Here is a 139,590-nt window from a genome sequence, read left to right as displayed (position 1 = left end):
ACTTGCACTCCAGGAAAACATTTCTAGCACTTCAAAAGTATTAAAAATGGCTTAAAGGTTGGAGTGATGTGCTCTGATGACAACAACCCCTAATGTGAGTGGAGTTTCCTTGTGAAAAGTGAGCTTGAAGATGCTTGTTCCTTCATTTTCCATGCAGAATAAATAACACACGTGGTCAATTATCTCACAGTGAAAGCTCCGCAGTGAGGACTTACTGCTTAACTGATTCCAGTGATGGAAATAAAAGTTCATTTATCTGATATTAATTTAAAACTATTGCTACTTCTCAGGGAAGAATAAACACACGTATTTTGTAAAAACAGTGACGACTTACAGCATCCCCATTCTTTGAGCAAGGTGAACATGTACAGCCTGCCTCCGAGGATGTACCCGATACGGGGGGGATCTTCTGTTAGGGGATGGGGACCGAAACCCACCAGGGGTTGGAAAATTGAGACAGAAAAATGCAGCTTTGGAATAACACACACCTTCATAACAATGAGAGTAATTAAACACTGGAGCGCTTTAACAAAGGAAATGATAAATTCACCATCGTCTTCAAGTGGAGATTGGATGGGTTCCTAGAAGATAAGCTTTAATTCAAGTGTTATTGGGCTCTGTGGTGTTACATTATGGATAGGATGAGTAACTCCCTGCACCAGGGGAGTGAGGGTGCAGTATTCTGACATGTTACCACAGAGACGTTGAAGTGTTTGGAAGCAAATCTTGTTGCCACTGGTGTCCGTGTGGATTTTGTCATTGCTGTGGTGGGAGCTGGGCTGGGCTGGTAAGACGTCCACAGCCTCCAACTAGAGCCAGTGAGGTGCCCAAACCACGAGCCATGGCAGTGAGGTGCCCAACGTGTTTGGCAGTGCAAAAAGCTACCTCGTTCACCAGCTGCAGGCATCCTGCACAGTGTACCCTGTGGCACAGCCACCCCAGCTCCGTGCCCGTCCTGCCATGCCCAGCCCCACCAGCTTCAGAGGGGTTTCACGTGGACCTCCAAGGCGTGCAGACGTGCCAGGGGCCTCAGCCTAATCTCACCCTTAGGCTTTACAAGAGAAGATGGCAGCTCTTGCTCTACAGCTGCTATTTATTCATTCACACTTAAGGCTACGTTTCTTGCTGAATCAAAAGCTTTAGCAGTGAATCTTTGGGCTTTTAAGTTGGATCCGTTTGATGAGGGCACGGTTGCAGTTTCTCCTTTGCTCTCCCACCCCAGCAGAGGACTTTTTGCTGGTGGCCAGCAAGGGACAGAGAGCAGACAGTGGGCTGTTGGCTGGCGGGAGGTGCTCGGGTGGACCCGGTTTCACTGTGAGGACCCACGCTAAATTACACGAGCACCCAGACCAGCAAGGAAACGTGGCCCTGTGTTAAGCCTCGGAGTGTGCCCGGGGGCTTAAGGTCTAACGTGAGCTGTGCGCGAATCCCAGTGACTTTGAAAAGGATCTCTTTGACAACTGCTTCTATTAGAAGTGAGTCCAGAACATTGCCAGAGGCTTGCAGAGATTCCAGGCGGCGGTGAGAGGCTGGGAGGTGGCCGCAACGTGCGGCAGGTCGCTGGCATGCTGTGGTCGGTGCTCGCCCCCAGCCCTGCAGGGAGCCTCTGTGCTCCCACCACACCTTGGCCCTGGCCTCCTTGGCCAGAGGAGCACTGTGATTGTGGCTCTCAGAAGATTTCTGTGCTGTTTATTGAAGGTGTTTTGTTTTTGGATTGTAGCTTCAGGCTAAATTTCTCTGCGCTGAAACCAGCAGCACCAGCACCTCCAAGCTGTGGAGCTATTGGATGTCAGGAGAGAGCTTTTTCTTTTCTGAGAATCAGCATTTAGTGTGTTGGCTTTTTTTTGGCACCAGGAGTAGGATTAGTGTTGCTGCAGGACAAACAGCAGAAATGGTGCATTTTTATTTATTTATTTATTTATTTTTAATTGAGCCAGTAGATTGGTAAAGTGGGGAGTGCTCAGTAGGTAGTGCTCAATGAACCAGTCCTCTGTCTGTCTGTACTTAGCTCCACTCCATATATCCCAGTTTGGTGTGGGAGAAAAGGGGACTGCTGGCACCTCCGGGTGCCCCTATGCCCCTCTGGTGCTGTGGGAGCACGGGAGCAAGGATGCAGCCTTACGATGGCACGGGGGGGAACCTCTTGCTCCATTTGGGGGGCTGCCAAGCTTGCTGGCACACAGGGGGAGCAGGCAGGCACAGTGTGGGTGTGTGCAGCTCTCGTGGGCTTCCTGCAGCAGCTCCGGTGACCTGGACACCGACAGAGTGCCTGCCCTGTGCCAACAGCAGCAGAGCGAGTGCCACGTTAATATTAATGAGTGGTGAGTGGGTATCGGTGTGGAATCAGCAGCCAGTCATGTTTAACTGAAATGAAGAGGCCGTCTCTGCAGCAATCTGACATTTTTGCCATATGCATAGGAGATAAGATATTTGTGGTGTTATATGTAGGTCTGCGGTGTATGAAAGGACGGTTTTATATTCAGATGACTCAAGACGTGATCTTATAAAAGGCCAATATGTAAAACATATGCTGCTTACAAAGTGTGAGCAGAAAAGCAACAGGTTTTTGTTCTGTGTGGGAAAGTAAACATGATAATCTTCCCTTCTCGTATTATTTCAGCAGCAGCATATCAGTACAGACTGTAGTACAAGGCCAGGCTGCAGCAGGGAAACGGAGATCTCTGAAAAACGACTCTTCCAAAACCACTGGGGGGCTATGTGCTTCTTTTTTTCCACGATACCCTTTGCATTCTCAATGAATTAATGTAGAACAGGTGATGACCTTGTTTTTTTATTTTTTTTTTTTTATTTGGCCAAATAAAACTCAGAAGACCCATTTCTTTTTGAAAACAAATTGGTTCTGCTGGTTTGATCAAATTGACCAGCACTTATTCTCTGGTACTGTAACACTGTACTGGGGGTGTTCCTCCCCGTCAATTAGAGCATGAACCTGCTGCTCTGGGCTCCGTCCTAAAAAGACGAATGCTGATCCAGCTGTCATATCATTACCTTCTATCCTGACCTGAAACACTTAAGAGTTATTTACAAATTGAAATGTCATCTGCTTGCTCACAAACCAAGTGGCTCACACGGCTTCTTTGCACACAGATCCTGCCCACCTGGCGGTTTTATAAAGCAAACCAGTGTTCACCTTGGAACTGAAGACAGATTTGTTACCTGAATTGCAGCGCATTAGCTGGAGAGGGGCAATGCCTTGATGCCAAAGTGTCTGATACCCAGTAGACTGTACTATTGATGTGCAGCTTTCGTTCCGTTCCTTAATGGACATGTTGCACAAAGGACTTTCTTGTTAAATACCCCCAAACAAAACAAGAATATACGATTACCATATCGTGAAAATAATCGTACTTTCTTTTGCCAATTTACAAGAGGCTGGTTCACCTAGCATCTTGACATACCCAACTTACGTCTCACACAAAAGAAAGACTGTATGAAAATATCATCCTTCAACGTAACTGTTTTTATTGTGTAGTGAAAGACTGCATCTAAAACCAGAGGAAGAGGAGTATCAAACAGCGTATTTTACCTAGTACGTACAAACAAAGAAGCTGCTTAGAGTTGAGTAGTAGATTTCTTGCTCAAACAGAAAAGAAGCAGTAACTCAGACTTCCATCTGCGTTTTATCAACTGCTAAGAAACAGGGTAACATAAGGGTGCAGCTTCTCAAAAGACTGGCAAACAGAAAAGAAACAGGAGATACATCTAGTATGTGCTATGGGATGGCTTGGTAAGATGAGAAATCAGCTGGCAGTTTTATCACTTTCTCCATTCTCTATTAGTTTCCTTTTCTTTTCATCCGTTTTCCTCTTGAAGATGCTATCTCTGTAGAACTGAAGTTCTTTGATGCTTTCCCTGATGTCATCAAGTGCTCTGAAAGAGAATTAAGGAGGGCTTCAAAATGCCTGCACACATCTTCAACTACATCTGGATTCTAATGCTTCTAAAAAATTCCAGGCTGTGAGAAATAAAACTCTGATATGCATGGATCACAAATCTGTCAGAAATAAAAACAACCCTCGCTACTCTTGGGCATGTGGAAAGCAATAAAAGTCCACCAGCACTGACGTGCCAGGGAGTAATGTACAGCTTATTAGTTTATGTCACTGCGCGACATACAAGCTCTTGAAAGCCAACAGGTTCTACAGCTTCAACTATTAAAAACAATTTGCTATTAATCTGAGACAACAAAGAGACAACGACTCAGGAGACCTGTTTGTTGCTCCTGCTCTGGCCAGTCATCTGCTTGCTACATGAGCAAGGGTGACTGGTTTTGACCCAGTACTTTTTGTTACCATGCTCTGTCTGCTTGGACTGTAAGGTCTGTGCAGAAGTAGGAATCTTACTGCACGTTTTCAAATGTGCAGCACACCTGCCTGTGATTTCCAGCAAGATCTCTACAAGACATCCCTTCTCTTTTTATACCAGAACCTCCTCTCCTGCCTAACAAGGCCATGTCAGAACAAAGAGGTAAAGATGCAGCTACTTCCTTCCACTGTCATTTAGGAATGTCATAGCTAGAAGCACCAAGTAATGCCTACAGAAAGCCCAGTGTAGACATTTCAATGCATAGGTGTGTTGCTCTTTTTTCCACATTTAGTCTGAGCAGATGAAAAAGCAAAATGGATGCACTTACTGTGCATATGGACTTACCAAAGCCTACAGATCCCAAGGGATTTGTGTGAGACCCACCATCTCCTCTATACAGAACTTAAAATCTTAGAAAATGTGGCTTTCTAAAAATTGTTAATACTACATAGCACCTTTTCTTCCAAAACCTCAAAGCAACTTCAACTTTTAAGGATGTCTTAGATGCCGGCAGGAGCATAACTCAAAATGAAATCCTTTCACAGAAAGCAGAACAAGCTCTCTGACATACTACAAGCTCGGGAAATAGCCAGGACCAGAACTCTTATCTCCCCATGTGCAGTCTTCCAATTTTAGTTTGTCTATGAACAACTTTGCCCAATTCAAGGACAGAAAAAAAGCACTGTTCAGCGAGCTTTTTCACGTGGTTTCTCACTGTGATGTCTAAAAAGTGATAGATGTATCTACATTGCCAAACAAGCATCTCGGCTTGAATAGTAAACAAAGTGAATCAGAACAGATAAGAAAGTTTCTGACTCTGTGTATAACTCCTTCCCTTACAGTAACCAGGCTTCTGACTGGAGAATACAAACTATATGACAGGGAGCAGAATCGTACAACCTCTGCTGTCTTCTGCATTAGAACAAACATGCCTGGAATCAAAGGAAGCACGCAGCACCAGCTTCTGCTCATGAGGAGCATGTTTCCTGCATGACAAGCTCTACTTTGTTATAACGAGGAACCTCACCTGTGAGAAGCTGCCTTCTTTGGTGCAAATTCATATTCTTCTGGATACCAGCGTCTGTAAGCAGGAAAAAAAACAAACAAACAAAAAAAAAACACCACTTAAAAAGGAAATTGGGATTCACTGACGTGTCCAGTGGCTGCTGTGGGTTTGTTACAATTGGTGAAAGAAGTTCAGTTTCACTGGCTTATGGCAAAGCCACAACCCCGTGAATCAAAGTGCTGCAAATGGCAGAGTACATCACTCCCCGAGTACTTTATGGTTCATTCTGTCCATCAGCCTGAACAGAAGAGATGAAAGAATGAGACGGCTGCATACAGCCATCTCCCAGCAGCCTTTAACCTTATTTTAGAAGAGCGCATGTTAGTGCCACTTAACAGGCTTCCCTAGATTATCTTTCATACAACTATTCAATTTGGGGAATATTTACCTGCAAAGTTCTTTGACAGTGCTCACATCAATGATCCTGTAATGAAGATGCCTCATGAATTGAGGCATGTATTTGTCAAGAAATTTCTTATCTGCATGAACAGAGTTACCTACAAAGACACAAAACAAGATGTTTCTTCAAAGACATTGCAAAGCTACTATGAATATCTAAACTACAAACAGGCTATGCATGCTTGGAAAAGATCATAGGGTACGAAAAGCTATTCACTGGCAGCTCATATAACTCATTTTCTAGCAAATATGATTGTAAAGGTTTGTCAGATTTTCATTCCAGGATCACACATGGTTTAAATACATAATCCCTATATTAATTCTTCAGTTACTACAATTTCTGTCGCACAGATAAGTATCAAAGAATTGTAAAAGCATCGGGTTTTTCACCAAGTGAAAACAGGCATCAGTATTAATTTCATTTAGCCATAATCCTAAAGCCGTATGTGAATGTTCTGAATTTAGTTCCAGGTAACAGGATATTTAGCAGATTGGCATTTGGTGCTTCATTCGATACACACAGTGAAAAAAAGACACTTTGGTTTACTGTTCCGATTTTACGGTCACAGATTGCTGTCAGCAGTTAAGTTGCCCTTCCCAATTGTAACTGTACAATGAAACATTAATGCTAAAAAGAACTCAAAGTTTCCTGCAGTAGCAATGTGCAGTATTTGCTTTAGGGAATCAGCAGAATAGATGATGCCTTTCTCTACTAGCAGGTTTTGATTCGCACGTTAGATCTCGGCACAGAAAACTAAAGCATCCCTGCCACGTGCATCAACTGGCCTTTCAGCATCCAGCTGGGAACTGCGGGAGGGATGACATTATTATTATTATTAAGAAAGAACACATTTTACCTGCAAGAGGACAGAGACCGGGAGGTGTTTGTTGTCGTACAAAGGACAGAAACTCATACTCTGCCTGCTGCAATGAAATTTTACTCTCCTTCACCGCCTTAGTAAGGCCAGACTGCAAGAAAGAGCCATTCATCATAAATTATATATATGCTACCATCAAAGATATTTCTAGAAATACTCAACAGCAAAAGATCAAGCAGTAAAGTACTGCTTGCTCCCCAGCATGCCCAGAAGTATTAAGAGTACAAATTCACTTTGTATTTTAAGGTATTCTGGGGAACCCAATCGCCTTTATACCTCCATAAGGAGGTATAAGGCCTTGCTGACTTTCAGGGCACCACTCACAAGACACAAACCATCGCAAGTGCGGACGATCATAGAGCAGTCCTAAGGACACTGACTCTCCTGTGATTTTCCTCTCTGTTGCTATACTTCACAGGGTGTTACTCTCAATTACTGACACATTATGCACGCCTCGTTTATACACCTGCACGCACATGATCCAGGAGAGTGTTATATTTCTGTTTAACGAGAGGCATTTGCCTCCCCAGCACAGAGTACTATGTGTAAACAAACAGAAATAATCAGAATTCTGACTGAAGTGTTTATCAAGATAACTATAAATCAGAAAAGCTTCATCCTTCTTTTTTTCAACAGTTAAATGTCAGATCTGCTCTAAGTGTTCTCAGTGATTTTTTTCCATCTGGCTATGCTATATATTTCCATGACTGTGCTGCAAAAATCTACTTGACAGATCCAAGTGGTGGTTAAAAAATTCATTATGTGGCTGCATTTTCATCTATATTCTAATTGCTTCTCTTTTCTTAGTCAATTAAAAATAAGTAGCTCCTCAGGAGCAGTGATAACGAATGCTACCATCTTCAATTCACTTGTGAACTGAAGTTGAGTTTGTGTCCTCAGCTGCAGAAGGGGAAAAGCTCCCATCGCAGTAAATTAATATTCATTTTCCAAACTCTTACTAATCCTTCCCAGGGAGAGTAAGATGCTACCGGGGGGGAGGAAGGAGGGGCCGTGAGTGTCTTAAAACTTCAGCACTTAATTGAAAACTACATTGAATTTAAATTTGTAATCAGGGATTGGAAAATCCATTCACTTTCTTGCTACGGGCAAGGAGGAAGCTTTCCTTGGTGACTAAAACCTAAAATTAATCTACTCTTACAGAAGTTAAGTTTTCAGTGAAAAAAATAAGGTAGGCTTACAGTGCTGAGGGGGACAGGCAAAAACAGCAATCCAGTGTTTACAGTAAATAGATCTGTTTAATTATACTAGGACCTTAATTTTCACTAAGTTTCTATTTTGCCAGCTCTGGACTATTCTACACCAACCCTGTAGCTATTTTTAGTTGGGACGTTATACCACGTTGTTTTCTTCCATATTGGAATCATTATTTGCATTATTTGACGCAACACAGAACAGGCTTCAACATGACGAGCTGTCAGAGGGGTCCATGCAACCCAGCGCACTGCCGCACAGGGACTGGGACTCCTGTGGAGTCCAGCCACAGCAGAACTCAGCATGCAGAGCAGGGAGCTGAACCCAGCTCTTAATCTCACGCCAAAAGGCACAATGCTGAATGTCCATTTTAACATGGGAATCAGTGGCACGTATCAGGGTGAGGGGTCCTATTCTACGACCCACCAAAGCTTGTCTCACAGTCTGCAGCTTTCCTGTGTGCTGTTGCTGCTCAAGCCTTCTCTTGGACTCATTCACTGTTAGCTTTCACTGATGCTTTTGATTATCAAGTCAGAAAGTAGCTTCAAGCACTATTTAAACTTATTATAAGCCACGCTACTAAGCACAGGATACCTCGGGACAATCTGACAGTTCCAACAGGGGATGGAGATTACAGATACACAGATGTAACGTGCAGCTATGCCACAGATGACCTGTGATTCTTTGGGTAAAACGCTACACGGCGGCTCCTTGGTATATAAGGATGATACTTACTGTTCTCACATTCTTCATCCCCTCTGTTTGATTGCAAAAACCGTTCAGCACAGCTGTTGTCCCTTTTTAGAGGCCTGTACTGCAACTAGCACCTCTGAGTTACGTCATGGCTATAAAGAAATGGGACTCGCAGGGTTGCTTACCTTCCCGTGGTGCTCCTTGCACCACTCGGACATGCCATCCAGCAGCTCGTCGGGCTGGTTGATGATCAGGTTGGGGCCCTGCAGGGAGGGAAAGCACAAAATAACCCAAACCTTCCTGAGGGGGACCGTTCGGGGCAATTCGGCATCCCGGGGCCGCCGCTGCCCTCATGGGGCCTGGGGGGGGGGCTCCGTGAGGCCTCTCCCGGCTCCGTGCTCACCTCGGCCAGGACGTTGAGGTCGCAGTCGGTGATGAGGCAGGCCATCTCCAGGATCTGGTCCTTCTCCACGTCCAGCCCCGTCATCTGCCACACAGGGGAGCGGCACCGTCACCGCGGCCACCCCCCCCTCGGTCCCCCCGACCCTTCCCAACCCCCCCGACCCCCCTCTCCGCCGCCCCGCACCCCCTCACCCCCTCTACCGCCGCCCTCCCCCGCACCTCCAGGTCCACCCAGACCATGCGCTGCCCCATGCCGCCGCCGGCCATGGCCGCCGCCCGCCGCCGGCCCCTCCACAGGCGCCCGGCGCAGCTCCGCAGGCGACCGAGGCCACCGCGGCTGCCGCCGAGCATCGCCGGCCAGGCCGCAAAGCGCCGCCGCCGAACTACGTTTCCCGGCGGGCCCCGCGGCGGCGGCCCCAGGGCGAGCGCGGGCGGCGAGCGCGGGCGCTGCTGGGAGTTGTAGTTCCGAGTGAGTCGGCCGCGCGGGGTGCGCCGGGAGCGGCGGGCGGGGCTGCCAGGCTGCGGCCCGGGCTATGGCGGCAGCGGGCTGGGGGCAGTCTGGGGCTAAAAGGTGGCTTTTTGGTTAAAACACGTTGTTTTCAACCCCCAGGGGAAGGAATGTGGTCGGTGCAGGCGCTAACCGGCCGCACTCTCAGCTCTTCGACCACCACAGCTTTTCCCAAGCACATTTCAAAGGATAAACGGGTACAAACGGGGGTGAACTGAACGAATAAATCAGGCTGTGAAAACATTCGCATGTGTGTGGTTTATCCACGGGGAGGCTTTTAATGTTCTTCTCCAAAACAAGGAATATTCAAAAGGAATCGTTTGTGTATCAAAACGGTTGGAAACGCCGTCAGGTGCCACAAAGCATCACACCCCTCGGGCTCTGCTTCAAGGGGTGTGTGCCTGCACCTGACAGAGCCCTCCTCCTACAAAAATACACTCTGCGTTATAATACAAGCACCCAACAACAACTCTTAAAATGTGGCACGTTTGTTTTCTTGCATAGAGCCCTGAGGTGTTGAGTTATCAGAATTATAGCATATCCCGAGTTGGAAGGGACCCGTAAGGATCATCAAGTCCAACTCCTGGCACCGCACAGGTCTGCACAAAAGTTCAGACCCTGTGACTAAGTGCACAGTCCAAGCACTTCTTAAATTCAGACAGGCTTGGTGCAGTTAACACGTTTAAAAATAAGATGCCAGTTTTGGAGCATTCTGCTAGTAGTTTTACAAATATTAAATGGTAACTTTGATGGGTTTATTTTACAGAGATTCAGTTAGAAACAGATTAAAGTTTCCCATAGAGTTCTTTGAAGCCTACTGAGTGCTTGTTAATGCCGTGACGGGCGCCACTTGCCCTCTCTGTAGTTCTCTCTTCTGTTATCGTAATCGTGGCTCCAGCCTTCACGATTCCTGTCTTCGTAGACAAAGTCGTCTCTGCTCCCCCGGTAATGATGGTCAGAGTCGTGGCCTCTGTCTTCAAACCCGTAGTCATCCCTTTTGCCCCTGCAATAGTCAGGCCCACGGTCCCCAAAACGCTGTTCTCGGCCAAAATGCCGACTGTCCGAGTAATAGGGGTGGGAGCCCATCCTGGTCTTGCGCAGCGCTGCGACGTCTGGGCGCCACTGCATCTGCGAGGCTGACGAGTGGTTAAACGAGTGCCCGTGCTGGTACCCGGAGGCAGCAAAGCCAGGGTGATCATACTTCCCACCGTACTGGGACTGCTGCCGCATCGCACCGTGCATCTGGAAAACAGAAGAGAAAAAGGCTCGGTGGATTCGATGCACTTTCCTTCTGGCAGAGCGCTCAAACTAAAAATTATCAGGACCCCATGCCATAGAATAATCTCCTGTGCTGGCCTCTGAGTTCCATGCGAATCATGCTGCAAATACAAGGGAAAATGAGAATGAACCAACAATATGAGACTGACTGCAGACATACGGAACGGCTGCTACCGAGTGCTCTACCTATAGCTGGACTCGTAAAGCTCCAAGACCGCCCAGACGTCACACAGCTTGGTAGCAGGAACTGTCAGTCTTTTGGAATGGTTATTTCAACGCTCCAAAAATACATTCTTGTGACCTAATACAATCATTATAGGACACATCTAAGTACTCAAAATTAGAGCCAGCTCTTTCACATTATCCATCATCTGTGAGTGACTGCAGGTTTAGACACTATTAACAGCACAGCTTACCACTCCTTGTCTCTGAAGGTTATCAGGAGACGGCAGAGACCTCTGCACAGATGAGAATCCTGCTGCTACCATATTATCCGGACTCTTATCGTATCTGCAGAAAAAGGGATTAGGAGTTTTAGTCTTAAATGTTTCTAACATAGGCTATTGCCACTCTAAGGGGCACTTGCAGCCCAGTCACACTGCTACAATTAGAAAAAAATAACTGGGCAAGCATTCACCTCAAATTACTACTGCTGTGAGGAAGTAGTGCGGAGACGCTTGCACTGTGTATTTGGCAGAACTCTCTCCACATCACCGAATCTTTTCCATACTCATAGGAAAACAGTTTTTAAACAGGAATGTGACTTGGGCCATAAGCTCTGGCAATCAGATCTTTTGGAAAGTCACTTTCAAGATGACCCTCTTCTTTTTGCATTAGGTATTCAGGTACCAAGAATGCAGGGTACTGAAGGTAATAATAATGCAAGTACTGATTCCATAGGGAAGAAAGAGTAAGTTGTGCTTGGAATGAGAACTGGGAAAGCTGAGTGTGTCAGTGCTGTTTTTTAACTTGAACTGCACACGTGTACCTACAGTGCAGACTCTTACCTGCCAGAAGCTGGATGTGCTGTGCCAGATGGGCTCGTATTGGCATTTCCATGTGGTAAAGAAGATGAATTACCGTCCTGAGATGCATGACTGCTCCCTGAAGAGAAACAAACATTTCATGAGACCGCCAAACATCAGTTAGATTAACTTGGATATGAAATGAACTTGTAAGATGCTAACAATTTCCGCATGCTTAATTAGCTCTCAAGTTTCACCAGCGATCTGCAAAAGCATACAATCTGGTTTCCAAAACAAGATACTGCATCTGTCTTAATGCCCAGTTGGGAAAGATGCAATCAGGCTTGCAACATTCTGGCCAAAACGCCTCACTTAACTGAAGTCAGCAGCAACTTTCACTGCTGCTATAATTTAGAAGGGCTTTCAAGGGTACAGAATGAATAATCGAACAAAAGGGAAGACTCAGCCTGGGGTTTATATGCTCGCTGAAGTGGCAGGTAGGTCCCTGGTCAACATCCAAGGGCAGAAGCACATGCCTATGTGACAACACATTCTACAACATCATCGGCTAGCAGATGAGGGGCAGTTGGATGAGAAGGGTGAGCAACAACCATCGCTGACCAACTCGGTGCACCTCTGCCAGGTTTGGGAAGGAGGAGAAAGGCGGCAGCTCTGCTTCCCACCTGGAAGCTGCGTTGTTTTGTGTTTCCTTTCCTGGGTACCTGATCGGAACTGAATTTTGATGGGCCTCCCGTAGAGCTTGATCCCGTTGAGCAGGCTCATTCCGTAGGGGACCGATTCCTCGTGCTTGAAGTTGACGAAGGCGAACTGCTTCTGCTTGCCATCCCTGTCCTTGGGGATTTTAACCTTAATCACCGGCCCTGCCTGCGGATCAAGACACGAGAGACGTTAAGCGGGAGCGGAGCAACTCCCCAAACCTTTAAAAAAAAAATAAAATAAAAATAAAAAAAGTAAAGTTTTAAGGTTTTAAAGTTTTAAACCACGAAGGAGGAGGGCCCCCGTGAGGCGGCCGCGCGGGGGCGCTCCGCTCCCGCACAAGTTTGTCCGCCCGCGGCCGCCGTCCGCCGCCCCGGCCCCTCCCCATCATGGCGCCGCCAACCGCCCGCCCCATCCCATCCCATCCCCGCCCCGCCGGGGCCGGGGCTAAAACGGGAGGGCCGCGGCCGCGGAGCCTCGGCGGCACCTGGTGGAACAGCTCGAAGATCAGCTCCTCCGTCACCCGCGGGTCCAGGTTCCCCACGAACAGCGTCCGGTCCGCTTCGGCGGCCGCCGCCCCCATCGCGAGGCCCGGCCGCCCGCGCCCGGGGCCGCCGCCGCCGCCGCCGCTCGCTGCTGCTCGCTGCTGCGCAGGCGCGGAAGAGCGCGGGGCCACGTCACGGGGAGGAGGGGGGGGAGGGGAAGGGAGCCCCGCCCGGCGGCGGGCGGTGTCAACGGCTGAGGGGCTGCGTGAGGGGAGGGCTGGGGACGGGGATAAAAGGCACCGGACGGGAAATTCGGTGGCCAAAAATCCATAATTAGGGGCCGAGGGGGGTGTGAGGGCTGCGGGGGGGAGCGCGGAGCCGCCAACGGCTTCCTCCGGCACGCCCTGCCGTGAGGCGGCCTCGGTGTCCCCTCGGTGTCCCCTCGGTGTCCCCTGTTCTCACCGTCTCCCTCTCTTCCAGGTCCTGCTCCAGAGCCCAGCCACGACCAGGGTGAGATAACTTTGCCGTGAGTGCCCTGAGCTGCCAGGATGAGCACGGTTTTGTGTAATAATAATAAAAAGGAAGCACAGCACTGAGTGGAGTGTGGAACCGTTGGTTCGTTCCCTTTTATTGCTGCAATACTCGCCACCATCCCAAATACTGCCTCCTGTAATGGCACAAACACACGCAGGCTGCTTTGCATTCCTCCTCTGAACAGCTGTATTACTCTTAATGTGAAGACAGCACTTTTGCTTTTATGTCTGAGCAGAGTTCTGGACACCCATCTCTCAGCTAAGGTACTTCACCAGTGTGTTGCGAAATAGCTCCCCTTTCCCATGATGTTTGATTGCATGGTAAGTACAGTTTGCAACAACTGTAATTCCCCTGGATATTTTGGAACACGCTGGATGTAAAACAAGGATATTTTCCATCTGGAAATTTTTTGAAAGGGGAAGTTCAACCCTCATTTTTCATTAGATTTCAATGCATTATGGCATATCCTATTTTCTTGTTAATTAGGCCCTGTTCATTTTCTCCAGTTCATTACTTACTACCGCACCTAGAATTTATATTCATTTGGTTTAATCGTGTTCGCCTGGTTAAATTCTAAACAGTTACTCATTCAGAAAGGAAATTATTACCCTACTCTGCCAGGACTTCCACTTTGGCTTAATTTCCCTGGAGCCTCATTTGCTTTCTTCTGTGTTTTTTTTTTTCCTTACTGGGTCCCCGTAGGTTTGGTTGGAAGTGTATTTGACAGCTTTACCATCATCAGCTTTCTTCACTTGGGCTGGGCATCTTCAGATGGATGTTGCAGTTTTGCACGGTGTGTGGTACGTAGCTGGCTGAGTTCAGAGGGACCCACCCAGAGGTGATGGGCTCAGGCTGGCTTGTTGCTGTCTTGCATGGCCAAGACCCAAAAAAAAATGCACAACAGGGGAATGAGAAAACAATTTCAGATTTTTTTACAGGCATACTACAATCCTGTTGTGGTTTTTGCCTTTTTTGTTGCTTTATTCCCATTTTGCTCTTTAATAAAACCCTCAAAGGTATTTGCTTTCAGGGCAAAAAATGTTTGTAAGCTTCCTATTTAAACTCTTAGTATAAAGGAGCTTATGTTGTTGAACATTACAGAGACTTACCAATTCTGCTTGTTTCTGCTTAATTCAGTTTTCACCTTTAGATTAGGCTCTTAGTGTTGGGTCTTAGTAGTCTTCCTGTTCCACCACTAATCATTGTTAACAATTACTCTTACATTGCAAAGGAAAGAGCCCAAGAAATCAGTGTCAGTCTTGCAGGTGACACACACAAGCCACAGATACCAGACACCACTTCTCCCCAGCGTCATTTGCATCCTGACCTGATACAGCTACTTGGGAAAGCAGTGTTCATGTCAGACCAGCGGAGGCAAGAAGAGCAATTAGTTCTCAGATTGCTGCTGCACGTGTGTGATCTTACCACCTAGTCCAGGCTCACAGGCTGGGAAAGGGCGTGGATGTAAAATAAATAATGCTTTATTGAAGCTCTGAAATGTAACAGGGAAATGCAATGCAGAGACAGTAACTCTGCTGGGATGCACCTTGGTTAAGGCTCTGTGGTGGTCTGTGTTACAGCTTGCTACTCTAGCTACAGATCTCTGAATTTCCCTCGGCCTCAGCTGTGTCGGACAGTCCATGAGCCCACAGGACTGTAGTCCATCTGTCTGTCCGTCCCGTGTCTGTAGTGCAGCCTCTGTCCTCAGCGCTGATTGCAGATGTCAGCTGTGCCTTCTCTCGTGCCTGATTGCACTCATGCTCCTCAGGTTATTCAGCTGCCTCGCTGACTTCCCCGTGCTAGATGACAATCTTCTTCAGTGCTGCGGTAATGGGGCTGCTCAATTGAAAGTGCATGCTTGAAAATTCTCCACGCCCTGCTATCCTACCAGAAAACAGGTACCCGTAATTACGTCAAATGGCAGAGAGCTCGGGCAGACAAAGCCACCGCAGATGACAGTTCTTTCACTGGAGAGCCTAAAAGAATGGGTCACGCCAGCTAATACAATAACCTCACACCTTATCCCTATATGCAATTTTCATTAGGGCCATTGAATGTCTGTGACTGACACCTGTACAAAGAGGGAGAGAAGCAGATAGATAAAAATAACAGCTACAGTTACGACAATGAAGTGAACTTCTGCAGGCTTTTGTGGTTCAGTTCTTTGGCTTCTCGTTCAGACCCTGAGTGAGTTAGGGGGAAGTCAAACTGGCAAACGGAGGAGGCAGAGCTCAGCCTGGAGTGGGGAGGAAGAAGTGAAGACGAGTAGCAGAAGGCTGGGAGAGGGGTTCCTCCCCTTCATGTTTTCTCTCAAATAATTTTGTATTATGTTAATAAATTTTGCAAGTCAAATACTGAAGTTTTGCCTGGTTTTCTCCGTCTTTGCTGCTGCTCTATGCTGTGATTTCATGCCCTGATGATCTTTTAGAAATACATTAACGAATGATCTGCCCATCTCTTCATTCCAAGGTGAAAGGACACCCGCTCCCTTCAGCCACCCTCCTTCCCCCGTCCTTACAAGCAGGATGCCACGCCAGCCTTTCCCTTGCCTGCGCTGGTCCCACCGTGGCTGCTCAAGCCAATGCCACCACGCTTTTTGCCAGAGAGCACACAGGCAGGCAGGATACCCCAGCCTTCTAGCTGAGAAAGACTTTCAATTACTCCTGGCAGGTTGCAACAGAAGGGTAATTGTAGCTACAAACTTCTCCATGAAGGGAATCATTGTGCTTTTTAAACAGACCATAAAAATCTCCAGCAATGCTGATGTTCGAACAGTTAAACAGCGATTAAAGACACCCGCACTACAAGACCTGGGCATGTTATTTCCAGAGAACATGTCAGCAGCTGCTGAATTCCTGCATTTACTGTGCCTCTGTGACAGTCGCAAAGGTCTTTATAGAAACAATTATGTTATATTCAGCGTTAAGTAGCGAGTGTCAGAGGTTCTGCGCTCTCCAGCACAGCAGAAAGTCTGCGCTGGTGCAAATGTTACACCACAGCCCTAAAAACATCACTGGGGCTTTTTATTAAGTTCTTACCAAGAAAGTGAAAGGAAAACCAGCAGAGAGGTGGACGAACCCCTCTACTCCTCCCCTGCTCTTGTGTCATGGGGAGCTTTTACGATACTTGCAGCCCATGACTCGCTTCAACCTTCGACTTCTTCATGTGCTAACCCCAGCCTGAGCGTAGCACTCTGTATTGTAGGTGGCAGAGGGAATGATCCAGGCTCAGCACTGGGTTGCCTTCCTTCCCCTCCATTTAACTCACTTGCTTCTCCAGGGACAGCTACTCTGAGCATTCCCACCAGCTCTGGGTGGCTCTGCTGCACTTGCCTCCCTCCTTCAGGACCAACATCCCTCCTGGTGCCTTCTGCTGCTCTCCTTTTCTTCCCCATCGTTTTACTTCTCCCATACCACCTGTGATTGCAATCCCACCGGCAGCCCCTGAGCCACACAATCCCTTTAAAGATGACTGTAATTACTGGCAATCCCTGGGATTATGTTACGTGTCCATGGCTTTACAGCAATTGACAGCAACAATGCGGGATGGTGCGAATCAGTATAGCTTGTTTTTGCAGCCCAACGGCTTTGTAAACAGGATCAGAGCACCCAACACGTTTACTTCTTAACAGCAAGCTCAAATTGGGGTGTTTGGCAAGAAAAAGTGGCGAGGGAGCTTAAGGCCGGAGAGTGAGTGCCGTGCTTCCCGGTGCTGGGAGGAGGAGGAGGAATGGGTCCACGTCCTGAACAGCGCCTGAAACAATTCCGGCGAGGGTTGCTGTGCTCTGCCCCAGTGCTTTCTCTGCTTTTGCTCCCTGCGGGACCCCCCCGAGCCCCGCGGTGCCGGGAGCAGCGGGAGCCCCGCGCTGTGCGGTGCCGGCCACGCAGCGGCAGCAGAGCCCCGCGCTCGCCCCGCAGCCTCCCGCAGCGGGGCCGGGATGCTCAGAGGGCCCGGGGAGCATTACGGGCTCGGGATCTGTGTAATTGGCCTTTACTTCGTTAATGATCTGCTGCGAGGAGCGGGTGAGCCGCTGTCACCCTCCCGCTAACAAGCACCATCCCCGGCTTTGCTTCGTGCCCCGGCGTTGCAACCTGCTGCTGCAAGCCAGTTGCCAAAGGTATGAAGCAGAAAAGAAAGTCGGCTTGAAAGATGGACACGGTAAAAAGGCCTTCCTCAGAGGGCAAAGGGAACAGCAAGCACTCCCTGCTACTCTGGCAGCGTGTCCCCCAGAAGCAGGGGGCTAGAAGGTCTCCAAAGGGCCCCTCCTGGCCTTTAGGGCTTCTTTGCGCTGGGATTTCAACCCCAAAGCAGACCACAAGCGCTTCCACCTTGCCATCAGAGCCCTAGGCACGGTGCCCTAGGACAAATCCCGGTGACACCTGGAATCTGAGCTCTGAAATAGCAACCAAGGGAAACACAGCGGGGTACCCATGGACCTTAACCCTCCCCCCCGGGCATGCATGGTAGGCTGCAAAGCAGAAACTCCCACCCAAGGGGAGATGCCAACAGCAAAGCTAATATTGAAAATGAAAATGCAATGCTGGTTCAGCCTGTGCCCCTGAGAAAAGTGCCTCCTGCTGCTGCTGCTGCTGCAAGGCCCTTCCCTGTGTGCCCCCCTGCCTGCTGCAGCCTCCCTGCACATCTCTGCCTCCCCGGTTTTCCATCTCTATTGAAATCTCAGTACTAGACATCTGATTTCCATTTTCCCCAGTACTTTTAGTTCAATCAAAGTATGTGATTAGGGCTCTGTGGGCTCCATTGTCATCTCTACCTAAGTGCTTCTCTGATTGATATAAACAGCATTTCGATATTTACGCTGTGGTAAGTGGAATGTGTTTCTCTGGTTACTTTACTGGATAATGCACAAAATCTGCCACTAAAGGGAGAAAAAAAAATAAAAAATAAAAGTTCCTGCAGAAAATGTGGTGGGAGGAGAGGAGTGGAGGCCTGATAGGGCAGCCCTGTGCCTTGTCCTGGTCCCATCAGCATGACAAGGAGCACCTGCACCCACCTCACCACCTGGCTAAGCTGCAGCAGCAGCCAGGGAGGTTATAAAGGGTGTGCAGGAGGCCCCTGTTTGCCCTTGGGGGTGTGCTGGGTGCATTGAGCTGGAGGGTGGAAACAAATCTTCTGTATTTTATGTGCTTTCAAGCAGACAGAGATTAGATGCTCTCCTTCATTATATCTGCAAGAAAATGCATAAAGTATGTGCCTGAAAAGCAAATGTTTTTAGTTTCAGATATTTGTAGGGAAGGGGAGCAGCTATTCTTTTGTTGAAAAAGGGTTATTTGAAAAAAATAGAGGCAATCGTGCTCTTAAATGATAAAATGTGTTTATTTTCTGAAATATAACTTTAAAACAGCTCTTGGAATATAAGTTTCACACAGGGGGGCTTGTACAAATGCTGCAGCTTTCTCTCTCAAGCACTGCGAAACTTCCTCAGGCAGAAGTTCCTGGGTAGTTCTCCTGGCAGGAGGCCAAGGGGTCTGGGTAGGTAATATGCTAGTGACCCAAATATTCTGCAGAGGTATGCTCTGAGGTAGGATGCTCCATCTTTGATAGAGTTGGTTGGAAGCATGTTGTTGGCTTTTCAGCAATTTTTTCCTTCTGTATCTACCTTTTTACTTGGTCAAAATTGCTGCATTTTAGAAGTTTCAACAGAGAAGCGTTGAGCAGTTTAGTTGGGTGCTCTTTTATCTAGCTTTAAGAAACATGTGGACAACCGATCTGGATTTATATTGTTTTATGTTTGGTATCTGGAAGTCCCATCCTGGGAACAGGGGCTGGAGGTGGGCAGCAGCCTGGGAGCTGCTCCTCCTCGCTGTGGGTCTCAGTGGGACCACGATGAGTCTCCTGCTGCCAAACAGGTGCAGGGACCTGGCTGGTTTTCTGTTGCATGCACATTGATATGCTCTTAGCTAAATTATGTTCTTGCTAAATGGGCAGTGCATGTTGCTGGGACCTCACCTTGGGTCCTACTCTAGGCATTTGCTTGGAACTGGGAGCAGCTGGGGCTGGAGGCACTGTGGGTGTGCTGGGACCAAAGATTCCTCATGCTCTGCATGGCACAGAGGGTCCTGAAACAAAACTCTCCCTCTCCAAGCATTTCTTTTTCTCTTTCTGCTCTTACTCATTGATGGAGATTGAAGCAGTTCTTTTCCTGGTTTAAGTTTCTCTGTGCTGTAACAAGAAACTAGCAATTAACTATTGTAAGAGTGTTTTACAGTCCTGTGGAAACCTTTTCTATCCACTGTGTTTTAAATGGTTATATCTTTTATTCCTAGTTTTCAGGAGTATAAAACTTTACTACATTTGCTGCAAACCTTCATACTTTGCTTTGCGGTTTATTGCTCCCTCTGCAGATATATCTTACTCATAAATAAGGCTTTCATCTCTACAGTACTCGACTAAGAACTGCAAGGCTCTGAGCGGTTTCATTAATGGGACTTTGCCTAGAAATCCCAACATGATTCATATCAAACCTCAGCCTTTGCTTGGCCCAGTGGTGCAGAGCTCTGAGAGCTGTGGCAGCAGCAGGTCGCTTGGCTGGGTTATTAATGCCCCAGCCAGCAAACTGATCTAGTGCTGGGAGACTGATGTGATCTAGAATTGGATGATGAGTGCAGAAAGCTTGGTGGTGAGCTGGAGGAGCTGGGTCTCAATGCTGGGGCTGCTTTGGGCTGCCCAGACTTGGGCATGGAGTCTGTTGAGCCTTGGAGCACAGAAATGTGTGCTGGCTCCAGCTGTGCCCTGCAGACCCTGCTGAAGGTCCTGCTCTTTCCTCACCTGCAGTGGCACAGCTGTCTGCATCAGCCTTGTCTCTGAGTTCAGGACCGATGGTTTACCCCTTAGCAGAGGGGGTAAAAGCCCTCAGAATTGCATGGTTGGCACCTCGGGCAGCAGAAAGCAGAGAATAAAGGCACAGCTGAACTCCAAAGGTGCTCACATCATTCTTCACAACTGCAAAAGGAAAGCAAGTGCTCTGTCCCACAGGCATGGCTCGTGAAACCAGGCTTCCCTGCAAACCCTGTCTCATTGCATCATCTTGAGCCTTGGCATTATTCAATCAGCCCCTGTGCATTGAGCTGGAGAAAAATATTTATCAGTTTCCTCAATAAGCCAGAATTAGTTGTACAACTGCCCTTTGACGTGCTGCTACGTGACACAGTCTCTGGGAGTTGTAGCGTGCCCTCGTGCTTTGTTTATCAGGATTCATCCTTGACTCCCTCACAACACAATAAGTCAATACAGATCTGCACAGCAGTCGGAGCTCCAGACAAAGCTGCAAGGTTTGGTGCAGCAGCCAGAAACGTGAGTTGTCAAGAGCTTTTGAGTGTATTCACATATTGCTTCCTTTTTGCTGGCAGCAGAGCAAAGAAATGCTTGTTACTAGCGGTGGCATTAACCTCTGACTAGATAGCTGGGGGACGTGTGTGAATAAACTGTTCTTTGTGGGGGCTGATGCCTGCAGATGCAGAACCGTTTGTTAAAATATACATTCTTAGGGCCAAATCCCTGGTGGGTACAAATCAGCCCTGAAGTCATCAGGGCAGCAGCAGCTGCAGTCGGCAGAGTTTAGCTGTCTGTGTAGCTGCTCTCACTCAATAGCTTCCTTTAGCTGGAAAGTTTCCTTTTTAATAGGAATTGTTGACAATTAATTTTCTAAAAGCTCTATTTTCCCTTGATTAGGAATGCAGCTGATTACTCTCTGTTCCCATGATGTGAGGGACAAATAAAGAGGTAGAATAAATAAATTTGAGTCTGCTGTGGACTCCAACAGTGGTTCTGCTTGCACATCTAGAAAGTGGAGTCGGTGCACAGAGCCCACATCTTTGTAGGTCTAGGAGGAGGAGCAGAGAATACCAGTCCCTGCTGCAGGTTCATTTCCAGTGCTGTTGTGACACAAAGGATTCAGAAAGTGGGGGGTATTTACTGCAGCTTTCAGCCCCCTGCATGCTACCTGGTAATTTCATCATCATCACATTGCTGTGATAGCGGTTTTAAAAATCATGCTTCCCCTGTCCCCTTTTAACAAAATACACATTTAGAGCCCACTTGTTTAGAGCTGTGTGTCCAGAATGCCAGCAATTAAAATATTGTTCATTTAGAATGAATGGACTAACAGTCACTGAAGGGTGACCTTCACCAGAAGAATTAAATTTGTGTTGAGATTTTTGCGCACCAGCAGAGCAGGCAGTAAGGTACACACTGTAGGTCACCAAACCCAGGCACCTCCCAATCACCCATTCCCCTGAGCGTCCCCACAACTGTGTTGTGTTTTTAAAACCTGCTTTCCTGGGCTTGGGGAAAGAAGGCACATGTTGGGAGTGATGCTCCCAGCTCCCTGCCCACAGCCCTGGGGCTGGCAGCTCCTGCGCTGCCGGATGGTTTATGGCATCATTTGCCAGTGCTGATATCTGCTACCAAGCCTCCAAATGTCAAAGCTGGCAGTGGGGATGCAGGCAGTGCGAACAGGTGGGCTGTGCGAATCTCTGGGGTCCCACCAATTCACACGGATTCACAGGAAATAAATTAATGATGGTGGTGGATACAAAGCCCTATTCTGGGTGCAGGTGAGTGAGCAATTCCCTTCTGACAGGCAGAGAGGGAAGGAGACCTGTCATGATCAGATTGCCTTTGATTTTATTGTCTAAGATAGCCTTAAAGGTATTCTGCATTGGCTTTTCTCTTGCTTGGCATTTTTGAAGCAGTGGCAAGTCTTGCTTAAAATAACGAGCACCCCTGCTAATTGCAGCAGACTACCTATTCGCAGTGCAGGGTGTTTCTTGTACCCTCTCCATTAAAGTGCCAAAGGTTCTCTCAGCTCCTGAAGAGACTGCAGATGTTCAGAGCAAAACGCATCACCCCTATAAGTGGTGTAAACCCATACAGCTCTGCATAAATGGTGCAAAACCTGCTCCTAAGCCAGCCCATGAACACGGTCTTTGTGCCATAAACCGAAGTATTGTTACCCACAGGCTCTCTGTCTGCATGGTTTTGATTTTGTGCGTGCCATTTTTACAGGATTCCTGAGTTAGCCTTTGGACAAGTAATATTGTATTTTTGACATCCAGTTAGGATTTTCCCATAGTAGCAATACTACAGGGATTATATTTTCAACTTGTGACTTGTCTGGGAGGGGAAAGGTTAATGAACACCTGCTGTGTTACTGTTACATTCATTAAACTTGCTTAGAAATTTCATGGCCACGTTTGTACTCCAGGCAATGTCAGGTCTCCCCCCGACAAGAACCGGGGCTTTAAATCTTGCTGTTTCCAAGGAAAATAAATGCACGTATACGAGGAAAGTTTGGGGTCCACATGCCACAACAAGGGTTCAATTCAGAGTGTGAAAAGGGGAATGGCTGTTTTATTAATTACAGGCCTGCCTGTGATTATCCCAAACGTTTCTGGTGGGAGCGGTCGGCTCCGTAACAAAGCGGTGCTGTGTCCCTGGCGCGCTTCTGGAGCCGCTCTGGATCAATGGCTGGGTAACCGAGAGGTTAATGTACAGTGTGTATTGCAACTGGTTGTGATTTCTTCATTTTACTATCAAGATTTTGTGGCTTATTTAAAGCTGCAAGTGGCCATTAAGAATATCGGTGAGTAAAGTCACTTGGCTGCCTGCATTAATTATTAACTCGTAGATCTGAGCCTGTAAATGGCACTGAGGGAAGCCCGGCGGCTCACTGGCGCGTGCCGCTGCAAAGACTCCGGGCTCTTTCCAGCTCTGCCTCTAGGAAGCACTCTGGCTCCAGATAAATCCCTGCCAGAGCCTCCAAAATGGGGAAGAGGACTCTAAGCTTTGCTGTGAAGTGCAACCAATGTGGTCTTTGGGAAGCGCTTCTGAGTTTTTGGGGTCAGAAGACTTGGTAGTGGGGAGAGCTGTGCACAAAGGATGTGTTACAGGGAAGGATGTGGCTGCAGCTTGTTTTCAGCTCGATGGCAAAGATGAGAAATGAAGCACAAGGCAGAGACCCGCACAGCCCTGGAGATCTGGATGGGCAGGAGGTGGAAACCAGTCCCCACCTGGGGGTCTGGTAGGAAGGCACTCGTTGTGTGCTTATCCTCCTGTGATGTCCGTGTCACAGCAGCGGGCATCCCCTCGAAGCACCAGGGAGGGGAATGGTCCTGTGGGCAGGGTACTCCCAGCTTCCAGCCAGGAGGTGAGAGCCAGTGCAGGAGTGCCTGGTGCAGGTGGGAGCAGGGTGGATGCGCTGCCTGTGCACATGGGGGTCCTCGTGCCAGCCCCTCTCACCTGCCCCTGTGCAACTGGGCTCGAAACATCCTGGGAGCAAGCTGCTGCTACTGGCCAGATGATCCCGTGCAGATGGCAGAGAGATAAATGATGCCATTTTTTTACTGTAGTGGTTTGGCCGTAATTTCTAAAAGACAGTTATTAGATGCAGTCTTCCCTTTTTCAGGGACTGTGACTCCTTGGGCACAGGGAATTGCGATGAGGAAGGTAGAAAGCGAAACCCGACGTTAATAATGAGAGCAGTGCCCAAAACCCCATCCATTCCTCTCCTCCAATTTTCTCCTGTGACAATTTATAGGTTAGTTTGATGCTTGAATAGCTGTGTCTCTCCAGTAATATGTATTCTCGGTAAGTATTCCCCGCTGTGGCATATCCTAAGAGAACTCCATCAAATAATTATCTTCCCTTTTATTTATTCACAGTCTTTTCACTCGATCTGCATCACTATAAAATATTCCAATGGTTTCCTCTTAGCACAGAGCTTTCCTGAGATTGTAAAGTGTATTTATGTACAGTATTAAATCCACACTATGCGACTCTTTATCTTGGCACTTTCCTCATTTGATGCTACTGTCGGGCACTGGCCCCAGCCACCTTCTGCATCTGCTGTAATGCCCTGCGTGATCAGCACACGCTGAATCCGTGTCACTTGCCCAAAGCCTGGGGCGAGTGACATGTGGAAGGTGTTGGTGCTGCCTATGAGACCTCTGCCTTGGTCTCTGGGGCTTTCAGGAAAGCGTGAGCATCAGCCTCTGATCACCACGGAGCAAAAAGGGCAGCAGCCAGCCTTGGCACCCAGCGTGCTGTGCCTGGCAGTGGGGTGGGACGTGGTGCTCTGAGGCAGGGTAGGTGCCTGAAAGGGTCTGGGGGAGCAGTGAGGCTGATCCAGAGGGATGGAGCAAGGCAGCCCCAATGGGAAACCTCCCGTTACCTCTGAGATTGCTTTGTGCTCAGTGGTTCCACTCAGCGAGCACTAGCAGTACTTCAGTGCCGTGTCTGGCGTCAGTGCAGAACTGATTTACCTCCTCTGGCTATTTGCTAGCAAGCACTAGTGTTGTTTTGCTGGGGTGTGCAACACTGAAGCAGGAAGGGCAGGCAGCACGCAGCAGAGACCTGCAGCAAACACTGTGTGTTGCCCTAAATGCGTGACATCCATCCCCCATGTGTGAGTGGGTCCCTGTCCCCAACAGGAGGATTGCAGCTCTTCCAAAACAGCTTTTCATAAGCCATTATATCTTAGTGTGGGGTTTGGTGTACTTTGCATCAGTTTACCAGAGAATATTTGGTGTTCTGGATGTGTTCTGGACCTCAGATGGCTTCTTCACAAAGCACCCATGCAAGACAGCAGCAATAGTGACTATATATGTAGCCATGGGGCAGCATTTTGGCAAGAGCAAATTCTCCTCTGCAGGTGTGGCGTAATCCAAAGGTTTTATGGGCTGAAAGGTCTCGTGTCAAAATGTGATCTGTATCTATTCCTGAGTCCTTTTCACACAGAAGAGCTCTTCCCTTCTCCAGGGCTGAAGAAAACAGAAAAAGTAAAACTGCCTCTGCAAGTTTGTGCTGCTCTTGCAAAGTTTTTGAGCATCTCACAGGAGCCTGTAAGCTGCGAGGCAGATGCAACGTCTGTGTTTTGTGCCACGTCTGGTTGCCATGATTTGATGGCAGCTGGTAATAAGTTGGTCATGGCATCATACAGCAGTGACCGCTCATAATCAGAGCTTTTACTCCCTGCTTTGCCAGCAGTCAGCTCGGCTGGAACGTGGAGAGGATTTAAAAGGGGTTGGTCCCAAAGAGGGAGATGCCAGGGAGAGAAACGGTTATGATGATGACCATAATGCTTACAGTCATTTGGCTCCAATACATCTTTAAGTGGCTTCCTATCAAATCGAGAGGAGAGTTCCCTAGCAAGGGTTAACTGAGTGTATAAAATTGATTGCGATTTTAGTAATTCAGTATAATCACAGTCTACCAGCAGGTTGCTTTTCCAGCAGGAGGGTTTGGAATTATTTTCTGGAGTTTGCAATATAGAACTTAAATTAAGCCTCAGAAGTCAGAGGAGCTCTGCTGCATCTCTAATGTGGTGCTAAATTCTCAGCAGCACATTCTCTGTATTAAAGCCTTTGCTAGCAATTAGGTTCATTAACTATCACAATACCTTATTTATTACTCGGCATGCCATATGGTTTCCCAGCTAAAGAATGGCACCCGTTCTAGCACAGACCATTTGGCATCATAAAAATGTTAACAAATAATGTTATGGCTCTCAAGGGCAAAAGGGCTCACTGGGTTGCAGGTCTGAACGGCAGGAGAGAATATGAAAACATTTTTCTTCTATAGCAAAATAAAGAATTCCTCGAGACAGAAGTATTCAAAGAATATAACGCTCACATAACACAAATGGGAGTTTTATACATGCCCATAATGGTTATGTCAATATTTGCAGTAGGCAGTGCTCTCACTCATCCCCTTTCCTTCCCCCACTTCTCTTACCCTTCTGAGCATGAATGTTTTGGGGAGAAACGATGGAAGAGGACCCACGCAGTCCCTGGCTGCCACAGGCTGGGTGATGGCTAGATGCACCATGGAGTTTGGTGCTTCTTGGCAAAGGCCTGCCTCCTTCTTCTGTTTCTTCTGGAGATCTGTGGCAGCTTTTCCTCATTTGGATGAGGGTAACTTGTCAGTTCTAGGCAAAAGCTGAAGTGTTGGGGAAGGAGGAGGAGAGGTTATCATGGAAGAGTCTGATTTTGCAATCTGTTGTTCCCTTGTTGTTCACCCCCTTCTTGTCCTGTAGCTTTCAATATTTTGGAGATGATGTGGGTGATCTCTTGGCTTATACACAGCCAGGGACCTGGAAGAAGAGCATAATTTATTACAGCTTGATATAAATGTGCTTAATCTGACACGCCTTGTTTCTTGATGGCACTAGCTTCTTACATGTCTTGGTGGGGATTTTTCAATGGCGTTAGCTTTGTGGAAATAAACGTCTTTAAGAGGTTTCTGTAATTTTGGGGGGCTGGGGTTGATTACTGAGATTTGGCATTTATTACAATCCAAGCTTCATCCCTGCAAAAACAGTTCTGGGCACTGCATCAAGGCACTTCGGATGCTGGCATGTTCACATAACACTGATTTTTTTTTTTTTACACTGCAAGATGACCTGTAAGGGGTGAACTTATGCCAGTAGAAAAGAGCAAGTCAACAGTGGAATATGAAGCTCGGTGTTATAACCCTGGGAAGAGTAAGAGCTCAGTCTTGTTGTTTGGTGGTCCTCAGAGAAGATCAGAAACCTGTGTGCATCTCAGGATGGGAGCTCTGTCCATGGCTGAGCTGAGAGGCAGCTCTGGAAGGGATGCAATTATGAGCAGTGTTACTGTAAAATTTACAGGCTTTAAAGCAAGAAAGGACTATTTGTGATCACCTTGTCTGAACTCTTGAGCGATGCTGGTGAAGCATCTTACCTGATGGTTAATGTAGCGCCTCTTCATGCCTGAATTAAGGCCATTTTTTAGGGGGCCCAGCAGTTCTGCATGTTTTACTGCAGCCTGTGGCATGCAGTGCAGTGTGAAGCCAGGTCCTGGATCAAAGTGCTTGGCCAGAGGATGAGTGACCAAAGACAAGGTCCTGAAGCTGAGAACCATGGGCACTTGGGGTCCAGAGTACTTACGGCTCGTGAGAGAAAGGAGTCAGATGTTCCTGACCTGAAAAACTGCATTACTGAGCAGGGGATGTCAGGATGGGACAGACAAATGTGTGTGGTGGCAGTGATGGGGCTCAAGGTTAAGGTATTTTATCCTTTTTTTCCTTTTCCACTGAGCGGCTCTGTCAATAGATAAGTTAACTTCTTTTACATCAGGACATGGATCTGAAGAACAGGTTTGGTAATCCACCCTCTGAGCAGCTTTTCTTTTACAGTTAGGATTTTCAGCACTGTAAGATTGAAAGCCCCGTGGGGGGAAAAAGATGAAGTGCAACAAGCTCGGACATTTTTGCAGGGGTCCTTTGAGGCTGAGGCTTTGCCTCATTTCTGGAAGTGGCCAAAAGACGGAAAAGCTGTGCCCAGACTTGGCTGTCCCACGTCCATCACGTCTACGTGTGAGGTGGCACAAACTGTCACCTGCACAGAGTCTCTGCACCAAGGCAGAGGGGAAGTCATCCCACCCTCACTAGCAGTGTCCCAGGAGCTGTGCATCCAAATTAAGTGGTTTTTAAATCTCAGAGTCTTCCATTCACCTCCATGAGATACAGGAACCTCTGCGATGCAGCAGCTCCATCTTCTGCAGCCCGTGTCTCAATAATACCTGTCTCTGCACAGCAGAGGATCAGGACTCCCCTGTGTAGCGTTAACTGATGAGCTGGATGGGGAGAGAGGGTGAAACTTCCTTTTCTGTATCCAATTTCCAAAGCTTTGAGCTATTCCTTTGCCTCTGACATCTGATCCGCATCCAGGGTTAAGCTCTCTGCACCCTGAGTCTCTGTCAGCTGGCCATTTGAGAATTCCCTTTATATCACCCTCAGTGCCCCTTTTCAGAGGCTACACACCCTACTGCTACTGAGCACCTCTTGTCCCCACCGTACTGGTGCCTTACAGCCAAGCTCTGGCCAGCCCCTGCTGGCTTTAGCTTGGGTTAACCACACCAGTAACCGCAGCAGCCTGGGAGCAGAGAGCCTCAGAGCATGCTCTGCACGCTCTGCTCGTGATCCACGTGCAATCTGGAAACATTCATCATGAGTAAGGTTCTTACTGGGGTGGAAAAAATGTGCTTGGCCAGTTTGCGAAGGGTGCAAGTCCTGCAGACCTCATGGGAGGCTTAGTAGGGTGGTAATATTGCCTTCTGAAGGCAGGGAAAACTGAAGGGGGAAAAAAACTAGTGATGTTAGTGCTGAGAAATGCTTTCAGGCACAGATTTACTCATGGTGAGCTATCTGCTTTTAGGCGTTTCAAATTTCTTTATTCCATTTCACCTATCTTTGAAGTGATTACTATTTTCATGAAAGTTGGGATTATTCTTCCCTGCCTGAAATACCTTAAAGGAGATGTTTCAATAATGTGTCCCTTTTAAGGTCCCTGGGGCTGGACCCCAGCGAGGGGCCACCCCACCTTCCCGTGTCCCAGCTGGTACCTGGGGAAATCAGGAGGTGTTCCCTGCCTGCCCAGTCAATCCCTCTGCACAGCAAGGACCCAGCAGTGATGCAGCATTTATTTCTTTAGTGAGACTGGCAATACAAACCCTGACAATGAACTTTCTTCGGTTGGAAGACAAAAGGATATTCTGGTCAATTTGTGGTGGAGTCGGTGTCTTCCATATTACGCAGAAAGTATCTGACGCACCAGAAGTGGTGGTGGAGAGGCTTTGCTGGTAAGAAGCAGCAGGCTGGACTTTAAGAGATCCTTTGCCCCTTTAGGGGAGTCTGGGGTGCTCACAGCCCTGGTGACAGCAGCATCAGCTGCCTGGGTCGCATGCCTTTCTATCCTGACCTATCTGCATCCTTTGCTGCTTGCAGAAAAGCTTTTGAACCTCTGGCCCCAGAAGATAGCTCTTATCCAGGAGGAGCTTTGCAACACTGTTTACTTTCATTCTTCGGAGGCTGATCAAGCTGTTCCAGCAGGGAATGTGTTTCGGTGGAGCATGGGCCATGCCAGCCTTCCTCCAGCGTGAATGCTGCGATGTCCAAGGGCGCTGCAGCACCTTCAGCCTGGCTCCAAAGCACGCGGCTCGATGCTTGGCTGCGGGACAAGTGCGTTGTGACTGACTGGGAACGTGCATGCTTCTCCTAGCCTTCACAGGGGATCCATAAATATCTCTTAAAAAGGGTCATTTGCAAACTGTCTTGATATACTAATGTTATCTGAGGCTTCGGTCACTTAGGAATTTCTGACTAGATAAGATACCAAGGGTTTATTGCATCTCCTGGCAATTATTAAGAAAATAAAATCAGTTAATATCTAACCTTGAACCTAGACTGTAACATGTGGCTTCAGACTCTATTCTGCCTTGCTTATAAGACCTGGAGTTGTATAGTTTATGGAGGGGTATTAGGAGCGACTGAATAAATGAACAGGAATTTCATTTGAGATTAAAATACCTTCATTATGCAGCTAGAACGTCTTAGAAACATTTCAGAAGCGTTTTGGAAACAAGATCTGTGTGTGTGTGTGTGATTCAGCCACTCGATTTCTCCTGATACAAGAAAGAAAACAAGGAGGAGCCCCTTTGACAGAAGTTTCCCCAGCTGTGTAGGCATTTTGTGTGAATCCTTAGCGCACAGATATGGTAAGAAAAGGAAGGGGGGAAGAAAGGCTCCCACAAGTGTGGGCTTTTGTTTGCACTGTCAAAAACGGTAATGCATTCTCTGTGCACACGCTGGCGTGCGCACACAGGCACATATCTCTTTGGAAAGGGGAACAGATGACTCATGCAGCTGGAAATGGGATATGGAGCTCTGCCCTTGCTAGAGAGGAAAGATGAAATTAGGGGTAAAGGTGTTCACTCGGAGACTGGGAGTTGATAATTGGCTTGTTCCCTACAGTATGAAACCGAGCAAATAACCTTAAAGTATCCCAATGTCATGCACTCACTGCTTTCCATAGGATGGCCAATGCTATTTATATTTCAGTGAGTTTAGAAAGTGGGATCTAAACTCCTAAGCTGGAGGCTCTTGAAAATTGCACTGTTTAAATGCAGTGAGTGGTTTAAGTAATGTTAATAGTATGTTAATCTTGTGCTCAGGAAAGTGTGCAATAGATATGGAACCAGCCTGCAACCCTTGTTAGTAGCTAAGCCTGCTCACAATCCTTACGGAGAATGAGCGTCCCCTTAAGGGGCTGGGGGCTCCTGCCCGAAGGGGTGATTCTATGCCAGCACTGACAACATCTTTCTGCAGAGGAACTACTCTTCCCTGGTACTGAATTAATTCTGAGAAGGAACAAAAGTCACAGTGAGGTTAGGGAGATGGAGGAAAAGTTGGAAACGCATTTTGTTAGACCATCAAATATTTCTGAGGCCAGAGCAAGCCAACCCAGAAGTGCTTTGGTGAGGCTCTAGTGTCGATTCTGCCGTATTTAAGTGTTTTTTTCCAGGATGAACTTTACCAAGCAGGCGTACGGTCTCCTCAGCACCATACAGTTAGGGCTGACATTTAAGGCCCTGGCACATCTTCCTTCTTGTCCCATGCAAGATGTCAAATATTTTAGGTTAAGAGAAGGGGAGAAGAGGAAAAATAATTACACAGTAAATTAAACAAAGACGCCACCCTCCCACCCCCCACTTATTAAGACTTCAAAAGTTGCTGCTTCTGGCCTGAGCTATCTCGAATACATAGAAAGGGTAATGCTAAAAATAGGTACTGTACAAATGATTAGGTCATAGCCTGCTAGAGGGAGACATTTTATTTAATTACTAACTAGGCTGTGCGTTGATGGGGGGAATACATAAACACAACAGTTCAAAGCCCGGCTGCCTGTTTTGCAGCGCTATAAAGTTTGTGCTCCTTAGCTGAGTCACTGTGGATAAATTCCCTTTTGTGTCGGGGATTTAGTGGAGGAATGTGGGAAGGCTGGCCTGGACTGCCACCGTCCTGAGTCACAACTCACAATGATCCTCACAGTATTTGCAGGCTTAGGGCCATAAGCCACTAATTAGCCCTATTGTCTTACAGGCTTCACAGTATATATAACCTGGACAAAGGGGGAGGAATAGAGGGACGCAATGGAAATCTGCGAGCTGAGGAAACGCTTGTGTAAATGCAAAAGCCTACAAGGGGCAAATGGCAGCTGCTTTTCCTTTCGCTGGTATTTTGTATCTCAAAAGCCATCCCGCAAAAATCCAGACGGGAACCTAACCCGCTCCCTTGCTCTAACGGCATCGATCCTGTCCCTCCTAGCACCCCTCAGCAGCACAAGCATGGTGATAGGAGCCGCGGTGTTTGGATGACTTCAGTTCTGACTCAGAAAGGTGTTTACGAACAGAAATGTCACATCGAGCCTGAGCCATAAGGGTTTTACTATCCCCTGCTTGTTGCTCACTGTGATGCTCCTTAAAGGAGCCCAGCTTGAAAGAAGAGAAGGAAATGAGCACTGGTCAGGCTGGGAGCCCCAGTAACTCCTGGAGCCTCCAGTCACGCACAAATGCATGTGTGCAACAGCCCCGTTCAGTCCTCTGGAGCTGCTCGGGTGTGTAAAGTTACACACCGGGGTACTGCGGCTGCGGGGTAGGTGATGCAGTTATCCTTATATTTGCCACTGTGCATTTTTCACATACTTAAGTGTTTGCCCAGTAATATCTCTCATGGAGCTCAGTAGCGGCCAGTTTAAGGACAAAGGCAGGAGAAGGATGGAGTAGGGTTTCTGTGCCGTAGCTGTGTGCTGGCCCCATGACAGCTCATGCTCCTCTCTTCAGCTCAGTGTGAGTTACCAGGCCTTAAATATTCCCTTTTCCTTCAACAATAGGAGAGCTCCTACAAATCTGTTAGGTTTGGTTACAGTTGTGCTCCCGCACCAATTTATTTTGACGTTGATCATAACGCAGATAACTCCCCCAAAGCGCGAAGCCCTTCCGCCTGCAGCAGCCGGCAGGGCTGCGTCCCCTCGCACCACGCCAGAGCCCCCAAACCAGCTGCATCCTCTCAGTGACTCTCAGGTTCCCTTTGTGCTGCGAGCGGTGGCACAATAAAGGGACTGTTCACGATTCCTCCACTCCCCCATGCAGCCACAATGCACTCGGGTCCGATATCTGAACAGCTCAGATGGATACTTGTGCTAATCAATGGATTTCACAGGAAGCTTAACGTGCCGTGGCTGCACGCTGAGCAGCCTTCCAGGGGCCCTCGGCAGTTTTCTTCCCTCCTCCTCACAAACAGCTTTGTGTATTTTTTTTAAAATAGTCTAACACATTTAATCATCTTTTCATAAGCTGTCAGCTTGTCTCATATGCAAAAGTAGAGCAGCGCACTATACCCCATCTCAGAGCAAAGCTAATGTGCCTGACAAAATTCTTGCAGCACTCCAGCAGACACCGGTCTCGTGTGTGTACACAAGAGCTTGGATGCTGTAAGCTTCCCTCAAAGTCTGGAGTAATACCAAAATCAGTTTTTAAGTGACAGAAAAAGTCATGGATTTTATTTACATTAAAACAGCTCCTATTTTGCAAATTCCACACACACACACACGCCACCCTGCCCCCAAAATGCTGAGCAATGCTTAAAATCCTTGCTCCAGTGTTAACTCAGCTCCACAACTGTGAGACTGGAAAACCCTCCAAACACACCAAAAGATAAGGGAAACAAAACCATCCAGAGGAAAATAGACTGGTTCCAGGTTAGGAAAGTCACTGCCTCCTCACCCCGCATGTGACTCAGGCGTGCACGGGCCAGTTCTCCAAGGACACGGGAGAGGTGAGGCAGAGTGGGGGCACCCAAAGCTGAGCAGAGCGGCAGAAGTTCAGCTAAGTTGTGTTAAAGGGCGTTAGGGCCCAGCAGGGTGGAGAAGTAGGGGCCATTTCACTGCATCTATCTCTGGGGTGTAAAGCTGGAGATAACAAGTCTGTGTGGCATCGCTAGGGGAGTGCGCGTGACTGCAAAGGGCGTTTACGTGGGGTTAGAGGCAAAGAAGCTGGCTGAAGGTGGGTTTTGGGGAGTGATGGAGTGGAGCCAGTTGAAGGGGAGTCCTTCTGCCTCTGCGTTTTTGAGAGCTGAACATCCTGAGCAAGGATTTTCCCTTTTTCTTGTAATTTTGGAGACTTCTAACAGAAGATTCTTGTGTCACAGGACGGTTGCTTTCTCTTCTCCATCTCCACGTGCCTTGCTGAGTCCTGGAGGAGCAGCCTGAAGCTTTTCTTGCCCCTATCCCTTGAAATACCTTCAGGCCATTGATTTGCCCTGTCTTTGGTTTGTTTTTCTTTCTATATACCTGCCAACCCTCACTAAGCTATTCTTGTCGGTAAAGTGAATGTTTGTGTCTCTCCATCCAAAATAAACGAGTGGTTTGAGACTAAAAGTTGCTCTGACATGGCTCCTAGGTTTCCTGGGGAGGATATAGCTATTCTGCATGGTCCATTCATGTGAGGACCTTCCACAGAAATCATGGAAGTCTCATGAGTTTAATGCTAGAGGTTAATAATAATCACAATAGGCAGCACATCATTGCCTCCGTATCTGGTTGAGAGATTTACAACTTAAACTCATGGCAGAGGAAGAAATTGCCTCAATCACTTGGAGTAATGGCACATGGAGAGCCACTTGGGCGTGACTGCTATTTAACACAAGAACCCAGCTTGGCTTCATTTAACGTGCTGGTTCCTTTCTAATAAACATGTTACACTACAAGGTGAGGATTAAGTTTAGAAAAGTAAATAAATTGGAAACTGATGGGGAGAGATGGGAGTGAAATGCAGGGGGGGAGTGACGGGTGATTAATTCCCATGCTGGGGGGGCTGGAAGCAACCCCAAAGGCCAAGGCTGGGGCTTTCTGAGCTGTGTTTCTGGGGGTGGGAGGAGGCTGCAGGTGCTGCTCTGCCTTGGTCCTGCCCTGCAGAGCTGGGTGCTGGGCTTGCAGCTTGCCTGGAGGCTGCAGCTCTGCCCCAGCAGCCTGGGAGAGGGCTTTCCTTCTGTCCTCCAGGGCTTGGGACGCTCAGGCAAGTGGTAACTTCTGCTTCTCCTGTTTGACTTGTGAATGCATCCAAATCGGTCCTGTCCTTTTCTGGATTCAGCCACTTGATATGGGGGGGGAGGGGGAGCACAAGTGTTTTGGTGAAGATCATATAGTGAGGATTTCATGGTGTTTTTGTTTGTTTGTGTTTGTAGTATTTCTTCTAGGCAGTGTGTGGGGGCCGTTGCTGTGAGAAAATTTGGTGCTGTTTAAGGTCATGGAGAAGGCTTTGGGGCTTTTTCTGGGTTTATGCATTTTATGATGGCTCTGTCTCCTTGCTAGCAAGGGCTTTACCTGCTCTTTGAGCACAGGTGTGTAGAGAACTGTAAGAGCGTGGAAGGAAACAGCATAAATCGCCCTAATGTGGGAGCTTTCAGAGGGAACAAGCTGTTTCTGCTGGGATTCTCAAAGATGCTCTGAGTCACTGCATTGCAAAAAGCTTGTGGAACAAATAAAAGTGTGTTGGACTTGCCCTGTAAGGTGCAGGTAGTTGCTTTGTGTGCACATACACAGGTGTGTGTGGAAGGGCAGTAGAAAAGTACAACCCTGGCAGCAAAGCATTTGGACAATACGTGAGGGGGTGATGGAGCAGAGCATGAGTCTGCCACTGCCATATGAACAGATCATAGCACGCGGGCTGAAGCTGTTACTGGAGCTGGACAATTTGCACAAGTATGAGTTCAGCTGCCTGGCTCATCTCATCACTGAAACAGCCCAGGCAAACAGAGCAAGTCACATTTCAGTAGCGTCCTGTGTGCCAACAGACTCAGCATGCCTTGACTGAAGTGGTAGGAAGAGAGACCTGCACTGCGGTTTGGGGAGGACTCGGGGTTTTCAGCATTTATTTTCATTCAGTCGGTTCTGCAACAGAAGTGGGTGAGGAAAGAAATCCCCGAGTGAAGGGGGTTGATTTGGTTTTGGCTGACAAATGTGATTTGTAGAAAGATGTTCTGGTGAGAGCTGTCTAACTAGCTCTTGCGTGATGCTTTGCCTTTCATCTCTAAAAGAAAACAGCCTTCAAATTCAGAGCATCCACTTTCCAGGAAGGTCTCCAAAGACACCAGCATAATGCCTGTAACACCACAATGGGTTTAAAAGAGAGCTTTTCCCAGGCATCAGGGATGAAGCTGCGAGGGGATGGTAAACTCAGTCCCACAGGGGCCAAGCTTCTGCTTAGCTCCTGGTTTCAGGCTCATGTTTGGAAAATACAAGCATTTTGGAAAGAGGCTCATCTCTCTTGCAGTGCTTGTGTAGTGCCCAGATGTGTGCTATTGCAGTGCAGGTTGCAAAAAAAAGAATACATACGGCCGCTGGGAAGTTGGTAGGGTTATTCGCTGTGGCTTGAACTGCAGGCTCCTCCAAGATGGGAGGGCATCTGTGTTTCTGTTATTTGAGCCTATGGTCCAACAGGGGGCTGGGGTCTCCCTCTGGTCTCTGGGAGCCACCACAGCAAACGCTGCAGCACGGTGTGAAGCCTGAAAGGGACTGAGGTGTGCCACTACCTACGGTGCACCTCCGTGGTGGTGAAGTGCAGGATTTTCACTCTGAGGGTCGGCAGTCCAGCACTTCTTGATAAAAGGAGCTGTAGGAAACCAGTCTCTTAAACAACTCAGTAGTTTTTACTATATATATTAAAAGAGCAACAAAAAGTGCAATGCACCAGTTCACTGGAAGGACTGGGGGGTTAATTTTCAGGATGCTGCCTGGGAATTTAGCCGTGGGATTTCCATTATTGCTAATGGGACTCATGCAGCTTAATTTCATGCAAGCTACACTAAAAACATACCCCTAACTGTCTGCAAAATTTCAGTCCTGAAATCAAGCCTTTTAAAAGTTAGAGGAGGGTAAACAAACACCTGAAACCACATCATCTTGCTATTTCCCCCCCCCCCCCTTTCAGTCATTTTGATTTAAAAGTGGAGGGGGGGAATGTGGGTAGTCTCAAGCAATTAAAAAAGAAAAAGCATATTGTACTCATGCTGGCTGCCTGCACTCCCGATTTTAGCTTTCTGCCGATTAAAAGGGCAGAATTATAGCCCCCCAAAAGTCGGGGTAGCTGATGCCTTATCCTTTAGCACTGCGAATGTTGCATCATAATATGTATCTAATAACCTGAGCACCATCTCCTTTCATTGTAAGGCCTCTGTTATTAGGCTGTTCTTGTTAAATGACTGCTATCATCTGGTCCCAAAGTACATTAAATCCCATTATAATTATAAACACACTTCCCTGTAACGTTCTCCTTAGATTACATTTGCGCTGCTTTACCCCAAGGGTATCTTTGTGCTAATACCGTCCTTATTTGTTATTTTAGCTGACAACACCGTGCCCCGCGCTCCCTGCGCCGTGCCGCCCGCCGAGGGTCTCCCTCCTCTGCCGGGGGGGAGCGGGGGCTTCGGGAGCGGGCCGGGCCGGGGGGTCCCCGCCGGGAGCTGCCGTCGGTGCGGGGCGCTCCGCGGCCGCGCTCTGCCGGAGCCTTGTGCCCCGCCGCTGTTCCGGGGCTGTTGCCGTTTCTCGGCCCCGTTCCCTTTCTCTCCCCGTCCCTTTTCTTTCCCTGCCGAGGAAAATCGCTGCCCAGCTCGCGGTGCCGCGCCTCGGGCACGGGGAGCGGCCGCTCGGGGCGGGCGGCGGCGGGGCCGGACCGAGCCCCGAGCCCCCCGGCCCGGTGTGCGCGCAGCCGAGAGCTGGCGCCGAGCCCCCGGCTCGTCTTTTTGTTGCCGTCCCCACCTCTTCGATTCAGCCCAGGCATTAATCTCCTTTAGCGCTCGCTGCCGAGGGGCCGGGCTTGCACAGCGCGCAGTTTATTAACAGAGGAGATTTCGGGCGCGGCGGGCGCGGGGCCGTTTCCTCGGGCGTGCTTTTGTTCCGAGCGCTTTGCCCCGAGGCGGGGATTCCCCGGCGGCCGGGCGCGGGTGGGTGCGGGTCCCGGCCGGGGGGGGGAGGCGGCCCCGCGGGGCCGTCGGGGGGCGGGCAGCCCCCGCCCGCAGCGCAGCGCTGCGAGCTCGCCAGCTCCGGGAGCGGCTGCGCCCGGGGCCGGGCTGGGCTCGGCGGAGCGGCCGGCCGGTGCCCACCCCCCATCTCCGCCGCAGCGTGCCGGGGCAGCCCCCGGGGGTCGGCGCTGCTCGCTGCCGCCGGCTCCGGTTCATTGGCTCCCCGCGGCCGCCGGCTCCTCCATGTTTGTTGTTGGCAGGGCCGGCGGAGCCAAGCGCTGTCCAGCAGCCGCGGCCCCGCGCCGGTCTCGCCCGAGCCCCCCGGGTCGCCGCCGGCCACCGGGGCGCCCCCGTTGCAAGGCGGCCCCCGCGCATCCTCCGCGGCCCCGCGGCGGGGCCGGGCCCCGGCGGCCCCGAGGGAGCGGGCGGCGGCGCCCGCGGAGCGGCGAGCGGGGCCGCGGAGGATGCGCGGGGCCCCCGTCGGGGCGGGCCGGGGCGGGGCCGGGGGGGCGGCGGCGCCAGCAGTCAAGATGGTGCGGGCGGCGGCGTCGGGGGTGGGGGCGGCCTGACGTGGGCGCGGGGCGGCCCGTGGGCCGGCGCCGCGGTGATTTGCTGCGCGGCGCGGCGAGCGGCGGCGGCGGCGATGAGAGCGGGCAGTGCGAACTGCCGGAGCAGCCGCCGGCCGCCGTGAGTGCGGGCAGCGGGCGGGCGGGCGCGGGGCTCCCCCGGCCTCTTCCTCCCTCTCCTCCTCCTCCTCCTCCTCCTCTTTTCCACCTCCTCACCCCCGCCCCGCGCTCCCCGCCGCGGCGGCTCCTCCGGCGCTCGCCGCTCCCCGCCGCGCTCCGGTGCCGGGGGTCGGTGACGGTGCCGTGCCCGTGGCGGCCGCCGAGGACCCGCGGCGCGGCGCTGCGCGGCGGCTGCTGCCGTGCACCTGATGAATATTTGATGCCCTGCGGAGCTGCGCAGCCGAAACTCGCGGCACCGGAGCCCCCCGGGCGGGACGGGGCGGCCGGCGCTGCCCGCTGTGCCGAGCCGAGCCGGGCTGAGCCGTGCCGAGCCGTGCGCCTCGGCGGCTGCTGCCGGCGGCTCCGCGCACCGGCGATGCGCACCCGAGGCTGTCGCCTTCCTCCCCGGGCAGCAGCGGCGGGGTTGCGGCTCCTCGGCATCCCGGGGCGGCCCCGTCCGTGCCGCCGGCCCCGAGCGGAGCGCACAAACTTTTCGGTGCATCGTGACTCGCCGCCGAGCTCCGGCTAACCTCCCTCTCCTTCTCTCCTCCCCCGGCCCGCCACCTTTTTTTTTTTTTTTTTTTTCTCTCCTCTCCCCCCCCCTCTGTCTTTTGTTTTCGCAGATAGTCGGCACACAAAGCTGGTCCCAGATTTGAGCGACGACAAGGCACCCTGATGAGTGGACCTCGGGATCGCTATGGATTTGACTAAGATGGGCATGATACAGCTCCAGAACCCCTGCCACCCCACGGGGCTGCTGCACAAAGCCAACCAGATGCGCCTGGCGGGGACGCTGTGCGACGTGGTCATTATGGTGGACAGCCAGGAGTTCCATGCTCACAGGACAGTGTTGGCTTGCACTAGTAAAATGTTTGAGATCCTCTTCCACCGCAACAGTCAGCATTACACCCTGGACTTCCTTTCACCAAAGACTTTCCAGCAGATACTGGAGTATGCTTACACTGCCACCCTCCAGGCAAAGGTTGAAGACTTGGATGACCTGCTCTATGCAGCTGAGATTCTAGAAATAGAGTATCTAGAAGAGCAGTGCCTGAAGATCTTGGAGACCATCCAGGCATCCGACGAAAACGATGCCGAAGTCACCATGACGGATGGAGGTGCCGAGGAAGAGGAGGACAGGAAATCAAGGTACATCAAGGGTCTGTTCATCTCCAAGCATTCCAGCGAGGAGAGCGGCTACGCCAGCGTGGCCGGTCAGAGCGTGCCAGGAACCATGGTGGAGCAAAGCCCGTCCGTCTCCACTTCCTTCAGCCTCTCTGCCATGAGCCCCACCAAGGCGGCGGTGGACAGCCTGATGACCATCGGGCAGTCACTGCTGCAAGGCGCCTTGCAGCAGAACGCCCCCGAGGACTCGCACGCCACCAGCGGCCGCCACCCTGGCCTTGCTGAAGTCAAAACTGAAGTGATGCAGGTGGAAGATGCCTCCAGCCATGAGAGCCCCCAGACGGCAGAGTCCAGCACTTCCAGTGGGGAGAAGTCTGATGACAAGAGCAAGGAGGGCCCTGGCACCCCGACCCGCAGCAGTGTTATCACGAGTGCCCGTGAACTGCACTATGTCCGCGATGAGAGCACAGAGCAGCCTCCCGAGGCTGGCCAGGGGCTGCCACTGGGGCCGGAGCAGTCCACGGCCACGAGCGAAAAACCCCTGGGTGTCTACTCCGTGCTACCAAACCACAAAACTGACTCTATGCTCGGCATGCCACCCTCCATGCCATCCGCCCTTCACATGCAGCCAGCCCTTGCCGTGTCCATGGACTTCAGCGCTTACGGAGGGCTCCTGCCCCAAGGCTTTATTCAGAGGGAGCTGTTCAGTAAGCTCGGGGAGTTGGCAGCTGGCATGAAAACGGAGAGCAGAGCTGTGGGCGAGCAGTGCAGCGTGTGTGGGGCAGAGCTGCCGGACAACGAGACCGTCGAACAGCACAGGTGAGTCTGTGCAGCATCCAGCACCGCGTGTCCTCGGTTGCTTGTGTCGCTATCGTTGGGGTGTTACACGCCGTTTAAAACCACGTTGTTTCTTACTGTGTTTTATTCTTGAGGCAAATGTAACGGTTGGGCATGATCCTGAGAGTGGATTTTGATTTTTGACTGGGTGTCACGCACCCCGGTGCAAAGGGCTGGTGCAAAGTTCCTGCTGCGTCCCCAAAATGGGATGTGGAGCAGCACGCACGCTACCAGCCCGGTGTGCAGGGTCAGCTGTTGTAACTTTTTCAGGGCTGGCAGCTATACCAGAAGCTTCCTTCCAGCAAGTGCTGCGTGGGGACCGTAGCTCAGAAGAGGCTTGAGGTATAGGTGTTTCTTGCAAGCACAAACCCCCCTGGTTTCCCTGGCCGGGGTCTGCAGAGCATCTTAGGGTTGCTGCTGCTTGAGTTTAAGGATCTGTGTGCATACAGCTGCCTGCAGACAGCACACCGTGGGGTCAGGCAGCTCCGTCTCACCCTCTGCCGAGAGCCTCCTGTGCAAGTAGCCGGTGCCTCTGTGCAGGGCTTGTTTCTGCAGGGAAGAGAGACCTACTGGGTTCTCATATCCCACTATGACGATGACGTTTGGGATTGCTGGGTTTTGCGGCTTGCTAATCCTGCAGTTTTACACCGTCTTTGTGATGCTGCTCAGCCTCCCAGGTCATGAAATATTTGCACTTTGCCCAAAGTAACATGTAGGTCAGGCTGGGATTGTTGTGTTGCTGGGGTGAGCCCAGAGGACTTGCGGTGCGACAGACCATCCCTGCAGCGAGGGGTTCAGCATTTAACCTTCAGCTGGGGGGGCTGCAGGTCTGCTTTTTGGGGGGACCGTGGTGCTTGCATGAATCCCCACACCTCGGGGAGCTGCTGCGGGGCAGTAGCATGTGGGCTGCTGTCGGCACGTGCGTTCAGAGCTCCCGTGCTTACTGCCTCCCGCTTGTGGGACCAGAACTCGCTCTCAGCTTCAGCCAGGGGTAGGGTCACGGTGGCTGTGCACCGAAGCCAGCGCTGCACCGTGTGGGCAAAGCCCCTGGCACCGGCCCTGCCTCAATGGGCGCAGCACGGCGCTGGCTGGAAGCGTGGCTGCAGCCCTGCCTGGGGACGGCGGTGCCGGCTGGTGCGGCAGCCCCGCAGCAAGGCTGGGATAAATGCTGCCAGAGCTCCCGGCAGCGTCCCTGAGGTGCCCGAACTGAGCATCTTCTCAGAATTTTAATGAATCAACAAGTTAATTAGTCCTGATGCGCATAATGTGCTGCTGAGGCCGTGCACGCACAGGGACGGTGTCGGTGCCCGTGGGAGCTGCTGGCAGCATCTGGTGCTGCCCGCGCGCTCGCTGCCTGCAGCGGCCACCCCGCATGCTGTGGGGTGACCCACGGCCAGCGTTGGGCCTCGGGGCAGCAGCCACCGACTCAGCCACTGCCTCTCGGCTGCAGGGTGGCAGCGGCCACGCCACAGCTCTCAGCCCTGCGGAGGTTTGTCAGCTCTCAGCATCACGTCTCGGCGTAGCCGGTGACTCGGAGCCGCTGCGCGTGCTGCCGTGCAGACCCCGCTGACAGCACCCCTCCCGGCTCAGGCGGGTCCCTCCTGCTTTGTGCACCCGTGCAGAAGGTTCCTGCTTTGTTCCCCTGTATTGCGAGTGGCAGAGCTGGGGGTTGTGTTTGCTAACCATGCAAGGGGCAAATCCTGCATGCCCAAAGCTTTTTCCCTGGCCAGAGATGTGGCCGTGCTTGCCGTAGGGTGATGCAGGCAGAACGTCACCGAGGGAGAGCTGCAGTGAACACTCAGTGAGAATTTTAACGTGGCTTTCTGCCATAGTCTCCAGCATCCTCCTTTCTCCCCCCGAGGGCGAGAGTAGCAACTGATGCCCCTGCGTGTGCTGCTGAAACATCTCAGGCTGTGAGAGGGTGGCGGTCTGAGATTGTGCCGCCGGGGCTGCTCCTGCCGCTGCTCCGTGGTCTCCCCCCGAGGCAGGATTTGGAGATGAGGGAGAGCAGCCCGGCCTGCTGAAGGAAGGAGCGTGCATCTCAAGCCGCCTTCCTGTGTTTGGAGGGTTCATTTTGACAACTGTAGCTACAATTGTAGCTTATTTCTTCATTATTCACGATCTTTATCAAGAACTCCGATATGCCTTGCGCTCTGATGAGGTCTTGGTTTGCTAAAAACATAGCCTTGAAGGCAATTGTTTAAGCCGGTGCCAAACTTCATTTGTGTGTTCTTACTTTCAGGCTGTATGTATGTGCAATCACCTTGTGCTGATAAACTTTTCAGAGCAATCCAAATCCTTTGAGCTGTTTTTAAACTGATTTGTAAGACGGTCCACGTTGAAAGGTATTGGGCAACAGTCAAATGAACTTTAAAAAAAAAAAAGCCTAAATCCAAGGCAGTTTGTGTGTAGACAAGGTCTCATGTGGCTTTTTTATAGTGTTTGCTTTCTAATACGTGGTGAAAATTACCATTTCGAGAGGATTTGTGGGATCCTATTGTATTTATGGAGCTGTTAAACAGCATCCACACTCTACCGGGCTCTATAACGCTCTGTTGGAGCAGCTCTGCTGGTGGTGGCAGCTGCACCATGCTGCCTCCTCTTCGCTCCTGAAGCTGCTGTGGGATAGGGCTGGGTGCAGTGGTGTGGGATGGCCTCCCTTGGCAGCGACCTGTAGAAAATTGCAGGTTTCGACAGCCTGAGCCAGCATCTGCTGCCACCCAGACTGGTAGATCCAGAGCCTGGTGGGGAGGGCTCTGGGGAGATCACCTGCAACCTGTGCCGAGGCCCTGGTTCTGTGGCTGTCACCTAAAAACCCATCACTCGAGGGGAGGCCAGCTGTGGGTTTGCATCAGGGTCAGGACATGCTGGAGGGACCACAGCATCACCCGTGGAGTCGCTGTTTTGGTTGACCCGTTCCTGTTGTGCATCTGTTGGGGCAGTTTTGTCCTACCCTGAGCACGGAGGTGCCAGGAGCATCCTCGTTGCCAGCTGTGGCTGCAGCCGGACCTCCCTTGCTTCACTCTGCTCACCCAGGCTGCTGCCCAGGTGTGCTCCCCCAGCACTGCTCCAGGCAGAGCTCAGGCTTTGGCAGCAGGGCGTCCCTGGCTGAAGGAGTGTTTCTGCCTGCCCCCCTCTGTGGTTTTGTGTGCTTAGTTTTGTTCAAGACCCATGCTTTCAAGCCTCTCAAGTGATCTGAGCAAGCGTGGCGAAGGCGGCTGCTCGAGAAGGGCACCTCCAGTGCTGCTGGCACCACGGGGTGCTCGACTTCTCAGTCTGATGGCTTCTGAGTGCCAGCAAGTCCCAGCAGTGAGAGTAAGAGACCAAACCACTCTTTCTGTAAGGAGTGCACTTAATGAGCCAAGAGGATCCCAACATGTACAGTGTCTGTTTACGTTACACAAGTGAGTGAATGCATATGGCGTGTATGTTTGTTTACACACACACATGCCTATATATGTATAAATATATATGTTTGTAGTCTCAGAGCCTTCTGAGTGTTGCTCCCTTCTTCATTAGTATGGGAAACACGTGTGCAGATCTAAACAGACAGCAGAGCGTGAAGCAGCCTCTCCGCCGAGCTCTTGGGAGTGCCCAGGCTCGGGCACTGGGTCGGGCGCTGGGTGGGCACCCAGGTGAGCACCCACCCACCTGCTGCTCCCTGCTCAGAGCAAGGGGGGGCCACGGGTTAGGGCCCCTCCACCTCCTGCTGCAGCGCAGGGGCCTCGTGGCACGAGCCTCTGCACCCACCGGCCATGGTCCTCAGGTCCCTGCCGAAGCGCCACGGTTGGGAAGCTGTCAGCCACTTGGCGATCCGTTTTTCTTCTTACCGAGCTTATGATTTTGACTAATTGAGTGTGTATTGAGTCGGTGACTCTTTAATTTTTTTTTTTTTATAGAAGATTCCCTTCTAGGTTCAGTAAAGTTCAAACTTAATCTAATGTTAGTATTGATTGTCGCCTCTAATTGCAGACAAAAAAGCTATAGTTCAGTGGCCCTTTTCCGGTTTGTTTGTATGAAGAAAAATCTCGAGTTCTGAAGCGAAGGTTGTGCTGAACTGCTGCCTGAGTCTGGAGTGATTTTTTCATCATGAAGTTAAATGCATTAAAACTTTAAAAAACGCGTGCTTTGTTTTGTTTTTATTTTTAATGTTGAAAGCTGCCGAGAAAGCTGTAGGTGGAGTTGTGATTCAGTGAAGCCCACGAGTGGCACGGTGCTCCCTTTTTCCTTCGGTGTGTCATCCTTCTCCTCCACCATGGAAGGATTTGAAGGGCAAAGCATCCAAACCCACAGTCCTGTCTGAAGAATCACCTTAGCAGTGCTGTGCTCTGGCAGTTTTTTATGCGTCTTTCTGCGACATGGAGATGCCTAGCTGAAAAATGAAAGTGCTCTGTGCGAACATTGTCGTGAGACAGGTTGTGACTGGCACCAGATGAAATACTTAGCGTGGCTTTGGCTGGAAGGTTCTTCTTGTTCTTGCCGTCCTTAAATCTGCCTCGGTGGAAGCTTTTGTTAGTGTCTACCTTGGGAAGCCTCTCTTCAAATCTCCACGTCTGATTTTTGCAAGAGTCAGAAAGTTTTATGGTTGAGCTGTCAACTACCAGGCATGTCCTGTGGTGGAGTATTTTGAGGGTAGGAGTAAGGAGGCTTGCTCTTTCACTTTGGCTGCTGGCTGGTCACATTACCCCAAACTTCAGACCTTTGCCCTTTTTGCCCGCTTCCAAAGAGCAGAGGAAAGGCAGCTCTGCCTGTGTGGTGCCAGCAGGAAGCTGAGCTCAGCACCTTGCAAAGCGGGGTCTGCCACCACCTAGGTCCCCAAAACGCACGAGTCCTTCTGAAAATACGGATGCAAGTCTTGAGCTACTTGATGTTGTGCAGCAAACCAGAACAAACCTCACTGAATACATGGGTTTGAAAGGGCCTGTTGGCTGCTGCTTGTGTGCGTACCTGGGGCCGCAGCTCGTGGGCTGGATAAATGCTCTCCCCCGTGCCCAGGGGCCTGGGAGCCAGCACTGGTGGCAGCCCCAAACCCTGCCACGAAGGAAAAACACCACTTGCCACGGGCTGCCTCCGGCGTGTGATGGCTGGCAGGTCAATTCCTGTGGCGCGTAGCTTGTTGATCTGTCTGCGTGGAGCTGCAGCATTAGCACCGTAGCAAATCTTAAGTAGCTGCATAGGGAAATAGTACTGCTTTTGGCTCCTTCTCTGCCACCCTCACCTCCATTTGTCTTCGAGTGGATTAGCTGAGCATTGTAATACTAATGCCATTAGGCACATTGGCACTGCTCAACATGTCACAGTGAGAAACAGATGCAGTATACCATTAAAGCAATAAACGTGATAAATCAGATCCCAAGTGCTTTGTGAGATGTTATTAGTGTTAATTTTGGTAGCCTGATACAGTAGTTGTTTTTTATTTTATTTTAAGCATTCAGCAATTTGTGTTGCACCAAGCTCAGCTGCAATAGAAACTTAAAAAAAAAAAAAAAAAAAGGAATAAATAATAATAATAAAAAAAACAGCAGCCCCCCAAACTCTGCCCATGATTATTTCCAGAGTTTGAAGACAACTTGGCAGCTCTTGTTTCTTGCTGATGGGCCTTATTAGTGGCACCTGGCATCATAACCGGTTAATGGAAACCAGCGTTCCCCCACTGCGTGGCCGCTGACAAGTAGCTCTGTCAGTGCGGGTCTGCCATGCGAGGAAGCTCTTATTAGCTTTATGGGCAGGGGGACTTGCCCCGCTCAGGAAATGAATGTTGCAGCCAAGGTCCGCGGCGCTGACCCCGAGCGTGTAACCTGTGAGTGCCAGCCGAGACCCCGCGCAGGATGCTTGGGATTTCGGGCTTTCTCTGGTTCTTGTCATAAGGAAAGAGGGAATACATTGTGGTATGTTGCAGCCTTGAACTTTTGATTTATTCGGTGGGGGACTTAACCATTTCCATACATGGCTCGAAGCATGGAGGTGGAACAGCTCTCTTTGGCTTCGGCATTATTCAGTCAATTATCACGCATCTTTTTGGTGGTGTGGAGATCCCTTTTAAAGCAGAAGTCTGAAATTCCAATCAGAAAAGAACTCGTTTGGTTTTCCCCTTGCCCGGTGATGGTTTTTGCAGCTCTCCTGGCTGCCTGCCCAGGCTCGCAGTGGCGATGATGCCGGGGCAGTGCACGGGGAGCCAGGAACCTGCACAGGGCTGGCGTGTGTGGTGGCTCCTCGGGGAGGTGGGGAGGGAACCCACTCCTCATTTTTTCCTCCTCTTGCTTCAATGGTGAAGGTTTGTGTGCCCTCTTTTTACCTGTGTTTGCCTCATGGCTTCTGTAAGGCAGGGACAGCAGAGGGGTTTCCACATGAGCGATGTGCGTGGGGCTGGGGATGCTGCCTGTCGCCCAACCTGAGCTCAGTGCCGCTTGTCTGGTTGTTATTTTTTTTTTCCTGAGAGCGTGCTTTTCACTTAAGATCATCTACGGCAGCTCAATAAGCGTTATGGAGTCCTTTCAGTTCTTGTTATAACTTGCGAAGTGGTATTTGTTAAAATGGCACTTATTGATTTCATAGAGGAATCCTGAGAGAGAATGTGCTGTTTCAGGGGTGACAGGATCAAATCTTTTCTTCCCCTTCATGCGTAGAAATGCTGCAAGGCAGCACAGGCAGTTTGCAGCGGGGTATCTGTGCAGCCTTATCTGCTTCTACACGATATCGGCTGTTTCCTTACCCTGCTGCATATATCTGTTTTTCTTCTGTATAGTAAAATGATCTGCATTTTCCTTTTTGCTCATAATTAGCAAGAATTTTCTTCTACTTCTTTTTTTTTTCCCCCCTTGACAGCTTCAAGAGAGACTTTAAATGAGTAATTACTAAATATTTCCCGGCAGCCAAACACGGGGCCATGGCATCTCCTGTTGCAAAAGTGAAAAATATTTCTGTTTGCAGTTAATTTTAGTGGCAGGCAGATCATGTTAACTGGGTGTAATTGCTTCCAGATATGGCAGAGGGTTTTGTGTGTTAGGATGAAGGGTCTGGTAAGTGCTCACTTCCTGTGTAAATTAGCCTATTCCATTCATTCTTTCTTTCTGGGCAGCCCTGGATTGTGTCATTCTTCTTGCAATTTTTTTCTCTGGCCTGGTGTTAGGCAGCTAAGTGCTTTATAGTAGGTTTAATTCTTCGTTTGGCATCAGTCCCGCCTTTACCTTAGCAGGCGAGGCAGTGTCCAGATGCGTGGGCTGGGGTTTGAATGTCTGTCCCCGCTCCTCAGCCTTTTCTCCTGCAACAAAGCCCAGCGCAGCGTCCTGCTGCCTCCTCTGCGGGGCTTCGAGCAGCGCTGTGTCATCTCCCAAATATCCGTCCTGCTGGCCAGAATTACTTTTCGAATTGAGGAAGCGTGGCTGCGGCAGAGGATGCACACAGGCGCCTTAGAGAAATCGCCTTCGAGCAAGATTTTCAAACGTGCATCACGGTCTGTGCAAACCACACGGCCGATAAGCGATAACAGCCCTGCGCGCATGAGTGCTAGCAAAACACTGCCGCTTGCTTTGAGCCAAAAAGCTGCTCTTTTGGGTGCTGCCTCCGCTAGGCATGATCAGGCTGCAAGCGCCGCTGCTGTTGGTTTTTGGTTTTGTTTTGTTTTTTGGTTTTGTATGGCTGACCAGAAAAAGTTAAACATGCGAGAGGTGCAGAGTCCGCAGGCTGGCCTCATTTCATGCAGCGTTACCGGCTGTGGTGTTTTCGTTTGAAGTGCTCGTTTGAAGGCTGAACATCACAGGTCTCGCTGCTCTTTCTGGAGGTTTGTTTTCTCTCCAGCTACAGCAAAGACCAGGAATTGAAAAATATCCTTTGGACAGATAGGCAGTGAAACACAGGGGATGTGAATGTACAAGAAATTAAGACAGAAGGATTTGCGTCACACGAGGAATACAGAAAGCTTTGTGCATCATTTTGACTGAGTGAATGCAAATAAGGCAGGCACAGTCTGAGTGTGGAAGGGTTAGATACCTCGAATTTGGGCTTGTGAGCTCGAGTACTTTCCATTGATTTGTGACACCTATTTCGATTCTGAGGCTTGAGCCTGATTGTAAAGACCTGTTTGGGGCATTCAGAAATGCTGTATATTTATTCACTCCAGATAATCTTTACACTGAAGTATTTCTGAAAGGGTTGTTATCATTTTTGAGCACTAGTTTGCATTGGCAACGTTTTGGATAACTTCCGCAGCTTATGTGCAGAGTAACAGATACCTCTACGGGGATAATAAATGCTGCTTGACCACGAGCTTTCTCAGATCAAGATACAATTTCTTTTTCTTTTCTTTGAGAACATCCACCAGCTCTGTCACTCTTCTACCTGAAGAGTGGTGTGAGGGCAGTTTGAATAAAACCGGGGTGCAGAGAAGGGTGGTAGGACTGATCCTGTCAGGCCCAGCCTGTGTGCTCTGGATGGCAGCCAGTGCAGTCTGTATCATTTTCGCTGTAGTGTTCTTAACTGATTTTAAGTAGATTATGGCTGGATACATGTCCCACTGTGCTAGTTTAGTTTTCCATTGACCTTCGTAATCTTGTTGCTGTTTTATTGGCAAGATGTTTAATAAACAAGCCTGCAATATGCAATTTAGAAAATATTTCTCTATTTAGGCAAAAGTGGCATAATGTGTATTTAGTGCAACTAGAACTGCTTGCAATAAATCCCTGCTAAATCAGTGCTTTGTTACCTGTGTCAGCACGGGAGATGTTGTTTGTCTGTGTATCAGCTCAGCCGATAACCTCATGCTCTGTTCAGCCCTGCACAAGGACCGGGTTGCTTGATGAGCACGGGTTTCACACGCAGATGGGTGTCGGGGGGGGACATGCGGTGGCCAGGCTGGGCAGAGCTGCCCAGGAGGGGCTGGGGGCTCCACGGGGCACCCCGGGGCACCGGCTGCACGTGGGGTGACACCGGGCGGAGCGGTGTGGTAGGAGCAGGGCGCCTCTGCTCCTGCATGTGACCTACAAAGCAGGCAGAAATCGAAGGAGTGGAAAAACAGAAAGAAACTAAAAAACCCTGAAACCCCAAACACCAGGGCATTACCTGCTTACTCAGAAGGACGGAAGGAGAGCAAGTAAGCGGCTGGAGCCGGTGCCAAGGCAGGCACGCAGGCCCTTGCTGGCCGTGCTGTTGTGCTAGCAGACACAGAGGTGTTTGCAGCGAGCAGAAAGCGACCTGCCACCAAAACGCCCGTGTGGTTCCCGGCTACCATGGGGCACCCGGTCCCAGGAGCTCGTCCTTCCCACTGCAGGGCTGCAGGCCCTGGGAAGGCTAAAAACACGTTTTCCCATTGACTTGGTGAGGACTTGTGTTGATTTGTAATTTCTCCAGGCATTCTAAAATGTACAGTCTCATTTCCTTTGTGTTAATTAGAATATATATATATACACACACATAAAAATACATAACTACTGCCTATCACTTGACTTCAAGATCTGTGTGTACATACTGTACTGTAACAGCATGTGCACTCTGTTTGCGTATCCAGTGCTACTACTGAAATTGTTTTTATGCTCTTGCCACCAAGTCTGGGGACACCGTGCTGGCAGTGGACTCAGCGTGCTTTGCCCTTTGTCACCTTCCCTCATTCTTTTCTCTGTGCATTATTTATAGTAAATCATATTAGAAAGGAGTGTTAAGGAGGAAGTGTGATTCATCCTCCTTGAAACCATTGATGACATAAGTAAAGGCAAAGTGCTTACTACGTGTTTTTTATTATGGTATTTAAGGACAGGTTGTACTAATTTTGTAGTGTACAGAGTAAACCTGTGAACATTATGAATCTAAGAAATTAGATTTAACCACAGCGCATACCACACGTTAAAAAAATTCAACGAAAACCCACAAGGACTTCTTGGAAGCGTGCACATGTGAAAGTGCAAGGCTTTCAGGACAGCTACTGGCTTTCCAGATTTTACTCCGTACCGTTGGCTTTCAGTCGGTTGGGCTAAGGCTTCTCATGGGTTTGCTGGGACTTGCTCTGGCGTGAAAGTGGGGAAGGTGATGACCTCGTGAGTCTTGCCTTGCTTTTCAGGGCTGCCCTGGTGTGGGATGAATGCGAAGCTGATGAGCATTAGTCCGGTGTCACTGTTGATACCTGATGCTCTCGCCTGTTGCAAGTTACAAAATTTGGGAATGCGGTTTCTGAATTCCCTCCTCTGTTTTCTCATTATAGCATTAATGTGCTTGGGTTTACCAAAGGTCTTGCAAGAGGTGCTCAGGTTGTGCATCTGTTCTGGTAAACGAGGGTAAAACCTGTGCAAAGCCAGCGAGTGGGGTGCCCTCAGCATCCTTGCAGAGAGGAGATGCTTGGTGCAGGGCAGCTCCGTGGCAGGCGCCGTGCCAGGGCAGAGGGATAACCCCACGCCATGCATGGCCGCAGCTGACAGCCTTTGATCTGGTGGCAGATCTCGCGATGCGAGCTGCTTGGTCGTGCTCCCCTTCCAGCCTTCAGCATTGCCACGTTCTCAGTATTGGCTATCGGTGTCAAAAGACGGCATTCAAAGCAAAGGCACGCCACGAGCCCTCACCTCCAAATGGCTCACAGATCGCCTGGGGAGGCTGTCCGCCTCGCCGAGCCGCACAGCTTGCTGCTGGTGGCACGGAGCAGCTCGTGTTGGTGCTGGGTATCTTATCTCGGGCTGGGCACGGGCTGCGGTCACCGCATACGGCTGTGTGATAAGGCAGCAGGCGTTGTGTGCCGCTGCCTGGTGGTCTGCTCGCCGCTGCCCCTCGCGCCCCCGGCACGTCGCGGGCAGCGGTGCAGGTTCTCCGTCCCCCTGGCCCTTTTCTGCGAAAAGCTGAAACATTCGGAACCCAAACCCTCTTTACCTTTCTATTTGGCTCTCTGCTATTTTTACCAGTAACGCGGTGACTTCCTCTTTTCTTTCTTCCTTCCTCCTTTTCTTAGAATATATCCAAAGTGCCGAGAGGAGGCACAAGACAGCACTTCTGCGAAGGAGAGGGGCCACGTGGCTGCTAGGGGGGCTGGTGGTGCACAAAGCCACGTTGCTGCGTGGCGGTGTGAGCTTCTGGGGTGCTGCCAGGGAGCAGCAGGAGCCAGTGACGAAGGCTTTGCTGCCACCCGTGGTGCCGGGAGCCCGGCCCTGGGCTGTACAGCCAGCAGGAGCCCCGCTCCCCTCCCAAAGGGATCTTTTCCAGGAAATTTTTAACTTGGATCAAAACCTCTCCCGTGGGGAAATAAGCGAAAACTTGCTGTTATTTTTAAGCAGAAACCTCTTTTTGCTTCCTGGGTCCCTGCCTCTTTCTGCTTTCAAGAGCAGGGGGCTGGGATGGGGGGGGAGTTCTCATTTTGACATGCTGTCCCCAGGCATTTTGGTTCATTTGAACTCGGGTGAAGGGTGGTTTCTCGCTGATTGCTGGGGTTTCTGTGCCTTGTGTTTTCTGGGGCGGAGGGAAGGGTGGCTCCTCGGGCAGGGGCAGTGTGGTCACGGCCCGGTGGGAACTAGGGCACCCCTGGCTCCCAACCCAAACCCGCACTGAGTCAGCAGCACGGGGCTGCCCCGGCCCTACCCAGCACTGGGGCAGGGGCGCGGGATTTAAGGATGCAGAGGCAGTCACTGGTATTGATTTTTGGCTTATCTGACCCTTTAGCTAGAGGCGGCTCTTCCCTCAGCGTCTAACCAAATGTAACTTAAAGCAACAAAGAAATGTATATCATCCTTCCCTTGCGTTAATTAGGGCTGGCCAATGCATTATTTAGTGGGGTGGGAGTTGCTGTGGGCTGCCCCGTGCATGGGGAGAGAGCTCCAGGGGTGCTGTGCCGTGGTCGGTGCTCCGTGCAAGCAAGGCTGGGGGCAGTGGCCGGCGGCCGTGTCCAGCTCTGGAGCTGGCTCCTGCCCCGACCTCGTGTTTCGAAGGGGGACCTGCCCAGCTGAGCGCTGCATCTCAGTGCAGGATGTGGTTGAGGGGGACCACTGGGAGGACGGGCACTGCCCAGCCCCGCCACGGGCAGCTGCGCAGCATCCTCCACCCGCTGGAGGTGGAAAACAGCTCCCTAATTAGCACCTTTGTTGCTAAGTGAATGGAGCTGCCGTGCGTGGCGAGCTTCCCGATACTGATACGTGTGTCAGAGAGGGGGTCATAAAAAGCACACACAATGCCTCATTGTGCAGCCGTAGGTATTAATGCACCGCAGCCTGTTTGCTCGCCTCGTGACAATGGTCAGGTAACGAGGGCCAAGGACAAGAGGCAAATGCAGTTTGTTTTTCTCTCCTCCTCCCCCCTCCTCCTTCGTTTGCTTGGATGTTTAGTGCTACCCACAAATGCAGTTGGTGGGGACAGATAAGAATCACTGACCTAAAGCAAGTAATGGAGACTTTCTTCCTGCCAAAATTAAAAAACAAAAACACCCACGTCGTATTGTGTTTATAGAGCAGGGCTGTGTCTTGCAGGCGCAGTGTGCTCTGCCGTTGGTCCTGGCTTGCTGAAATTTCTCTCATGTAGGCTATGAGTGGGTTGTTTTTTTGTTTGTTTGTTTGTTTGTTTTTGGTTGTTGGGTTTTTTTTTTGCATCTTCAGTGTGCATGGCCCCGTGCATTTCCCACCGTGTGTGAAGTCAGCTCTTAAATGTCTGCTCCGCTGCCAGCACCTGCCCGCAGGGCCCAGCACAGCTCCACGGCGCTCAGCTGTGTGGGTCCAGTCCCTGGTGGGTGTGAGAGCAGAGCGAGCAGGCTCCTGTCCTGCACGGTGCCGGGACTGCAGGGAAGGGCCTGGTGCAGTGCCAGGGATGTCGGGCTCTCTTATGGATGGGCCATTGGAGGAGCGTTGTCTTTTTTGGCTGCTTTTCTGTCCATTAGCTCTGCGATAAATTAGGCCGTGGCTGGCATCCCCTCACTCTTTAAATAAATTTGCCTTTGGAAAGTACCTGCTACGTTGTGATGGAGCTGCACTGAAAAGAATCGAACAAAATGCCTGGACAGCGCCAATTCCCCCCCAGCCCTCCTCTTGAATACAGATATTTTAAAAGCGGAAAGTGGCATTAGATGGAGGCCTGGCAGGGCAGGTTTTGGTTAAACGTCGCTTCTGGAGCTGAATCTCCTCAAACAGGAGCTGCTGATGGTAAGCCCAGGCTGGCCTCGCGTTCAGCTGCAGCACACGGTGGCCGTGCCAGTGCCCGTGCTGCTGCCGCTCGCCCTGCAGGCAGCCAGCGTTGGGAGCCCTGCAAGTGGGTGCTGTGCTCGGCACAGCAGCGACAGAACGAGAGGCCAGGCAGAAACCAGTAGACAAAATGCAGCTGGACCCAGCGAGGTGTCCCCAGAGCTTATGCGGGTCCTGTGTCAGCTGCTGGCTTTTGGGGCAGCACCATCTCGGGGCGGGCAGGTCAGAGCCTGGTGCTGTCGTCTGCCCCTCCAGGGCCACGCGGGGCTTGGGGAATTGCTCTGGGTGGCAGTGGTGATGGTGTGGGGCTGACGCAGGGCTTCGTGTTTGTTAAGGTGTCTCCTCTGTTCAAGGGGAATTGCGGTTTGGGGCTGGCTGTGTGTTGTACGTGGTTGCTTTTTTTTAAATGTACGTTGGCTTAGTTCTTGCTTCAGCCACTCCATTTTCGTGGGGTAGGATTTTTTTTCCCTGTTATTAGCTAATGAGCTGATTCTTTTGCCATTTTTAAATAACTGTATTTTTCCTTCAACATGAGAAAGGGGAACTGTCTTTTCTCAATAGCATAGCTCTCATAAGTCATCGAAGGCATGAATTTACCATTATTCCACACAAATATGTGGATTACCACACTTCTTATTTCTTAGGCTTGAATTGCTGAATCATGGAAGCAGAGTGACAGAAAATGTTTGCCTACATGATTTGGGGGAAAAAAAAAAGGCATGTTTTTAGAGCTGCTTGAGCAGCTGCTGTGGCAGTCGGGCTCTTCCTGCCCCTCTCACAGTCAGTGGTGTCCCTGCGAGGTGGTGGCGACGCTGACGGCCACCTCCTTGGGTGGCGTCTCCAGCGCTTCAGCCCTGGTTCTGCTGCAGGTCTCGGCGCTTTTATTTTCAGTTGTTTTGTCACCTTTCATGCCCCGTGTGGGCTAGGTCAGGCGTGAGGCAGCTCCAGTCCCGTGAAGCTCGGGATGGGACCTCATGTGATGGTGTGAGGCTGGGCTCCAGCAGTTACGGCCCGCAGCGTGGTTAAACACCGCTCTGTTTGGATTGCCAAGGCCCTTTGATTCTTCCTGCAGCATCTTCCTCATCCTGGCCCCGCGCCGCGGAGCAGGGCTTTTATTATTTTATAGGTGCCATAACACTCAAAGGATGCTGTGCAGCGGCTGCTGGCGGGGTCTCCCCCACCTCGCTGCTCAGCAGTGCTCTGCAGCAGTCCCTAATTCACACCCAGCAAGGGCTTGTGCACCTTTCAGAAAAAAAAATCATCTTTCCCTGATGAAGTTCGTGGACTCATGCTTTATTTTTTGCCCAAATACTTGGGTGCCACGAGTATTGATTGCATGACCTGACTGCTCATTTATACCTAAGATTTTTTCATGCTTTGCCTCACAGTCACTCATTCATGTGAGGCTTCTCCCTGTCTCCCTACAACAGGGTTTGGCCATCTGAGGCATGTATTTGGGCTGTCCTCCCTGGGGTGTCCAGAACTTTTGAAAATATTACACTATATGGTGAGAAGTACAATGTCACCAGAAAAAAAAAAAAAAAAGGCAGAGCAGCATGGGGTTGAATTTAGGTGTGTTCACAGGGTTGAATTTAGGTGTGTTCGGTTCAATCCAGCGTTGTAACCACAAAGCATTCCTCCTTGGGCTGGTTGAAGATGTCTGTTTGCGTTGTACAGGGCTGTTTGTTACAGAGCAGCAACCAGGGTAAAACATTACCTTGCAATTGCATAGTAGCGGTTTTCTATCCCCCATGCTGTAAACATTTGTCTGAAATGTTGCACATATTGCTAGAGCAATAGCTCTGAAAAAATATTATCTTTAAAACAAAATAGTACCTCATTTAAGACTATTTTTCTGAGGAGTGCAAATAGGGGTAAAAATTAATGCATCTGTCTTTGCATAAAGATCTGATTGTTCTTATTGTTATCTCTTCTTAGCTTTGCTCTCAGAAAGATTGGACAGTCTTAAGATCTGCAAACAAAGTGCTAGCAAACTAGATGCAAAACTGACTGCAATTATTTTCAGTGCAGCACTGAGATGATCACAAAAAAAATACATGCTAGGGAGCAGAAATGGTGCAGAGAAAAATACTCACGTAAGAAATTATTGTTCTTGCAAGAGCAGATTTGAAATCTATTTAACTTTTCCATGTCCCATACCCTTTTAAATGTTTCAAGTGTATTCTCACTGATAGGTTACCTTTTCTTTCCCTGCAGGCTATAATTAGTGTCCTTTACACAGAATTGGCTTAGAATTGGATTTGAAGAAGATAAGAATCAAATTACCAGTATTTATCTTGTAAATTCCAAAAGATCTACTTAAAGACACTGTATAAAAAGGATTTTTAAAAAGTTTGTACTATGAAAATGCAAACCTCTAATGGGTACAACCGAAGGTTTTGTTAATGTTAGATCTGCAAAACACCCTTAAACAAATGCGGAATTGCCAAAAGTGTGAGTACAGGCAGGAAGGCATCCCTTCCTCCTGCCATAACTCTGCCTGCGGGCTTGGCAGGCAGGCAGCTGGTGGGGTTTGCTGGATTCCACACATAACTATTTGTAGGCAGTTTTATTTTTATTTAATTGAAAGTAACTATCTCAAGATTCAATCCTCTAGCAGCCTGCTTTTGCTATTAAAATAGATGCTATCTTGTTTAAAGTGTTGACCCTTTTCCGGATTGACGGACAACCAGTGCCGTCTGTGGGTTGCCTCCTTCCCCAAAGCACGTAGACATAGCAGGGGCTCTAATGCCTTAAGTTGCCTTAATATTATGCTAGATGTAGTTTAGCCTTTTAACATGTGTTTATGTATTTTTTTATTTTCCACAAAGGGTTTTGCTCTTTTAAAACATGTTAATTCTTCCATTAAGCTGTTGCGTTAGATATACTGTACCCCACAAATCCTGTATTAATGCTTGCAACCAACGCTGGGCTCCCAAGAACTGAAAGTGAGGGTTTCAGCAGCAGCAGCACCTTACACAAGTGTTTCTGTAATGTTACGTTATCTCTTGCTATTTACTTAGTAGCGTTAAACAGCTTTATTTTCATAACCTGTTGGATTTTTTTTTTTTCTGTCTGGGTAAGTGTGGTGCAAGTGGTGTTGATTGTGACACCGTAGTGAAACAGCTCACAAAAGTCAGAGTGCATTGGTGAAGTTTAGCACCAGCGTGGTGAAGAAATGTGAGAAACTGAGATAGCGTTAGCTGGAAATGGGTGCTTTCAGCATGTATAAAATGGGCTGATTTCATTCTTTGCTTTCATGGCTGTTCCCAGGTAGGCGGGAACAGGTCAGAAAAGTCTTCCAAATCCAGCATCCTTCCTCTTCTTCCAGTTTCCTCTGATTCCCTCCCCTCTTTGTTGTGTGGACTTTCAGATGACAAGGCAAGTTGAGTACAAGAAATGGATGGAGGTAATTTCAGTGGGTTCTGTTTTGACAGAAATTAAGCATCTGAATTTAAATTAAGGAGACAGAGAACCTAGGCAGCTGAGACTATATTTTCATAGTGTAAACAGTTGCAGAAGAAGATTAATAGCATCTGTGTAAACAGTTCGTTGCGGTGGAGAGGGGCTTTTTTTTGATAGTTAGAAAATACTGACAACTGCTTGGAGCAACAACCGCCATACCTTGCCTCCTGTTTGCCTACAGCATGGCACAACCAGACGTCCCTATGCATTCAGCCTTCCTGTCGATTCTACAGTAAATATTTCAGACACCCTCAGTCTAGCTCTCCCTTCTTGCAGTAAATTACATATTAAAGTAGCCTGGTAACTGAGCACTGGTTGCTGCGCGATAAGGTCCGGGAAATCAATATGTTTGCCATGTGCCTGCTTGTTTATGACACCTGCCTGCAGAACAGTTGAGCAATGTTCTGTTTGCCAAGGCTGCACTTCGGAGGCTCGTATCCTCCTAAAACAGAGTCATGATCTTACAGGAGAAGGTGCAACAGCAGCTATTGATTTTTGCTCCCTGAGCGTGGTATTACACGCGCAGAACAGGGCTGCCTGACAGCCGCTGAGCAGCCTCCTTTTGCAGGGGGGAGAGAGGAGAATGGTAAAATAATGTGAGTGATGATATTTGATTATACTGCACAGCCGTGCTGACTTGAGGGGAGGCTGGCGGGATGAGAGATTGGGTCACATCTTCATTCATCTTCAGGGCTTCTCCCTGGCCCCTGTGGGTCTTTGCACCACTCCCCTTCACCACCCCCAGCAGCAGGTAGGGGAGCAAACCCCTGGTTTTAAATTCCCCATTAACATGCCTGGGAGGGGAGGCAGCAGTGCAGATGTGTGGGGCAGCGAGATCTCCTGACATGCTGGCTGCTGGCAGGGACGCATGCTGGTGCAGCACTCAGTGCAGAAACGAGGACCCAGACCCCAAATCCCAGCACGGGGCAGCCTTGTGCCCTGAGCCCCTGCCACCCGAAGCTCCTGCCCTGCTGGTGGCTGAGGCTCTGCCAGCTTTGGTGCTGGGCTTGAGCCCCAAGGGAGGCATTGGACCAAGCACAAGACCCCAGCAGGGACTGGAGGTGCTGCCTCCTGCAGCACTACAGAGGTGAAATGAAATCAGAGCCCTCAGTGTCATCGGTACATTCATTTAAGAAGCCAAAAATGCAGAAGAAAAAACAATGCAGGAATTAAAGGGGAAATCTGGATGACTCACTTTTTTTTTTTTTTTTTTTTTTCCAAATCTAAAGTTAGCAAGCTGAAGTAATTGACCTTTTGACCCAGATATGAAGTTGGGAGGTAAAAGACACGACTTGCAAGATTTTTGTAAAACTGTTGACCTCTTACAAGATTAAGTCAGAGATAATAGTAATTATAAACAGCTTATGGTGGGTCTAATCAATAGTGAACTTTACCTCCTTCCTAAAACTGAAGGTCAGGTTTTTACTGCAGTAAAGATAGCAATTGCTGGCTTTCACACCATTGCTAGCAGTAAATGTCTCTGTATGTAGGAAATTTGTGAACTGTGTGTATGATTTCTGTGGGTGCTCATATATGTGGAGGAGGAATGGACCTCGGTGCTCTTGGAAATTGGCTTGTGCCTGCTCGTGCTGTCTCCCACCAGGAGCAAGGAGCACTTTGCAGCTGCTGTCAGAGTCTGTCTGTGTGCATACACACACACGTATATAAACACATGCTGTAGTGTATCCCTTAATCTGGGGGACCTGTGCTATCAGCAGGGCAGCATAACACTTGTACAACTCAAAGGAGGAGGAAAACTCTTACTGAACTGTGTAGCAGTGTGTTTTCCGCTAGGGAAAAAATGGAGTCTTCAGATAGTGTCACTGTGAGCAATTAGTGAAATTGCAAAAGGAAAGGTTTCTGCCTCTTATTTCTCTAAATATAGTTGGTGTCTTTTTATTTTTCAGGGCAAGCAATTGTCCTCTGTATGCAGTGAGATTCCTTAGCAAACTCGTCACTGTAATAGTGATCAAAAAATCCTGAAAAGCAGAGCTCCTGGCTGCTGGCCATTCCTTACTGTGCTCCCTTTTGGATATAACATTTGGCAAAAAATAAGTTGGAAGCATCGCTCCTTTCCCTCAAAGTTTGCTTTCTAGCCTCAGTCAGGAGAGCCTCAGCCACCGCTGCGCTCCTGCTGTCACCCAGGTGGCCGGTCCCTCCTGGCTGTGTCCCACGGCAGGCAGTCGGCAGGCTTGTGCCCTCGGCTCCGTCCCTGCCTTTTCTTCTGCAGGCTGGAGTGCTGCCAGTATTTATGAAGTTAAAAGCAGTCGGGTACGCTGTCAGACTTAATATTGGCAAACAGCTTCTGTGTATGGAAATTTGTTGCCTGCCATTTATTATGGGGAAGTTATACTTTATCCATCTCTCCCCCCTAGCTAGTTCAAGAAAAGAAACCGCAAATCTGCTTTTAAGTAGCCATAAATACACTCGCAGCGAACCCAGCTCGTTATTTCAGGTGGTTAAAGGTGCACGCGGGGTGGTTCACACGAGCCTGCTCAGGGCAGCAGTGCCCACGAGGGCTCCCGTGGGATGGGAGGTGCAGGAGCCCCATCCCCAGCCCGTGGGGACGCACGGCTCCGGGAGCAGGCAGCCCTCACGCCGCTGCCCCGGCTCAGCTTGAGGTCCATGGAGCCTCTCGACGGCGTTTGGCTGCCGGGTAATAATTCCGACATTTCTGCAAACCTCCACGTCTTCCTTGTTTGTTTGCAAAACGCTGCCCAAGCGAGGTTTTTTGTTATGCTAAATCTCGTAGGTAAACTTAGAAGGAAGACAAATACTGCTCAAACTGTCGCCAAGGGTGCTATAAACACCGCGCTTGGACAGTGGCACCATTGAGACGCTTGCGTTCAGGAGAAGTTAATACAAAGGGAATGGGGTAGTGCGCAACTATGAAAAGGCAGTTTCTCTTCGTTTAGCTTTTAATTGCTTTCTTTCACTTTTTATGTATAAAAGATTGTCCATTTAATTAACTCAAGAATGCAATTTCAAAAACACTAATGCTTTACACATGATGGCTTTTAAAATAAAAGTAGCATTCTAATATCGCGTAGGGCTTTTTTCATGTATGCATTAACCTTTGCAGCAGCAGATTATTTTAGAAAGAAACGATCCCCCCCAACAGCCCCTGGAACAAAAGGGGATCTTGAATAGGAATCTGAAAGATTGTGAGCTTTTGATCCTCAGTTTACCTTGTTAATATTTCTGGACTGGCGGGAGCTCCCCTTTAGCAAACAGTAGGTGATTCCATCTGTTTCTTTGTCTTTCTCTGAATGTCACCTTTTAATCTCCCGCAAACAGCATAATGAGCCATATCATCTTTTCTTCTGCGGCCCGAGCACCAGAGCAAGCGGTTTGCATGGCTTACAAAAGATCTCCGGGTAGAGACGAGCAGGGGTAGGAAAGTGAGATGCAAAACTCCATTGCTGTTCTCGCACCTCGCCACCAATTTTCGCGATGCTGGCCCTGTTTTGTGCTGTGAAGCTGGCGTTTCCATCACGGGCACGCTGCGATGAGCACGTGGGAGGTTGGGTACACGGGCAGCACCCCATCGGTGCCAGGTCCACGCTGTGCGTCCCGGCGCGCCGTGCTGCTCCAAGAGTGGGGCTGGACCGTGGCAGCAGGGCACGGGGAGGTGGTGGCGCAGAGTTCCTCTAGCTCCAGGAAGCAGCTATCATTTCTGTGCGCGTTCTTCAAAGCGCTGGTGGTGAGGAAGGGAGCCATCAGCCCGGTGTTGTTAACATTCATAGAGCAGAGCAAATGCAACCTCCAGCTGTGAGTCACCAGCCGACGCTGAGCTCCTGGAGGAAAGCTCAGCCTGATCCCTCTGCTCCGTGCTAGCGATGTATGGTGGGGATTTCTGTTGGTTTGGTTTGTTTGTTTGTTTTTATGGAGGTGCTTTATAATGGATGCACTCCTGAGCACACCCTTGCTGCGACCCCTTGCTTAAAATACCCATTAGGGCCTTTTAAGGTTTGTTAGCTTTTAATGGACGTGTTTAATCTCTACCAAATGGACTTGGGGCAGGGGGAAGAGGGGAAATACCAAGGGCAGGAGGTGGGAAAGGAATCGTCATCCGTCCAGCCTGCTTAACAAAAACCTGCCTGCTTTTGTCGGTGCAAAACCTTTCGAATATTCCACTTGTTTCCCTGAATTTGCATTCCTGTTGCTGTGTGGGTACACGTTCAAGCAAAGCCTGTGCTGTAAGTAACAGTCCAACCACAAATTCTGGTTTATTGATAAACCTGAGGGCAGAGCCCCACGTTCCAGCAGATGCAGTGGTTGAGCAGAGGCGAGGGCACTGCGGCAGCGCAGGGGTCACCCGGAGCTGGACCCAGCAGTGAGACCCCAGCGACTTTCCAGCTGACACTTCGCAACATCTTGTGCTCCGAGGAACTGGGTTTGCTGCTTAATTAATTCCACATTTGCCTTCCAAGATGATTAAAGTGGTGCCTTTAGTCCATGAATTAGTGCCATTGTCTGAAGTCATCCTCGTTCTCCGGAGGGATCTTCTTCAGCACGGGGACTTCATGTGAGGGACTTCTTCAAGGCGATGTGCCTACTTCACGTGCTTGAGATTTATATGATAAATTTTTGCTTCCTGAATTATTCAAATTTCTCTTTCCATTACCTGGATTTCTTACACAAGAAAAAATCTGCCCAAAGTGGAGCGTGCAGCCTGCCCAGGGCTTGCAGGCAACACTTGCTGCTACGTGCGCGTGGTGCGATAGCGGTGATAATCAGCAGAGCTGAGTCTGTTGGGCTTCTTTTGATATCAAAGGGGATTTTTTGCAACCGGCTCTGGAGAAAACACCAATTTTTTTTTCTCCCCTTTGAATTAACATGTGCTTCTTCCCCCAGATTCAGGCAGGGAAGTCTTGTGGGAACTTTGAGACAAGTTGCTGGTTTTGTTTTTAAAAATCTGCACGCACACACACACCCTTTTTTTGTAGCTTAGAAACCTCTCTTTGTGGCAGAAGGCTGGGAGGGTTTGAATACCACATACAAGCGTAGGAGGCTGACTGAGACCATACGGCTTTATCATTCATTAATTCCTGTGTTCATTCATCCTTCTATTTAAACTTCTCTGTAAAGACGGTAGCTACAGATGGTCTTTTGGTACACGCTTTAGCTCGGAGACCTTGGCCCCGACAAAGGGGTACAGAGGGAGCAGCAGAGTGTACAAAATATTTCCAACCATTAGAAATCAAGTTCTTATTCACTGGCAGCGCCTGTTTTGAAAGTAAATTTATGCAAAAGCGTCATAACTTGAGAAACAGGACGTTTCCAAGAGTCGGACCTAATTAATAGGCGAACATTAGCCGTATTTTTGTTGTTTACAGTTGTGCTTCAGAAACTTGAGGAGTAGCATTTCTTTAGCTGTATACTTCCTCTGTGTTGCACAACATAAAACTCTCGACTTTCTCCACTGACACGACCAGCACTGCGTTTTAGAAAAGGAGTTGACAATTGTGGGTTTTGTGTATTGTTTTTGCGCTGGATCGCACTTACCGTGTAAACTGGCAGTTTTCCTTAAACCTGCCGGCAGCATTTTTTATTTTTATTTTTTTGTATCTTTCCCAGCACCCCCAGAATTGCTTTTTGCAGTTCTTGTGATGGTTTCTGTGCTGGGAACTGGGGCCAAGCAGCGCTGGGACGCGGCGGGTGTTTTTCTGTAACGATTCACCACTCACGCCTGGGGATGGATGGGGCAGGGGTCCTCTCCCCAGCCCCCTGGCAGGTTCGTGGTGGTGCATGGACAAGGCGCCCCTCGCCCCCAGGACCACCACTCGGTGTGGTGCTGAGGCTGTGGCGTCCCGCGGCACCTCGGGCTGGCTGCTGCTCCTCGCCGTGCATTCTGTTTGCACGAGCCTCGGTGCAGAGACATCTGTGCCGCATTCCTGACGCGTTTGTGTCAGGCTTTCCGTGTGGCCGTGACGCCGTGCTGAGCGGGGGTGTTACAGGGTCGGCGCTTGCTCCTTCGGGTGCCCCCGGCAGCTCCCGTGCGTGCCCCGGCCGCGTGGCTGCCGTGTGCCCTGCAGCGCAGCGGGGGCCCTGCCCTCCCCTCTCTCCTGCACCCCAACACCCTCCCAGGGGCTGAACGGACTGCCCAGTGCTTTCTCTGCTGCAAGGGTTTGGGCCAATTCCTCTGGCCTTGGCTGACCCCCATGTTGCAGGCTCTCCCTGGGGGTCAGATTGATGCTGGTGAGAAGAGGGCTTTGGGCACTGATCCTGCATCTTCCCCAGAAATCCATCTACCAGTGGGGTACAGGCTGCTGGGGGGGGCTGCTCTCAGCCCATCTATAACCATCCTTCTCCGTAAAAAGTAATTAAAAAAGCCGGAGGTGCAGCTGTGGAGGAAACACTGACTCCTAGCAGGGACTTGCCACCTCTCTGACATCCCGTGGGGCTCGGGGTCCAAGTGCTGTTGTACGGGGGAGGGCACAGCCAAAGCCACCCGGGATGTGCTGGGGGTGGCTGGGGACAGGCCACCGCCACTCACAGGGCTGCGCAGCCTTCCTCTGTTCTCCATCTGGTTTCACTGGGGATATTCAGGGAGTGCAATTTCCAATTACCCCTCATCTCAGAGCAGGTGCATGGATGAGGTGCGTTAGCGGACCCTTTGGAGATGAGAGCATTTTGGAGGAAGCATTTCTGGTCATGTTCAAGCCCCATCCCTGTGCAGAGGAGGGACTGAGCAGGTTTCTTGCTGTTGCAGGAGTCGGCAAAGCTGGTGGCAGCTCCCAGGCGCTACTCGGTGTCTGCCCTGGCCCCTTTTGTCCTTCTGGGGCTGAGCCGGGCAGCGCAGAACGAGCGCCTGTTGGACGCTGTCCATGGATGCAGCTCGCCAGCTATTGGGGAGTGAGGAGGAAATAAAGGCATAAAAATGATGGAGCTCAGGGCTTTATGCCAACGTTTCAATCACGGTTGGGAGGCAAAATGCATAGCGCTCTGCCTTGCCTGCTACGTGCGTGTTTCACAGCGAGCGTGTTCATGGCAAGGGCAAGTATCAGCGCTGTCTTGTTTTCCTTGCAGAGACAGGGCTGCAGAAAAACCAGGCATGAGGAGATGTGTGCTGCCCCGGGGGGTGAAGCACAGGGTGTGGGCACCCCGGGATCCACCCGGAGAGACCCTGGCTGCGTGGTGTTGGGCACCGGGGGGGCAGTGTGCCGGCACTCGCGGAGCAAAGGGGCCCGCGGTCCCTTGCTGTTACTGGAGGTGGGGGAGTAGGAGAAATTTTAGCATGGAGTTGCTCGCTTAGAGGCATCCCTGCTACATCTGGTCCCAGGGAAACTGAGCGGCGAGGTGAATGGCAGCTCAGGGTGGAAGAATGGAGCCTTTCGCTAGCGCAGGGCTGCAGCGCCGGGGCTGCGAGCAGCTGGGTGCAGGGGAGAGGCAGCGCGAGCAATTCTGTTTGCCTCCAGGACGCGGGATCTAATCTCACCATGATTAAGCTGATTTCGTTTTATAGATTGGAATTTCTCTGCGATAGAAACTGATGAGGCTAATGTGAAAAATTTACTTAATAAAAAGCCTCATTACCTGATGCTGAGGGGCTTTGCAGCCAAAGCAAGCGATGTGCAGAATGCTTTGGATGCATTTCATCCTTGGTGAGGGAAAGTTGGGACTGAAAGTTTTCTGTAGGAAAAACTGAATTCTGTGATCTTGTTTTTACACATGCTGTGCTTAAATATTAACACCAATTGAGCAAATTGCCTTTTAACTGCCTTTATTTGCTTTCATTAACAGTATAATTTAAAAGCTCCAGAATTTGCATGGAACCTGTTGTGCATGTTGGGGAGGGGGGTGAAACTGTTCATAAATTAATTAATCGTGAGAAAGCCTCTTCCAAGAGGTCACGAAGCACAAGGACAGCTCAGGGATGACTGGGCTTTTTGCTGGAGTACACGGCGTGCTTTTGGCTGAGGCCGTGAGGGAGCAGAGCATGCCGTGAGGGCTTGCGCCTGTGTCATAACTTGGCGAACTCGGAAGGTATTTGTTTATTTTTAAGCAGAACGTCTTTTAAGCTAAGTTAAACTAATTACACTGTAGCTTTCAGAGAGCTGAAGACAACACTCTCAGTATTTGTGTACCAGGGTTAAAACGGATGCCAGGCTGCATTGTGAAGGAGGGTCTTTCAGTTAAAAAAAAAAAAAAAAAAAAGGAAAAAAAAGAAAAAAGAAAAGAACTGTCTTGGTCGTGTCCCCCCCTCGCCTGCCCCGGTCCTCACGCGTGGGTGCTGGGTGCTGGCGCGAGCCCCTGGCTGCAGTGTCCTTCCAGTGTGACATCTGCCTGCATTGTTCCTCCATGAGATTACTCGAAATATGCTAAAAGTTTCCAGAATGATTTCACCGAATCACTTGCTTCCTTCTGTGCAGATGTTTTTGTGGTTTTGGAACCGAAGCCAAATCAAACATTATGAATGAGATACAGAGACCACCGTGTGCCATGCGATATTGAAAGCTCCTCCGGGAGTTGGTTTATACAAGCAATTTTGACACCTCTGGATTTGATAGCCGTTCCCGAAAAGTATGTTTTACTTAGGAGAGTTTTGCTATCAGATGGACTTTCTGATGGACTTGATCCAAGCCCTCGCTTTCCCATTCATTCCTGCTGTCAGTCACGGACACTGCCCTGCATTAACAATGCTCCTTTCTCTCCCAGACCGGGTGCACATCTTTTTTTCTAGCCGTAGGAAAAATATTTTCAGAAATCATGCTTATGAAATGCTGATAATAAGCATCGTGTTTCTTCACCTTGGGAACTTGGTTGGGAAAATGGGAGGCTTGTGGCTGCAAATAGGCCCAGTAAAAATGCTCATTGCTCTGAGACAGCTTTTTCTCTAACCTTTCACCCCCAGCAATCCTGATTTTTGCCCTCTTTAGAGCATTCACAGTCTTCTACCTGGGAGGCTCTGTGGCATTTTAAAGAGGAGAGGAGAGGTGGGGCAAAGCACTGATTTCTGCGTGACGCTTCTGTTCCAGGCATCTGGCTCTGAAAATGTTGGAATATGTTTCTAGCTTATGCTTTCACAGGGGGGGAACAGCTGATACCTCCTTAAAAACAGCCTATACAGAAGGAGCTAAGGTTACAGAGTTGGCTGCGAGCTGTGTTTGGGGCTTTTGCTTCTCCTTGTCATGGCTGCGAGTTGCATTTGATGACGATGCCCTCGGCTGTGCCTGGGACGGTGCGGGGGGTCCTCCCGGTTGCTGTTTTCTCTGCTCCTCTTTGCTGCTGCCACAGGGGTGCTGCTGGCAGCGTGCTCTGAGCAAACCAAAAGTCCTCCAGCAGCAAGGTGTGCCAGGGCTGTGGCACTCTCCTGCAGCCTCAAGTGCAAGCTGGCATCGCCGGGTACTGCTGCCAGCAGCTGACCCTGCCGGCCCCTCCTGCTGCCACCTCCTCGCTCCGGGCAGTTCAGGCGCTCACCAGCCCAGCACAGTTCAGAAACATTAATTTACTAGCTCATTGCCCAGCTTCTAATTGGATGTAATTAGTTCTTTGTCAGCCCCTGGAACTTGTGAGGTGGCGGAGGGGATGTGGGCAAAGGCAGTGGCACTGGTGGGAGCGCTGGGGGAGTCTGCACTGCCCAGCGGGGCCGTCCACACCCCGTGTGCCCCCCGTTTGCTTTTTGCCTCCCTACTCCTCTGAGCGTCTTCCGTCACACCCAGGTGACCCTATGGAAAAGAAAAATCCTTAGCTACTGAAGGGGGTAGAGGGGAACATTTCTGATGGTTATAACAGAAAAATGCTGCATAACCTTTGCTGGGACGGTGCAGGGCTTCTCCAGCCAGGTCAGGCAGGGGCAGAAGGCCCTCTCCTTGTCTGCTTATTTCCCATCTAAAATACAAACTCCATCTACGAAAAAAAGAACTACGAAGAAGAACTAAAAAGAACTACATCTTTGTAAGGACGTAGTTCTGGTTGTATTACACATCAGATTTGTTCTGCTTATTTGAGTAGTGGCTGGGAACTGTGGTTCTGGTTTTGTGGCATTTTGGAACAATCTGTGATTTCACTTTTTTTTTTTTTCCTGTGTGGACAGAACGTTCCCAGACCAGATTCCTTAGCAGATGAGAAAAGTGAGTTCAAGGTGCAGTGGTTGGGCTGTGGGGATCTCTTGCGCTGCCAGAGCAATTCCAGCCTGACAGGCAGCAGCATGAAGTGCGATGTTCCCCATGTTCCCACTTCTGCATAACTGATCTGCTAGTGAATGTGGGACACGACAGAGCAAGAGGAACATTAGCAAAAGCTCCAAAAGCGTTTATTTTTGCCACCTGCCAAAGGTGAGCTTTGCTCTTGGGCATTCAGCACCCTCAGCCCCTCGCTCTTTCCTCGGACCTGTTGCTGCTGCTAGGAATAGCGGTTTCATCTCCCTCCTTCCTCCTCTTGTTTGAAAGCATGCTACAGAGAAACAGGGAAGAAAAAATTAATTCATTCCTGAGCGAAACCAAACTGCGGTTGAAAAAATTCCTTTCAGGGGAATCCTTGCAGATCTCTGTGTTTTAAGTCTGTCTGAAGGTATCTATCTCTTTGGGGCTGTCTGAAGAAAGGCTGTATAACAGCCAAGTATTAAGGTTTCATTAATCAAAGACACTTCCACTGCCCCTTTACAGAAACACAACTGCTTTGGCTGTCCTTCGCTGACAGCTTGCTAATTCATCTTCCTCGGGAAGAAGGGGGGGGGAAAAAACCTGCTGCTATCTACTTGTGCTGCAAAAACTTCAGCAATTGCTTGTGTTCAGTGCAGTGTGGCTGAGTGGATATGTTTATTTTAAAAGTTTAGCCCCCATGCTTTGTGTAGTTTTCCATGAAGTTAAGTGTTATGCATCGGCCCCTGCACCTGCAAAACATCCCTATAAATAAAGGGAGGGGTCTGCTTATTTGCAGGAGTCACTTTTGCCAGTTCCTAGCCTTCATCAGAAAGCAGGAAGGGTGGAAAACAGAAATCTGTGTTATGTGAATACGTATTTTAAGGGAAAGAATTGTGCTGAGTGGTTGTGACGCTTCCATGGGGGCAGGTCCCTCTCTCCTCAGTGCCTTCCTCTGCTCTGGGATGCTGAAAGCAGCCCCGGGAGCGGGTGCTGTGCGGCACAGAGCTCAGAGCCAGCGGGTAGCGGTGCTGCCTGTCGACACTATCGGCACTTAGTAAACGCAAAGCGATGATTATAAATAATACATTGATTTTAGGCATGTTATTCCCCACGTGCAGTTCATCCATCGTGGCGTTTATGCAGGAAACATCTCCGAGCCCTGCTACGTTAGCCCTAGCCCCAAGCCAGGGGGGTTCCCCTGCCCTCCTTCCCCTTGGCACAGCGGGCACCAACCCGCAGCGCAGACATGCCTCTTGTAATCTGCCATCCCCGGCTCATCCAGGCTTAAGGAATGGGCAGCAGAAAGCCCCCGCTGGTACCTGAGTTGTGTGGTGGGGTCTCCCCCCAGAGCTGCCACTGGCACCCGACTCACAGCGTGGGGCTGGCCCCTGTGCGGAGTTGGGATCCATGGGGCTGCCACCCTGCGCTGTCCCAGCACCCCTGGCCCCTGCTCTGGCTGGAGCCACAGTTCTCCACTGCACTTGCACGTTGCTGTTGCTTTTCTTTACTCCTCTCTTGCCATCGCTCTTCCCAGCCGTGCTGTCCCTGCTGGGGAAAAGCTCGATGTCGTGCCCACCAGCACTTCCCAGAAGGTGTTTGTGGGAGCGATGGGGAGACCCCTCTGCTTTGTATCTGAGCGAAGGGAGGCACGTCTGCTGCTGGATTTTCAGATGGCTGAAGAGTGTTTAGGAGGAATTGAATTTAGGCATCTTTACTTGTAGCTGCAAAAACAATATTTTGGAGGCCCTAATAATAAGAAAGTGTTTTCATCAAAGTACTTTATTCATATATGTGCTGACATCTGGAGAGCAGAGATAGATATTTTCCTTAAGACTGTATTTTCAACCCATGAGCTCTTCCCTTGCTGTTAATTAATCCTTTGTAGTTTAGTGACTGATGAAATCATGACTCTATGAAATTTTAATCCTTGCGCTGTATAGACACAACTGACATTATCAGAGGACCCCAGGTGTGTTCTTGAAATTAGTTTGTTGAATCTATTGCATATTTGATTACCTTATAAAAATCCTCAGGATCTGGGCCATTCGTTTGAAAGAACACATTTGCCTATAATTTCTGTGTGTCTCCAGTTAATGTTTTAAGTCACCAGCCTGGCTGCTGCTGAGGGAGGGGAGCAGGGGGCAGAAAACAATTATATAGGATGCATCAGAGATGGGGGGCTCGGGGTGGGAGGACATCAGCATCTCTGTAATGAGACGAGCGGCTGGGAAACACGCATCTCCCTGATGTGCCAGAGCAGCTGGGCTTTTGATGGATTTATTTCATCCAGCACGAGTGACCCAGAGGAGCTGGCAGGGAGGGGGACGCGATTGCTGCTGTGAGCTGATGGGAGGGGGAGCACGTGCACCTCCCAGCAGGAGACAGGGGGTGGGAGGTGGGGTGGGGGCTCGCAGGAGAAGAGGCGGCCGTGCACAACGCGGCAGGAAAATAAAGCTGGGTGTAGCCTGGTGTGAGGTCTTGGGGGACACCACGATGTCCCCTCCCGCCCCGGTGCTGGTGCTTGCAGCTCTCTGGAGAAGTGCAGAACAGGGAGGTGGCTTCTGGGGACATCCCCCCGTCCCGGTGCAGAGGGGGGGTAGCCCCCAGTTCTGACACATTGCCTGCCCTGTGGGTCAGGTCTGTTGACCACATCACCTGCACCGGGCTTGCTAAGGGGAGTGGAAATAAAAAAAAAAAAATCCCCATACCCTAAAATCCCATGTTTATTTAAGTCTCTTCATTGTTCCAGCCATGCTCAGCATCTTGTTGTTTTCTCCATTCTCCCCTTCCTGTTTTTGGGTCCCTGAGGAGTTTTGCCAGCTTCTCCTCCCCAGGTATCTGGACAGTGCTGTCCCGGCCATCATGGCAGTGACCCAGGACGGATCCCAGGAGGTCCCTGCCCGGGACCACAGCACCAGTTTAGCTGTGGGGGTCCCAGCAGAGCTGCTCCGAGGCAGTGCCCAGCATTGCACCCTCGTGGGCAGCCCAGGACCCAGTCTGCAAGCGTTACACGAGCAGGACAAGCTCTCGTGTATAATTAATTGCTCCAAACATCTGAAGCCATGCCAGAACCATTACCTTCTGCCTCTGAAGTGGGACATCTGGGCAATTAGGAGCTATGGGGCTTTTATGTTAGTAGTACTGGACTCTCCCGGCTGTTTTTCCAAAACCTGAAGTACGTGCAGTCCTCACGTACAAGTTGGGCTTTCAGCCTCTGTCTCCGAATGCCCGGAGCTGCCCAGCCGGCCGGTGGGGAGGATGGATTGTGGGGCAGGGGTGGGAGAGGAGCAGGGGGCTGGGGCTGGATGCCGACAGCAGGAAGGTTGTTTTAGCCCTGGCGGGGTTGTTAGCCCTGACACGATGCTGCCACAGGTAAAATCTCCCCAGCCCTGTGCGCTCCTGCCCACGGCACACGGGGCAGGAGCACGCGGGTCGGCACCAGCCTGCTGTGAGAGAGGAGCTGCTTGCAGTGGCCCTGCTTAACGTTTTCCCCATGTTCCCATCGCTTGTGGTTAAAAGTAATGAAAGGACAAACCCAACACTTCACAATTTGTGGACTGTGTTAATACTCCAATGGGATACATGCTGCTAAGGAAACCAGATGATGAATATATTTTTAAACTTGGAATCCGTGAACCACTTATTATTTCTGAATTAGGAATCAAAACATATGAATAATCACTCCATTGCTGTAGCAGATGTATTCGGCGTTAAGGTCACTTTGCTTTTTTGTTTAAATTTTGTATTTTTGAAAATAAGTTCCCCTGGTTCTCTCTTTGACACCTCTGACATCCATGTCATGTTTGCTCAACTTACTAGTCAAAACAAGTGTTATGCCAAGCGCAGTGCTGCAGGGTCAATGTAACCCATGAAAGCAAACACTATTCTTTTATTTTTCAATACATCAGTGTCACCAGATGCCCGAAGAATATGGATGATGATTTTGGATTGCCGAATTAGTGCTGGCTATTCTAAGTAGGGCTGCATGAATCAGAATACATTAACCCCTTGGCGTTTGCGCTTCAGCCTGCCAACAAAATGCACCAACGCCTCCACGGTGCTGAGACCCCATTTCCACAGCCCAGGGCTTTTACTGAAGCGATGCAGGCAGGTCGTGGTGCTGGTTGCTCACTCCACAGAGCCTCCCGTCCCGCAGCGGCGCTTGGCACGGAGCTGCTGAGGTCGGTGCAGTTTTGTCGCTTTGTAAAACCCGGGAGGGGGACCAGGGTATTGGATTTTCAAGGTGAATATTATTAAGTGCCAAGCACACCTAACGCTAGCATGGAAAAGTACTGAGAGCTCAAGTGGGGTTGGTCTCCAATTTCAAAATCCTTTAGCAGTTAGGGGGAGAATAGACGTGGTTGCCTTTTTGTTGTTCTGTTTGCATTGGTGTCAAGTCCTGGCTGTTCGGAGCAGTGCAGTGGGGATGCAGGAAGTATTGCCTGCTTGAGTAGGAGCAGAGCTGCTTCAACCAGTTACTGTAGCTCATGGCACCTTTGGTGAAGATGGTGTCATTCAGCAGTTGCATCCCAAGCATCCCTCCAGAAGGTTTCTGAGGCGAGCAGGACAGAGCTGAGGTCTTCAGCTGGGAGGCAGGGTCTGGGGGCAGTGTTTGTGCCCCTGGGGGCTGGCAGTGATGGGCAGGAGGTGCTGCCTGCTGTTGGCATCCCCCTTCCCAGTCAAGTGAGCAGTAACAAATATTGAACAAAGAAAGTTTCTGGATCCAGGGCATCTGAATACGTTAAAAAAATAAATCAATCTCTGCAGTCCAGTGTGCTCTTGCCAGTTTTCCTCTGGTGAGTGGTCTCAGTTTGTAGGCCTGGAAACATGCTTCTGCCTAGAAGGCAGGCTTAGGGCAGCCGGGTGGAAGGTGTCACCTGCATGTGCTGTCCCTGGGCATATGCAGTAGATTGGGATAGTCGCTTCCTTTTTATGGCATTTATGAATGTTTTTGTATGTGCAAGATCTGGGAAGAAAAAAAAAAAAAGCATGCTTTTAGAATTTTTTTTGCTTCCTTTTTGTGTAAGGTGAGGCAAAACAAGAAGGATCAGTTTCTCCACTTCTTTAAAAAGAAGGGGAAGTATTGGCATGTTGGTGAAATGATGTCAGCATTCTACTTGAAGCTGCAGTTATAAATTGCTTCATGGCAAATATAAATAATGTACAGGCACAGGGTTTTAGTGACCCGTATTGAGAGCTATCCTCCACCCTTCTTTTCTTTTTTTAATTCAGAAATAGTAAAATCTTTATTTCCAGCTCCTGCAAGATTTTATTTAGAAATAGCAGTGGTTTGAGGGCAATTTTTTTTTTAATCTGTCAAACCAAAAGGAAGGTCTCTGCTCCCTTCCCCCTTCCCTTCTGCCCTTAATAGCTCTTCCTGCTATTTTAATCTGCTGTGTTTAGAGCTGAGGGCAGAGCAGCGCCTGTGCAGCGAGCGAGTGTCCCTGGCAGTACGTGGCCGGTGCCATCGGCTCCAGCAGGCGTGTGCTTTGGTGTCACGAGCACCGTAAATAACCACGTCGGGTGGGGGGGGGAAGAAACCCTCCCTGAGATACAGATATCAAGCTCTTATCTGAGGTGTGCGCGCTTGCTTTCTCCTTATCACCGGCCGTAAGCAGCCGTGTGATCCTGCCTCCCCGCTCCCTGCTATGTCCCAGCTCCTGGCGGGGGCCGTGGGTGCCGCACCGTGGGGAGATGCTGGCCCGGGGCTGGGGGGGATGCTTCAGGTCCCTGCCACCCCCAGCCCCACCGCCTGACTTCACGTTTGGGCAGGCTGAAACGAGGTAGTGCTTTCCCCGTGCTGCGATTGTTGCATCCCCAGGCTCCTTCCTTATCTCTGCTCCCAATTCCATTCACTTTTCTATTTGCAGCCAATATACGCTGTGGGTTTCACAGCCTGCTTTCCACCTGGTGACCTTGGGTTTTCCACGAGATCCCCCCCTGTAAATGAGATGTGGCATTGCCGCATGTATCTTGATAAAATATATCAGTGGATGAATTGATTTTCATATTGATTTACTGGGGCAGGAGGGGCGCGGGTGAAAAGCAGGCATTTGGTACCGACACGCTGCTGGGCAGAACGGGCGGTGGGCAGGGGGCAGCAGCCCAGGGCTGGTTGCTGAGAAGCAAAATGGCAATTTTGGGCCAGGAGGCACATCTGGCATCGCTCTGCGAGCCGCTGCGCCTGCTCTTGTAAGCAAATCTGTGCGCTCAGATGGGCGCTCGGTCCCAGGTCCGCACTGACAGGTGATTTGTGTTATTAGGATAAGTGAGCCTACCCCACGGAGATATTGTTTATGCTCCTGGCTCTCGGCGAGCGGTGCGAAGGAATGTGCAGCCGTTCGGAGTGAACCTGTTACGGAACTGGCAACTTCTTTTTTTTTTTTTTCTGAATTATTTAACCTGATTACGTTTCAAATGCTAAGCCACGCCAATCCTATTTTGTCCACCTTGTGCTTTATGCCTGTGCGTTGTATGCACTGGGAAGGGAACACAGCAGCCTACGGTTCCGTATCTGACAGAACAACGTATTTATAGCCCGATATAAATAAAATCAGAAGGTTCCTATAAAACTCTGTTATTACTGCAGTACAAAGTTAGAAATGCTTGAGGTTTCTGCTACTTGGCTCTCACATACGGCAATGAATATTTTATAGGAAAGGAAATACTTAGTGTCTGAATCTTTTTATAGTGCTGCTACTTATAAGGGTGGTAACCTTCCAGAGCTCACAAGCAATGGCAGCAGCCCCTCCACCTCTCACGGTGCCAACACGTGCAGTGCTCAGCCCCCATGCCCCGAGCTCCACAGGGTCTGGCGATGCTGCCGGGGTGCACTACTTGCTGCTGCTGTGCCCCAGCACCGACACGGGTGGCTCTGCCCAGCACCTGCTCTGAAAAGCCAAAAGGCTCCCTGGAAAATACCCAGGGGTGGTGAAGTTCAGTGCTGCTTCAGGTGTCTGTGCACAAGGATCTCTGACTGTTGCACAGGCAAAGCACAAGGAGATACAAGCAGACATGCTGTGAAATTTGGAAGGATAGTTTTATTTCTGTGCCTTTTTTCTTTTTTTTCTTAGTGTCTCAATGCATATTTTCATCTTGCTTTTAATGTATCAGGACTCTGAGATTTCATGCATGTTATGCTTGCCTTCTGATTTCTCTGTTGTGTTTTAACTGGCTGCCAAAATGCGGTCTAGGGCGGATGGGGGAGTGATCTGCAAACCTCTGCAGGCCTTTGGGTTTGCTCTCCTGATGGCAGCCTGCACTGCAGCAGTGCAGAGCCGTGCGTTCCCACCTGGGCAGCACCTCCTGTGTCAGTGCTGGTGCCTGCCCAGCCTCCCATGCCTCAAATGCTGTGTTTTTGTGCTGTGGGCATGGCCAGAAACTTCATAAAATTGTTTGTCTCAGCTCAGTCTTTCCGACTGAAAGCTCCATTCATATGATCATTACTGAATGTTTTTTAATGGCAACCTGTAGAGTCCATTTGATTTTTCAGTGGGCTAGGTGCCACATCAGTGGATATGCACACGGGAACATGTGCCTGTTTGCTTAGCCCTGCAGCCTGGTGCAACTGTAGTGAGAAGCGGGCTTGTGCTACCATCTTCCCATTTTTCCCCATTTTCTGCTTGTTTCTGCCCTCCACTGCTGGGCACAACGGCAGACCTGCTGCTCTGGAGCGCACGCGCATGTCGCTGTGTTTATTGCTGAGAAGTTATTGTCACCGCCTGACCTTTGCAGCGGCCGGGATGAAGGAAACTGATGCAGCTTTTCATTGCAGAGGGATGCTGTCAAGGTTGCTGGAGCAATCAGTCCCCTGACTGAGCCGGCCAGGGGCTTGGCTGGGGAAGACTTCGGGTGCAGGCAGTGCTGGGATGGGTGCTGCATCAGCTTCCCTTCACCCTGCAATCAGAAAGACCCAAAAAGAGGGATTTTGCCCCTGTGTTATGCTGTCCTTCCTCATGGAAAGGCTGGGATGAGCATGAGAAAAAGGTCTATGCACAAACGTCCACCAGCCGCTAATCCTTAAATATCAGAGAAGATGCATGGCCACTGGGGTGATGCCTCCTGCTGACAGCGGGCTGGGGTGAGGCTTCCTCGCACAGCCCCGCTCTGCACTCTGCAGCATGGGAAGCGAGTGCTTAACCTTGTTGTGGATGTCAGCTCGCCTTTATTTATTAGCTGGGCTCCAGCAACGTTTCCTGGCACTCGGCAGCGCGTACAGCGAGCCCGCGCCAGGGCTGTGGATGTGACGGCCGATGCAAGGTGCTGCCACACCACGGGTGCTAATTTCCACGTTGGGGGTGACCCTGGGAGCAGGGGGTGCCGGTCGGAGGCAGTGGCTGTGCATCAGCTGCTGAGGCTGGTGATGCTGGCCCAGAGCTAGGTCTGTTTTTTTTTGTTCTCTGTTTCAGAGTTAACTATTTCAACAGGTATTTAACAAAACTCTGTGCTGTTAAAGCCTTTCTTTGCCAACAAGGCTTTTTTTTTTCTTTCTTTTCTTTTTTTTCCCTGCCTTTCCCTGGTAGCCGTGCGTCCTGCCAAGTCTGTGCACAAGCCTTGAAATGACAAAGTACCCTTTAGTTAATTGCACAACGGATCGCCTAGAGTTAAAAGTTCTGATTTATATGACTATAGCTCTAACTGCTCAATAACACAGGCCTGTAATCTACTTTCATTTCAAACAGAACTGTGATTTATGGGGCAGCATGCCGCTTTAGCTCAGAAATGAGGTGTTCAACATATGCTCTGTTGACATAAATTTGGAATTTATCGCTCTTGTCAAAACTGCCTGTTGGACAAAGGTGCGTATTAAGGCAATAAATGGCTCAGAATAGTTTTCTGTCAAATTTCCTAACCATTGTATTCAGTCTATTTGAGGGAAAAATATATACTTAAAAGTAATCAAATGTCCAAAATCCATGCATCTTGCTTTGAATGGGAAGTGCCGTGGTGGGGAGGAGGTCGTGGTGCGTGGGGAGAGGTTTCCCCAGGTTTGGCTTCTGGGGGAGGGGGGCGTCATTTCTGCTCCTCTTGAGAAGGGGAGGGGGGGCGGGCAGGGAAGAGAAACTCATTAAATGAAAACGGCAAGAGGCCTCTTGCTGCTGGTGGTGTTTTCTACGCCCCTCAGCACCCTGGGGCGCGTGGTGGGCAGGAGAGCAGGCGCGTGCTGAGCACCTGGCACACGGCAGGGCTGGAGAGGGGTGCTAAAATCCCCCCAACAGATCTTTGGGAGCTGCTCAGGGGTGTGGGAGCATCGTCCCCGATGCCAGCCTCTCCCCCAGGATCGCTGCTGTCGTGGCAGGATGGGAACCATGGGGGGATGCAGCACCAGGTGCCCCTGCACCCCGACCGTGCCACCGTCCCCGCAGCCCCTCGGAGCGGGCAGAGGCGCTTGCCACCAGCCCTGGCCTTTTCACACAAAGCACCCCGTCGGGAAAACTCATAATTTTTACACTGCGCGGTCTCAACTGGCTGAGCCTGGAATTACTGTCCCTTTGAAGTGCTTTTTGCGGGGCATTTACGGGCCTTTTTAATTGCCTACAGCTTGCGAGAGGCCTGCCTGCGTCCCGGCTTTTGTTTGGCCGTGCTCCCTGGTGCTCGCTCGGGCGGGGGTCTCGCTGCCCCTCGGCACGCGGCTGCACGCCAGGGAAGCCTGGTCCAGCCCCTGCTGCCTCCTGCAAACTCCTTTCTGCTCCCTTGCACCCAGCTGGGGCAGCACACGGAGAGCTCTTGCCAGGTGCCAACGCATCCATGAGCAGCATCGCACGACCTGGAAGCTGCAGCTGGCTTCGTACTTAAGTGTGCATCCAGCAATTTGTCGAACAGTAGTTTAAGAGGAAAATTATCTTAAAAAAAAAAAAAAAAAAAAAAAAAAAAGCTTTGAAATATTTCCCTGCTAGGGCAGGTGTTCGGTAACGAGCTCTTCCTCCCAGCCTTCATTTCCCTGCACAACCCCGTTTCCCCACAGCAGTCTGAGGAATCAGGGTGGGCTCGCTGAGTGCTGCAGCACGAGCTTGCCTTTGGCTGGAGGTGCTGTGTCCTCCAGCCACGTGGGTCTTCTGCCACTGAAAGAAAAAGGAAAAGGCACTTTTCTGATTGTCAACGCTTTAAATCCCATGAGCATCCTCTTGGTTAATATGCTTGGAAATATATGGAGTATAATTTCAGCATCAATAAGAAAGTGTGGTTTTATCTTTTTGTACTTGAATTTGGGAAACATTGCTGAGCAGCGATGTACTTTAACACACTTTTTTTTCCTCCCTTTTTAAAGGCACAACTTTAGTAAAACTGCACAAACACATATTGATCTTTCCCCTCAGATCTTAACAGCCTGAGCAGCTGTAATACCTTGCTTACATCTGCCAGGTTTTGTGCAGTTTTGCAACATCTCCTTAATCCAGTGAACATAAATAGAACATTTCAATCATATTTTGCTACCAGGAACCTAGCAGATAAAGCGCTTTAAGACCTTGTTGAAAGAGACTGTATAAGATTGTGAGCGATAAGATCGTCCTATAAGCAGACGCCAAATGAAAAACTTTTGTTCCTGCTGAAATTTGTTGATAGAGATATTGAAAATAAATTACTCGGTGAGAACTTGAGCGCTTTAAAACAATAAGCAGGTTATGTAACTACTGGAAATACCAACGCCAAAGTTTGATGGCAGATGCAGATTTCTGGGAGCCATGGCACCCGTAAGATTAATAGGCTCTTTTGTTGTCTGTGGCACCCTGCTCTGGTGTTTTTCCCCATTTCTGTCCTTTTGCTGGAGGAGGTAGAGGGGAAGTCTTATCTGCGAGCCCTGTTCGAGGACCGAGGTTGGCATCAGGCGCCGTCTCATGGTTATGTGGGTGAGAACAGATCCCTGCCTCGTAGTTTAAAGGTGACCTACGTTCAGCTGACTGATAGGGATTCATAGCAGAGCCGGGGTGGGGCGGTGAGTTTTGTAGGGTGTGCGAGGCAGGGAAGGAAGCTGCCCACCCCCCTGAGGCAGGGAGCACCCACGGGAAGCCTCTTGGCACCTTCACAGGGACAAAGTGATGCCCTGGCGAGATTCTGCTCTCTCTGGGCAGAACGTCGGGCACGTGAGTGGCTCTGCTGTCCTGCCCCCCCTTCCTGCTTGTCCCACGTCCCCCCAGCTCGAGGCTCTGCACTGAGCGCGGTGCCTCCGGAGCGCTCCTCCTGCCCAGCTCAGCACACGCTCAGCTCCTCCGATCTCGACGCTCCTTCCAGAAAACAAGAAGGAAATGTTATTTTTGGCCGAAAAAAAAAACAAAAAGATTTTTTTTTTCCTCTTTTGTGTGCCTTGAAGATAAGCAGTTCTCCCACAGCGTTCAACAGAAAACATCCCCTTTGCCTGCACACCGGTGTTGCCCCTGCAGACGTTGGGCATGAGCAGAGCTGGTGGCAGAGGGGGACAGCCCAGGGCTGGTGGCAGGTCTGGCCCCGTGTGCCCAGGGGACAGGGAGCTGGGGGGATGGATGCAGTCCCCGAGGGCAGCAGTTAGTGGGATTCATCACTGCCAGGTGCAGTTTGTCTTTGCTTGTAGAGAAACATCCAGAAGAGGAGGATCCACAGCAGAAAAGGGCCGTTGCCTCCTCAAAAGAAAATGCTTGAATGCAGTCAGTGTGATTAGATATAATATTTTGTTTTCAGAGATGAGTGGTCTTATTCTCAGGATTGCTTGACCCAAAAAAAATAGTAATAATTCAAAACCAGAGCAATGCATTTCTTAACACTCACTTTAAAGAAAAAGTTTTACTTGAACTAATTAACCAATTACATTTTAATTCACTGAAAATGCGTTCTAGCCTCCAAGAGGCGAGTGCCGTAATTTTTGGCGAAGATGCTGTGCTCTTCCTGACAAAGTGGTTTAAACCTTGCTTTAGGTGCAGAACTCAGCTCAGCCTGAGCTACAGAAGTGTGACAGGCATGTCCATAATTAAAAATGCAAAATTAGAAGATTGTCACTTATTTAGCTGACTTCTTGGCAGTAGAAATCTGTCAGGAGGCTTGTGTTTTATTTATTTTTGCAAGGCAGATAAATCCTTTGGATTCTAAACCGCCTTGGCCTGAATTCGTGCATGACTCTTAATCCTCTGCTATGACACAGTGAATTCAGGACAAGCTTGATTAATAATTATATTATACAGCAAAGTCAAGAGTTTAAATAAACTTGCTCTTTTGCTTTTTGCATCTTCTTTTTCTCCCCGAGTGTTTGCTCAGTGCAGAACTTGACAGGGTTTCTTTCTGCAGGCCAGCATTTCAAATGGTGCAGTTTAACATCATACAGAGCTTATTTACAGGGCAGAACATGGGGCTGACTCTCTGCACCTTACCTGAAGCATTCATCTGTGATGGTAGATGACTTTTTGCAGAGTGCATCACGCTGCTGCATTGTCTTGAAACAAGTCCTGGGCAGGCAGCTTTCTTTCCTGGTGCAGGCACGGAAAGCCCTTTTCAGGTCTCTGTCTGGAGTGTTTAGTCACATGCTTTTCATTAATTTGTGAGCTGAATTAATGAAATAGTCCTAATTTGATATGAAAAAAAAAAATCTTGCTAAGAGTGGCACTTTAAGATATTTAATTTCTTTTGGTCGTCTTAACAGATTAAGCATCTGTAATGTTGACAAATATTTAGATGCAATCATTTTGCATTGAGAAGTGCAAAGGAGTTTCATTCTTTGTGCAAATGAAATGATTGAGTTCTTTGAGCAAGCAAAAAGGAGGGGGAAAAAATCCATCCCAAATCTTTCATAAATGTCTCTGGCCATGAGTGAAACCCTTACAGCTCCGTGCACAAGCATACTCTCAGCACACAGGTAAAGGCAAAGCTGCCTCTTCCTTGGCTGTGCAGAGCGGGTGCTGCTCAGGGCCGATCACCAGAGCAGGGTTGCCTTCAGCAATCAGTGTCTTGGCTTGCACAAGACCATTTCTGTTTTGTCTTTGGCAACAACACAATAAAAATATACTTGTCTTATTGCAAAGTGATGGTAAATGGTGGATTTGATCAGAGGTCGGCATGTAGCTATTTGGTGTGTGACTTCTTAAACACATACAAATGCTTCTCTGTTTACAGAACCTGATTTTGAAACTTTGCACATGCTTCTGCTATCGCAAACTCTTCCCTGCCATCAGTATGAAGAGTTCATGTTAAATGAGGTGTGTCCCTTCGGCAAAAGTCAGTAAACTTGGCTGGAAGCATTAGTTATTTCTTTATTTTTTTCCTTTTTTTTTTGTTTTAATGCTTCTGTCAGTTGCAGAGCTGGTTGGTTTGTAAAAGCATATATTCAGCAGCAGCTGACATCATCAAATAATCAACTCAAGGGGCTCTGCGTGGCGTTTCCCCATGTGCTTGGACCTTGCTGCTGCGTTGAGCACTGGGACGCTGCAGGGAGGCACGGGCAGGTGCCTGGGGAGCGGGGCTGGGATGGGACAGGACAGCCAGGACAGGACGGCTTCTCCTGGCCAGCAGCACTTGCAGGACCACTGCAGGCACTGCATCATGCCAGGATTTCAGCAACGGCCCCAGGAACGTGGTCGTCCTGTTTGTTTGTTTGTTGTAGTCCAACACGGACAGTGCTTCTGTCCAGCTCCGTGCAAACACCGCCTGTTACGTGTTGTTTCGTTTGATGGCGTGCTCCAATTTGCTGCGGGTTGTTTGCTACCCAAAAGGAGAATAAATGTCTTCACAGCAAAGAAAGGAAAGCAGCGCGGGTGCTGGCTCCTGCGGCCAAGCAGCATCCGCTGCCCTCAATTCGCGTGCCCAGGGCTGCAGGGGGAGCGATGGGGGAACCCCAAAGTGCCCGAGAGGGACTGCAGCGGGCACCCCGTCTGTGCTGCATGGGAGTGGTGCCCCCGCACCCTTGGGTGCCCGAGAGCGGGCGCAGGAGGGCAGGCTCAGTCCTGGGCAGAATGAAGCCATCGCTGCTCCAGCATCTCCTCTGCCCGCGGACAGACACACGGGCACGACGCCTGAACCACGTGCGCCTTCGTGTGATCTGGGACATGCGATTTGCCCTGGCCCTTTTCGACACACAGTTGTGCAATTCAGCCTAGGCGGGTTTTATTTTATACGCTGCGGTGCCAGGAAATGGTGAGAGGCATGTTTCCTGCTCACTAGCTGATGATTAATTTTTCACTTGTGATTTGTGTCAGGCTGAATTTGGATAGAAGTTGGGATTTAATTAAAAATGCATACAAACAACCTCTAGGAATGTTTTTGGAGCAAAGCTACAATTTTGTAAAGGGCTTGATGCATAGTAAGAAGTTCACTGAAAAATGTTTAGTGTCAACACCAAGAATGACTAACGAATACAAGGGGCTGATTCCTCATCAGTGTGTATCCCATGGCCATGCAGAGCTCATAGACATCTTCTGCAGCAATGTTTTTTTATGCTGGAGAGGGGAAAAAACAACGACAAAAGGCTTGCCTGGGCTTTCAGCTCCCTGTTGTTTTTTTTCTTTGAATGACCAAGCTGGAGGCTGAATTAGTTGAGTGAACAGAAACGGAGAAATGCAACTTCACCTGCGGCAGCCCCTGCCACGTCAGAGGCTGGGTTAGCACCTTTGAGCAGACTCCAGTTCTTGGTACTGAGCTATGTCTGGTTTCATGGTTTGGGCTTTTTTTTTTTAAGCATGTTAGCAGTAAACTTGCCCTTCTTGAATATATTTGAGTAGTTCATTTTAATTTCTCTCAGGAGATTAAATTAATACAGCATACGCTATCATAATTTCAGATTTATTGAATTTATTAAAAGAATCCACCTGTAATAATGACGAGAAATATTAAACAGGAGAAGCTCACCTAATCAATCCTGGAAACTCAAACAGGAGCTCCCATCAGGACCTTTCCTAAAGCACTTTGTAAATTAGAACTGATTTCTGCCGGGCTCCTGCCCGCAGCACCCTGCGTGCCCACCCACACGCAGAGTGGCTCAGGCCTGGAGATGGAGGCTTAGGGGGCTCCACTCCCATCCTGGAGGCCAGCACCCAGTGGTGATGCTGTGGGGACCCCAGTGGGACACCCCCAGTGGGACGCCCCCAGCGTGCTGGCCTCCTTACAGCCCCCCCGTCACGCCGGGCACGCGCTCCTGCGGTCTGTGTTCCCAGCAAGCTAACGAGAAAATTCACAGATAACGTGTGGATTTCATGAAATATTCAGCAGGTTCTTGGTGTTAACATTTGGAGTAAATCCCCCCCTCGTGCCCTCCCCTGTCCCCGCACACAGGAGGACTAACCCGTCTGTTTTCCCCTAGGAAGCTGCACAGCGGTATGAAGACGTACGGATGCGAGTTGTGCGGGAAGCGGTTCCTGGACAGCTTGCGGCTGCGAATGCACTTACTGGCTCACTCAGGTGGGTTGGATTTGGGGTGCTGGGGGCGGGGGGAGGCACAGAGAGTGCCCACCTGTGCCTACCAAAATATGCTCTAGCCACCTGGCTTGCGCATCTTGTCTGGAGGAGGCTTCATCCTCTTCAGAGCAGCAAATTGCAAACTTCCAGTCCGGTGCCCATAACTTGAGGTGTATTATTTTTTTTTTAAACTTTGTTTTTAAAGTTTGTTTTCAGTTCTTTAATTGGGGAAATATTTTCCAGGCTAGGCAGCTTGGAATAACAAACTTCACGTACCGCTTGTTGCTCTGCGCCGCTGCCAGAGGTCCCGCGCCGCGGGCAGTGCCTGCACCTCAGCTCCTTGTGTGCAGGCGCCCAGCACGGTTTCATTAGCAAAACCATTGCAGAATTAGGTATTCTTTGTCTAATGAATCTAACTATCGGGTTCAAATTATGCAGGCCCTTTAATTAAATAGATATAGGAAGGTTGGAAGGCTGCGCTAGTGAGGAGGCTTGTGTTCTGCAAGTCAATGTAGCCTAACGTTCCTCTTGGTCATGCAGCCCCATGTACAGCTAGGTTTTTCTTTTAATTAACGAGAAAAAAAACACCACAGGCAGCCACTGGACCTGTTTGCTGAAATGTTGGGGGGATTGCTCCCCTTCTGAAAGGGCAATCACTGAGGGCAGCTGGTCCTGCTATGAAGCCGTGCGGGCAGGGTGGCTCCCCAGGGATGCTGCTCCCTGCAGCCCGTGCGTGGCAGCGTGGGTGCTCAGCTCATCGCCTCCTGGGGAAGCACGCTGCCCACCCTCTGGGGCTTCCTCGCTGCTTTTTGGGGGCCAGACCCACAGGGTGTGGGCTCCAGCCAGTGACCGGGGTGCCGGTGGGTCCGGAGCCTCGTGGTGCCGGGCGCGGAGCGGGCGTCCCCCTCCTCCCCGCAGCTCTGGCGTGCGCGGCTTGTGTTTGTTACTGTCGCTTTGGCTCGCAGCCCGTCCCTGGCCAGCCGCCAGCCTTGTGGGTACAGTATGTACAGTGCACGCCGAGCCAAGTTTGTCATCGCGCAGGATTAATTTTTTCTCTAATCTGGCAAGGGCGGGGTGGGGGGGGGGCAGGGTGAGCTCTCCCTGCACTCGAAAACAGCCCCGGCGGATTCCAGCGCTGTTATTTATTAAAGCATGAGACCTTTGCACCTCTCCCCTCGCCTCCCCCCGGCCGGGATGAAGCGAGGCTGTGCAGGGTCGGCAGCGCCAAGGCTTGTTTTCAGCGCCCGGCATGCCGACGCCGCGATCTCAAGTCCGTTTGCCTCGTGCGCAATCTGATGATTTAATTAGGAGATTGCCGTGACCACGGGCGCACCGGGATGGGTTGCTGCCCCCTCGCCCCCTGTTCCCCTCTCCAAAGGCCTTAAATGCCAGAGGTAGTAAACGTTGAATGTAATTGCAGTTTGCATTTAAAACTTAACTAACCAAGTGTTTATGAGTGATACCTGATGATAAAAGGTGTGTTTAAGCTAATGAACCAAGTAGGGAGCAGGTCCCCATCACCCCCCTGAGGCAGGGCAGTGGGTGCACAGGTCCTGCCCGTGCGTCCTGCTGCATGGGGTGGCTGCCTTCAGCAGTGGTGCTGCTGGCTTTCAAACCTCAGCTGCCAGAGCTGGATGGCTGCTCAGTCATCCCAGTTCTCTGATTTTGGCTTTCTGAACAAGCTCTTCCTCGAGTGGGACTGGAGAAGCGATGACCTTCTTCTCAAGCTCCAATGCTCCAGCACAAGAAGGCAAAACTGAAAGAACCCAAACAGGGACTTGCAAGTTTTATCCTCATGACTATTGACCACTTCGCTTCTTCCGAAATACAACCTGCCAAAAAAATGGTGAAATGGGAAATAAGTGAATATTATACAGGTGGAGCTAGTAATTATAATCCTTATAAATGTCCAAGCCAGCCCAATGGGGGTTTTGTGGTGCTTGATGTAGCGCTGAGGTTATTCGGCAGTGTTATCTCAGCAGCTTTCAGGTGCATGATAAATATTCCACCAAATGTTTACATTTCAGTGTAGGCTTACCCTTAATGAAGTGCAAAGTATTGGTGTATGTGTGGTGCAGCTACATTAACACTGCCCACTCCTAGCTGAGATGTGCCTGCAAAAACTTTAAAGATTACATTAGAAGAATGACAGAGCGCTTCCTTTCCTAGAAAAATTCATTGTCAGGGAAAGTGAGATGAGAAAATCCCAGCTTGGGGGGATTTACTCCTTTCCTCCTGCTTGCTTTGCCTATGCTTATGGTCAGGAATCTGTATCTTGGAGATGGATGCCATGGGCTTTCCCTTCTCCAGACTGTAAATGGGGACAAATCTGGGCAAGGCCATGCGTGCTGGAGAGGTGCAGTGCGTGGGCAGCAGCGTGTGCCCTTCTGCAGCAAACCGAGGTGCCGCCGACGCTGCCCTGGAGCCGCCTGCCCAGCTCACACGCAGCTTTCGAAACGCTCGGGCATTGTGCAAGCTTTGGCAGCCTGGCGTGGGGGACAACCTGGAGCCACGCCGCCAAGGAGGAGAAGCACCGGGCACAGCAGTGGCTGGGTGGGCTGGCGAAGGGACGGTGCCTTCGCGAAATGCCCGCCTCGGGCAGCGTGCCCCTGCCCTTGTGCCTCGTTGCCTTGGCTGGGCTGCAGCTGGTGGCATGGCCAAGGTTTCTGAGAGCTGTGAGGCCGTGGAGGAGCAGCCCTGGGGTTGATGCAGTGCTGCAAACCTCGGTGCGAGGTGCTGGGAGCAGCGTGTGGTCCCATCCCCACTGAGGAGCAGGATGCCGGGTGCTCAGGGAGTGGTGGTGCGGGGCGAGGAAGCAGCGGGGCACCTGGCTGGGAGCAAGGTGCGTGCTTTCAGAGGATGGGGTTCATCCTGCCATGTCTGGTGCTGCTGCTGGTTCCCCCGCTGCGTATCCCTGTAGCGAACATAAACTTCCCTTCCCCTTCGCGTTCGGTGGTTACCTCCCGACGAAGCACCGAGCGCCGGAGGATGTTTTATCAGAGATGGAGGAGAGAGTTCACCGCGGTGCCTCGCTCCTCCCTCCCCACGGCCGCGGGCATTGTTCACGGCGCTGGATGTAAGAGGGAGCAGAAAGGGAAGCGCTGAGCCTCTTTGGGGATTTTTCCCGCCCCCCCCCTGGCTGCCGTCCCGCGCTTGGTCCCCGAGTGATGTCAGCGGCCTGCCGGCAGGTCTGGATGTTCTGCCAGCATTCCTGCGTTTATGATCATCCGCAGATGTGCATCCAAGAACACACTGTACCCACAGCAGAAATTAATGCAGGCTTGACTGCCGGCCAACCCGCACACACAGGAGAGAGGAAGAAAGAAAACAAAAACTGTTTAATGCTGTTTATAAATTATACACTGGCTGATGAAAAATACATTCCCCCCCCCCCTCTCCCCCCAATCCTTTCTGCCTCAAGAGTCTAAGCTGAGACCAGAAGAATATGGTTTGCTTTTTAGCTCCTGTTTTGGCTCACTTCCTAGACCCGGCTGCTGATTCAGAGCCAGCTTATTTTTCCCCCCTTACCTGATAAAATATATTTATTTTTCACCCGTCACTGCTTCTCCTCTCTCCCCACTTTTGGCTGCTCTTTGTTATTTAAGGTGTTCTGCTAAGCATTATGCGGAGAGCGATGCCAGGACCCATTACACCATAGTGCTCTCTGTAGCAAATAAATCTTACGCACATCTGTCTACATTAATACCGCTAAATATATGTGATCATCGCAGTGCAGCCCGTTTGCTTCCAGGTTTCTCAGCGTGCATGCTAGATGGGAAAGTTAGGAAAGTTCACTGTAGGTCATGGGGATGGAGCCCCCCCGGCCCCTCTCCGCGGGGAGGACGGGCTGAGACCTCTCCCCACAGGCTGGGGGCGAGCTGGCGAGCAGCCCCCTGCCCCGAGACTGCGCCTGCCCATCCCTCCCTGCGCCGCGCACGATCCATTTACATGGCTTTTGTGTTTTTTAATACTGCTAATGTTTATCATTTGCCCAACAGGCTTGACAGATTTTGTTTCCTGTAGAGCATCGCGGCTTTAAAGCCCCCTTGTTGCTAAGTAGCAGCCTCCCTGTACTGTAATGGGCTGATTTCGTATTCCGTTCAGCACTGTATCTTATTTTTGTATGCAAGACAAAGTGTTTTGATGGAGGACGATTGCAGAAGTGTCTGGAGGCTGTTTGGAGTTTTATGGGCTGTATAGTACACTGTGTGCTTTCTGAACAGAACACAGGCTGTTGAATTTTGGATTGGATTTGTCATTTTTTCCCCTCTGAGTGGAGGCTGTCAGATAGAACATTACTTTAAGGGTGGAGGAAAAGTGGAAATTATGTAATAACCTTTCTTTATTGTTGCTCAGCTGAAATTATTATTATTTTTTTAAACCTGAAAATATCCCTTTCTCCCCCTTCCTTCTCCCCTTGTCCCCGAGCAGTGTTTGGATTTGCGGAGCTGGCTGATGAAGTTTGGGTGATGATGTTGGTGGCAACTCTCCCCACCTCTCGTGCAGCCCTTCCTCCACAGCCCAGCTCCCCCTCTGCTTTTGGGAGGCATGCGAAGGGGATGCTGCCAGGAAACCTTCCCGTTGGGGCTGGCTGCTGGTGGCATTGGGCAGTGCCAGGGGCAGCAGGGTACGGGTGGCCATGGGCGTCCTTCACCCACCACGGGCAGCTGGCTCGGTCGGTGATGTGGCGCAGCAGCACTCGGGCAAAGTCCCTGGTGGAGGACAGCCTTCACCCCGTCCTGCCCAACGTGGACGTGGTGCAACTGCTGCCACCTCTCCTCCAGCCCCCGGAGCCAAAGGCTTGGGTGCCAAAATGAGAAACCCCAGAGTTCAGCTTTGGTTCATCCCTTCGCTGCCACGCTGGGGTTGCCACACCATCCCTTTCACCCCTGCGCTTTGGGAAGGAGAGCACTGCCCTGCAGCTCGGAGGCATCTGCAAAGGAAGAGCTGTGGTGGCTGAGCATCCTTCCAGAGCACCCCTGGGTGCGCTTGGGCACCTTTTGTTGCTCTTTGCTGGCTAGTTGGAAAAAAAACATGGAAAATACTCGGGTTTTATCCTGGGGATATACCTTCCCGGTGCGCTGCTGCCTACTATTTCCCCATTAGGTCAGCAGCGTGACCTAAGTGGTGCCGCCAGCAGCCTCCCCAGGGGGGAAGCCAGCCCCAATGTGGGGAGGGGACGGGCGGCAGCGTCACCCCCATGGGCTGCCCCCACACCCCGGTAGCACAGAGCATCACCGGGAGACGCAGCGCTGAGAGGAGCTTGTCCTCCGGTGCTGGGGCTGCCATCCGTGCATCCAGGCTCAGTTTAGAAGACTGTCTTTACCTTTTAAAACCTGCACCTTTTCCTTTTTTTTTTTTTTTTTCATATTCAATTATTGCATTTTTATGGCACTTTAAAAAAAAAAAAAAAAAAGAAAAAAAGGAATGAAAAGAAAACCCTTTCGCATCTCTCTAAATCCAAGCTTGGTTTGCAGCTTGATCTTTTTTGGCCCTTCTTGGATGCCTTTTATTTTTTTAGTGGAAAGTACTAGAGATTTTCATAACTGTCTCTTCCACTTGAGTGAAATAGGGGAGAAGGGAAATAATAATAATAATAATAAAAAAGCAGCTTTATGTGGGCAAAAGAAGAAAACAAGAGAATGGGGTAGAGAACAGGCTAAATTTAAAATTGTAATTGGCTGACTTCCACAGGCTTGCGGGTGTTTTAATGACTCATAATAACTTCATTTAAAACCAGCTGAGCAGAAAATAGATTGGAGAGGAGCCTCAGGCCATTATGGATTTGTTTTTTTTTGACAAGCTCTGTTTTCGGCAGCCAGGAAGGCACTCACAGAGGGCTCGGCTGTTTTCTCTCTCTTAGAGTTGGTGGTCTGCCCAAGAGAGATTGTATAGAAACCAGGGCTTGGATTTTTTATTTATTTTTTTTTTTACTGATTAAAAATAGATGCCTTGAGGTATTATTTTAGCATCACTGTGGTTTTTTTTCTTTGCACTTTTGATGTGGTAAATGGAACATAAATAAAATTGTTTTTGAAATTACTGAATTAATTAGGTAGTAAAGCGACGACAGTGCATAAATTTACTTGGCACTTTTTTTAATCCATATTTTTCCCTCTCTCCACCTTCTTGCCAATTACAGCATTTTAATAATATATAATCCCAAATTTTTATTAATCCCTTTTGCTTGGGGGAGGGGACCAGAATAAATTCTGTATCATATTGGTGGGGTTGTCACTTCAGACCACATGTTATAAATGTTACAGTTGGGAAGGGTCTAAGGGTTCGCGTCAGTGTGCCAGTCCTGTCTGACGACCCTCCAGGAGATGCAGTGCAGGCAAATATTTCTTTTCCCGTTTTCTACCTCAAAACAGTAGTGATGTGGTTGCTTGGGTTGAGCCGCTTTGTGCCCATCCTTTGGCCATGCTTTTTGGGTGAGTGCATTGTGCTGCTGGGCAGAACTGTGGGGCTGTGGGCGATGCTGTGTCTTGGCGTGCCCACCCAGACCCCATGGGGCAGCAGGCGCTGTCCTGCGAGGGCTCCGTGCCCGTCACCTCTCCCCGGAGAGGCTGGGGCATCCGCAGGGCACAGCTCCAGCTCATTCCCCTTGGGAGGGTATTGACGCCTCCTCCTCTTTTTCCCCTTCCTTCTGTTTTTGGGAAGTGTGTGGGTTGCCATTTGTATTTTTGAAGTCGTTCTCCCCATTGCCTCAGCCTCCTTTCGTCTTTCTCTTGGCCACCAGCCCCATAAAAGTTTATCACAGTCAGGGACGGTTAAATGGGCACAGGAAAACAGTGGTTTAGTAAATTGTAAAATTAGTTTGGAAGGTTAATGAGGCATGGCTTGTCTGCCGTCGGAGAAGAGGCAGGTTTGTGTAGGTAGCGGAGTACCTAGCAAGGGCTCGGAGGTGGAGGGATTGTGCCCAAAAGTGGGGTGGGAACGGGGCACCCCCAGCCCCTCACACAACCCTCTCCACAGCATGAGGCAGCCGGTGGGAGGACGGGGTGAGGGCCGGCTGTGGCGGGGACACCGGTCTGTCCCTGTCTGTTTGTTTTTCCCTGACTCTGGAAACGTCACCGCTGCACTTGTTGTAACGCAACACCTCAATTACGGTACAGGAGGGGGAAATCAAAGCTTCGGAGCGGCCCAGCAGCTTCAGACCTGCTGCCCGGGCCACAATTACGGTCTTGGGAACACCAAAGGCAAGCGGACGAGTGTCATTTTTAACCAGTTAGAACATTTTACTACTTCCTAACATCACAGGCGTTAAAACTGGAGAGCCTACTTCTTGTCCTCAATAAAGTAATTAAACTGAATGGGCGTTGGGAAGTATTATGAGGGTTGATAGTGACTAAAAATAGAACAGCTCTGTTTTCAGGTCCACCGAGCCTTTTCCTGACAGCTTAGAGCCATCCTGGGGCATTGCCTCGCCGGGACAAGCCTTTGAGGCACAAGAGATGCAGCCCAGCACTAAGGCTTGCAGTTTGCTGTATTCCACAGGAAAAGTTGAGCCAGACAGCTGGCAGTTGATCAATTGTCTCCACGTTTCGCAGGGTAAATGCCCAGGGGAGTCTGAAAGAAGCTATTCTTTCTTTTAAATGGATTAAAAATAGCGAGGGCTGGGGTCGGCGGCTTCTGTGTGCCCTTGGCACAGCAGGTAGGGTGCCCACGGGCTCAGCACGGCCAGGGCATGCTGCCTGGTTCTGGTGCTAGGGTAGACGTGCAGCCTGGGGCTTTTGGGGGAAAAAGCTGCAGAAAAAGGGGTCGAAGAGCAGTGCTGCATACATGGCATCTGTGGCTGGCCGGTGGGTGATGGATATGGGGCAAAACCCTGAGCTGGGGGAACAGCCCCAAGCTGGGCTTGTGAGCCCTGGGTGCCACATCCACCCTGGTGGGGAGAGGGGGCTGGCAAGGAGCTCTCGAGGTTGCCGTTTCAGGGATCTAATTTCCGAGAAGCTGAGCACATCATTCATGCTGTGTCATTAAAGTAAGCATCATTCATCCCCATGTCACGGCACGAGCAGGCTTAGCCCCACGGGGAGGAAAAACCTGTCCAGCCAGGACAAGAAGGGCCGAAAAAGCTCCAAAAGCGCCTGTTGGCCACTTCCCTGCTCTGTGCCGAGCCGTGCGGTGGTGAGTGAGCTGCTCCTCGCGTGTTTACGCCAGCCTTTTGCTGCAAAGACCTTTATTAGGCAGGAGCTATAAATTTGCTCGTACAGATATAAATGTACGGCGGAGACTTGTGTGCCAATTACAAGGCATGCTCCGAAACACAGCTGATACTTGGCAGCACTTTAAGTCCCATCCCGTTGGGAAGATCATCTGAAGATATCTATGCACTGTAGGCAATACAAGCCACTTGCTAAAAATACTCTCCCCAAACTTCTGTTTACATTTTAATAGACTAATAGTTTCTATGGGTGTTATTAAAAAGAGGGGGGGAGGAGAGGGAGAAAAAAAGCCAACAACAACAACAAAAAAAAAGCCCTGACACAGCCTCTTGATGTACTGCTTTCAAATATGTCATGCTCCCTCTAACAAACATCTAACTGTTTTTTCTAAGCCCTGTTATAATAAGCTCAGATGTTGGATGACATTTTTCCTGGTGACTCACATAGTAAAATTAACCTTGAACTATTTACATATTCAATCGCCGTACTCTCTCCTCCTCCTCTCCTCTGAGCGTGTGTACATTACAGGAATTCTGGCTCAGGATCAGTTTTTGTTTTGTTGATTAAAAAAAATTCCCTGCCTGGAGTACACATCTACTTGAGTGAAAGAACACACAGTCCTGGCCTTTGGAAATTGGCAGGCAGCGTGCTGTTCCCTGACTGATAAGAGGTACTGTAAATAAAACTGTACAGCATAGCCTGTTGTAAAATGCCCCATGTCTGTACTTATTGTTCTGACAGCTTATGCTTTTTTTGGGTATGCTGTTTTGGTACACTCTGTACTTCCTTATGTAACCAAGCATGCATATCTCATCAGAACATTCACCCTGTTTATTTTAAAATCTCAAGGAATTTTTCTGTCCCCCTGCCCTCCCCACCCCCCGGTCAGCTGCTGGCAAGCGCCTCGTGGTTCATTGCTTCGCATCTCTCAGGGCTGTTTCTGCTCTCCGGGCACCTCCCCAGCTCACCCCCACCTGCACAAGCACCCAGCCCAGGACCCCCCTGCCCAGCTTTGCCTCTGCATGGGGCCGGTGTCCCCGCACTAACAGCATCACGTTGGAGCCAGGGACCGCTCTGGGCTGTCCCCACGGTGGCTCTGCTGCAGCAGGAGCAGTGCCCACGACGTCCTGGCCCCGCGTGGGGAGGGTAGGGCAAAGCCAAAACCCCGCTCGGCACAGCCCCGGCCCCGGTGCCCTGCGGGGTGCGTCACAGCAGGATCAGTGCCGGTGCACCTGCGGCTGGTTCAGCTGCTCGACATGGGGAAAACTTGTTGCTGCATCAGGTTGATGTAACCTTATGGATTATGCTTCACAGCAGTGGGTCTCGGAGAGCTTAAAGTGGCGATGGAGAGTCATTGCCTTGGCAACTGCCTGCTGTACATCATCTGCGCCGGGAAGCTGCTGGGGAGGGGCGGGCGGCCACGGCCCTATTGATCGGGGTCCCGTGGGTGTCCGGGCAGGCTGCCCCGCATGCAGAGCCCGTGGTCCCATACGACTGTGCCTCTCCTGCTGCTGGGGCAGGCTCTGCCCAGCTTCCCCTTCTTGCTGCGTGTATGTAGCCCTGCAGGGTGCTTGGCTGCCCCATCGGCCAGGCTGCGGGCATCTGGGCTGGTGGGGGCTGAGGCCATGGGCTCAGCAATGAGGTTTTGAGTCCCCATCATTTACCAGTGGGGATTTCAGGGCTGAACACTCGGGCAGCAACTGGGCTGCTGCATCCTCATCCCCATGCACGGTTTGGCTGGGGAGGACATGGGAGCGCTGGTCCCATGTTTCCTTCCAGCCCTGCGCCCTCCCAGGCATGTGGCCCTGGGTGTCGTGCACAGCCCACACTTCTGAGGAAAACTGAAATTAAAAAACAAAAGCGTTGCAGGGTCCCGCTGGCCTCATGGGTCACTGATCCAGGAACAAAACATCCTGAGCTGGCTCTGGCATGACGGCCGGTGATGGCTCCCAAGCAGCAGTGACCTCTCCAATTATGCTGGTAATAGAGCCCTGCTCGTTATTAAAGCCATCCTTTGGCAAAAGGAGAGGGCAGCTGGCATTGGGGTTTCCTGCAGTGGGGTGTGGGTGCCCGGTCACCACACATCCCCCAGCACGTGGGAGCAGGGCCGCGGTCGCCCCGTGCTGTCACGGAAATGCACCTTCTTATTTATTTTTTTGCGAACAGCCATGTGGTTTATGCACACTTGAGTTGTTTTGAATGCAAACTTGACATCATAGCGAAGGCAGCAGAGAACAACATATGCACAGTAAACAGGCAGACTGTCTTATTGATTAACAGATGAGACCTCTATTATCGATCAAAGCTTGGCGAGAAAATTTATCACTTTTAATTTCACTGCTGCCAAATATTTCTGCCTGTGAGCCAGCCGTTACTAAGACAATTTAAAGGCGAAGGAATTCTCTTGTTAATGGATCTCGTGATACCTCCGTCTCTCTCCGTGTCTCCTTTTGTTTCACCACTGCACATCCACACGCAGGGAGGAGCCAGGGGCTCGGTTCTGGGCCGCGATGTGGGGGGACCCGGGGCGCAGCTCTCCACTTTTTCCCCTTCCTGCCACCTCGAAGGCTGCTCCTCGTGCTCTGGTCCACGCGTAGGTTCTCGCAACAGCTGAATCGAGCTTCAAAATCTAACAAATGCACTCACCGCTTTGTCCTGGCAGCGTAAGCACCAGAGATAGTACGCATTGTTAATCTAGTTTTATCTGGAAGTTACTTATCTGCTGTTAGACATCCTGTTTTTTTTCCTTGTTCTAACTAGCGCCTCTGACCCGCCACACGCGGCACATGTTGATAGTGATTTTCTAAGAATTCCCCTGAATACCACATCTCTCTCTCAGTCAAAGAAGTATCTGTGCTTCTCACTAAATTGTGTTGTTTCTGCCATGTTTCTTATCAGATGGTTCTGCCTTCTCTTTCCTCTCATCCTCTGATACTGGTAACAACTGCTACAATAGGAAGGGGCAGGAAACCGATTCAAATTAGATCAGTTACAACTCTAATGAAACTCATTGATGTTTAATGATTTTTTGAAAACAAATATTTAATTTCTTCTTGGCGAGCAACTGCTGAAAATGAAAGCGCAGCGCAACGTCAATAGTATATTTGTGTGTTATGTTGTTATTTGGAAATAGCAAAACAATGGGACTGAGAAGGGCAGCTACTTTTTGCTGCCATGTGTGGGCTATAAAATATTAAGTCCCTCTATTGAACAGATTCTGTGTTTTATGAAGTGAATGGCTTTAAAAATACATGTGTTCCTAGAGGAGTGCTCCTCATACCACTTTCATGCTGCTCGCTTGTATTGGTTCTGTGAGAATTGTATTTTCTCTACAGGACTGGGTAAATCCTCTTATCGGATGCTGGTGAGAAAGAGTTTTGATTTTGGATATTTGCTGCCGACCTCTTCCAGCCAGCATGGCTTGCGCCAGCCCTGTCCCCGTGAATGGCTTCAGTGCTGGGGGTGCTCGGCTGTGCCTGCCCAGAGCCCGGTGGTGGGGAGCTGCCCTGGTGGGGAGGATGCTGGCAGAGTCAGCAGGGCCCTGCAATACCTTTTGCCACGGTGATTTTCCTAGCCTCAGTTTCTGCTGGTTGATCTTCAACCCTGGCTGTGCGTGCCATCTGAGTAATGCTCGTTTTCTCCTTTGTCTTTCTAGCGGGTGCCAAAGCGTTTGTCTGTGATCAGTGCGGTGCACAGTTCTCAAAAGAAGATGCCCTGGAGACACACAGGCAGACACATACTGGTATGTTGACTTTTCTTTTTTTTTTTGCTTAACTCCTTCTCCAAACAAACAGTGCAGGAGGAAGCAGTGTGCGTGCTGCCTCCCACCCAGGGCAGCGAGGCTTTCCTGGAGTCCTTTTCCAGGCCCCGTTACTTCTCCCTCAGGCTGCTCTTACGTCTGAGGGAGGAACTGATCCCGTGTCCCACCACCCTACCCCTGGGAAAGCAGCAAAGCAAGAGCACGGCAGTGTTCCTTGCTCGATCTGCCACTTACGTGTCCTTTCCTCTCAATTCCATGCAGAATGACTTCAGCAAAGCATCTCCTGTCTGTGTCCAAACTCACAGCTCTGACTGCAGACTCAAAACATAAAACAAAATTACATGAAAAGAGCTTTTTTTTTCTTGGATCCGATGGCAGAGAAGGGAGCAAGCTGAGGTTGACCCTCTCCATTTGGTCTTGTCCTATTCTGTTCCTAAACAGTGATCCTTGCTAAAAGAGAGCACTCAACCTTTTGTTTCAGGGCTGCTCAAAGTTAGCCTGAATTTCCATGGTCACATAGTGATAAAGGTGCATTGGAGGCAGGTGGGATGAGGCAGCTTTTGGTGTCACTGTGCTCTGAGGAGGGCATCGCTCTGCTGCCTGCCCATGTCAGGTGTCTTTCATGCTGGCCTCACTGCTCTGTGTTTCAAACTGCTTGGGAAACAAAACTTTGACTAAGTGCCTTGTTACCAAACACAGTTCTGACATAAATATTTTGGCTTCCTTTGTAAGTTTTTGCCAAACTGAGAAATTAACCCTTTGCAGTTCTTGCTTCTGACCTGCCCAGGTCCATTTATATCTTTAAATTGTTTTTATTGAGGTAATATTTTTTTGGCTGACCTTCTTTGAAGTATATCTGTATTTGTGTTAAAATTTGTGCGTGGTGTTTGAAAGGGATGCCTCCCCTGATGGTTTTCTGGGTGATACTGATGAAAGGAGTGGCACAACCTGCTCCCGTGATTAAACTCTGAGTGCCTTTGTACGGCTAAATGGCCACCCTTGTTTTCTGAAGCCCTGTGCACCAAAAGACTGGGCAGGATTCAGAGTCACCCATCAAGGCTTCTCCTCTTTGGAAAGGGTGGTGCAGGGTGGTGGGCACACATCTCCAGCAGGACTTTGGTGTGCTCAGGCAGCTCAGAGGTGCTGCCGCCACCGCAGGGATGCTGGTGGGAGGCACTCACAGCACGCAGCTCTCCCAGCTTTATTTCCATCAACAAAAAGCAAAGTGGGAGAAGTGTGGGGTGCTGGGAGCATGGCTGGGGACAGCACTGCCCTTGAGCCAGACCCAAGAGCCGAGGGTTTGAAATAATTGCTGCTGGCAAGCTCCCATGCTGCAGGAATTGCTAAATCCCTCTGCACCCGTCTTCTGGGTACCGGCCTGCTCGCTCTGCGTGTTCAAGCCAGCGACTCCAAGACCTCTGTAATTTCCTCACCACCTTCCAGGCGATTGGTTTGTTGCTCTCTTGATGAAAGACCTGATGTTGTAAACACAGCTCTAAAACTCAGGTGTAATACTCAGCAAACTTTTACTGAATTTGACCAGCGTGATGGCGCTTGGCCACCATTTCAGATTTTAAGAGAAGCTTTCCAAGGGATAAATAATGTTGTCGAGAGTGTTTTGATTCTCAGGAGCCTAAGAGTGATGCGTTATAAATTGTTTGAGAATCCCAGCCTACACTGACAGGGCTGCTCCTGTTTTCAAAGCATTTATACAAATAATTGCACTGTATCTGGTGCTCTGTGGAGGTTCCTTCTTGCTGCCTTGAGGTCCGTGCATTGGCTCAAGTATCTGCTGGGTGCTGGGCGGTTCAGCACGAGCAGGCACGCAGCTGCTCCTTGCCAGGAGGAGATGCTGAGAGGGGGCATGAGAGCAGGTCCCGCGGGACAGGGGATGCCTGCCTGCAGCCACGCTGCACAGGCTCCTCCATCCCTTTCCCAGCACGGAGCTCAGACGTGCACAAACCTCTCCCCCTGATGCTCACGTGTAGCCGGGTGCTTGCTGTGGCCAAGCCATCGTCAGCTGCACTCTGGCAGGGGCTCGTGCCATTAACTGCGCCGCTTCCCTGGTGGGGTGCTTGGAGGTCTGGCTGCCAGGCGCCTCCAGCTTTCCTCTCATTGTTGTTGCAAGCTCTCCAATGTTGACCGTGGGCTTTGGTCACATTGTTAGTAAATTGCCTGTTTTTCACATGCAGTACTGCTGGCTCCAACCAATCTGTCTGTGCAGGAGCAGAACCCCATCTGCTACCCCACCGTCAGGAGTTGAGCCGGCAGCGCTTGTCACTAGCACACGGTGTTCAGACAAATAAAGAACCATCAGTGCACCGTGAGTCACTCCTGCAAACCACCGTGTAATATGCCAGGCTAATAAACAGAGGAGTTAGCATTACAGCATTGTCTTAGCTCCTGTGATTTGTAAGAGTGAGGTAGCCCAAGCTCTTCTTCCAGGGAGACGTAGACACAGGGCACTGATTCACTAAAGCCTATTGCACTTTTTGCTTAGCATTAAAATATGCATGTAGGAAACCATAGTGCAGAAAATACGAGGTAATTTGACTGCTCCCTCTGCAAGGAAAATGCCAGTCCTTTCCAAAGAGCTATCAACAGTTGGCTTTTGCCGTGTTTCTTTTATTGAGCTTTCCAGCTCTTTGGTTTAGATGTGATCAGCCCTTGGTAAGCACAAGGAACTCTTTATGCCTGATACCTGGTGACAAATACATATTGTAAATTCTGCCTTTCCCAGACTGGTTTTGTTATGGGACGCTGAGGGACTCGCATCAGTCGGTCCCAGGTGGAGTCTTTGAGCAGCTCCTAAAAACAAAACCAGAGCGAAGAGCCCCCTCTTCTCCGTGCTATATTAGGAACAGTTTAAATTAGTACAAGCCAGTCTTCCAATGCTGAAAAAAACTGATAAATGCCATTAATGGCTGCATTTATACTCAGAGGTTGAAATTCGATGCGTGGACACTATGTTGGCATGCAAAACATGAACGGTTTTGTGCCAGAGGTTTTAATGACCGATCAGTAATATAAATTGCTGCGTCACTGAGCAGGAATAGGCTCAGCACGTCATTTGATCTGGAAACTTTGCTGGCCAAGCAGCAGGTAATAAATTTTAAAGTGATTGCCCTCCATATTCAAAGTCATGCTACTTGAGGCTGGACCGTACAAATCATAATCTTTTTAGCAACTGTATGCACTGCAGGTTAGCGAGGAGAATGACTCTCGCAAGGGAGCAGCCAGCAGAGCGAGGGATCGAGTTTGGTTCATGCCTCCTGTGCTGTGCCTGTGAGTCTGTGTCTGGACCAGGGGTCTGCTGGGGCAGTGGCCAGCCCCGAGGAGGTGGCCCTGAGCATTTCAGCCGTTCAGCACTGCCGAGCATCGCGTGTTCCTGGGGAGACATCTCCATGTGGCCAGTGGGGCTCCACAGCCCTGCCCCGGGCACTGTGGGGTGGGATGGTGACAAAACATCCAAAACCACCCTGCTGAAAACCAGGTGGAGCGGTGCGGTGAGCGGCCTTCACTGGTGACCTTGAAAATTCCTCGCGGGTTGGAGTCAGTCTGATGGGAAACCTTGGGGCTGGACCACCGCGGGCTGCCAGGCAGCCTGCGTGCGTGCCAAGGCTCAAAGGGTGACATGAGAACTTAGCACGGTGGAACACGGCGACCCAGGTTTAAGCAGGTTTATCATCACCTCCTCGAGCTGTAAACACACGCGGCTCAGTTACACGTCAGAAATGGGCTTTATGGCCAGAGGAGCCCACACTCGCTGAAATTAATAGCTTCCTGTTGTTGGGCGGCTCTCAAGTAGCGCTGCCTGTGGCATAAGAAACATTCCTCCAATACAGTTGCTATAATTAACTCGTTTTCCAAATAACGACATCTCCCAGACAAGGTTTTTGAGCGTCCTCCTTTCGTCCTTAGCAGCAGGTTGTTTGGCAAACTTTGTGAAAGACCTTCACACTTTCCCAGGAAAAAAAAAAAAATTGCCCTTTTTGGTGGATGCTGGGATGGATGGCTTCAAGGATGGTTTAGAAGTTTCGTAGAGAGAAGCTCAAAAAATAATCATTGCAGAGGGCTCATTTGGTACTGGCCTACCAAATGGACTTGTTTTGTTCAGAAACGCAGCGTTTAGTAGAGGGTGCAGCACCTGTCTGCAAAAAGCCAACCTACAGTCACTGTTTTTCTGAAAAAAAAACCTTAAGCTTGAGAGGTTTTCTGAAATGTATGGATAAGGTGGAGGACTCTGGGTTTCTTTCCCACATACAGAGCCATTTCCCAGGCAAACAGTTAGTGTGTAAGAACCTTCCTTTATCTCACATTTTTTCATTGTCTTTACTGCTCCTCTGAAAGACAATGCAAAATATTAAGCCAACTTGGCATAAATTTCCATGTACTGACCGCTGTCAAAGAGCAGCTGTCTTACAGTGGAAAAATTAAGCCCTTCTTTCAGTTGCAAGGTAAAATCTATTAAAGGAAAAAGTCATTTCTGCCTGTAAACACAGGGGTGGCTGTGCCTATAGCCCAGGCAGCTCCAGACTGAGAGGTTCTTTCTGGGTGTTCACTTTGCTTGGCCTCTGTCCTACAGCAATAGGAAAAGCAGCAACTGTTCTGGCTCATCTTCATAGCAGTGTAAGCTCAGTGCCATGCCGGAGGGAGAGTGTGGAAAATTACTTACTGTTCTCCTCAGATTTAGAGGAAAAATGAAATGTATTCAGGAGAAAACCAAGTTCCCCCAGGCAAAGCTTTCACCGGTGGGGCTCTGGTAGCCCGTTGCTGGTATTTGTGCTAATGGGGCTGGGGCTTGGCTGGTCCTGGTCCTTGTGAGCCATGGACTTTTAAAAATATCAGAGGTGATTTGTATAGAATTTCCCCTGGTGTGCCAAGGCATTTAGCACATGAAAGCCACGGATGGGGCAAAGTCACACGCGCTCGGGAGCCGGTGTCATGCGCTGCTGCTGGTACCGTCAGGGCGCCCGCGTGGATCTGCACTCACCCTAATTTCACGGCTGGGTGCAGGGTGCTGGGTGCCTGGCACCACCTTTATGTGTGTGTGGGGGGTGCTCACTTTGTGGAGCAGCCACAGGAGCCCCCGCAGCACGCCCAGGTGCCACCCCCGTGGTGTCACCTCTGCATTACTCAGCAGCGTCTGCATCCCACACACCACAAGACCAAATGGCAGCAGGAGATGTTCTTCTGCCCCCGCTAGCAGGACCCCACCGTGGTTTCTCCTCCTCCTTTCTCAGGAGCTGTGACTCCTGGGTGCTGGGGGCCGCTGGTGCCCTTCTCCCACCCGCAGCTCCATGCCAATACTGGCACTGGGGTGCAAACAGCAGAAAGGAGTTAATAAAACCAATGTGTAACTGAAAATTGAAAAGCTATAAATCTCCCTTTTTTTTTCCTGGGATGTTGGTAGCATTTTGATTTAATAGTTGGACAAACACAAGGGTCTATTTTATTCAGAGTTTACAGGCCTCAGGGCTGTTATTCCTCCAAATTTAATAGCATTGAAATTGCAGGGTTTGCGATAATTTGCCTATCACTTTCTGCTCTCCCATTGATGTTTATTGTCAGCGGGATGGAATCTCAATCCGATTCACTTAGATAACATGTCTGTTAAACATTTAGATAATTGTGCCATCATTAACTTGTCACATTATTTTAGAGATTCAAAACAGTAGTGTGGTAAGTGGAGGTACGAAGGGAAAAAAAAATCCTGCACATGAGAGCAGGAGTCTGGGGAGAGGAAAAGCTGGCAGGGGCTGGGGCTGCCCGGGGCTGGCTGCAGGATGCGCCCACCAGCACCGATGCTCATGGCCCTGTGGAGAACGTCCCTCTGTAGCCACGTGGAAGGTCAGCCTTTCCTCTCTGGGTTTGCAGGGCTTTATCCTTTTTTTTTTTTTTTTTTTTTTTTTTTTCCTGCCCCTCCCTTCCCACAAAATAATAATAATAATAATAATAATAATAATAATAATAATAATAAATAAATAATAATAAATAATAATAATCAGCTCCTGCTTTCCCTGAGGTGCACAGTGAGGTTTTTTAGCCCCGGACAGACAGAGCACTTGGCATTTTTCTGTGAGAGCCCCCCCAAGGTTGGGCTCTGGGCTTCCATCGGGGCTGGGAAGCACGGTGGGAGGAGGCAGGGCTGAGGCAAAGCAGTGCTGTCACGCTGCCCCACACCCTCTCTGTGTTTTGCAAATTTAAACTCAGTCCGCTTAATTATGTATTTGTCTAATCTCCTTGCTTTTGCTTCACTTTCTCTGCCTCAAAATGGTACTGGCTTAAAAGAAAAATCAGTGATGCTGTTGGCACACATCACCCTAGGTTTTCAATATTGGAGACCGAGATTTCAGAGTGAGCAGAGTGAGTGTGGTGGGTACCAAACGTTGCGAGGAAGGAGGAAATCAGCCCCTTTTCCCTTTTCCAGTGCCCCTTCGGCTTTATCCATGCCTGGCACCAGGAGCCACCGCAGAAACCCCGGGGCTCTCGCTGGCTTCTCATGGAGCCCTCGCAGCACCCCTGGCCCTGTGGGGTTCCTCCCAGAGCCAGGAGGAGGCAGAGACCCGGTGCCCCCACCAGGGGATGGGGATGAGGGGGTTGGGTGCAGCTCCCACCCCCAGCAGCCGCTCTGCACGTTTCCCCAGCCACACCAACGCAGCAGCTCCCAGCGTGCCTGCGACTTTCTATTGCTGTTTCACTGTACTCCAGAGGGCTTTAAGAGAGCATCTTGATTGGGCTTATGGGGAAAATACCATCAGATCGCATTTTTCTCCATAGATAGAGATAATGTACTGTAGTATTAAGTATGTTTAAATGTAATTATCCCTCCTGTACTCAGTTGCATGAAACCAAGTGGAAGAGGAGAGGGTGCAGGCGGGTGAACCAGCCCAGCAGCCGTCAGAGCCCAGCTGAGCTGTGTCCAGGCTCTCCTGGTCTGCCTTGGGATGCTGCAGGGAACAGCAGGAACACTTCTGGGGACAGGCTGTGTGGCCAGGATGGTGCAGAGCAGGTCCTCGCCACCAGCCCCTGCGTCGTTTCCATCCCCTCTGTGCCTGGACGGAGCCATTCAAATCAGGGCTTTCCCATTCCTTTATTTTGTTGTAGAGCTGTGTTGACTATTTAGCAAACAAACAAAACAGTTAAACTTAAAATTGTACTGCAGGCTTCGGTGTGTGTTGCCTGACTGAGCGAAACCTTGGCATGTCTGCCCTGTAATAGCTCCAATTTCAGATGCAAATACAGGCGAGGGAACAATAAACATTTTGGTTTTTCATTACGAAGAGAAAACTTCCCTGAGCACAGGAGTCTCTGCAGAGCAGTAGGCTGCCTCCTGCCCCCACTGGGATGCCCCCACTGTGCGGGCAGGGGCTCGAGCCCTGTGCCAGGGTCCTGGGGTGCCGGGACAGGGACGAGGCTGCCCTGGCTGCAGGGAGAGCACAGGTCTGAGCGAGCAGAGGGCGATGGGTCCAGGGGGATGAGTGAGCTTGCCCCTTCATCACAAAGTGGGGACGAGCAACGCTGCTTTGGGAAAAACAGTGGTGAGAGCCTGCTGTGGGACCAGAGCTGTTTGGGAACCGAGATGGAAGCTGGGCGGTGCCACCACCTCCTCTGGAGCTGCCCTTAATTTATTGTGCTTGAACTCCCTGACTGCATTTCAGATCTCTACAGGTGGGAAGCTGGCCCTGCCAGGGCAATGCGTGTGGACAGGCTGCCCCATGGAGGACCCATCCTGGGGGGCTGATGTCCCCTGGTCCCAGGGGTGTGCCCCGTCCCCGGCTGCTGGGCGCAGACGCTGTTGGGTGACAAGTGTGGGTGCCCTGCGCCCCGCCAGAGCTCTGCGATTCGAGTAACAAGTGCGACAGGAGATGGTGGAGGAGAGACCGAGCAGCTAAGTCAAAGAGCGCACAAATTTTGGATTTTTCCATAATGTAGCAAACTTTTGTTCCAGGGCTTCTCTTGTGCCAGCAAAGAATGTTTCAGACGCCATTGCCAAGTCTTGCAATATTTTGGCAGCTCTCATAGTGCTTTACGGACCTGGAGCCCTATGAACACATCTGAAAGGAGCGCAAAGAGAAAAACTGTAAATATGCGAGAAAACATCAGCTCCAAAGCTGTTTTATTTTTTACATGCCTGTGTTTTTCTTTTGGACGTGAGCTTGAGGTTTGAGCACAGGGGTATGGCAGTGATGAGAAGACCGAATGGCACGGGGTCGGTCCGGCCAAGCCACGGTGCCTGGGCTGGGGGTCTCGTGGGCTTTGGTTCGGGTGTGAGCATCACAATTCCTCACCAGAGGTGGAGTACAGCGTAATAGATGGGGATGGAAAATGTGGGTGCTCGACTGTCTCAGCTGGAGGTGAACTGCAAACCCTACGCTTGCAAAATAAACTGGGTTTCCAGCAAAGCTCTGCCTTCTTTGCTGAGGTTTTAGCTGCCACATGTGGAGGGTGCAAAGATGTTCCTGGCACCCTCAAATGCCTGATGTGCCCAGGAGATCAAATAGGAATTGTTTTCCAGGCTGGAAAATCTGCATTTGGCCCATGGGAGGTGCTGAGAGGCACCTCCCAGGATTTGCTGTTTCAATAACGTGGGCACTTCTGAAAGGACGAAATGCCAATCATGAAGATGCTTTCATGGCTTAAGGGTGAGGAGAAAATAAATATGTGGTTGTGGCTGAGTAGATGTTTTTGCCCCCTCTGCATGTGTGGTTTTTCTTTTCAGCTTCTATTTCCACTCTTCGTTCAAAATATGCACCAAAAACCCAAAATAATGTTTTCTGATGAGCCAATAGGATCAGGCGAATGTCCAGCACCTGAAATATTGTCACTGAACTGAAAGCTGGGTTTGCGGGGGTGCATGCTTGTGTTTGAACAGTTTTTTGGTGGTCTAACAAAAGGGAGAGGTCTCCAGCGCTTCGGTAGCAGATTGGAGATCCCGACGGTGGCAGCTCCTTGGAGGTGACATTCCTGGGTTCGGGCCCTGATGGGAGCCTGGTGTGCCAAATTCAGGTGAGGCCTCTTCCATGGAGCTCTGCTTGTACATAGATCCATAAGAACCTTGGAAGAAATAGTACATGGTTAATTCTCAGTGTTCAGCAGGGAGAGGGACTTCCTAGCTCAAACATTTGGCTATGGCAGGATGAGACAAAAAAGATGACCCAAGAAAGGACAAAACCACATAGTTTAAAGTGGAATGGTCAGCAAGCATCCAAAATGCAAACTCCCAAGTTTTTTAGATAAAAAAGATCAGCTTGCTTTCAAAACACTTCCCAAACTAAAAATGGCAGCTGCAAGAGCATAAAGAGGCAAAGCATCCGTCTTAATCAGATCATGATGGGCTGATATCTTATTAACCCCGAGCTGCTTTTGGTGAGCAGCTGTGGCCGCAAGAGCAGAGGCTCTGCCCTGGGGCCAGGAGCTGCCAGCAGCCGGGGCTGCTCCTGGTGCACATTTAGGATTTTAAAAAGTCGTGTCCCTTGTCAAAAGCAACAGTCACAGAGGGGGTCACTCCTTTTACTTTCCATGCCAACCCCTCGCACAAGGATGGGCTTTGCGTTCGTCTCCTTTTACCGTTCTGCTGAGCAACACAAGCCTCACGTGGCAGGGCTGTGAGAGGCCTTCCAAAGTTTATTTGCAAAAAAGACTGAACACTGTACAAATAGAGGGAAGGGTAAGTACAAGCATTGAGCTAAAGACTCTTGCCTCTCCTGTGCTTCCCTGTTCTTGGCCCAAGTGCTCTTGATGTGGAAGCTGACATCTTCAAAGGAAAGCTTTTCTTGCAAACATTTATTTCTACAAAAACAATGCCTGTGACAGCTAAACTTCCCATCGGAAGCCTTCTTAATTTAGGAGCATAATTCACAATGACAGTTTAACAAACGGGCAGCCTTTAAAGATAAAAAGAGGCATGGAGCGGCCGCTCCTTTCATGGGGTCTGGCCCCAGCGCAGGCTGCGTGGAGGCGGCGGTGGCAGCGCCAGCTGCAGGAGCCCGCGCCCGGTGCTGCTGGCATAGAGCTGGTGTCTCCAGCTGCTGGGAGACACCAGAGCAGCCTAATTTCATCTGTGTGCACGGGAACATGGGCTGCCCTGTTTGCTTGTTCCCCTCTTTCTCGAAATGTGGGGCCATCACAATTAGGGCACGAAGCCTCCAGTGCTTTTCCACAATTAAGCTGCCCGTTAATGGAGCCAGGAGCCAAGCATCACCTCCTGGCCCCAGGGTGCAGCGAGGGGCACTGGGGACACGTGTCTCTGTCCCCATCTGGCCCTGGCAGCGGTGGCAGCGGTGCTGGAGAACAGCGTGTCCCGCAGCTCGCCTCCCCAGGGGTCCTGCCGAAATCTGAACCGTGTAGTTTACAGCTGAAACGTTTCACTGTGTGTCTTGGCTTCCTCCTAGCAATGAGATGCCCAGCATTCTCGTCATGCAAACAATCTCGCATCTCCCAGAGCTGCCCCAGCCAGCAAAATGTTAGATAAAAGTTTGAGATGTGCGTTGTGTTTAATGCTGCGGAGCCAAAAGTTCTCTGTGTGCTTGTAGCAAAGCAGTCTGCCAGGGACTGCTTCCTCGCAGAGCTGTTCTGCTCCAGAACTGATGTTTGTAAGCACACAAAGAACTAGAAAAGTTTGTTTCTCACTGTATTGCCTCATTCCTGCAGGGACATCGTTTAGCTCTGTTCAGGGTTGTTGGCAGCACTTGGCAGTACCAGCGGGTCAGATCCCCTTGTTTGGAAAGGGACATTCCCTGCTCTGGTGTTTATAGGAGCGGATGAATTGCTTACTTTGGAGTCACAGTATCCTGAATTATCTTGACGCAGCTTAGTGTGTCAGCTGCTGAATGCGTGGAGTTGGAAAGGTGCGGCGTAATCCTCCGACACCACTCCCTGAGACCAATTTCCAGGGCTCGGTACAGCGTGCTTCTAGCTGGATGTCCTCTTCCAAGGAGACAAAGAAATTAAGAAACCCTGAAGACACCCTAGAACCCTTTCAAAGGTCTGTTAGATTTTAATTGGCTCCAGGCACAAATGTGTATAATTAGAGCTAAATAAAATCTGGCACAGACGTTGACAAACGCAAACATCCTGGCGTGGGGACGCGATACTGGGGCTGTCAGATGTGGTGCTCCTGCCCAGCCCAGCCCTTTGCCCGTGTGCCGTGGCTGTGAGCGCAGGGGCTCCCCGTTAGGAAATCCTGCAGGCGTGTTTCTCTGCTGGGAGTTGCAATCAGTCCTTAAAGTTCTTGGCTCAGGCCGAGAGATTGATCAGGGTTAAAAGGAAGAGGTCTTTGCGCAGAGTGGAGCGCACGTCCCTGATTGTATGTTTTCAGCTCTGGGAAGGACATCAAAAGGCACTTGGAAAAAAAGTTGTAGTTGGTTTGGGATGCAGCTCCTCTAATCCAAATATATCTGCGCAGCACCACGTGACTGTGGCAGGCTGCTGTTACCTGAGCTGAACTTGGGATCCTTGTGGGCTTTCAGCTCCACGTGCCAGCCCGCAGTGAAGCGCTAACAACCACTTGTCCTCGTCACAGAAACGCTCTGCCATCCCCACGTCGTCTAGTGGTGAACACAACCAGCCCACTTCAGGGCACAGCACCTAACTGGGCGTAGTAAACCCTGCTCACTCACACCTGTACCATCCTTCCTGATCCCCAAGCTGCGGGTGCCGGGGGCTCGCAGGGCAGGGGGGATGCAGCACACTAGGTGCCCTCCAGCACCCTGCTCGGATCGGTGGCATCCTGCCCCAACACCAGTTCTCCGGGCTCTGCCTGGCTCCTGCAGCACCTCTGCTCGCAGAACCAGGACATGGGGGCAGCCAAGCTCAGCCCCCAGCCCCTCCAGCACCTCCTGGTACCAGTGGTGTGGGTGCCGAGGGGGTGCTGTGCACCCGGAGCTGCGTGGTGCCCGGGGACGGGCCAGCATCCTCCCCTTCCAGCCCGGACCCTTGGTGGCAGTGGCGTGGAGCTGCTCGGCCCTCGGATATGCAGCACAGAGCCTCTTTGTCTGACAGTAATGTTCTGTGACAGTGCTTGAAATCTGAGTCTGAGCACACATTCCTGAAACCGGGAATCTCGCTGCCTTTCAAACTGCTTCTTTTCTTAACCTTTAAATTAAACAAAAACAAAAATTCCCTGCCCTTCCAAGAGAATTTATAGTCAAAAGATCAAATTGGACAGGAAATGCAACGAGATTGGCATTTGTGTGATCAGACATATTTACCTAAAATAAACAAATAAGGTAAAAGACCTACGCATTCGTGATTAAAATGAATGGCCAATGGTCTACGTTTAATTTTCCTGTGCAAATACTATTTAAACTACGATGAGAAAAGCCCTCTTGCTAAGCTACAGAAAAATCTTTCTTGTCCTTTAATTCTAGATGAAGGGGATTAGTGTGAACATATTTAACCTCTGACCCTCAAACAAAAGCATTATCAAATTTAGTTGCCAAGTGGTTCCCCATTTAACTGAACTAGTTCAGTATCTCAGCAATTTTTTTTTTCCCCTTTAAAGCTTTAAAATCTATTGTTGCCCTAGGAACATTCAGAGGTTTAGCAGTCCTCTCTGTTTAGGTTTGAGATGGTTGTCAGAGCGCAGATAAGAGAAACCAACTTTGTACAGTTGGTGTCAGAACTTACTAAGGGTTCAGAAAACAAATGAAACCACCCCAAACAAACATCGCTTGTGGTGGCCTCTGTAGATTAGGCTGTTTTCTCCTTCATTTTCCTGCACCCGCCCTCGTGCTGGTGATGCCCCAGCCTGCTCGGAGGTTTGTGGGTGTTTGCTGTAGCCCCGCAGCGCTCGCTGCGCGCCTCCCGCCCCTCGTTTCGGCTGGTGATCGCGCCGTGTCTCCCCCAAAGCAGGAAACAAAAAGCCTTCTCTGCTGTCTTAATCTCAGCTTCTCCATGCTCGGAGCCAAGGCAGCCACAGCCGAAAACGTACGGGTGCGTGCACGGCCACGGGGAGCTCTGGGGGCACGGTGACTTTCGGGGCCGTGGCTGAGCCGTGCGGCCGCGCCGCGTGCTCCTGGCCGCTGCCACCCGACCTGCCCACGAGGAGCACGGCGGGGGCTGCATCGAGGAGTGATGAAATGTGTAAAACTAGGTGGCCAGGGTCTCCCGGCCCGAGGAAAATATTCTGGCTCCGCAGAGGAATGTGGAGAGGGGCCTCCCTTAAAAAGCTGGTGTCCATTTACAGTGCATCTCTCATAAACTCGGCCACTGGGGTAAGGGCAGGGGGACCAGCCCTCCTGGTATGTGATTGATTATCTGGTATTTATGCCATTGAGGACTTTTCAGCAGTTTGGGGTCAAAGGGTCATCTCATGTGTCTTGCTGCAAATCCGCTTCCTTTTGTACAGTGAGGGCTGGGTGAGCAGACACACAAAAACAGCTTTTTCTTTTCCTTGGGAAAAAGGGGAGGGGGGCGGGCTGGTGTCAATGAATTTTTTTTTTCAGTCTTTTCTGAATAGTGTCCTTTTTAATTCTAAAGAACTTTTAATTAAAAGTAGCAGGAAAGTTCATCTTGACAAGGTTTAACTTACCTTAACAGTTACTTTTGTGTCCTGGGATCCCTGTTTCCCCACTTAAAAAAAAAAAAGAAAAAAAAGAAAAAGGTGAAATGTTTCTCCCCATTACTATTTCACATCTTCGGGAGTTTACCAAGAAGTCTTTTTAATCTTTTCCTTTTTAATGATGGAGATTCAGGAATAATAAGTGGACATTACAAAATCTGGCTTTGTGTCTGCCGGCAGCCCTTTGCTCTGCTCTTAGATGTTGCCCCAGCACAGCCCCTGTACAGTGTCCGGAGGACAATTTTATTTACTGGTGTGGAAACCGAGGCCCCCCTTTGTTTTCTCCCTGCCCCTCAGTGACAGCAGAAACAAATACAAGTTGTGCCACCTCAGATGGGAAAATCCCTGAAGGACCACGTGGGGAACCTGCAGCTCCAGGCATGGCATCGGTGGGGGGGCTCCGGGGCCTGTCCCCGGGGTCCTGCTGCCGATGTGGGGAGAGGTGGGAGCAGGCTGTGTTGTTCCAAAACTGGAGGGAGACAGAGGGTGTCGACGGGTTTGGAAAAGTTTCCTGCGAAAATGGGGGGGGCGGGGGTGAAAGAGCAGGCCAAGACTGTGGAAATGCAGCTTCCAGTTTGAAAATGCTTGTGGTAGAGATTCTCCAGCCAAAAAGACGCAGGGGGGCAGCTTTCAACTGAACAGAAATGCTGGTGAGGATTTCATCACCTCATTGAGGCTCTCTGTGTACGGATGGAGACCTCCGAGTGGTTTCTAGCATTAATTTAACCATCATCCAGCAAGCAATGGGAAAAAGATGTCTTTGAAAATCATTTTTTCAGCTGGTTCCATTTGAAATTCCCATTGGGAAGAAGAAGGGAAGCCATTTAATGGTGGCAATGAGCAAGCAACGAGATGACAGCTGCCCTTGTGATGTGGTGGCAGAAAACACCACAGCAGCGTGCCTTCGTGGGCCGGGGGAGCAGGACGGGGCAGGGGCAGCAGCACACGAGGCCTCTGGAGCCACGCCGAGGGGTGATGCTGTGCACAAACTAATGCCTCTTGGTCAAATGAAGCTTCTTTTGCAGGAAATAGAGGCCAGGAAAATGGTATGCTTGGGCAAGGAAGGACACTGAGCCTCTGCTCTGCTGGTCAGTCCACGCATGAGCTTGCTGCTCCCCTCCCAGGCAAAGCTTCCTTTGGCTTCAGCCACAAGCGGGCATGCCGTATTTCACACCTGGTTTAGAGCTGAAATATCATTGCTGTCTGTTGCCTGTATCTAAATTTAGCCCCGTTTGTGGCTTCAGTATCACTGAGCTTTCCCCATTCAGCTGCTTGGCCAGATGGGACTCTACAGCAGCATTTATTTCTCTAGTCAACATGCAAAGAGGTCTTTTGTAACTGCCTCAGTCTTGAATTTGCATTGTTTAGCGGCAGAAGGACGGAAACGTCACCGTTCCATACCCTTCCATCCAGTCTCTGCGGAGCAGATTATTTTCCTGTTATCGCTGTTCTTTTGGTGACTGGAAGCTAATTGGTACCAAAACACCTAACGAGTGCTGAAAAGTGAAGTTTGTCTCCTTTGATGTGCTCAGGTTTTGGCCTTCTGAGCTTTTTTTGATATACTTGATAAAAGGGGTCTTGGGACTACGACTCTGCCAACGTACCTGAGCCGAGCCCCGGCAGCAAGGAGGAGCAGGACAAGGAGGCGATGCCTTGGGCTCGTCCAGGAGGGCTCAGCATTTGTAAATGTCTTCAAGTCACTGTTTGAACTCAAGCATAGGAATTACACTTGAACATGCAGAGCACTTTCCATACGAATTCTGCCCAGCATGCTCCCAGGCTTGCACAGCGTTAGGATATCTCAACACCTCCCATACGAGTGGTGGAATTGCAGTAAAACATAATTGGCCCGTAAAAAGTTAATCTTATTTTCATTTCAAAACGTAAGCTTTGCACAATCCTTGATGTCTTCAGGAGGAAAACCTGTTCGCACCACGCCGGTGCAGGTGTGTGCAGCTCGGGGTGGGCAGGATGCAGCTGGGTGTGGAGGCAGAGACGAGTGCTGCTCCTCGGCCCTGCTCCGCTCCAGCACAAAAAACATCATAAAGTGCTAAAATCAGGTGTGATGTCAGCAAGACTCCGTGGTGCTGGCTTCTCCCAGTGCCTCCCCATGGCCGGCAGCAGAGGTGCTCCTGGCTCGGTGCAGGGAGGTGGCCGAGGTGCGCAGCACCCACCCGTGTCCTCCGTGCCTGGTTCCCTGGTCCTCCGAGGCAGTCGTGGTCCCCGTGCACCGTGTCTCCTCCACACCGTGCCAGCAGCACCGTGCCGGTGACCACGGTGCCACAGCGGGCATGCAGGGGCCGTGGCAGCAGCACCTCAGTGCCCGGCAGCCCCCGGCTGGCAGGCGGCCTCAGCCCGTGCACGTGTGCTTTGTGTCGTGACCTGGAGATCGCAGGCGTGCCGCAGTCTTCATCTGGAATTAATGCCCCCTTCCAGATACGTATGCCGTGATTAACGCCTTCTTTGGATACGAACCCGCTCGCTTCTGAGTAATTTTTCACCTCGAGTCCAGCTGCTGCTGTGATTGACATAAAGCCATTCTATAAATAAAGTCTTTCTCTCGTCTCATAAAGACTTTGTGGTTTAGTTTGCTTTCAAGGTCAAGATCAGACCTTTCTAAATAAACACATATCAAAGGATCATTAGCAAAGCAGCACTGTTAAATTGAGATATTAACTTCTGTCAACTGTGCGTTTCTTTTTTGTTCTGTAACTCATGACTGCAGTAGGTTTTTATTATTTTGGCCCTAGGCGGTAGCATCTGGCTTCTGTAGAGACTGTAAAAATTAAAAAGCAACACAAATCATTGCGAGAGAAAAGCAGTAAATTCAATGATAAGAATTTAAAATTAAAATGTTTCAGTGCTTTTATATTCTGCAAAACATGAAACGAATGAGTTCTGTGCCTGTTGCAATAAAGCTACCACCGCTAATAGTCACTTGATTTTTTTTTTCTCTCCCCGCTCGCTCTCCCATGTAATAATTCTTGCCTGAGCAATCGCAGAAAAATATAATAAAGAAGTAAACTGAGGAGGAGGAGGAGGAAGGGCAGCAGGGGAGGGAGAGGTGCCGGAGTAGTGACTTCCCGATGGTGCTCGGGGAACAAAGGGTTGGAGAGCCGGGGCCGCGCTGTCCCGGCGGCGCTGCGGAGCCGTGCGTGGTGTCCTGGTGCCCGATCAGCCGTGCGGTGATGCTGGGCCCACGGGCAGGCACCACGGGAGTTGCCTGGGGACCCGTGGGGGCTGGCTGGAGCTGTGGCATCGTTTCCATGCAGGCTGCTGCTCCTGGCCGCGCAGCGACACGCAGCGAGGCGCGGGGCCTTTTGTCTCCCCCAGCCCTGTGAACTTCGCCAGCCAAAGGAGAGGTGAGAAGCGGATCCGGTCATTTTGCCTCACTAAAGGAGAATGAGAGCAAGTGTGAAGATTAGGGACGGAGAGGTCGAGCGAGGAGGGTGTGACTAATGCACCGGGTCATTCAGATATGGGACCACATTGTTCCCCTGTCCAGATGGCCCTTGGAATAAATCACCTCCGGCGAGCGCAAACTTCCCGGGCAGGCGCGTTTGTTCAGCGCCCGCCGGCTGCGCGGTGGCGGCGCGAGCAGGGACCGACCCCAACAGCAGCCTGCAGCCCTGCGAGCTCCTGACAAAGACGTCACTCGGGTGGTTGTTGCCCGCTCCGCTTTTTGTGCTGTCCCTCTGCGTTTTGGGAATCTTCTTCTTTCTGCCCCAGTGTGCCATCCTGCCTTGGGCATCGTTCATCTGCCCCCTGGGTTTTGGCCTTGGCCTCCAGCCCGTGGTGCCCATCTCACCCGTTCTGGCATGGCTGTGAGATTCCTCTCCGCAGTCACTGAGAAGCATCCCTCTGTGCTCGTCCTTCCCTCTGCTACGGAGGAAAAAGCTGTGCACTTAAAATCCGGCTCTGGTCACTGAGAGGAGAAACTCTGGTGGAGGGTGATGAAACAGTGCCCTGTCCGAGGGAGCTCAGAAACTCCCTGCAGACAAGCACATGGGGCAAATTCAAATTTGTGCTCACCCGTGTGTTTACGATGTTCTTTCATATACATCTGCTCTTAAATATTTGAGGTTTTCTAGGTATGATAAACCAGTATCGGTTAAAAGAGGACACACACGAGTGGCAGCTAGTGCTTGCAGAAAGCAAAAGCTCCTGCCTGTGTGCCAGCACGGTCCTGCTCTGGTGCTCTGCAGCCACCCTGCCAGGGAAGAGAAACCGGCAGCAAAGGAGCCGGCAGCCTGTGCTGCTTTTTAAGAATTAATTTTCTGCAGTCAGTTAAACTTGGGAAGAAAGCTGTGGTATCTCTGAGTAAATAATAATAATCAAACAAATACCCCCTTGAGAGAATTTGCCTTCCATAAAGATGTTAATTAGCATGAAAGCTCAGTTGTGCAGTCCAGAGGCAGCCTTTGAAACTGGGATGATTTGGTGATTCCAGCACAAAATGCATCTCATTTGTTCACCGTGTGTTGGTTTTTTTTCCCCCTCTATATGTTTGTGGGGCAGCTGGATGAACATTATTTGCTTCCACTTCCCGGGCGAGTGATGCCCTGCAGGATGGCAGCATCCTGCCTGTCCCTGTGCGTCGCTGCCTGCGATGCTCTGCCTCCCCGAGGGGCTCCAGGGCAGCTCCCCTCTGCAGCACAAGCTCGTGGCACACCGGCACCACTGCCGTGCGGACAGGCAGCAGCAGCCGCCGCTCCACAGTGCCTTTGTTTCACACAGGAGGGCTGCGTGGAGTGACAGGAGAGCGTGATGGGTCTGCCAAGTGCTGGCGTGACACCCTTAAAAAGCGTATCTATGTGTGCAAAGCATGCGTTGTGTGTGTGCACGGATGTACGAAAGTGTTTCCAGGAAAGGGCTGTCATCACGGGGCTCTTCTGTGCAGGTTCACTTTGGTGCTGCCAGCTAAAATACCATTTTTCTTTTCATAATCAGGAACGCAGATACCGAAACTAGGTTAATCTTCTTACACCAGCAGTACGTGTCCAACACAGTGCAGGGGCACAGCACAGCCTCAGCACGCTGCGTGGAAGCTGTCGTGGAGGTGGTGCTGCCAGGCCAGTGTGCTGCTGGCATCACGCACAGCTGCCTTGCCTTCATCCCCTCTCCTCTCCCTCTCCTCCTCCTCGTCCCAGCAGGGTGTGCACTGCAGCAGCCCTTCCTTCTTCCAGCACATCCCCAGGGATCCCGGCGTGCCATGTGGAGCCCAACATAGGTGCTGAAGTCCCTCTGCTCTAACAGTTTTCAATCCTATACTTAAATGCTTTCCTGAGACGGGAGGGTGGTCACCGGTCCAGCTCACTTCCCCTAGGACGTCTGCTTTTGGCCAACATGAGCCAAGGCCCCTTGGGAACGAAGGTGACCCACAGCTTTCCGCCTGTGGTCCTTGCATTGTGCACGTCTACAGATGTGCTGATGGTTTCTTCTGCTTGCTGCCACCACCCCCTGTTCCTGAGGCTGATAAAAATACCGTGCTCCCCTAGCCCTGCTTTTCATGCAGGCGAGCTCCAGCGTTCGCAGCTGCGATGAGGAGCATTGTCTGGGAGATGGTGGCTGTGAAGGAGCCGTTGACACAGTGACAAAAAAATTTCAAACATCTCTGAAATCTAATCTTGCAAGCGCCAACAATCCCTGGACTCTTGTTTTGCGTAGCAAGAATTTTTTTGGAGCCTTCCACTTCGCTCTTAATGATAGTGGCAACAATTTTTTGCATGCCTCTATTGCATGCACACAATTTAAGAGATTAAGTTAAATATAAAGATTGAGTGAAGACTGAGCCTTGTCGAGGTGCTGACCAGAAGGAATTTGCATGCACGGTGTGTGTGTGTTTGCATACACATGCACATATATAAATGCATTTTTGGGTCATGCAGCTCGCAGTTACGCTTGGTCTCGTTGTGCTTGCATGGTTTGAGAGGCAGGATGGAGGTGGCCCTGCTGGCAGGGAGCAGGGTGGGACAGGCTGTGTGTGTCCTAGGGCTGTCCGTGCAGATGCTGTGTGATTGTGGCCCAGCTACGGTGCCTGCCTGTGCGGGGAGCCAGGCAGAGGGCTCCTGCAGGAGGCAAACTGAATGTTTGGAGCTTTTATGGTGGAGGCAACAGGTAGTGCCTGGCTCTGCTGGTGTCCTTCTCTGTACTCATTGCACCTGGAGCCTTCATGGCGTGTCCCTCTGCAGCCTTTGATTAAGGGTTTATAACGCTATTGATTATTGCTGTGACGGATGGACAGAACTGCCTCGTTTTTATTTTTTTTTAACACTGCTCTTAGAAAAGAAAGGAAAAATATTGCAAACCAGGTACCAGCAGCAAAAAGCATGATAGGAGGTTTAGACCTAGGGCAGCAGAAAGAAGAGGGTTCAGGTTTGCAGTCATGGTGCCTGCTCTAGCTGTGCAAAACTGCCACAGGGTCACTCGGTGGGTGCCAAGGTGCCAAAACCATCCTCACCTGGGGTCCTGGTGCCAGCGGGCTGGGGCTGGGGGAGCGGGGTGGGAGGCGAGGCCGGGATGGAGCAGCCGGACCTCGCACGCGCACGCACACGCGGGGGGGAAACTTGAAGTCAAATGTCTCAAAGTCAGATCCCTTTTTAGTATGAATTTGCTGTATCTCATTCTGAGCACTAATTCCAATTTAATTGCAAGTGGCCTGAAGCCTCTTCAATAGGAGTAACAAATGGTTTGATTTTGTAAACTTCATCAGACTGCATTTTAAATGCGACACACTAGCCCGGCTCGAATGCCAATGAAGCACTGAAGTAGCTCTCTGTTTACTAATTATCCGTTTTTACTTCAAGCCACGCTGGCTGGCTTGTCTGATTAAATCGGATTTGTGGGATAGAGAACAGCTAGCAGAGTTTTCTCTATAGTAAACGAGATTGAAACTATGGACCGCCTGGCTGCACACTGTAAATTATATTTCCTTTTAAAGGGGACGTGTCTCTTTTATTTCTTTGGCGTACCTCCTGCATGTTAAACTTTGTGGTACGGAAATGCACCGGGCTCCTTTTAAAAATAAAAGGAAAAACAAACCTGCATCCCTGCCATATGCCTATCCCTCTCTGAGCAAATTTTATTTTAATTCCTTCTGCTGTGGAGTCAGGGTGTGGAAAAAAAGTACGAGGATTTTAGCATTCCTCACCAGAAGTTTGAAAAGGGAAGAAAAGTCCCTGAATAATGGGAAATACATCTTGCTTGCCTTTAAATCCGCGGTGATGCACAGCTCACAACGCCTGTTTGGGAGCAGTCTTTGAGCAGACCGAAGCGTGCATATCCACGCGTACAGCCGCGGTCTCGGGGCTTTTCCTCCCCCGAGCAAGTATCAATCCTGTAAAAATCAGATTTCAAATCACCTGTTATTTAAAGCTGCCTTGCACAAATCAGGCGGCGCTCTCTTCCAAATAGTTAATGTTGCGTCCAAAATCTAATCTACATGGCAGACTATTGCTCCTGCCTTGGAAACCCGCAGCACTGGTACATGCTGTATTAATTGTTTACTGCTGCAAGCTGGAGGCAAACAGCACATAGGCTCTTAGAGGAGAAAAAAGGGAAGATGGGAGAAGGTGGCTATTGAATGCGGCGTAATAGGGCTGTGCTTAAACCTCCACTGTTGCTAAGACTTTAATTCCACAAGCTTGACCTATTCTGCCCTCTCTCTTGGTATCTATCTTTGTGCCTAGAGCTTTTTATATTTTAATTTGCTTTTGAATGTCCTACAAAATTAATGGTATACTTTTTGCCATTGTGCGGTGTACAGTACAGGGAAGGCCCCGTGGTGTTCGCTGATAGCCGCGTTTCCCTGGAAATGAATGGTCACCGCACTTTCTGTTCCATATTCGCCCCTTTTAATTGTTGACAGTAAAAAGCGTTTAAATGCTGCTTAATTTGTAATCATCTTCCAGAAAAAGGAGAGAAACCATTAAAATGTCAGTGAAATGAATAAATCCGTCTTCCTCTTTTTGTGCGTATGTGGCGGCAGCAGTGTTTATTTATCGGGGGTGATTTTTCTTTCAATGCCTGGGCATTCAAACATCCCCGTGGCTCCAAAACCATGGGGTGCCGCCGCCGTGCTGTGGGGAGGCAGGGGCTGCCCTGCGCAGGACGTGGGGCACCGGTGGGTTTGCCAGCGTCACCCCCTTTTCTTGTGCTATCAGGTCTTGCACCACGAGCTCAGCTGTTGGAGATGGGCACGTTTGGGGTGGCTGGCTCTGCTTTTGACCTGTGCTGCCCCACAGCATCTTCATCCTTCCTCCTCGGCAGGTCCCCAAAGCTGCTCATTCCCTGCTCATGCGCTGGGCACCCGTCTGGGTGCAGAGCCACTCTGCTGCCCCCGTGCTCGCTCAGGTGTTCTTGAGGAGTCCCCCAGGCCCAGCCCATGAGGGCAGGCAGCACAGCAGAGATGGGGACTCTCCAGAAAAAGCCACGTCAGATCTTTTCCGTGATGCTAAATAAACACACGGTGTACATCAACTTAGTTTGCTGGATGCTGATTGCAGACAGTGCCCAGCAGAGCCACCTGAGGCCTGCCTGAAGCCGTGACCCCTGGTTCTCGTAGAGCCCCCTCAGTTGTGCCACAGGGCTGCAGAGGAGTCGTGCCTGACCCTGTGTCCTCCACAGCCCTGGCATGGCCACATCCTGCTGCGTGGCGCTGAACAGGGTAGGTCAGGATGGGGTACGGGGTCCCCTGGCTATTGCCTCCATCCTCTGCCACCAAGCTGGGCTGTCCTCAGCCTTCAGACCCACTGCATGGCCACCACTGGTAGCAGGTGGCCCCCACAAGCCACACCAGTGCCTCATCGGCCTCCCCATTAAGGGTCTTTTATCAATTTATTTGCTAACGCATAGCCAAATAAATAAATAAATAAATAAATGAGCATTTCCTGGTCCTGGCGGGCAGCACCCCACAGCAGCACTGCCTACAACCCCCTTCTCCCTCTTCTCTCTGACGTCCCCATCCTGGGGCAGCTCTGGGGCAGCGTGTCCCCAGCCACCCATCCCCAACCAACCGTCCCCTGCCCACCCCAGCAGCTGGTGGCCGCGTCCCACCGGGGACTGGGCTTCCTCTGCCCGCGCTCACAAGGCAACTCCTCTCCGGCGCAGTGGCGGCGGCCGAAGTTAGCCCAATTTTTCAAGCGGGGGCCAATTAGTTTCACAAATGAGGGCCCTATGGTGCCAAGGAGGATTTGTTCCGGGCCTGCGCACTGGCCCGGCGGCATTGTCCTGCCCCCACCCCCGCGGGAGCCCATTGTCCCCGGCCCCAGCGGGGCTGCTCCTGGCGGATTGATGGGGGCCGGCGTCCCGCCGGCCGGGGCCCCCGCAGCACAGCTGGCCGCGGCGCAGGGGCTCGGCCCCACCGACCTCTGACCCATCCTGCTGTCACCGTGAGAGCGCGGCCGGGCTGCATACCGCTCGGGATTTGCTCCGCGCCACCCGTTCGGGCGGGCTTTGTGTCTCACGGGTACTTGGGGGAGTTTTGTCCGCAGCTGCGAGCAAGCGCACGTCCCCCAGATAAATCCACGGGGAGAGAGGAGGCGGCATCTTCGCTAGGGCCATCTCGCTGCCCTGTGTTTTTATTTGTGGTTTTTTCTTTTTTTCTTCACATTTTTGGCATCACTCGCCTGCCCGGTGTACGCCTCGCCAAGGGGGATGGCTGACACCAAGCAAAGTCCCCAAAAACACAAGTGTGCATGGGCTGTGCCTGTGGAGGAACAGCCGGTGGCCAGAGCACGTCTGCTGCTGCCATGGTCACTGTGCAGGTCCCCGTGCACATGAAGCACAGCCCCATGCTGTCCTGCTGGTAGACACAGCTTTGCCTTCAAGGGTACAGAACTGTCCCCATGCCGCTCCCAGGGCACTTTGCCACCAGCACGGTGCAGGAGAGGAACCATCCCCTGCCTTCAGCGTGCCCTGGGGCTTGGCAGGGCGGTGCTGTGGGCACCAAGGACCTCGCAGCACCCAGGGGCTCTCCCAGGTCCCCCACGTGCGTTGGCCTTGCACTGGGGACACAGCCTCACACCCGGCTTCCTCTCGGATTAATGTTGGCACAGCAAGGAGCAGCCCCCCCAAACCCGTTGTTTCTTAGAGGTGTCGCGTATTTGTTGGTTACCTTGAACATCTTGCTCTTGCTAATGAATTGCTAATACAATTTTCTAGATAATTTTATTTCCATAGTCCTCACATTTTAATGTCTCCAAAAAGCTAGCATTTATTTGCTTAATCTCCCAGTGTAATACAATTTGCACTGACTCATAGGTTCTGAACAATCAGCTATGCATAAACTAAAACAAATTGTTTAATAACACAAAGGTCTTATATTTTTATTGATGGTGCGTAAGTATCTCTATTTGTGTTTTTGTTTTTGTTTTTTTTTTACTCTTGCTCTTCTGGTGATGCAGCCAATTTTATAATTGTGTGTGACTCGTAGGATTAAGCTTCTGTTGGTATTATCATTAAGGGTCGCGAGCTGTGCTGGAGGTGTGCTCGTGGTCCTCCTGCATTCAGCCCTCTGGCACCCAGAGAGGCTTTGCACAGTGCTCACACGTGCAGTGTTTCTTCCGGTCCTGTTTCCACCTGGCTGTTAGGAGCTTTGAGCTCCATTTTCCACAGGTGCATGCAACAGCACATCAGAACATGGGTAATTACACCAACAGCTGCTTTGCATTTGGGTTGGGGGCGTGGTGCTGCTGGGAGCTGTGGGGCTGGGCTGTCACCTACAGCGAGGGGCTTCCACCTGCGCCCAAAGCAATAAAATCCCCCTGCCCTCTTCTTGTACTCCTTCTCCATGCTGTGAGGCTGGGATCCCAGCACCATCTGCCCTGTGTGACCAGGCCAATCTTCTTGAAGCAGGGATTTTGCCACACAGGGGTGTGGGTCTCTGCCCCTTGCACCGTCTGGGGATGCGGTTCCAGGAGCTGAGCGGGTTCCTGGCAGGGGATGGGAACTGGTGGTGGTGGTGCAAAAAAAAAAAAAAAAAAAAAAAAGCAAGGCACTGCCATAAAACAAGCGCAGGTGGCTTTTAGAGTGCTGCTACCACCATCTCTGGTGCATCGCATTGCTCGGCAGTGATGCGAATGGTGTCCCCGCAGCACCTCTGCCACGGGGGTGCCCGGGCGATGCCTCAGGCCGCTGTCTCCTCTCCCGCAGGTACGGACATGGCTGTGTTCTGCCTGCTCTGCGGCAAGCGCTTCCAGACGCAGACGGCCCTGCAGCAGCACATGGAGGTGCACGCAGGGGTGCGCAGCTACATCTGCAGCGAGTGCAACCGCACCTTCCCCAGCCACACCGCCCTCAAGAGGCACCTGCGCTCCCACACAGGTACTGCTGGCTGCCCCGCTGAGGGCCGCATTGGTCTCATCTGGCTCGGTCCCGCAGCACAGGGTGGGGGTCAGGGTGCTGCCAGTGTCCACAGAGCCCATATTTGGGTCCCTTTACCCTAAAGCAGCAGTTTAGATCAAGAGAGCCCTACTCAGAGGGGTTTCCAGCTTGCTGTTGGCTGGGGATGTTGCTGAGCTATGGGGTGGCTGTGGGGAGTGGGGGTGGGTGCTGCTCACATCCCTGCCTGCTCTCTGGGTTGGCAGGAGGGACCTGGAGGAGTGTTTCTCTCTGAATGGCTGCAGGAAGTACAGGACAGGGCTGTTTCTCCCTTCACGTTGCTTTTTTTTCCTGTTTTTCTATCTTAAATAATGCCAAGGCAGCTGTCATCCACAACTGAGGCTGTTTGGATTTAAATGGAAAACAACAAAACAAGATGGGGGGGGAGGAAAAAAGCCCAGTGTAATAATTTGATCCGTTATAAGGTGACATGTGACCTTCTTAGGGGATGGGCGATCTTACCCCACTTCATCGGCTTAATCACAGTAGATGCACATAATCAGCTGGTACTCGGCCTTAATGGGATTACGGTGACCTGTGCTACGTGTATATGGTATTTACATTGCACGCCCACTGAGGTGCTTCTGGGTTAGAGGAGAGCCGGGGTGTGAAACCGTGGATTTGACCGCATTACACGGTGTCCTCAAACCACCTGCCTGAGAGCTGGTGTGCTGCTGACAGCTCCCAGCACCGCGTCCCCAGGTCCTGCAGGGCCACGGTGCCTCCCTGCAGGGACCCCGAGGGCAGTTTGTGTCTGCTGGGAGTCGTGGTGTGGTTCTGGCTGCAAAACTTCAGTGTAGGAGAAAGCAGCTCTTAGACTGTCAGCTGTCCCATGTAGGAAATGGATGCGAGTTTATTCGTCAGGTTGAGAGGCAGGAATGGAAAGCTCAGGTTTGGGAAGTTGCCTAGTGTGGGCCATTTGAGTCTTGGGAAAACCAGGCACCAAAGAAGGACCTTTCATCCCGTGGCTTCCCCAGCTGTCCCTGAAAGCACCCAGCAAGGGCTGGAGGCTGCAGCCAGCTCCCACCCCACCAGCCCATTTCCACCTGCCCTGATCCCTCCCTGGGAGGCTGCACCACGCAGGAAGGTGCCGTCAGCCACCCCATGCCAGCCTCCCAGCTCTTGCAGCCCCTTTGCAGCCACAGCTGGGTGCACCAAGCTCTGCAGGGCTTCTGCGGTCCCTGCTTGCTCCGTTCCCAGCAAGGAGGCTGCTTGTCCCCTCGCTTGCAGCCCAGAGGATGGGTCTGGAGCCTCGCAGCGCCCGGCACGTGCTGCGGCACGGCGCGCTGGCAAGCCCAGAGAGCGCTGACCCCTCGCCCAGCTCCGTGATTAGCGGGATTGTGCCGCGCCGCACGGCGGAGAGCTGGCCTGTAATTTGCAGCCCGGCTATGAATCAGAGCAACTGAAATTGCTTTTTCCAGCGGTGGGGAGGCGGGGATGGTTTGCAGGTGGGTGGAGGAAATGCTCCTCTCCCTTCCCTTCCCACACCAGTCGCAGGCTCGTGATCTGGCTGCAGCGTGGTAGCTGGGGGAGGCGGATGAATATTGTCTGCATCTCTTTTCCTTCCTCTTTTTAACCAGCTTCCAGCGTGCACAGATGCTGGCTGCGTGGGGAGGAATCAGGGGAAGGTGTCTCTGTCCTGGGCTGTCAGTGGTGCCTGTTGGCCCTGCACGTGCACCTGTGTCTGTGCTCCCAACCAGGAAAACCAGAATCACGCAGTGATTACGAGTCCCTTAATGCCAAGTGGAAGAGCTATTCATAGCAAGTAATCCACTGACCCGGGCTCCAGGTCGGGCTGTGTGGGTTCTGCCCCAGCCTCCAATTGTTTATTAGCTCTCGGCTAGAAAATAAAAATCCCGGATCATCAGAGCTTTATGGTTTGTTTATTTTCTGCGGTTCCTTTTGGAGTGGGAGCACGATGCAGAGTCCACAGAGGAGCCTGGGATGTGGTGCCCAGCTCCATGCTGGCACCCTCACAGTATCCCGGAGCTGTACAAAAGACAAATTTGGGGTTTTCTTTTCACTGTGGAAAGGACGAGGGCTGCAGCCCTTAAAGGTGGTCCCGTTTCTGCTAGCCCCCTTTCTGGTGAGTGGGTCAGGGTGAGAGAGGAGGGAGTGCCTGTGTTGTGCCTAAGAAGCTACATGGGCTTCTCTGCTTATTTTTAAACTAAACACTTGCTCTGATTTCCTTAGTGCTGTGGTGCAAACAGTTCCATCTGTCTGCCTCCGGCTCTTGCCTGGAAAGTGGGTACAACCAGCATTTCCCCCACCTCTTGCACTCTGAAACCCCTTTGGCCACAGCTTGCATCCCTGCCACCTGCCTTGGACCCAGCAGCAGCCCGTGTGGCTGCTCTCAGCGTAGCATCAGCAGCTGTGCTCAGCCCTGCCAGGTCCCTGCCTTCTGCAGCTGGCCGTACAGTAAGCAGTGTGCAGGGCAGGAGCGGTGTGTTACGGCCCCACGGCCCGTGGCACAGGCAAGGGCTCCAGGTAGTGACATGGAAGTGGGGTCACAGGTGCCACAGGCTGGCCTGAGGGGCTCTAATTAGTCCCCTTTGTCCTTCATTCAATGTCAGGCTCATTAAAGACTCTGCGAAGTTAATCAACATGCCACAAATTGGATTTTATTTTTTTTTTTCCCCGCTTCTGCAGCCAGTCCTGAGCTGCTGCAAGGACTTGGGTCCCGTTAACGTCCCCACGTCGAGGTGGCAGCCGGGTGCTCTGCATGTACAGTTTCAGTCGGTCTGGCTCTGGAGATGCCATATTTAAACTCATTTGCCATGCGACCACGTTGATAATTAAATTCATGAAGATCCCATCAAACTAGCTCCCGAGTTTAACACTGTGTTTAAAGTACCAGGGTGCTATAAAGAAGCAGCAGGAGGAAAAAAAAAAAAATCACTGCTCCTATCCGTGGCAGGGGCTAAACAAGTGAATCATTCACCTGGCTCCCGTTTGCACATGTTCTCTTAAAAACTGAGCAAATGGAAGCCCTGCCTGGGCTGACAGGGGCACCTGGCTGTGGCATCAGTGCCTTTCACTCTGGGAATGAGCAGCCTCATCGAAAATGGAGGCAGTAAGTGAGAATTGGGCAAGGGGAGGTAAAATGCCTCCTCAGGCCCTGGCTTTGTGTCAGGGAGCCCTGAGCTGCTGCTGCTGCAGCCTGAGTGGTGAAAAGATGCACTCTGGTTTTGGGGGGTATGGGGTGGGAGGCGTCACAGCCCCATGGGCCTGCATAAAGCACCAGGATGTGTTGGTGCTCGGTGCCCAGCTAGGGCACAGGCAGGGGCTCCCCGTGGCAGCTGCAGGTTTGGTCTTTGGGGCTGGGGAGAGAACAGGCAGAGAGTAAAATATCATTGTAAAGAGGAAGTGAAAGCACAGGCATGTGAGTATATAACTAGAAGGACAATTTATGCCCAGGCACGAGTGCAGTTTGACATGGGGATAATGAAAAAACGTAGGTCATTGTGGATGACTTAAGCCTTCACAGCTGAAGAAAATGTATGAAATGCGAGGAACATTACACGCTTGGCAGCTCTGCACATCTGCAGTAGGACAAGTGAAATACAGTTGGCCATTCTTTACCATAAACTGTGGTTGTAGGATATGCAGCACAGAGAAATTGTAATTACAGTGACAAGACAAATCAGTAATATTTAAATATTCATGAACAAAGTCTTGGACGATCAATCTATCTTTATTGTCCTTGCCTTCACTGCTGTAATAAATAAGTAGCTGGAGCCCTCACCTTTCATTCAAATAATTCGGAGTTTGGTGCTGAACTGAAGTTCATTTATCAGCCGCCCGATCTGGAGGGTGTTAAAAACAGACGTGGCTGGGGGGCTGCTGCGGGCAGGGCTCTGGGTGTACGGGTGAGGATCTGCACAGGGGCCCGTGGGGTTCGGGGCTGCCCCACACCGCTCCCCAGTGTGGTGTAGGGGGGGCTGATGTGCGTGTGCTTGCAGGCGACCACCCCTACGAGTGCGAGTTCTGCGGCAGCTGCTTTCGGGACGAGAGCACCCTGAAGGGCCACAAGCGCATCCACACCGGGGAGAAGCCCTACGAGTGCAACGGCTGCGGCAAGAAGTTCAGCCTGAAGCACCAGCTGGAGACCCACTACCGGGTGCACACAGGTAGGTGCTGCCCCGGCGCAGGGGGCGTGAGGCTCTCCGGCAAGCCCCGGGCAGCAGGGAGGCAGCCACTGTGCCCACGGAGCCCGGGCTGGCTGCTGGGGATAATGAATCATTGAATGCGTCAGCGTGTAACTATTGTAAATAGTGGATCAATATTTAGATCACTTTTGCTGTTCATTACTTCATTATTCGCTGTGTCTGTGCACAGAGCGAGTATCAATATCGGGCAGGCTGGGCAGTTAATTACTGCGGTGGAGTGCGGCCCCGAGACCTCACGCGTTACCCAAACGGGGCTCAGCGGCCGCCCTGACTGATGCCATCCCTGTGCTCCCCGTGTCCTGCAGGTGAGAAGCCCTTTGAGTGCAAGCTGTGCCACCAGCGCTCCCGGGATTACTCAGCCATGATCAAACACCTTAGGACCCACAACGGCGCTTCCCCGTACCAGTGCACGATCTGCCTGGAGTACTGCCCCAGCCTCTCCGCCATGCAGAAGCACATGAAAGGCCACAAGCCGGAGGAGATCCCCACCGACTGGAGGATAGAGAAGACCTATCTCTACCTCTGCTATGTCTGAGGGACATGGAGGGAACGCGGGGCTGAGTTGCGGAGGACTGGGCAAAAAAAAATGCATCGTCCATGGCCTTTTGTTTCCGTTTTTCGTTTGTTGCTGTTGCTAGAAGGATCCTCTTGCTGGGTTTGCGGCCGGGAAGGCGCTGGCACGCGGCGCTCGCTGTGGGGGTGGCGGGGGGCACACGGCAGCGCTGGGACAGACAGGGACGTGCGAGCTGCCCTTCGCACCCGTGGCCTCTTCCCCTTCCCCACCCCTCCTTACCAGGGCTCGTGGGCGCAGGGTGAGGGGCCTGTGTCCCCTTCTGCCCTGAATCAGATCCGCTCCTGCCCCTGCTGCCCGTGGCTACTGCGAGCCAGCAGCCAGCCTGCCCTGCTGGAGGTGGTGTCGGGACAGTTGTGAACGAATGGTGCGGTTCGTGCCTCGCCCCCAGATTTTGCATACAACCAGTGGTTTGGGAAGGCTTTAATTTTTTTTTTTTTTTCCCCTCTATCATCACCAGTAACCCCCTTCAGAGGAGCTGCTGCAGACCCGCCTGCTCCAGCCGGTGTCTGCCCTCTGCACCCCGAGGTAGGCACACGTGCTGCCCTCACCTGCAGGATGGTGACCCACGGGCTGAGCCCCACTTTCAGCAGGTTTTCTGCCCCCCCCAAGCTGCTGCCTCGCAGGGAGGGCACCAGCCTCAACACACAGCCAGCAAAGCATCCATGCAGGCAGTGCTCTGCGGGGCACGAGCCCGGAGGAAAGCTCTGGGGCAGTGGGGTGGGGGCCAAGCGTGGGCTGGTGCTGGTGCTGGTGCTTGTCCCCCCCCCAGTAAATGCTGCTGCTGCAGCCCGGCACGCACCCACCTTGTCCAGGGCATAGACACCAGCTGTGGGTGCTGCAGGAGACCACGACCCTCCTCCTGACCAAAGACCTTTCTATGCATTTTGTTTTTCCTTTTCTTCTTTTTTTGGGAGGGGGGAAGACGAAGCCTTCAGCGGGAAGATGAAGCCGGGGACTCCAGCGGCTGCGTGCTCGTCCCTGTCCCCGAGGGGAGCTGCAGCTCCTCCCTTCCCCGTGTGCCAGGATGACCCCCGGGATGCCACCGGTCCCTGGGCGAGCTGACCGTGCCACCAGAGCCCCAGGCAGCGGGCACTGCGGCGGTGCTGGGGGGGGACATGGAGCTCTGCTCCCACAGGGAAACTCTTTTTCTTTGCATTTCGGGTGTTTGGAACGTGCCAATGCTTTTTTTGCCCAGCCCTCAACTCCTGGAGTCTGTGGAGGAGCGGACGGTAACAGATGGCTTTGCTCTGTGTTGTTTGTTTTTAAAGTTTTTTGACTATTTCTGTGTTTAGCACATTTTACTTGAAATTACCTCGTTTTTTTGTGACCTCATGAGCTTTTATTGATTTTGGAGGGGGGCGGGGGGGGCGTTGTTTTAAATGACGGGGCCAGGTAAAGGCCATGTCAGGGGCTGGTGACGTGTGGCGGACAGGCTGCGTGCTCGGTGTGGTGGCAGAGCTGCCAGGGCAGCGGTGGAGGGGATCGTGCGCTGGGTCTGTGTCAGCCACCTCGTGTGCATTATCGTTACCAAAACTGGTATTTTTGTTGAGTGGCCTGATGGAGCCTGGCTCACCGATTCAGAAAGCTACCTCTTGTGTTCGTTTTTGTTGTGTTCTGATTTTGCAGTGACAGAAGCACAGTTTGCAATATTTGTGTTTTGCTTTGTGATGTCATTTCAGTTTTCATCTCATGCTTTACTTGCAATTGTGTATTTTTTATTTTTATTTTTTTTTGTAATTTAGCTGCGTTTGTATTAAATGGGGGGCGGGAGGGGGGGGAAAGAGTTTAGGGAAAGGTTTCTTAGATGGGAGTAAAGGGAAGAGAGCGGGGGTGTCTGTACTGCTGTACCCGGCCCACCCCTGCCCCCTCACTGTTGGGAAAACATGAAGGCCTTAAACTGGGGCAGACGCCGTCGTGCAACAGCGGAGCGGGGCAGGTCCTGGCCTAGCGCCGAGTTAGTGCTTTGGGAAGGGGAGCGTTAAACTTGAATATGTGACTAGAGCAGTCGAGCGTCGTTCATAATGTGAAAGCCGCCGGCCCGCAGCCACGCAGGGCATCGCCTGGGCGAGTGGGGAGCACCAGCAGCGCCCCGGGGCTCGGGGCTGAGGCCGATGCCGCGAGATTTGGGGCGTCCTGCAGCTGACCCCGCTTCTCCTGCGCCCCTGTCCCTCAGCAGGGGTGCAGCTGCTCCCCACGCCCCGTGATAGTTTTGTAATCCTCATTTGTCCCTGGGATGTCCCCCTGCCTTCTGTGGCTGTGCTGTGGCGTTGTGTGGCTGCAGCCGGGTGGTGGGGGGGTGGCAGCACCCACGCTGCAGCATCCCCGTGCTCATGGGGGGTCGGGGGGGCTGTGTGGGAGCACCCAAGCAGCAGTGCTGCCTCCAGCCCCTGCCAGGGGTGTCACTGATCACCCCAGGAGCCTGTGGAGCCACCCCAGGAGCGTCGCCTCCTGCGCCCGTGTCCGCGCGGCGGCGCTTGCGACTGGTGACACCTTTTGCTGCTCCACGATGAGGAGGAGAAGCAGGGCAGATGCTGATTTAGTACAATCCAGGATGTAATTTTTTTTGGAGAATGGCTTGTTTAATCTTTGTGCCTAAAAAAAAAAAAAAAAAAAAAAAATTAAAAAAAAAAAAACACAACACAGTTCTTTCACATAAACAGTTGCTGCAATTTCTCACAAGTATGTGGTACCTTTTTGCAGTGAATTGGTACTGCCGGCCGTGGGTGTCATGGTACTGCTGAGCACTCAGCTGAGCTCACGTGGCTTTTTTTGCTTTAATGTTCCCTCCCCTCTCGTTGTCCCCCTTCCTCCCTTACCGTAGACGTTGGCATAGCTGGCTTCAGAGCTCAGCACGGTGCAAAGCGTGAGTTTGGAGTCCTGTTAGTTCCCAAAATGAGTGCGACAAGTCACTGGAGGGCTCTGCCCGGTGACAAGTCATCAGGCAGGACGGTGACGTGGCGGTCCCCCCGCGCTGGAGCCGCTCTCCTCCCGGGGAGCCGGGGAGCTCAGCGCTCCCTGCCCCGTGCCCAGTGCCAGTGTTCGGGTGTGCATCCTAGTATTTGTTCCACATAGTGTTACGTATGCATGATCTAAGGCTACGAAGCCATGGTAAAGCTCCATGACACCTATCCATATATATATAAGTATATATATGTATATTATAGCACTGAGGACCAACTGCCCTGCTGGACCAAGCAAACTAAGGCTTTCTTTCGTTGCTTGTCTTTTATGTCGTGACAGCCCAAGTGCCAGTCTGATTGCTCTGTATTAAAACTAGTGTTTTGAATTAATTGATGTTATAGTTCCGTCTACCTCAGCACCTCCTGGTAGCCTCATTTTAGAAGGTGCCCAATTTTTTGTTTTTGTTTCTTCAGAGTATTGGTTACTATTTTTTGTACAACTCTGTTTCTGTTTCCTCGCTGTTTGTTTCTTTGCAGTACTGCTTGCGAGTCCTATCTGTTCTCTAGCCACAGATGCAGTTAGCTAAAATTTCCTGAAAAATGAATTAAAAAAAAGTCCCGAGTTGTGGTGTCTCCTAGTTGCAGCTCTCCGCATCTGCCTTCATTCTGTGTAGATTCAGATGCATTTCTTTGTAAAACTTCAGTGTTTCTGACAGAGGAAAAAAAAAAGAAAAAAAGAAAAAAAAAAAAAGGAAGAAAAAATATACTGCTGCAGGTTTTTTTCTCTCCATGTGTCACTAAGTGAAGTTCGTGCCTTCTATAGCAAAGAGAATATTTTTTACATCCTACTAACAGTAGATTTTTTTGTAGTGGACATTTTTTGTATTTTTATTTATAAGTCTCATAAGGAAAATAGCAATGTTCAGTTGTATACCTTGAATCTGCAGTTAGAAGAAACAATAAAGTTAATTCAGTTGTCTCGGCCTGTCGTCTCCTGTTGCTGTTCTCCGCTCAAACGCCACCCTGCTGGGAGGAGGAAGAGGAGGATCAGGAGGATCAGGAGGATGCAGTGACAGCAGCCCCCTCCAGACCAGGGCATGCGCCGTGCTGATGGTATTGGGGTGCCAGCTCGGTGCTCCTGCAGCACGGGTCCCATCCTTAAAATCCTGCTCCCCAGCAGGCTCCTGCTGACCGATGCCATCACACCGGTGGGTCTCGGTGAGGCAGGGGCGGGTGGGGCAGGGGATGAGGAGCACTCACACGGGGGGGTCCATCCCTTCACACCTCCTGGCCCAGGCACCACCTCAGGGATGATGGGGGCTGGCAGCTGTGAGCAGGGAAGAATTCGTGGCCCACTCCTGTCCCCACTTCTGGGGCATCTCCAGGGGTACAGGGATGACGATGGCCCCATGATGGGGAGGAAATCCCAGTGCTGGGGTCCTGCACAGTAACTAGGAGCTGGTGTTTCTGTGAGGATGTGCAGCCTGGAAGATGCTTTTCCATGGAAAATCAAGGTGTGCAGTCATGGGTCTCCAGAATTTCTTTTTCATTAAGAGCCACGAGCTCCTAAAAAGCCTGGTTCTTATTTATGCAGGAGTTTCTTCGTGCTTTGGCATAGAAGAGGGTGCTTATGGTGCCAGAAATTAAACGTGCCTCCTGTTTTAAAGTCCCTTGGCATCCCCGGGGACCGTTTTATCGTGCACTGTGTGGTGCTTGACAGGGTGATTTGCTGCTGTCCTTTATTTTTTTGTTTAAGGAGAGAAGCAGAGGCATGTACAGCTCTGTGATTTGGGTTCTGAAGGCAGAAGGGGTGCTGTTCCCCCGCCTGCAGTAAGGCTGCCTCTGCCTTGGTGGGATCATGCACACCCAGCTCCTACCTGCCCTGGGAAGGGGTGTGCAGGTGGAGAGCTGGGCGCAGGCTCCCCGTGGAGCTGCCTGGATGCTGCCAAGGGAGCATCCAGGAGCAATTCATGGCAGCCAAGCCTTTCCCCTGCTCCCTCCTGGTGTAGGGTGTGTGGGGTGCATGGGGTGCACCCCTCTGGCCCCACTCGCTGCTGCCAGCACGGGCGCTGCTGCTGCATGCACGGCTCCCCAGGGAGCTGAGCGAGTTTGCCTCAATGAAAGTGAACTCGTTCATTTAAACCTGACTGTAGAGTAGTCTGGCCCCCCGCTGTGTTAATTATCCTGTAGTTCTAAACTGATTGCTGTACACTAAGCTTAAGCCCTCCTTTATTTATTTACTGACTACATTAACAGCAAAGTCTGCACTCCTTTTATGTCGCTGCAAACTGTACAGCACGCGGCGTGCGGCCAGGCAGGGGCCGTGAGCATCTCCTCCTGCCCTCGGGGAGCCAGGCTGGGACCAGGACGGGGCCACACGCTCATCGTGAGCAAGTTACGGTGTGGAATCACTTGATATAACGTTTATTTTTTAGGTGATGGGTGGAACGCAGCAGGCTGCTGGGTGCTGGCATCGAGTGCAGGCTCTTACCATGCCCTGGGGATGTGCCTGCCCCACAGTCCCCACTGGGGACAGGTCTCCAGCTCCCCCAGGACAGCTTTGTCCCATCCCATGCTCCTTGCTCTGCATCGTGCTGCTGCAGGACACAGCCATCCTGTGGGACATTGGGATGGCTTTTGGCCCATGGAGGTGTCAGAGGTGATGTCCAAGCCTGGGCTCAGGTGACAGCCCCGAGAGCTCCCTCCCAGCACAGCTCATCCCAAAGAGGTTTCGGGCACCTCTGGTTGAGGTGACGTGTTCCCAGTGACCTGCTCTTTGCACCATCCCTTGCAAAAGGGAGGGATAAGATTCTGCTGCAGCGTTTGGCCTCATACAAAGGAGTTATTATAACAGGGAAATTGTCATAGGACTGGGCCTTTGTCTGCACATTCACACAGCAGCTGGGAGTGATTATGCTGCAACAATGTTCTGTTCCATCAACATTATGTCCTCATTAAACCTTTATTAGTAGATTAGATTCAGATTTATTGATTTTTTTTTTTTTTAAGAGGAAAATCCAGGCTTATTTCAGAGAGATGCCTGTAACTTTTCCTGCATGCAGCACTTCCCAAAGCAGCGTGAGGGAAAAGCACTATCTGTAAGGGAAAAAAAACCTAGATGCTTCCTCCTGCTCTGGCAGACTCCTTTCCCACGGGGGACCTGTGGAGCAGGTGAGGGTTAGCAGCTCTGCACAGGGTTAGGTCACACACAGGACCACGCCACAGGGCTGGGATGGTTGGAAAACGGAGCTCCTGCACTGCGCCTGTGCCCGGATGGCCGCTGGGACCCAGCCACCAGCTGGGAGCTGTGGCAGCAGAGGTGAGCCAAGGGCTGGCACGGCTCCACGGGGCACGGTGGGGCTGAGGAAGGCGATGTGGTGGCCCTGCCGACCTCAACCCAGGTCCCGTGCGGGCAGGAGGCACCGCGCGCCCGGTTCAATGGGCCCATTGGATTTGTCTGTTGGAGCGTTTGATGTTACATGAAGGCGGCTCATTCCAGAGGGTGTTAATTGCCCGCTGCACTGATCAGGTCGGTAGCACCATCGATCTCAGTAGGATCAATGGGCTGATTTAGTGTCTCACGAACTCTTTAACTGGACACCTCATCAATAGACAGCCACTTACAGACCATCAGCACATTAGCGTGGGCCAGCGCTGCCAGGAGCCCGCGCCACCCGTCCTGCAGCCCTCCTGTCACTCAGCAGGGAGTTTTCCTGCAGGTGAAGGCTTGGGAGGGTGTCAGGCCTTTGGATCATGCTTGGTGGGCTTGGGAGCAGGCACAGGAGAGCCAGACCCCGCGATATCTCTGTCTTCCCTGCTGCCTGCAGTCTCCATCCCTGCTGCACACAGAGGAGCCACCAGAGCAAACAGGACGGGGCCTCCCTTCATCTCCAGCCTTCCCGAGGATGGTGCCTGCACTGGGTGCGCAGGTAAGTACCAGTGTGGAGCGCACACCCCCACCTGCATGGGGCCTCAGCCAAGCGTTGTAGGGCCAGGAACCACCCCACAAATGCCATCAGTATCCCTTTTTCTCTCAGTGGTTGTCACAACTGCCTGACGCTCCCAGCTTGGAAACAAACCTAGGTACCATGTTGGGCAGATCGTCTCCTTCCAGTTTTGGCTCAAATCCCAGTCCTGCTGCTCTCAGCTACAGGAGGAGCTTTTCTCACCTGTTAGATGGCAGCTTTGTGCCTCTGCCCTGGCAGAGGTGCACAGAAGTATATTTACTTATATTTACTTATGGCAGCTGTGGAAGCCTGCAGGAGCAGAGGACCAGGGTGGGTAACCCCGTTGGTCTCTTCCAGCACCGTATTCCTATGGAGACGGTCCCATTTGCACTTTGTGTGCTGTTTGGGTTCACTGTTTGGGCTGTCCCTGCTCTGCCAGTTCTCCCCCAGTCCCTGTACTGCTGGCCAGGAATATGGGGGGGGGGCTCTGCCGGTCAAGCATGCAAAACACTCGGGTGGGGGCCGAAAGAACCATGCAGAGCCGGGCGAGCGGCAAAGACGGAGAATGGGGACCCCCCCAGTGCGTTGTGCAGGGCGGTGAAGCATGAAACGAGGGGCTGGGGGGGCTGGGAATGAGCCAAGGGGCGGGGGGCAGCAGGAAAAAAACCCTGGGGAAGGGCTCAAGGAGGAGAGACCCCCCCGGGGCTCCAGGTGGGTGCCCTCGGAGCAGGATGCGCACGGAGCCCCGGGCCCTTCGCAGCGGAGAGGGGCCGGGGGGGGCCGGGGGGAGCCCGGGCAGGAGCCGCCGCCGCTGCCGCCGGGGTGGGCGCCGCTGTCCGCGGTGCTGAAGCCGGGGAGGAGCGGGGCCGGCGGGGAGGGGGCAGCGCCGAGACCCTGCCCCGTTTCGGGGGGCTCGGGGGACTGCAGGGGGGCACGGGTGGAGGAGCCGGGGTTGGGATGGTGAGAGCCGTGAGAGATGCCTCAAGCCCTCGGCTGCTGCTGCTGCTGCTGCTGCTCCGGAGCTGCCCGGGGGCGGACCAGCAGCAAAGCATCCGAGGTCCCTGCCTCGCCTGCCCCGAGAGGCAGCTCAGGCGTACTGCCACACCGACCAGAGAGCGCCCAGCGTGATGGTGTAGGCCAGGACGGCCAGCAGGTATGCTCGGAAGAGCAGGACATCCAGCACGTAGCCCACCTGCAGCCACTCGCGGGCGACGTCGCGAAACTCATCCCGCTTCTCCAGGAACTGGCGGATGGTGGAGATCTCGTGCAGGATGCTGGGCATGAGCGGAGAGCCCTCTGCCAGAGAGCCAAAAGCAGGAGCAGGCCTCGTGCCCCCTGCCACCTCACGCTCCCGGGGGTCCTCGCAGCCGTAGTGGTTCAGCTTGGCTGCAGGATGAAGAGAGGTAAGAGAGAAAAATCTCTTTAGGCACAGAGCTGGGATTTGTGTGTGTGATCTGGACATCCGTATTGCCATGCATAAGCTGCAGTGAGTCACAGCCCTGCTCTCCACTCCCCAGGCTGCTGGCAGTGCTGCTCATAGAGCACTGGCTTGCAAAGAAGCATGGAAAATAAAAGGGTTGTGCTTGGCTTGGAAGGAGAGAAGGCTCCTGCTTGGCTGATATTTACTGCGCCAGGACAGGGTGCCGTGCTCTAGAACAGGCCCAGTTTGTAAAATTCAGTTTTCTGCCAGTCCTGTTCTGTCTCCAGCCCTTACCTGTGCTGTCGTTGTTCTCCACATGCCTGGAGATGTCTGAGCTCTGTGCCCTGCTTTGGCTGAGTTTCTTCCTGTCCCGGATGCAGAGCAGGACAGCGGCACGCTCCAGCAGCAAGTGCTTCACCCAGCTGGGAACGTGGGGCTGCAGGTCTTGGTTGTGGATCAGGCGCACAATGAGGATGGTCTCGGTGAGGCTGATGACAAGCAGTGCCATGCACACCACAAAATAGATGCCTGTGGAGATGCCAGCAAGGTGAGTGACCTGCGATGGCCAGCACAGGTTTTAGATTGATGCACAGAGCAGGGAGGTCCTGAGTGAATTCCCCCTGCCCACCCCTCTCTGCACAGAGCTGTAGTTCCTGCTGCTCCAGGCCGTGACTGCTGCTCAGTTGCTTTGTGGCCCACCCCACCCAGTCAGCAGGATGCCTTTTCTGTTCCCTGCACTGCTCCGATGGGGCCCTCTCACACCCCTGGGCCAGACCTAGAGCCCCAGTGCAGCTCTCAGCCACGTGTGACTGCCATCTCGACACCCCACACCCTGAGCTCTTTTTACAGCCCCCAGTTTTGTACCTCCCCTTCTTGCTCCTCTCGTTCTGGTAATGTTTCTCTGCTGGAGCTGAACCACCTCCCCCTTAATTCCTCAGCATCCTGGTCCCAGAGGGACGGGCTTTAACCCATTTCTGGGCACTGTCCTGGCTCGGTGGCAGTGAGGGGGATGAGTGCTAAGCTCCCACCACGTAAGCCCAGTGTGAAGAGCTCTTGTCCCACTGCCAGCTGGGACTGGTAGCACTGCTGTACCTATCAGTGGGGTGCCAACAGCCGTAGCAGGAAGCGTGTCAGATACAATGATTAGGAAAACTGAGTAGCCCAGTAGGAGTGTGATCTTGAAAGAGACCCTCTCGCCACTGTTGGGAGGCAGGTAGAAGCCCACGATGTCCATCACCATCAGGAAGATGCTGGGGAGCAGCAGGCTGACAGTATAGAAGAGGGGACGTCTCCTGATAACTACCTGCCAGGACAGAAGGGAAGACAGGAAAGATTCGGTGAAGGCGAGAGCCCTGCTTGAAAGGAGAGCTCGAGCTGGTGTGGGTCTCCTCGAAAGCAGGTGAGGGTGGTGGGCTGCACCGACAGGACCCTCAGCACCAGGAGAGGTGCCCGTGGCAGGGGATGCAACAGCACAGAAGCAGGGGAGCGGCTCGGTTATGAAGGAAAGGGACTGGGGGGCAAAGCCCTGCCCTGCTTTGGCCTCATCCTTGCGAAGATCAGAGGCCAAAGCAGGGCACGGGGCGGCGAGGTCCCTTACGTAGAACTTCATCTCGGCGTAGCTGTCGCTGCTCTTGACGCTGAACTCCTGGAAGTGGCTGAGCACGTAGAGCAGCTCCCACTCGCCCTGGTTCATGAAGATGCTCCGGTCGAATTTCACCAGCTCCGGGGTCCGCCAGAGCGAGAGGTTGATGTCTCGGACTGGAAGAGGTGGGGACGGAGCTGCCGGGTGCCCGTGCCCGTGCCCGTGCCCGGTCGCGGCGCATTCCCGAGCCGCTGGGGCCACCTAGAGGGGGCCGCGTCCCCTGCACCGAGCCCCCCGGGGCCGGCACTCACTGTTGTGCAGCCAGCTGGTGAAGGTGAGAGAGCAGTTCTGGACGTCGAAGGGGAAATTGTAGATATCCAGGCTGCAGGCGGTCACCACCTGGATGGGCTTCAGGTTCTGCACCTCCCCGTGGTGGCGGACATAGACGTAGGGGACATCAGGGGACTTGCCAACGTCCACGCTGGAGGGCACAGGGACAGAGAGCCAGGGTAGGGAGCGCTTCGGGGAGCACTGTGAGCAGAGTGGGCTCCTCCTGGGAAGCTGCGTTTGGGATGGGGGCTGCCCAGCGTGAGAACTGGGACCTTACCTTGCTGTTCTGCCAACCTGCTTTTTGGGGAATAAGGGGGGCTGGAGGGGAAGGGCCAGGGCACGAGCACGCCACCCCCACATCAGCGCTGCTGCCCCATGTCATTGCTGTGTTCCCCATGCTGCTGCCCTCTCCCAGTGCAGCCCAGGGACCATTTGTGGCTTTGCTTCGCAGAGGTCTCTGCAGCACGAGATGGTGGGAACACCTTAAATCCCAGCAGAAGTGGGGGCGGGGAAGGACAATGGCTGGCTTTGCAGGAAGGGCTGGCAGCTCTGCAGCTGCCCTTGCATTGTGCCTTCTTAACAAAGCCTTTCTCCAAATATCTGGATTCCACCCCCCAGCACAGTGCGGGTAATTACAAATGTTTGTGGTTAGCCAGCATTGGAAATGTCCCAACTGCCAAGCCGTTTCCCCATCTGCAGCTCACCGGATACGGGGGCACTGCCAGTTCTGTGCGGGGAATGCAGAGCGAGGCACAGCACGCGTGCTCACGGGGCTAAGCCACCCTGCTCTCTTTTGGGGTCCCCTGCGATGGGGTTCGGAGAGCTGCACTGCACTCACAACTCGTTGATGAGGATGTCGGGCACCCAGATGCTCTCCGCCAGGAGCGATATCTGTGTGATGTTGTCAAAGCACGCCGGGTCCCACTGGAGGAACTCATCTGTCCAGTGCTGCAGGGACAAAGCAGAAGGGAACTTGGCGGTGGGGTCAGTCCTAGCCCCACCAAAATCCAAACCTAGTAGCCTGCCATGGGAATGTGCTAAACACCGTGTGTGAGAGGCAGGAAAGCCCATCTCCTCAGCTATCAGCCACCCAGCAGTGAGAAGCAGGAAGCACGAAAGCTGTGCCTTTAGGCTCTTGATTCCTGCCCTGCAGAGGTCTCGTTATCACAGGAGATAACCTCTCTGCGCTGAGCTGGGATGCGATCACTCAGGCACATGCACATGGAGATGCCTTCACCTGCCATGGGTGCTGGCTGTCACAGGGAGACAGCGCTGTCCCCAACAGCATCTCCCATCAGCACAGAAATGCCTGTCCTGACCCTTCCTGAAACCTTCCTGACACCATCTGGTTCTGCCTGTGTCCAGGTATTGTGTGGTTCGTGGGCTTCATTTGAGGGTGAATTCATTGAGTAATAACTGGGCACTCACAGGGAACTGAAACCAAGGAGGTGAGCGAGCAGCTGAGCAGAAAAGGGAGCTGCGTTAGGGAAAAGAGGGGAAGGAAGGGGCAAACTGTGAACTCAAGGGAGATTTTCTTCTGTGCTGAGTTCAGTGCTCCACGGCTTTCTTGCATTCCTGCACCCAAGGCAGCCAAAGGTGCCACCACACCAGGCCTTTTCTCCAGGGCTAGAAACTGGGATGTTAAGGTAGGCAAACATCGGGGCTGGGTGACAACAGCCTGCCTTCCCCTGTGAGCTCCTCCAGGACAATCGCGTCCTGCTGGGAGGCAGACAGCCCAGAGAGAGGGGGAGCTGGCACAGGTCCCCTCAGCTCACCTGTCTGTACCAGATGTAGGTGGTCAGCACCTGGTTTTTCTCATCCTGTGGGAAGAAGAGGGCACAGGGTTGGCACAGGGTGGGCACAGGGTGACCCCCCTGCCCGGCGGTGGAGCGGTGGGAGCGGTGGACTCACCACGCTGAGGATGGCGTACACCATCACGTCGATGGCCACGGTGGTGGTGGTACGCCAGTCCCGCACGGGCCGGGTGCCCTTCTTGTAGTGTGCCAGCAGCGAGTCGGACAGACGGAGCAGGGCTGGCGTGTCGGGGTCTGGCACCCAGCTAGCCTTCGGGGTACCTGCCAGGGCAGGGAAAGGTGCTGTCGCTGAATTGTCCTGGCTCCCTGACCCGCTGCCCCAAATCCCCAGGGATGGGCAAAGGAAGCTCCATGGAAGCAACGCCTGTGGCCAGCCCCGGGGAGGACCTGGGGCCGTGCTGCCTCCCCTTACTGCAGGCAAGGAAGTCAGTGCCAGCTGAATGCAGGACGTGGGGCCCTGCTGTCCCCTCTGCACTGTGCCAGGGGCTGCTCGTGTCCAGGCAGTGCCCTAAAATCTCCATGGGGTGTGCCTCAAAACGCAAGGTGCTGTTGAATGATGTACCTGGCTTACCATTTGGGATTGCATTTTGCAGCCAAAGCTAAGAGCATCTTGCTGGGAAACAAGAATGCCAGCATCCTTGAAACCTCATCTACTGTTTTATTTGGGTCTTCTGCTAACTGCGTGGATGGCTCTGTGACTTTCCCTGGACACTTCTTGGGTCTCGGGTGGCTGGGTACCACCTGAAGGCTGCCGTCTGCCTCTTCTCTGGGAGCAAAGTCAGGACAGCTGGGCAGCCACTGCGGGGAAGCTGCAGGGGAGTCAGTGCCCTGAGATAAGTTTTCCAACTCTCACTATTTTGAGAGGCATCGCTTCTTTACTATCAAGGTGGAGGCTGAGGTTAAAGATGAATCAAAATGTTAAATTCGTGTACTAGGTAATGAAAAGGACTAAAATCTGTCTACATGAGGAAAAGAAAAAGTTACCCACGTTAATCCTGGGGGCTGTGCCACCAGGCTTTGGATCCAGGCCCCCAAGTGCTTTGTATGGAGCAAACACTTCCAAGCGCTGCTGGCCCACGTTGCCGTAGTCAGAGCCTCTCTTGGAAAGCGACGGCAGGACAGCTGGGTTTTTTGGCTATTGGTCAAATATCTGTTCCTTATCCCATCTTTGCTGCTCCAGTGCATTCACGCAATGCCGGCAAGGTCTGTACCACTCCTCCATCATTTGTGGCTCTGAATGGCGCTGTGTGAAGGCTGAGGAGCCCGGCTAGCTGACAGCGCATCCTTCTCCGCATTCAGATTTCGTCCCCTCGCAGCGCACGTGGCAGCTGGATGCTCCCCGCTCCCCACCCATCTGCTCGGCGCCCACAAAAGGAGGAGGTGCGGGCCGAGACTTTCCTTTCAGCCCAGTGAGCAGGGCATGTGTGATTAGCAATGAGCGAGGGCCCTGCCACCAGCTGGGACAGCCGTGCCTCTGCGCCTTTGTGGCCCAGCACCGCGTGCCGTCCCGGGAAGGGACCTGGCACCCCTGTCCCATAGCTCTCCTCCTGCCCTGCTCCGCTCAGAGAGAGGCCAGGGCAGCACCGTGAGGTTTGTGGTGAGTTGCACGAGGGAAATGCTCCCCTTTCTGGTGGGCTGTGTGATATAAAGAACACCGAAATCAGCCCCTCAGCAGCAGCTCCAGGAGGAGGCTGCCGACGGGCAGCAGGCTGCGGTCACTGCTGAAGCTGGGGCAGGACGAGCAGGACTGGGGTGTGCAGGCAGTGCTGATTGTTTCCTGAGGGAACAATCCCTCTGCTGCTGCTGGGAGCACCAGCTGCATTGCAAATTGCTGCCAGCACCCCAGTCCTCGCTGCAAGGCTGCTGCCGAGGCTGCAGGCAGGGCGGGCGGCAGAACCGCGCTTGCAGCTTTGATCTGCAGCACCCGAGCCTGCTCTGCACGTCACTGAAGGCACTAATTGGAATAGATCTGCAGGAACTTGGGGAAAAGCTGCCTGGAAGGAAACTTTAATCTTTCTTTGCGACTGAAAAAAAAAAAAAAAACCAACACATTAGCCCTGACCCCTCCAACTTTGCATGGGATCTATAATGCCTCAGAGCTGGTGGGGCTCACAATCCTCATCCAGCCACGTGCTAGCCAAGGGAGGAGATGGGGAGGGGGGGCGAGACGGAGCAATTAGGGTGATGGGAGGAAAACAGGCACTGCTGTAATTGCACCAGCAGCTATGGCCAAGTGGCCTCGAGCACTGCAGCTGCTTGCAGCTGGCTCGCCACATTTGCCTTCAGACCTGTGCTGCCGAGCTCAGTGCCTGCAAAAACTCACTTTGGAGGGACAGGACGTGGCTGGGTTCACACCAGGCATCTTGATCTTCCCAGCAGCTGCCCCACGAACCCGTCTTGCACACGTGCTGGCTCCAAGGGTCTGCCTGGCCCAAATCTCTGCTTCTCTGTGGCTTCGCCTGCCACGCTGCAGGTAAGTGGGACGTGTTCGCTGCTTTCTGTCCTTTCTCCTAAGCTAAGGCTAATTCTTGTCTTTGGTGAGTGGTGTGAAATGAAATAGCTCAAAAACTGACGAACTAAAATATCAGAAAGCCTCCAGCCAAGTATCTGTTGCCTTGCAATATTCTGTGGCCAAGCGTTGAAACATTGCAATGCAATCAGCACCAACTGTGAACTATTATTCAAAAAATACCCAATTGTAGGATTATTTTTTTAAAATACAAACACGTTGTCCTAGCTTTTTCCTCTCTCGGCTGAAATAAGACAAAATCAACACGTGCTCCTGAAATCACTTGCACGGCCCGTGTCTTCACCCTCTATGGGCTTGCTTTGACTTCTCAGCATAAAGAATATTGGCCAAAAACGCCACCCCCTGTGGCGCCACCCACCCTCGGTGGCTCCCCGGCTGCAAGGGCTCCTTCCTCCTGCTCCTCCCCTGCCAGTCCTTGGGCAAGGCTCTGGGCTCAGGAAGGGACAAGCCCCTGGTGGAAGGGACGAGCTCCCTGCCCAAAGCCTTTCCCGAGTTATAAACCTGCTGAGAACTTTCACGTGTGTTGGTACAAAACAGCACAGTAATTTATTTTTGTTTTTTACTCTTTCTCAAAAAAAGGTTAAACAAGAAAAAATAAGATCTGCTTATTAGTATTTTGGCAGTTATTTTTCCACTGTGTGGAGCTAAGGTTACAGAGCACAGCCACAGCATCACTTCTGCGTGCTGCCGTCCCCAAAATCCCATTCCACATTACAAGTAATGAAACGGTATCAAAGAAATACATTTCTCTGGTGAGGGGCTTGGGCAACAGGTCCCAAACTGGGGGCTGCAGGCAGATGGACAGGAGATTGTTCTGCTTCTGTTTTCTCTCTTGTTCCTCAGGACTCACTCTGAACACTTTCAAAGTTCTTTGGAGCCTCACACCAATGAGCCCAACATTTGGATCTGGGTTAAAATACGCTGTTACCTCCCTCTCCTCACAGCCTGTGCCCCCAGAACTTGCTCGAGTGTGCAGCGCCTCGAAGATCTTTCCAAGAGGTCCCCATGCAGATTTGCAATGATATTAATCTCTCTTTTTAAAAAATAATTGATTAATTAATTATCTAGTGTTTGCATGCTATAGAGAGCTGCTGGTTTTTATTAAGGTACACCAACATGCCTGGAAAATAGCTCCTTCGCCCCCACCCTGCCAGACTTCCCCGTGATGTCCTTACCTGTGTCCTGCAGCATCGACACCAGGGGCAGCAGGGACAGGAGCGCCGTGAGAGCCACCAGCACCATAGCTCTGGTGCCGCAGGTCTCCCGGCTCCCTTCCCCAGCCCGAGCTCTCCGCTCTCCTCTGCAGATAAGTGAACCTAATCAGGGAAGCAGGCAGCACTTTTTGCTTGCTTTCCCCCAGCCGTCAGGTTTGGGAAAATGCGTAATTAATCTTGCAATCAGCCTCCTCTGCTGCATCAAGTTTCAGGCAGGGAG

At 51.2% G+C, this 139,590-nt stretch overlaps 4 protein-coding genes across 4 annotated transcripts; 1 reads left to right on the top strand and 3 right to left on the bottom strand.

Moving 5' to 3' along the window:
• Positions 1 to 3,460: 3,460 nt before the first annotated feature.
• REXO2 (RNA exonuclease 2) lies at positions 3,461 to 9,328 on the bottom strand. The gene is made up of 7 exons (XM_032202034.1): positions 9,196 to 9,328; positions 8,978 to 9,061; positions 8,760 to 8,837; positions 6,649 to 6,760; positions 5,781 to 5,889; positions 5,354 to 5,407; positions 3,461 to 3,891 (listed from the first exon to the last, which is right to left on the bottom strand). Exons 1-7 carry the CDS (start codon positions 9,325 to 9,327, stop codon positions 3,762 to 3,764), a joined length of 699 nt encoding a protein of 232 aa, XP_032057925.1. The 5' UTR covers position 9,328; the 3' UTR covers positions 3,461 to 3,761.
• A 779-nt stretch (positions 9,329 to 10,107) lies between these two features.
• RBM7 (RNA binding motif protein 7) lies at positions 10,108 to 13,038 on the bottom strand. Its single transcript, XM_032202052.1, has 5 exons — positions 12,932 to 13,038; positions 12,450 to 12,612; positions 11,770 to 11,866; positions 11,179 to 11,272; positions 10,108 to 10,726 (listed from the first exon to the last, which is right to left on the bottom strand). The coding sequence occupies exons 1-5, from the start codon at positions 13,025 to 13,027 to the stop codon at positions 10,313 to 10,315; spliced, it is 864 nt and encodes a 287-aa protein (XP_032057943.1). The 5' UTR covers positions 13,028 to 13,038; the 3' UTR covers positions 10,108 to 10,312.
• Positions 13,039 to 37,938: 24,900 nt separating this feature from the next.
• On the top strand, positions 37,939 to 124,346 carry ZBTB16 (zinc finger and BTB domain containing 16). Its single transcript, XM_032202046.1, has 7 exons — positions 37,939 to 37,982; positions 38,648 to 39,964; positions 81,922 to 82,019; positions 93,843 to 93,929; positions 118,663 to 118,833; positions 122,853 to 123,020; positions 123,365 to 124,346. The coding sequence occupies exons 2-7, from the start codon at positions 38,718 to 38,720 to the stop codon at positions 123,592 to 123,594; spliced, it is 2,001 nt and encodes a 666-aa protein (XP_032057937.1). The 5' UTR covers positions 37,939 to 37,982; positions 38,648 to 38,717; the 3' UTR covers positions 123,595 to 124,346.
• Positions 124,347 to 131,567: 7,221 nt separating this feature from the next.
• Positions 131,568 to 139,372, bottom strand: LOC116497967 (5-hydroxytryptamine receptor 3A-like). Its single transcript, XM_032202062.1, has 9 exons — positions 139,332 to 139,372; positions 135,724 to 135,887; positions 135,588 to 135,632; positions 134,651 to 134,760; positions 133,794 to 133,963; positions 133,498 to 133,658; positions 132,993 to 133,203; positions 132,195 to 132,428; positions 131,568 to 131,866 (listed from the first exon to the last, which is right to left on the bottom strand). Exons 1-9 carry the CDS (start codon positions 139,345 to 139,347, stop codon positions 131,568 to 131,570), a joined length of 1,410 nt encoding a protein of 469 aa, XP_032057953.1. The 5' UTR covers positions 139,348 to 139,372.
• Between the last annotated feature and the right edge of the window lie 218 nt (positions 139,373 to 139,590).

The sequence above is a fragment of the Aythya fuligula genome, chromosome 22 (assembly GCF_009819795.1).
Source record: "Aythya fuligula isolate bAytFul2 chromosome 22, bAytFul2.pri, whole genome shotgun sequence".
Taxonomy (NCBI): Eukaryota; Metazoa; Chordata; class Aves; order Anseriformes; family Anatidae; genus Aythya; species Aythya fuligula.
Note: the sequence above shows the minus strand (reverse complement) of the source record. Positions and strands in the feature narration are given on the sequence as shown.

What these genes read in the sequence shown, in the direction of transcription:
- REXO2 (XM_032202034.1), bottom strand. Translation starts at nt 9,327, where the DNA reads ATGCTCGGCGGCAGCCGCGGTGGCCTCGGTCGCCTGCGGAGCTGCGCC. An exon ending in ACTGTCAAAGAACTTTGCAG is followed by an intron (nt 5,408 to 5,780) that starts GTAAATATTCCC and finishes TCCTGCTTACAG; the next exon opens with ACGCTGGTATCCAGAAGAAT. An exon ending in AAGAAGGCAGCTTCTCACAG is followed by an intron (nt 3,892 to 5,353) that starts GTGAGGTTCCTC and finishes ATTCTCTTTCAG; the next exon opens with AGCACTTGATGACATCAGGG.
- LOC116497967 (XM_032202062.1), bottom strand. An exon ending in TGTTGGCACCCCACTGATAG is followed by an intron (nt 132,429 to 132,992) that starts GTACAGCAGTGC and finishes GCATCTCCACAG; the next exon opens with GCATCTATTTTGTGGTGTGC. An exon ending in GGAGAACAACGACAGCACAG is followed by an intron (nt 131,867 to 132,194) that starts GTAAGGGCTGGA and finishes TTCATCCTGCAG; the next exon opens with CCAAGCTGAACCACTACGGC.
- RBM7 (XM_032202052.1), bottom strand. Translation starts at nt 13,027, where the DNA reads ATGGGGGCGGCGGCCGCCGAAGCGGACCGGACGCTGTTCGTGGGGAAC. An exon ending in TCTTCGAGCTGTTCCACCAG is followed by an intron (nt 12,613 to 12,931) that starts GTGCCGCCGAGG and finishes CTTGATCCGCAG; the next exon opens with GCAGGGCCGGTGATTAAGGT. An exon ending in GCACATCCAGCTTCTGGCAG is followed by an intron (nt 11,273 to 11,769) that starts GTAAGAGTCTGC and finishes CTTTTTCTGCAG; the next exon opens with ATACGATAAGAGTCCGGATA.
- ZBTB16 (XM_032202046.1), top strand. Translation starts at nt 38,718, where the DNA reads ATGGATTTGACTAAGATGGGCATGATACAGCTCCAGAACCCCTGCCAC. An exon ending in GAGACCGTCGAACAGCACAG is followed by an intron (nt 39,965 to 81,921) that starts GTGAGTCTGTGC and finishes GTTTTCCCCTAG; the next exon opens with GAAGCTGCACAGCGGTATGA. An exon ending in GCACCTGCGCTCCCACACAG is followed by an intron (nt 118,834 to 122,852) that starts GTACTGCTGGCT and finishes GTGTGCTTGCAG; the next exon opens with GCGACCACCCCTACGAGTGC.